The sequence below is a fragment of the Mesoplodon densirostris genome, chromosome 3, assembly GCF_025265405.1.
Source record: "Mesoplodon densirostris isolate mMesDen1 chromosome 3, mMesDen1 primary haplotype, whole genome shotgun sequence".
NCBI classification, from domain to species: Eukaryota; Metazoa; Chordata; class Mammalia; order Artiodactyla; family Ziphiidae; genus Mesoplodon; species Mesoplodon densirostris.
Window position 1 is genome coordinate 175,188,721 of NC_082663.1, and position 130,039 is coordinate 175,318,759.

The 130,039-nt window shown below is 45.8% G+C and overlaps 4 protein-coding genes, 2 non-coding genes and 1 pseudogene across 18 annotated transcripts; 3 read left to right on the forward strand and 4 right to left on the reverse strand.

Moving 5' to 3' along the window:
* Positions 1-12,997: 12,997 nt before the first annotated feature.
* On the reverse strand, positions 12,998-16,616 carry LOC132487013 (putative uncharacterized protein MSANTD5). Its single transcript, XM_060094571.1, has 4 exons — positions 16,611-16,616; positions 14,488-14,572; positions 13,678-13,980; positions 12,998-13,339 (listed from the first exon to the last, which is right to left on the reverse strand). Exons 1-4 carry the CDS (start codon positions 16,614-16,616, stop codon positions 12,999-13,001), a joined length of 735 nt encoding a protein of 244 aa, XP_059950554.1. The 3' UTR covers position 12,998.
* A 38,884-nt stretch (positions 16,617-55,500) lies between these two features.
* SH3BP5L (SH3 binding domain protein 5 like) lies at positions 55,501-67,960 on the reverse strand. Of its 3 annotated transcripts, none has more exons than XM_060094985.1 (7): positions 67,882-67,960; positions 66,809-67,422; positions 61,540-61,602; positions 61,242-61,370; positions 59,607-59,768; positions 57,958-58,131; positions 55,501-57,392 (listed from the first exon to the last, which is right to left on the reverse strand). In XM_060094985.1, the coding sequence occupies exons 2-7, from the start codon at positions 66,989-66,991 to the stop codon at positions 56,946-56,948; spliced, it is 1,158 nt and encodes a 385-aa protein (XP_059950968.1). In that variant the 5' UTR covers positions 66,992-67,422; positions 67,882-67,960; the 3' UTR covers positions 55,501-56,945. The 3 variants fall into 3 exon arrangements, with proteins under 3 accessions (XP_059950968.1, XP_059950967.1, XP_059950966.1); XM_060094984.1 differs by having other exon boundaries at positions 67,872-67,946; XM_060094983.1 differs by lacking the exon at positions 67,882-67,960 and adding an exon at positions 67,827-67,874.
* A 9,658-nt stretch (positions 67,961-77,618) lies between these two features.
* Positions 77,619-86,322, forward strand: ZNF672 (zinc finger protein 672). Of its 4 annotated transcripts, none has more exons than XM_060094988.1 (5): positions 77,619-77,827; positions 80,722-81,044; positions 81,486-81,641; positions 82,358-82,461; positions 83,762-86,322. In XM_060094988.1, exon 5 carries the CDS (start codon positions 84,000-84,002, stop codon positions 85,398-85,400), a length of 1,401 nt encoding a protein of 466 aa, XP_059950971.1. In that variant the 5' UTR covers positions 77,619-77,827; positions 80,722-81,044; positions 81,486-81,641; positions 82,358-82,461; positions 83,762-83,999; the 3' UTR covers positions 85,401-86,322. The 4 variants fall into 4 exon arrangements, with proteins under 4 accessions (XP_059950971.1, XP_059950970.1, XP_059950969.1 ...); XM_060094987.1 differs by having other exon boundaries at positions 80,722-81,037; XM_060094986.1 differs by lacking the exon at positions 80,722-81,044 and having other exon boundaries at positions 77,620-77,827.
* A 514-nt stretch (positions 86,323-86,836) lies between these two features.
* On the reverse strand, positions 86,837-95,576 carry ZNF692 (zinc finger protein 692). Of its 8 annotated transcripts, none has more exons than XM_060092627.1 (12): positions 95,479-95,576; positions 94,608-94,795; positions 94,294-94,325; positions 93,691-93,954; positions 93,099-93,147; positions 92,884-93,006; positions 92,324-92,545; positions 92,159-92,236; positions 91,983-92,061; positions 90,166-90,280; positions 87,436-87,535; positions 86,837-87,293 (listed from the first exon to the last, which is right to left on the reverse strand). In XM_060092627.1, exons 2-12 carry the CDS (start codon positions 94,781-94,783, stop codon positions 86,996-86,998), a joined length of 1,536 nt encoding a protein of 511 aa, XP_059948610.1. In that variant the 5' UTR covers positions 94,784-94,795; positions 95,479-95,576; the 3' UTR covers positions 86,837-86,995. The 8 variants fall into 8 exon arrangements, with proteins under 8 accessions (XP_059948610.1, XP_059948609.1, XP_059948608.1 ...); XM_060092626.1 differs by lacking the exon at positions 95,479-95,576 and adding an exon at positions 95,386-95,472 and having other exon boundaries at positions 92,324-92,542; XM_060092625.1 differs by lacking the exon at positions 95,479-95,576 and adding an exon at positions 95,386-95,472.
* Positions 95,577-107,893: 12,317 nt separating this feature from the next.
* TRNAL-CAA (transfer RNA leucine (anticodon CAA)) lies at positions 107,894-107,999 on the forward strand. Its single transcript has 2 exons — positions 107,894-107,931; positions 107,954-107,999. It is a non-coding gene; the product is annotated as a tRNA-Leu (tRNA).
* A 302-nt stretch (positions 108,000-108,301) lies between these two features.
* TRNAE-CUC (transfer RNA glutamic acid (anticodon CUC)) lies at positions 108,302-108,373 on the forward strand. Its single transcript has one exon. It is a non-coding gene; the product is annotated as a tRNA-Glu (tRNA).
* A 4,953-nt stretch (positions 108,374-113,326) lies between these two features.
* LOC132487014 (L-amino-acid oxidase-like) lies at positions 113,327-119,904 on the reverse strand (annotated as a pseudogene).
* Between the last annotated feature and the right edge of the window lie 10,135 nt (positions 119,905-130,039).

Below are 130,039 nucleotides of genomic sequence, written 5' to 3' on the forward strand. Positions count from 1 at the left end.
GGAGTTCATGATACTTGCTCAATTTCCCCCTAGTTAGGTTTGAAACGAAAGTATAAATCCTAACTAACGAAATAAAGCAAAATTGTTCTCCCTGTCAGTTTCTTAAATTAGTAATAAACTTTCAATTGATCAATGCACCTAAACAATTTTTCAACTATCTAGGACAATGGGTTCTTTCTTTTTCATACATAAAATTCTTAATAAAACAATGTCTGAATACTTCTGCGCCATTTTCAGTAGGTCTAAGGGGGAAAAAGTGCTTCTTTCCAAGTGGGATGGGACTGATTATACCTCAGTTGTTTTTTAGTTACATAATAATTCTTGGGAACAGAGGAAGGAAGCAAATGATCCATCAGTATTTATGTTTATAGAACAAAAATGGATTGAGTCCCTGATTTTGCTTCCATGAAGTAATAAATTCTTTCCATATCAAGGGACAAATTTTCATGGGTCTCATTTTCTGTCTGGACCCTATGGGAGATTATAGAGTTTGCTGTGATATATACCTACAGCACACCTCAGTGTATGTACTAATGACCCCTGTGGGTTTAGAAGTTTCACCAGAGCTTGGGGCCATTGAGAAACCCAGACCACCATCATGGTCCCTCTCAGTCTTTCCTCAGGAGAGCTGCATTTTACTGTCATTGCCATATGCTCCTCTGCACAAATATCATGGTCCCTTTCATTTATAGAGGGATGGGCCAAGACCAGGAGAAATGCCTTCATTTCCTTCCGCATCTGGATTTGCACCTGGCTGGACCACCTGTGTGCACACAGGAGGGAAGAAGAGATCACACAATCCCGCGGAAATCCTCCCATTAGATCCACAAATTTTGACTTCTGATTTTTAATGATACCTGGTGGCATACAAGTAAAAATGGTGAGTAGATTTCTGGATTTAGGAGCTGTGATATTGTGACTTGTAAGAAATATATGTTTGGTCATTCAAATTACCAAACATATATTTCTCACATATGCTGGTCTTCATCCACAGTCCCTGGCTCACAGCTCCCAAACCGTTGGAATTTCCTAAGTGTTCAGAATGATAAAGATGTCTTTTGTTATATTAACAAGGTGAGTTTGGAAAGCACCTAAAGCACTGTTGCCAACGGACAACCACGTGATTAGAGGGTTGGAATTTTCAGTCTAACCTTTAGACCTCTGGGGAGGGGAGAGGGGATAGAGGTTGAATCAATAGCCAATAGACAATGATGTAATCAATCGATCATATCTGTGAAAGAAGCCTCCATAAAACCCCAAAAGGACAGGGTTGGGAGAGCTTCCGGCTCAGTGAACACATAGAGATACAGGGAGAATGCCCTTCCAACATGCTTGCCCTATGCACCTCTTTCACCTGGCTGTTCCTGAGTTATATCCTTTTAAAATATACAGGTGGTCTAGTAAGTAAAATGTTTTCCCGTGTTCTATGAGTCACTCTAACAAATTAATCTAACCTGAGGAGGGGGTCATGGGAACTTCTGATTTATAGCCAGTTGCTCAGAAGCACAGGTAACAACCTGGACTTGTGTCTGGAATCTGAAGTCCAAGGAGGGGATTGATGGAACCTCCAGTCTGTAGCCAATTGGTCAGAAGCACAGGTAACAGCTTGGGTTTGCAACTGGCTTCTGAAGTGGTTAGGGGGTTGAGGAAATCTTATAGGACTGAACACTTAACCTGTGGAATCTGATACTTTCTCTGGGTAGTTAGTGTCAGAAGTGAGTTGTACTCTTTGACACACTGCTGTTGTCTAGGGTTTGTTGGTGTGGGGACCCTCCCCATCCACCATGTTTGAAACTGGGTCTCAGAACCTCCAAAAAAGGAGCTCTACTCATAAGTCTGCACTTCCTTGTTGTTTTGTTAAGTTTTAAAAAAAATAGGAAATGCATCAAAGAAATAGAAAAATAGAAAATGAGGAACATCCTCCTTGCTCTTGGAAAGTTTATGGATTATGACTGATATACCAAGACACAAACCTGTAGACAAATACATACATAAAACTCCTATTTTTAATCACAAGAAAGCAAGAAATTTACCAATGCAAAATAATTTCTTTGATTTGTTGTTTGACTGTGGGCATTTCTGAGGTGGAATGGTGCATTTGGGGACAACAGTGCTCACACTCTGACCAGCATCTACAGGGAAAATAAAGTTACCTTTTGGTACACTGTTAGCACACACTTTCCTAAATACACAAATTAAATGTTTTACAAATCAATAGTCTTCATGTAGGTGATCTGCTCTGCTGTCTCCAACTCATGCAAAATCATATCTGAAAAACTGTGAGCTGTCAGTCATTGGATTCATTTCCTGACCTTTCCATGAGTCATTGCCCATGTGTGTGGGGAGAGCTCTGATCTCTCCAGTTTAGCACTTGTTACTGCCTTTCAGTTTTTCTAACTTTGAGCAAGGAAGAGGAAGTGTTTCCCCAAGGCTGAGAAGACTTGTACTACCACATTAAGCAATTAATTGCTCATTCTTTTTTACAAAATATTTATTTATTATTTATTTAATTAATTTATTTTTGGCTGTGTCGGGTGTTAGTTGCGGCACGCGGGATCTTCATTGAGGCATGCAGGATCTTTCTTTGGGGCACGCGGGCTTTTCATTGTGGTGCATGGGTTTCTCTTTAGTTGCAGTGTGCAGGCTTCTCTCTAGTTGTGGCACGCAGGCTCCAGGGCGCGTGGGCTCTGTAGTTTGGGGCATGTGGGCTCTAGTTGAGGTGCACGAGCTCAGTAGTTGTGGTGTGCAGACCTAGCTGCCCTGTAGCATGTGGGATCCCAGTTCCCTGACCAGGGATCGAACACACGTCCCCTACATTGTAAGGCTGATTCTTTACCACTGGACCACCAGGGAAGTCCCTAATAGTTCATTCTTTGAGATTCCAAGCTGTGCCCATGTATATAAGATGAAAGAATGGTTATTGCCCGATCTCCCTCCTCACCAAGAGAGTGATGACAGATCCACATGACATACAGTAAAATTCATTGCGTGCAAGAACAAGTACACAATTAAATTAAATATGAAGATATTCACAGGGGCTATAGAAGGTACTTATGAAGTGTAAACTGCAGGTGGAGAAGTGGAAAGGGTGGGGAGACTGTTAATACTAAAACAGTATGCTGAGAAGGACCTCAAACAGAGAAAAGAAAACTGATTATATTCCTTCCAAAGTTTTAATTTAAGGGGAAAAACTATTTGTCTCTTCCCAGAGCCATTTAGAAAGTGAAGGTACTCTGTATCCCATCTGAGAGATGGGTTTCTTCCATGGACAGAGGTGTGTACTAGAAGCATGGCTTGAGGACACTCCGTCCCAGATCCCCAGTGGCTAAGACAAGTGCTCCAGTCTTGTTCCAAGAGGAGAAAAGGGGCAACACCTTGGTTAAAACCTAGCAAGCTGTGAGTTATTAGCAAGAACGTTTTCTTTCAATTGTCTCAAACCTTCCCGTGAAGAAGCCATTCTCACCTCCACATCAAAGTTGTGAAAGCGATTCAGGAGATTGGAACTCCAGTTCTTTTGAAAACCAAACTCATGCCCTTTCACTGCATTTGGCTCATTTTCAGCTCCTCATTCTCAAATTTCTCGTGTTTCACGGGATTTACAGTTTTAAGACTGTGAAATTGTGCAGCAGTTTGTTTTAAAACACTGGTGTTACTATGGAGATTGAAAATTCCTTTCAGTCTTTTTTCCTTCCTAACTTCCTGTCTTTCTTCCTACTTTTCTCCCTTTCAGTTCAGTTTGATAATTACCAAAAAAACAAAACAAAACAAAAAAACAGAAAACAAGGGGGATGAGGCAATGATTTCTGTAAAGAAGGAATAACAAAATTAAAAAGATATATTAAGAGATTTTTTTTAAAAGACAGATAATAGCTCATAGGGAAATTTCCTAAATATTATATTATCTTATATGCATACATGTATATGTATTCTTTCCTAATTTCTTAATGACTCATGATTATTGATTACTATTTTATAAATGAAGGATAGGTAAACATTAAAGTCTCCCTTAAATTCCATCTCATGCTCTAGAAGTGAGTCTTTTTGACAGTTCAGTCTATATACTTCTAGATATTGTTTCTATTTTAATATAAGTATTCATATATAGAGAGTTTCTGTGACCAAAAACATGGGTTATCATGTTTTCATCACACTACATAAAATCTCACTATATATTATATTTTGCCTTCTCCTTGTTTGAGATTAAAAAGATTTTGGGAAAAATTTCCAAGTGAAGCCACATAACATATACTATTTTCATTTAGTCATTGTTTGTTTCCAGCTCATAAGGCTTATTTATTAAATCATTTATAAAATCATTTCAATAACTTTGAACATATACATTGTTTCTGAGTATTATCCATTTCAATCAATGTTATAATGAAGATTATGGAGGATTTATATTACATGTTGTGCAATAATAAATGCAGGAAATAGTTCAATATGCAGAATTAATGGGTCAAAAAAACAGGTAATTTAAACATTTAACTTAAACATGCAATTTTATGGAGGATAGATGTTTCTTTTGTTAAAATAACACGAAGAATGACAAGATATATGTTATTTGCAATTAATTATCTTTTCTAAGGTCCTGTCGAAGATACTATACCAATTTAAATTCCTATCAAGAATTAATGGGCTCATTTCCCCACACTTTTCCCAGCTCTGTATATATCATACCTTTAAATACTTACATATCTAAAAAAGCAAATATCTTTATATTTACATTTTAATTTTATATACTCAATCATCAGTGAGAACAATTCTGATGTTTTAAAGTTACATTGTTGTAAATAATTGTTTTTCTGTGGACTGCTCTTCAAACATTACCTTCTTTTATTTTGTTACATCTTTTCTTGCCATTTTTGAAAAAAATATTAAACAAGGTAGCCTTTAAATTTTCATGTTGAATTTCTCTAGTACTGACATTATTCTTTAGACTTTGTTAGTCATCTTTCTATAGTATAGATTTGAAAAACAATATGGAATCAAATTTATTTATATTTTGCATCATAGCTTTCAAAAATTGCAACTTGCCTAGTGAGATCTACCTAAATCCAAGATGATGAGGGAAAAAAAGAGAGAGAGAAAGAGAGAGAGAGATGTATTGAACAATGATCATGCTTTCTTATAGTGGTTGTATTTTTTAACGTTTTTAAGTATTTGATTTGTAATTAGTTTTGGTGAATGGAGTAATTTAAGGATCCACACTCCCCAACCCCAAATACCTTGTCAATGGTCATGTTTCAGTTATTATATTTTTAGTGTATGTTTGGATATATGTTAAGGATAATTTCTCCTCATTAGATGTTTTTTTTTTCCTTCAGAATTTTCCTAGACTAGATTGCCTAGTCTCATGGGCTTATTTTCCCATTCCACTTGTATGTCATATAAGTTTTATGTAACATACCTATAAACTTTTATATTTACCAACTTCCTTTCATATTAATAAAATATTAAAACATATCTGTAAAGTAGTTTGACTGTTATCATTTTAGATAAGAAAACTATGTAAAGGTAAGTGAACTTTCTAAGATCTTGTGATTGTATCTTGATGGCTAAGGGATTGTGACAGGGGAGATTGGGACTGTAGCCCAAGATGTTTTCAATCTACTCCTCTATATCTGCCTGTAAGACTTGTGGTTTGTGTCCTCAAACATAATTTGATTTGAATGTGATATGTTCTTGGAATTGCAATTTAATAGAGGTTTCTGAACATATATGTGAATTATTGCATTCAGGTTGTATCATCCATTATAAAATTTTGTGATTTTTTCCCCCTCAAGCAGTATATAGTATTTTGGAAGAAAAGAAAAAATTCTTTTTTACCAGACCTATCTGAGAGAGAGACACACACAGGCAGACAGACAGACAGACAGAGACAGAGAGACAGAGACAGAGGGAGAGAGAGGGTGGGGGGAGAGATTAACTTTATGTGCATATTGCTTTAGTAATATTTTATCGTCTCATACATTACTTATCTACTCAGCTACTTTAAAATTACCTCAAGAATAATGATCAAATGAGTGAAGTGTATTTTTGAGATAAAGAGTAGATAAGTATTCTGCATATAAATACTATGAAATGGTTATTCATGGAGTCCATTTGGGGCCTTTAAGGTTTTAAAGGAGTTTAAGAACTTGTGTCTTGAGAAGAATTAGTAGTTGGGTTGTGATTTATCTTTCCTGTCATTGGAATTAGAGGCAGTATCGGCAGTGAAGGATAAAGACTCTAAGCCCCATTTCCTGTGTTTCAAAATTAGTTCTACTCCTAGAATACGATGACTTACTTAACATACATCTCCCTCAGTGTCCTTTTCTGTAAGTCAGGGATAATAAGAGTGCCAACTTCAAATCATTCTTTTTATAGTTGGTGAGTAAATAAATGTAAAAAGCATAGAAGATTGCCTGGCTTATAGTAAGTGCTCCCTTTTACTGGCAAAGCTCATTTTTACTCTCTCCATTGCATTCAAATATATATATATATAGCATTCAAATATATATATATATATTTATGTATATGTATATATACATATACAAATGTGTAATATACTTATACATGTTTTGCTCCATATTCTGCTGGAATATCCCTTCAGTAAGGTTGGACTTCCACAAAGCCTCACTCATCCATAGGTATCTTCCCAAGTCAGCATTCTCCAAAATTTTCCCAACTGTGAATGAGAGTGGTTGAGGTGTTTTTCTGACTCCACTGGTTCTGCAGCCTGTACTGAGTTCTGTCTGCCTATTACTGGATGCACAGGTGGGCAAGACTCCTCCTGAGTTCCTTGGCATATGGTGCTGGATTCCATAATTCCCACAGGAGCACATTCCTTTGCAGATAGATGTCGAATTACTTGTTTATTAGGGGAAACAAAAAGGATGAATGTGTTACACTGCCATAAAGTTGTTGTCACTCCTCATACACTTCAGAGTTAGTTTGTTGACATCAACAAAATTACTTGGTGGGATTTTGATAGAAATTTAACTGAATCTAGAAAATAAGTTGAGAGAAACTAAAATCAAGACAATATTGAGTATTCCTACCCATGAACGTGGAATAACTCCATTTGTTTAGTTCTTCATTGGTTTAATCATTAGAGTTTTGTAGGCTTCCTGTTCATATTTTGTTAGATGTATACCTATGTATATCATTTTGGGTACTTATGTAAATGGTTCTGTGTTTTTAATTTTTACTTGCTGACTGCTAGTATATAAAAAGTAATCGACATTTTATATCAATCTTCTATCCTGTAACTATGCTAAAAACCTTTCTTTATCCCAAAAGGTTTTTTCTGTCAGTCCTTTCAGATTTTCTACATAGACAATCATGTCATCTGTAGCAAATGTATTTTTATTTATTCCTTCCCTGATACTTTTTATTTTCTTATCTTGTCTTATTGCATTAAGCAGAAATTCCAGTATAATGTTGAAAAGTTGTGAAGGGGGACGTCATTTTTCTAATACCTGGTCTTACTGGGAAAGCTTCAAGTTTCTCACCATAAAGTATGATTTTAACTGTAGGTTTTTGTGGGTATTCTGTAAGTCAAGGTATTCCTAGTTACTGAGAGTTTTTATCATGAATGGGTGTTAGATTTTGTCAAATACTTTTCCCACATATATTGACATGATCATGTGATTTTCTTTTTTAGCCTGTTGGTATGATGGATTACATTAACTATGTTTTAAAAGTTGAACTCGCCTTACATAAATTGGGAAAATCTCACTTGGATATGATGTATAATTCTTTTTATACATTGTTGGATTTAATTTGCTGATACTTTCTTGAGGATTTTTGAATCTATATTCATGAGATATGAAGTTTTCTTTTCTTGTATCATCTTTGGTTTTGGTTTTAGGGTAATGCTGGCTTCATAGAATGAGGTAGGAAGTATCATCACTTTTTATCTATCTATCTATTTATTTATTTATTTGTTGCTGCTTTGGGTCTTCATTTCTGCGTGTGGACTTTCTCTAGTTGCGGTGAGCAGGGGCTACTCTTCATTGCAGTGCATGTGCTTCTCAGTGCACTGGCTTCTTTTGTTGTGGAGCACGAGCCCTAGGCATGCGGGCTTCAATAGCTGTGGCACATGAGCTCAGTAGCTGTAGCTCAAGGACTCTCGAGCACAGGCTCAGTAGTTGTAGCACATGGGCTTAGTTGCTCCATGGCACGTGGGATTTTCCCAGACCAGGGATCGAACCCATGTCCCCTGCATTAGCAGGAGGAATTCTAACCACTGCACCACCAGGGAAGTCCCCGGAAGTATCATCTCTGCTTCTACCTTCTAAAAGAGATTGTAGAGAACATTCTAATTTATTCCTTATATGTTTGGGAGACTTAAACAGCAGACCCATCTAGGTCTCATGCTTTGCAGTTATTTATTATTGATTCAATTTCTGTAACAAAGATAAGTCTATTCAGACTGTCGATTTCTTTTTTTTATGAGTTTTGACAAATTGTGACTTTTAGTGAATTGGCCCATTTCATCTAAGTTATTAAATTTGTGGACATAGAGTTGTTCATAGTATTCTTTTATTCTTCTTTTAAAGTACATAGGCTCTATAGCAATGCCCTATGCTCTTTCATTTTTGATATTAATAATGTCTGTATCACTATTTTTTCTTAGTTAGCCTAAGTAGAGGGTTATCAGTTTTATTGATTTTTTCCAAAGAACCAGCTTTTGGTTACACTGACCTTTCCTACTAATTTTCTATTTTCACTTTTATTTACTTCCGCTCTGATTCTAATTATTTATTTTCTTCTGCTTACTTTGGATTTAATATGCACTTCTTTCTTTAGCTTATGTGTGTTTTCTTAAAAATATTTTTTAAAATTTATTTATTTATTTAGTTTTGGCTGTGTTGGGTCTTTGTTTCTGTGTGAGGGCTTTCTCTAGTTGTGGCAAATGGGGGCCACTCTCCATCATGGTGCACGGGCCTCTCACTATCGCGGCCTCACTTGTTGCAGAGCACAGGCTCCAGATGTGCAGGCTCAGTAGTTGTGGCTCATGGACCTAGTTGCTCCACGGCATGTGGGATCTTCCCAGACTAGAGCTCGAACCCGTGTCCCCTGCATTGGCAGGCAGATTCTCAACCACTGTGCCACCAGGGAAGCCCTAGCTTATGTGTGTTTTACACCGCAGAATGTGGTCTATCTTGCTTCATGTTCCATATGAGCTTGTAAAAAATGTGTATTCTGCTGGAAATGGTATTCTAAAAATATGTTCAAGTAGCCCACAGGAAAGTAGTAAAAAGAAAACAAACAAAAATAGAGAGAACAAACGCATGAAAACCAAGATGGCAGGCTTTAGTCCTAACAATAATTACATTAAATGTAAATGGTCTAAACAAACCAATTAAAGATAGTTTGACAGAGTGGATTTAAAAACGTGATCCATATATATGCTGTCTACTAGAAACTCACTTCAAATGTAATAATATAGATTATTATTTTATTATTTCAAATGTAATAATGTAGATTGAAAGTACAAGGGTGGAAATAGATGCAAACATTAATCCAAGAAAGCAAGAGTGGAGAGACTAATATCATATAAGGTAGGCTTAAGAACAAGAAAATATTTTGAGACACAGGGAAATTACATAAAGAAAAAAAGTTAATCCAACAAGAAGGCATAGCAATCCTAAATGCATATATACCAGGGCACAGAACTGTAAAATATGGGAAGCAAAACACTTGTAGAAACTGAAAGGAGAAATATACAAATCACAAATGTAGATGAACACTTTGACATCCCTCTTAATAATTAGAACGCAGAATAACTAGGCAGAAAATCTGCAAGGAAATAGAACTCAACAACCTTATCAAACAACAGGATCTTTATCAACAGTTATAAAATACTTCATTCAGCATCAGGATATACTTTTTTTTTTCAAGTGCCCATAGAACATATAGCAAGACAGACTCTCTCCTGGGCCATAAAACAGGCCTCAACAAATTTTAAAAATTGAATCATATGGAGTATGTTCTCTGGTCTTAATGGAATCAAACTAGAAAATCAGTAACACATTGACAACATAAATATCTCCAGCTCTTAGAAACTCAGTAACACATTTCTAAATAACACATGGGTCAAAAAACAAGTCTAAAGAGAAATTTTTAAAAAACTGAAATAAAAAAATAAAACATATTAAAATTCATGGGACACAGTGAAAGCAGTGGTGAAAATAAAATTTATGGTACTAAGTTCATTCATTAGGAAAAAGGAAAAGTCTTTAAATAATAATCTAATCTAGCACGTCAAGAATCTAGAATAAGTATACCAACTAAACACAAAGGAAGCAGAAGGAAGGGAATAATAATAGGAGCAGAAATAAAATTGTAAACAGAATAGAGAAAAGTCAATGAAACAAATAACTGATTCTTTGAAATGATCGATCAAGTAGACAAACCTTGAGCAAGACTAAGAAAAAAGGGACAAGACAAATTATCAATAGCAGGAATGAAAGAAGGGACATGACTACAGGTCCTGTGGATAGCAAAAAGGAAATGGAATACTGTGAATGATTGTATACACATAAAACTTGACAACTTAGAGGAAATAGACCAATTCCTAAAAAACACACAGACTACCACAAATCACCTAATATGAAATAGATAATTTAAATACCCCTATGCTATTAAAGAAACTGAAAAAACTATTTTAAAATTTCAAAAGATGAAAGAAAGAAATCAATCAATCAATCAATCAATCAATCCCCAGGCTCAGATGGTTTCATTGGAGAGTTCTATCAAGTATTTAAAGACTTAACATCAGTTCTACACAATATCTTCTAGAAAATAAGACAGGAGAGAACACTTGCCAATTCATTTTATATAACTAGTATACCTTGATCCCCAAACCAGACAAAGACAGTACAACAAAAGAAAACTCCAAAACAGCATCCCTCTTGAATATTAATGCAGAAATCACTAACAAAATATTATTAAATTAAAATCAGCGATATGTAAAAAGAATTGTATGATGAATAAGTGGTGTATTTCAGGGATGTAAGACTGGTTCAATATTTGAAAATCAAAGATTAAAGTGGAAAACATCAATTTACAGGATTTCATAACTCATTATACAGCTAAGTAATCAAGACTGTGTGGTATTGACAGAGTGATAGACATGTATATCAATGGAACAATGTAGAGAACCCTTTAATAGACTCACATAAATATGCCCACCTAATTTTTGACAAAAGTGAAAGAGTAATGACAATCTCTTCAAAAATGGTGCTGGAGAAACTGACATCTATAGCAACACACACAGAAATGAACTTGACCTAACCTCACACCTCAATGAAAATTCAACTCAAATGTATCATGGACTTAAATATAAAACTGTAAAACTTTTTGAAAAATATAGGAGAAAATCCTTGGTCTAGGAAAAGTGTTCTTATGTTTGACACCAAAAGCATCACTCATTAGAAAACTGATATAAATTTGACCTAATCAAAATTTAAAACTTTTCATCCTCTCCATATGAGCTTTCACAGAGAAAAAAAAAAAGTCACAAAGGAGAAAATATTTGTACAAGGCACATCTCATAGTAGACTAGAATAAATAACTCTCAATTCATAACAGTGAAAGCAATCCAATTAGAAAATGGACCAAAAACATGAAGAGACCTATCACTGAAGAGGATATACAGATGACAAATAAGCACATGAAATGATGTTCAATGTCATTAGTCAATAGGGACTGCAAATTGAGACCACAATGAGATATCACCACTTTGGGATGACATGCAGGGAAACCTATGGGCAGAGGCCAAACCCTTCATTCTAAGCTCTGCTCAGAGTACACTATGATGGGCTGGGTCTGCTGATGCCACTCACTAAAGGACTGTCAGAACTGCTAAAATATAAATTGTGACACCACATAATTGTGAGGAAACAAACAAAATCATTCATACATTGCTGGTGGGAGCCTATAATGATACGGTTATCTGAAAACTGGATGGTCAGTTTCTTTAAAAAACTAAGCATGTGATTATCATACATATCGATGTAGCACTCCATTTATCCCACACAGACTTGTGGTTACAAAGTCTGTACCTGCATGTTTAAAACAGCTTTACTTAAAATAACTCCAAACTAGAAACAATCCAGATGACCTTCAATGGGTGAATGGTTAAACTGTGGTACAATATCCATCCATCTAGTGGAACACTACTCAGCAATAGAAATCTCAATGAATCCTGAGATTATCATGAGTGAAAAAAGCCAATCCCCAGAGGTTACATGCTCTATGATTCCACTTATATAAATTCTTGAAATGATATATAGATGATGGATAGATAGGTAGTTAGATAGATAGATAGAAATGGAGCACATCTTAGTGGTTGCCAGGAGTTAATTAAGGAGTGAGTGTGGGAGGGTCACGTGTGTGACCATAAAAGGGCAAAATGAGGAATCTTGTGGTGATTCAGTATTTTGGCTGAATCTGGTCAATATACCAGTTATGTTATTGTACTTTGGTTTTCTGAGATGTTACCATGAGGGAAACCTGAGTAAAGGATACAAGGGATCTCTCTGAGACCTCTCTGTATTATCTGTCACAACAACATGTGAAATTACAGTGATCTCAAAATAAAAAGTTTCCTTTATTTAAAAAAAAAGGAACATCAAGTGATTTTGTCATGTGTGTTTATATCCTAAAACTATCTTCTGACAAGAAACACCAGGTTCCATTTTAATGGGAAGAATTTTAGGCTCAGAAACATTAAACAAGTTCTGTTATCACACAGTTAGGAAATGATGAAGGCAGGATTGAGCACAATTATCTCTGAATGTCTAAGTTTTCCCTGATGTTAAAGGATCCTCCATGCAGGAAGCATGATGGAGAGAGTAGAGAGAAAGTTTAACAGGTCCCAAGTCACCTGGAAAGTGAGCACTCCCCTGCCCCTTTGACTCTATAATCCTGGGTCCCATCCAAGCATCCAGCACAAGGCAGAAAGGGATGAGGGTCACAGTCATTTATTTTCACATTTTTTTTCCTCATTACATTGGGCTAGGAAAAAAGAAGTCATGAGTGTATAGAATTGTGCTAGTCCATTGTCTGTCCTTTGAATCAAACTGGGATTCAGGTTCCAGCTGTAAGTTCTCAATCTGACTCAGTGTCAGAGAGTTGACCACTGTTGCTGGGGGCCAGGGTGTAGGGAGAAAAATGCAGGAAACAGGCATGGACTTGACTGTGGAAGGTTCATGTTCCAGGGCTCCCATCTGGGTACCTGAGGATCCTCTATGTAGATTATGTGGGGGAGCCCACAGCAGCTCCTCAAAGCAGTCAGGGATGGCACACGCAGGGGGCTGGTACTCAGGTGGTGGGACATCAGCCACTTCTGCACAGGGAGGACATGAGAGAGAGAGAGATGACATCATAAGGACATCACCTACCCTCCTCCTGAATCTATGCCTATTACTTAGTCTGGCCCAGGGGGCCATGTCTATTCTAAACCAGGCCATGAGTAAAGTCCCTCATTGTTTTGGTGACAAAGAGGAGAAATAGGAGAGGAGCAGGTGGATGCTCAGAACATCAAGTTCTTTGTGCTGTGTGCAGGGGCTAATCTGTGGGCAGGGACCAGTCCCATCATGCTGTCCTTCTCAGGAGACAGTGCAATGTCTGGGCCAGCTGATGCCACTTACTAAATAACCATGAAGATGAATATAAGAGACAAACCTGAGAAGTCCTTGTTCTCCCCTCTGTGTTCTAGGATCCTGTGAAGGGCCTCTCCATAAGGACATGGCAAGGGTTCACTCCTTGGTCTCTGGTTGGCTTCATGAATGGTCCAGTATAAGTCCTGCATGTTTATTAGCATCTGGAGACATTTTCTCCTGCTCTTATTTATGCCCCTTTGCTTGAGATGCCTGGCAATTATTCTTGATGCTAAGTGATAATTCTTTAACTCTTCACCTTCAAGGAGTTCCCATTCTTGTAGGAAACTCCTAATCTCATGGTTGCTCCAAGGTTTAACACACTGGTCTGGAAAGGAGAGAGGGAGGTAGATATGCTCTGGCATATCTCACATGCACACTTGAGGGTTTCTCAGAGACCCTCCCTCTACACTGATAGGTCCAAACGTGACTCTATCCAGTTAGTGGGAGGTGACAAAATGTAACATGAGATGTTGAGGGATTCATCATCAACCTGAGTCCTAATGCCCAAGCCATAGTCACTGGAACAGGTCAGGAAGCATCTGAGAGCCTGATGTTATTCCAGTTGCATAAGTTAATTTCAGAAAATATTGACAGGGCTTTGATGGTTCATTTACTTCCTGGGAGGGCCTCCTGAAGAGGGGTTCACTTCCCACCCCACAGTGGAGCCTTTCACTGCCTCTGGTCACCAGGGCTGGGGGCGGGGACAGAGAGGTCCCAGGACTCTGAGGAAGTCCTGTCCTCCCTGGGGCCTGAGATGAGCAGTTCAGACTGGGAAGCTGAAGGAGGTGAGACAAAAGTTTTCTCTAATTAAACATGACTGAGAACATCTTACCTGAGGGCGGTTCTTCTCCCTGGGTTTCTTTTACCTTCTCTACTTCCTGGAGGTGTCTAGTACTTTCAGCCTGAAATGTCACTTTCTAATGAAAAACAAAATAAAAGATGACTATTGACACAGTAGGTAATCTCTTAACAACTTAATTGTGATTGCTTAAATAATTATCCAATCACAGCAATGAAAATAAAAATCAATCTTAAGAACAGATCTAGAAAACATTCTGCAATAACAGAATATTAGTTGCAAACTATTAACAAATGAGTTATTTCAGAACAAAGCAGAGTGCTTTCTTTATGCACCCTGGCATTGAACCAGGAGAAAGCCAGAGGAACTATTGAACCAAAGGTTTTCAGATACAGGACAACAGGAACACAGGACAGTGGTTTGAAAGAAAAAAAACAAGTGAAGGAGATCCACAAGGGCCACACAGTGTGCCTCAGGGTGTCCAGACCTTAGAGCAAGGAGAGGGATCCAAACAGGGCCTGGGAGTCCAGGCTGAGATCTTGGAGGAGTGAATGCTGCTGGATATCCTGTATCACAATGGCAAGTACAGGACAAGGAAGCTGCACAGGAGACAGACAGACAGGGACAGAGAGATGAAGGGAACTTTGAAGATTACAGGGAGGTCCCCTGCCTAAGGACATATGAGCCCTGTGTGGGCAGGAACCGCCTGGACTGAGTAAGAGCCACTGGAAAAGAGCAGGTTGGGAAATGGCTGGGGTCACTCAGACCAAGAAGAATCTTTGTCCCCGGCAGCCAGAGTGTAACCAAAAACCCTAATCCAAGGTTTTCATACATAGACTGCTCAGAAAAGGTATTGCCTCAGTAGTGTGGCCAAATTATCCAGACAGAAGCCTGTTCTGGTCCCAACTAACAAAGATTCAAAGCAATCCTCAAAAGGCTCCAACTGTTTTGAAGTACCTTCTTGGCACCAGAACAAAGTCCAACATTAGTTCAAGGAACACAGAACATTTAGCACTCCAAAATGCACCGTGTGGATCTCCCACTTAGAACTACCTGGAATGCAACAAAACAGAAATACAATTCGTCACTAGCAGAAACTTGATCCATAGACTCAGAAGTGACACAGATGGTAGAATTAGTAGAGAAAGGCTTTAAAGCAGCCATTAGAAACAGACTCCCTGGGCTTCCCTGGTGGCGCAGTGGTTGAGAGTCCGCCTGCCGATGCAGGGGACACGGGTTCGTGCCCCGGTCTGGGAAGATCCCACGTGCCGCGGAGCGGCTGGGCCCGTGAGCCATGGCCGCTGAGCCTGCACGTCCGGAGCCTGTGCTCCACAACGGGAGAGGCCACAACAGTGAGAGGCCTGCGTACCACAAAAAAAAACAAAAAACAAAAAACAAAAAAAACAAAAAAACAAAAAGAAACAGACTCCCTGTGATCAAGTGTGGAGAAGCAGTAGCATAAGGAGATAATAGGAAGATATAAGCAGCCTATATGGAACTTCTAGAGATGAGAAATACTCTACCTAAATGAAATATCAAAGTAGACACATAACCCCATTAAAACCATAAATTTGTAATAAACATCCATCAAGCACGGGAGTGGCAACTCAGAACATCTGTGAAGGTCATGAACCCAGGAACCACAGTGCCGGCTTCTCATTCCTAGCTTTGAAGTTACAACTGTGGGTCCCTGTTCAGGGTAGTTGCCATGCAGTGCCTTGGTGCCTTCTCTGTGAGATGAGTATAGTCATAACACTTCCATCAGGCTTTCTTTGAGGAGTAAATGAGTGAATATTTGCAAAGAACAGAGAAGGTTGTGGGTGTACTTTTTTTTTTTTTTTTTTTTTTTTTTTGCAATACGCGGGCCTCTCACTGCCGTGGCCTCTCCCGTCACGGAGAACAGGCTCCGGACGCGCAGGCTCAGCGGCCATGGCTCACGGGCCCAGCCGCTCCACGGCACGTGGGATCCTCCCGGACCGGGGCACGAACCCGCATCCCCTGCATCGGCAGGCGGACTCCCAACAACCGCGCCACCAGGGAAGCCCTGTGGGTGTACATTTTAATGACTGCAAAAGTTCTTATGAAATAAAATGAAAGACAACTAACCCAGCCCGTATTCCCCGAAACACACAGGAATCAGGTTTCCTCCAACTTACCTCCATTTTTATTCTGAGTTTTCTCTGCAGCCTCAGGGCCTAATCCAGGAGCTGAAGAGAGCTGGCACTTACTCTGCTTTGCTGGAATTCAGGAGATTATGTGGTCTCCTGAAATGTGTCTGCTCCTCTCTGCTTCTGGCAGTCTCTGAAGCTCTTGGGAGGTCTAGCAGCTATTAAATACCTTGGGTGTGATTGAATCAGACACACCCAGTATACTCTCTTTGGATTAACTGAAGATAAACTAATTTAGTACTTTTATTACAACTGCAAAGTCCCTTTAATACAGCACCTCTAATGCAGTTTGATTGGATAACTGGGATAGGATTAACTAGAGATTAATACTGGATTAACTCCATTATTGATTCCAAGGATCTCTAGGCCCCAGTGTCCTCAAAGGCAAAGTGAGAGTTTGTGACATTCCTACAAATGAACCACCCTCCCCTCCGTGAGTTAGAGCTAAGGGTCAGGGAAGCCCTTTGGGTTTGGCTCAAGGACAGTGTGTGTCACGTAGAGGGTGGTTTCAGTGGAGGGTTAGGGGAAGAGCCCAGGCCTCAGCTGGTGAGGGTGGTCACAAATTCTACAGATGCATGTGGGACACTTTATGAAGGACTTAATTTGAAAGAAGGGTTTAGGGAGGGGAGGAGAGGGGGAGTGTAAGGCCAACTGGCCCGAGGCAGGGGAACGCAATCAGATTCACAGGTTGCATCAGACGGAAACTCTCCGGACCACCCAGTTCCAGGAACTGACCTGGGGGCTTTCCACCCGGCCCAGCCTTCCCCGCCTTTCGAGGGGCGGGACTAGCGGTCCCAAGACTGATGTAACCGGCACCAGATAGTGCCACGATACCCGAAGAGACCACCAAATAAGGAATACCCTGCGCCCTCCCAGATTCACCACACCCCTTTCCCTTCTTCCCCTATAAAATCCTGCCCAACCCTCGCCCGGGTGCGACCTCTCTGGCCCCTTTCTCTCGGACCAGTGAACCTCGCCCGGGAGCGCCCCCTTTAATAAAGCTCACTTGAAGCTTTCCTCTGTTTGGCGATGCCGTTTGTTAAGATCCGACCTTACATTTGGTGCCGGAACCCGGGAGGGGTACCAAGCCCCGCGGGTTACCGCGCGGGCCGCTCCTCCCCTCCCCCAGGAGACAACCAGGGAACCTCTACTCATCCACCCGATCCGGCAGAAAACGGGGTAAGTCCCCTCCCTTGTTCCCTCCGAACCCGAGTCCCTGCCCACTGGACTCCCTGTCCCTAATCGCGGCCGTGTCAGGGACTCCTTCGTCCTCTCTCCGGGCCTCGGGCAACTGTGGAGACGTCCCAATCGCCTGACCGCCCTCCGACCTGCCGTGAATTGGAGACTGAGACCAGGGACGCCTCTCTCCCTCTCCATTCACTCAGGGACAGACTGGGGGTCATGGGAACCTCACAATCGAAACCAGATTCTAAGACGCCCCTGGGGTGTCTCCTAGCCAATTTTACAGCCCTCGGTTTCTCCCAAGATCTCCGTCGCCGACGGCTTATTTTCTATTCCACTGTGGCCTGGCCACAGTATTCTCTAGACAATCAATCCAAAATGGCCTCCTGAAGGGACTTTCGATTTTAACATCCTCCATGATCTAGATAATTACTGCTGCAGGACGGGCAAATGGTCCGAGGTCCCCTATGTTCAGGCCTTCTGGTATTTACTCTCCCGCCCCTCCCTCTGCGTCGATTGTTCCACTTCCCAGATCTTTCTTGCCCCTAATTTCCTTTGACGATGACCCCTCTCCACTAGCCGACCCACCCGAGTCTCTCGCCTCTCCCCCCTCCAGAGCTCCTCTCCAGCCTCCACCCCACCCTGAAGCGGTCCCTCCTCCTCCCGAACCCGCTCCAGCCCATCTAACCGCTCCCCCGCCTCCCTCAAGGGTTTCTCCTGCCACGCCCCTTGCCTCGCCAATTAGTGCACATACACGCTCTCACGACTCCCAAGATCCAAATCTCGTCTGCCCTCTGAGGGAGGTGGCAGGAGCGGAAGGAGTAGTTAGAGTTCATGTTCCCTTTTCCCTCCAAGATCTCTCTCAAATAGAAAAGCGATTCGGCTCCTTTTCTGCCGACTCTTCCCGCTACATCAAAGAATTTCGCTACCTCTCTCAAGCTTACGATCTAACCTGGCACGATATCTTTGTGATCCTATCTTCTACTCTGACCCCTGACGAGAGGGAAAGAATTCAAACTGCTGCTCGAAACCATGCAGATCAGGTTCACCTTACCGACAACTCCATGCCTGTCGGAGCGACTGCCGTACCTGGCACCGATCCAGGCTGGACTTATCAGGATGGCCAAGATGGCCGTCGTAAACGCGACCTCATGATCCAATGCCTCCTGGCTGGCATGCAGGCTGCCGCTCATAAGGTAGTCAATTTGAAAAACTAAAAGAGATAACCCAAGAACCTAACGGAAATCCAGCTATCTTTCTCAATCGCCTTACAGAGGCCTTAACTCTCTACACCCGGCTGGATCCCGACACCCCGGCAGGGGCAGCGGTCCTAGCCACCCATTTTATCACCCAATCAGCCCCGGACATCCGAAAGAAATTAAGACGGGCAGAAGACGGCCCTCAAACCCCTATTCGAGATCTGGTAAAGATGGCCTTTAAAGTCTACAATGGCCATGAGGATTTGGCAGAATCCAGCCGACAGGCTCGGATGCACCAGAAGGTGGCCCTCCAAACCCAAGCTCTTGTAGCCGCCCTAAGGCCGGCCATCTCCCATGGATCACAGCATCCACGGGGTCTGCAAAAGGCAACCCCGCCGGGGGCCTGCTTCAAATGCGGAAAAGAAGGCCACTGGGCTCGCCAATGTCCCAATCCCCGACCTCCTTCTAAGCCCTGTCCCAGCTGCGGGCTAACGGGCCACTGGAAGAGCGACTGCCCTACGACTGGCCCTCCCTCAGCGTCTCCACGCGGGGGGCAGGCCGACCCAACGTCATTACCACTCGAACTGCTGGGATTGGCTGACGACTGATGGCGCCCGGACTCGAAGAACAGAGCTTTTCTTTTTATAAGAGAACATTTTTCAAAGAGAATTGTTTATGCTGAAGGAGGGACACAGAGGGAGAATGTGAGGGGGATTTATAGATGGGACAACTGAGGATGGGAGAGAAGGAAGGTGCTTAGATTGTCACCAAGAAGGTTGACAACACAATGCTTAGAATTTTTTGCCCTCAGAATCTCAGGTGTAGTCTAGGCTACTATGGACCTTACTCAGAATTAATTTAGAATCTTCGAAACTATCATCCACAAATCTACCCAATGATTCAGATTTATGGAGTTTATATTATGACAAGACAGGGGAGGGGCATATACAGTGAGTGGTACCATCTTAAATCAGCTCAAACTTAATGTGTAGTGGCTCCAGAGTCATCCTTGATTCTTTTCATGTCACCTAAATAAATAAATAAATAAATAAATATAAATATATATATATATATATATATATATTGCAGGTAACTTCTTTCACCTGGTACGGGTTTCAGCATCTGCAAAACAGCTTAAAGACATGGCTTAGAAATTATCCATAGCCCTTGAGGTGGAACTAAAGGTCTTTGACTTTGTTTAATGGCTAAACCATTATTTTGTCTTATTGACTGTTTTTCTTTCTGCATTCTCTCACTTCTGATTAAATTTATTCTTTGGAACTTGAGGAAGGCCTAGGAGGATAAAGTTTTTCTACAGATAATAAGAGGCAGGTGGAGAACATGGGGGTGTTTCTGTCCTGGGAAGGACCCATAGGGTCCTGCTCAGTTACAGTCTCAGGACCTGGAGCTCCTAAGGGCAGAAACTGGTCCCAATGCCCAGGAACTGACCACCATCCACAGTGGGCACTGGGTATCAAGGCTCTGGTTTTCATTGAAAGTACTGAGCCTCAGCACTCCAACTTGCTCTGTGATCTTGTATACATCCTATGTTTTCTTTGAGTCCTTGTATCTTCCTCTGAAAGGGGGTTAGGGAGGGGACTTAAATCTTACAAGTGATTGAGTCAGGTTAATCCAGTACATTATCCTTTTGACTCACTGGTTACATCTGCCAAATCCCTTCAGCTGTACCTAAACTACTGTAAGATTGGATAATTTGGAGATGATGTGCTTGATCTCAACTAGAGCAGTGATTCTAAAGAATTCTAGGCCCTGTACCCCACCTGCAAAATAAGCTGTCTCATCTCTACAAATGAACACCCCTGATTCTTGAATTCTTTAACTTCACAAAGAGCTCCAGTCAAAAAGAAAGTGCTGAACCCCAGCCTCTATAAAACTGTGGAATTAGCTAGGTTTTCTTTACTCTGGAATTAAAATAATTCTGGCATTAAGGGTCTTTCCCATGGACAACAGCAATAGAATCCTCAGGGGCAACCTTGCTCATACAGTCCTTGATATTCACACCAAATCTCCTTACAGGGTCTTACTGGACAGAAGAGATTGCCCTGGGGAAGGGCCCCTGGTCAAGGGATGGTGGTGCTACAGTCCCAGGAAGGTGTGCTTATGCCCACACCTGTTGGTGACTGATGTGTGGGTGGATTGCCCATGTCAATGGGCCCTGGCTGTGTCCCTCTGCTTGTGAGTTGATATACAAGTAGTGATTCTGGACCAATCCCACCCCCAGCCACTAGTGTTCTACTGTACCCAGGGGCAAGATAATGGGGCTCCTCTAGGGATCCATGAGCCAACTGAGCTCTCAGCAAGCCTATAGTCTCCCTGGGAAAGCAATATTGTGCAAGGACCTGCAGTACTAGTACTGCAGCCTTATTTTAGTCACTGTTAAACAGTGAATTAATAAGGTTACATGTGTGTAAATGACAATAAAAGTTGTTCAAGGGAAAGATTTGTGAAATTTGGACCTGCACAAAAGTAAAATAATGTTTATGAATTTGACCCAGGAAATGTGGAGACACAGGGTTTTTTAAAAATTTTTTATTAGAGTATAGTTGATTTACAATGTTGTGTTAGTTTCAGGTGTACAGCAAAGTGCGTCAGATAATGTGTCTATAGATATATCTCCACTCTTTTTTAGACTATTTTCCCATATAGGTCATTGCAGAGTATTGACTAGAGTTCCCTGTGCTATACAGGAGGTCCTTGTTATCAATTTTATATATAGAAGAATGTATATGTCAATCCCAATCTCCCAATTTGTCCTTCAACTCCTTTTACCCCCTGGTAACCATAAGTTTGTTTTCTACATCTGTAACTCTATTTCTGTTTTGTAGGTAAATTCATTCATACCCTTTTTTAAGATCTGTGGATACACAGGTTTAAGAGACCCAATATAAATCATATATTCAGATTATCCAACAAGTGAGTGCTAAAGTAAGAAGCATCAGCTGCAACCTCACAAGGAGGCAATTGAGGTCCAGGAACATTAAATCACAGGATTCTGCTCACCCAGCCAGAGAATGCTGATGGAAGGATTCCACTCCATTGATTCTTTATCGAAAAGTTTTCCCTGATGCTTAATGACCCTCAAGTAGCAAGAATGTTGGGTAGAAGAGAGTGAGAGGGTTGACAGGTCCCAAGTCTCCAGGAGGCTGAGCTCTCTCCCTGCTCCTTTGTCTCTCTACATGTTGGGGTCCCATCCAAGCCCTGGCCACACAGCAGAACTAGGGGATCCTCCAGTTCATTTCACATTTTATTTTCATTCCATTGGGTTTGAGGAAGAGAAAGTCATGAAATCCCTTGTCTGTCAAGTGGATTTGAGAACCAGATTCAAATTTTAAGTTCAAGATCTGTATCCAAGTCAGAAGAGGTGACTGCGTGTGTGGTGTCTGCTTGGAGAAGGCAGAAAATGGGCATGGAGATATCATGGTGGGGTGGTATCAGGGATACCAGGGTGCAGGGCTCCCATCCAGGTCCTGAGGATACTCCATACAGATCATATCTGGGGACAACTGCAGCTCCTCATAAAGACCAATTCCTGAATCCTTTTCCTCCCTTACCCACGGCATCCGCTTCACTAGAATATCTCATTCCTAGCATCTAAACATATATGAAATGAATTGGTTTCTTCAAATTGGATCTAAAATAGTGAGGCATTAAGGGTTACTCCCACGGACAATGGCCACAGCATTTTAATAGTGTCCCTGCCCTCATTGTACTTGGTATGCAGACCAAACCTCTTTTTATGACTTTTCAGGGCAGACATTTTTCACACCCTGTCAACTGATGGCTTCAAATCAAGATGATTTTTCTCTCGATATCCAGGCTCCAGCCATACCTACCTTCTCATTCCCTGAATACAGTGGGTGCAATTTTGTTTTAGGGTCTTTACTTCTTCTGTGTTAGATGCTTCCCTACTATGATCTCCCAAAGCCATTCATCAAGCTGGTTTGCACTATTTGAGGATGTCTGTTAGTCACCCTGTGCACAGAGGCCTTCTCAGATGGTGACACCCCTCATAGGTGCCACCCCTTTTCAGTCCTCAAACTCGACTCACACTCGGTATGGTTCATGCAACTCCTGGGTCAGGTCAAGTCTAGCTCTCCCACTGTTCTCTAAGCTCAATGAAATCATGGATCCACAGCTTCCCACTCCTGATTCTACAGTCGATCAGCTGGAAGGCATTTCAAAGGCCAACCCCAGTGATTCAGACTTAATTATTCAAGGCTGGGACTCAGGGCTCTGTGTTTGTGACAAGCTCCCTGGGTGATTCTCACATGCAACCTGGGCTGAGCTCTGCCTTGAGGAAGAGCATAAGCTTTGCCATGAGCTGCACCTGACTTCAGGGGTCTCCTTTGTCCTCCCTCACCTCACGCTATACCATGGTGGTGGGGACTCTGGTAACTGTGAGTCACACCCAGGCTGCAGATTAGAACTTTCTGGAGACAGTTTAATATTCTGATGAGGGTCCTTTGCAGAGATTAGTATATAATCCAAGATGGGGCTGAGCATCAGTCATTTTAAAGGTCCCAGATGGTTCTAATGAAAAATAAGCACTGAAAATGTCAGGCTTTAAGAGTGTCCAAATGGCTAGGGTTTTCTTTTTTTGTTTTGTTTTTGTTTTCCTTGAGAAAATGAAGAGAGTGTTGAGAATCCCTGCAGATTGGGAAGAGGACTAGGGAATAGACTACTCTGGAAGGGTAAGTGCATTTGATAATGTTTTTAAGGTTTTGAGGGCTGTGTCTTAGATATATATGGAAACGCTACGTTCAGATTTAGAGCTTAGGGAAAAAATCAATACAAGAGAAACTTTCTATATTTCAGTGTAAAAACATTTTCAGTGAAAATATAACAATTCTTTGAATTAAAAACTTTCTGTGTAAAAATATTGAAGTTTTTCAGCTGAAAATTAGAAATAGGAGGTGTACTGTCAGTATATTACAAGGAAAACTCCTTGAACTTATTGAATATATTAGGTTTTCCAGTGGAGAAAATTCTGTGCAAGTAAGAACTATGGGTCACTGGGTGAGCCAGTGCATGTTTTTGATGTGCCATGGAAATAACTTGGACGTATTTTATTTGCAGAAAGAAGTTCATTATAGATTCTTGAGTTACATGAGAAAAACTAAAACTATATTTTAAAGGAGACTAACAGGGAAAAAGAGAGGGAGAGAGAAGGAAGCTGTTTGGGGGAATTGATGGCTATTTTATTCTAACTATGTGTGATGAGGCTGAGTGTAAGTAACACTGAGGGCTATGGAGAGAGGGCTCAGAACCACACACAGTGATCACCTGTGTGCTCAGGGAAAGCCCAACCCTGACCTCGCACCTGAGGGAGCCCTGCCTCCTTATAAACACTCCAGCCCTTTGGTCTCACTGGTGCCCCCTTGTGGCATCTGGCACCTCCTGCAGGTCTCTGGGGAAAGAGTGAGGAAGAGGTGCCCCTGATTTATGGATCATCCAGTTCTAAGCCTGGGGCAAAGCAGCATCACTTCAGTCCTGACTCCTCAGATGCTTCATGAAATCTGAAGGCAGCAAGTTGTCTCTGGAGACCTCTGGGTGAATGGGTGCAATGGAAGCGGGTATCCAGCCTCTAACTTCAGTATGAATTCCCCATCAGCCAAGAGAGGGGAACAAGGACCCTGGTGCCCCTGGAGTTGATTCCTTTCTGTGTCCTGAAGGAGAGTCTTTGAACGGCCAGGCAGGGGCAAGAACTCGTAGCCCAGGCCAAGTCGGCTTCTGACACCAGTGTCTCCACCTGTAGCCAAAAAGGAAAAAAAAAAAAAAAGCTCCCAGAGGAAGGACCCTGTGAGCTGGGGTAGCTGCATTGAAGTCTCAGCAATCATGACAGTGCCCACGACTGTCCTGGCTAATCTATAAGTGGATTGCCATTCCATCAGGTCCTAGTGGAGTCCCTCTGTCTGGGCTTGACACTCAAGACAGAGGGTCCAGATCCTCACATACGTTCATTTTTGGATCTGTGGCCATTTCAAGGTGACCTCTAGTGACCAGTAAGCCAACTCAGTCCTCACAAAGCTTACATTCTCCATGGAAAAGCAATATATATCAAAGGACTGCAATCCTTATTTTGACAGATCTATTAAGTATTGGTTAGAGTGATAAATATGGTCAGATGTGTATAATAATGAGAAATTTTTAAAGAGAAAGACTAGGATAAGTTGGCATCTATGTAGGGGAGAAATATATTCATTTTCATAAACTTCTCCCAGGAAATGTAGAGAAAGAGATGTAAGAGATAATGAGTCTGCCATGTAAAAGATACAAATATATATATGTGTGTGTATAAGGCAAATATTCTTCCAAAATTGACTATTCAAGTCAGAAACCTCATTTCAAATTTAAAACGAGGGTAAAACGTAGTAAAGTTAAATTAAAGGGTGATGATGCCCTGCTAGAAAATGTTGAAGGCAGGACAGAAAGCCTATCATCTCTGAATCTACAAGTTGCCCCAGGATCGTCAGTGACCCTGAGCACTAAGAATGAAAGAGTGGGGAGAGATGGATGGCAGAACTCAAGGCACCCAGGAAGCTGAGCCCCTTCTTGGCCCTTGGCCTCTATCATTCTCTCTATACATAATTCTAGGTCCCATCTAAGCTACAGCCACTAGGATGAAAGAGATGAGGGTTGTCTCCTTCAATTTTACATTGTATTTTCATGACATTGGGTTTGGGGAAGGAGAAGAATCTTGAGTGTATGTAATTGTGTTGTTCCACGGGGTCTCAAGTGCAAAAGGGATCACATTCAAATTGTCTTTAAGTTCAGGATCTGGTTCAGACTTGGCAGAGGTTCATCTCTGCTGCTGGGGGTGATGGGGTGATGTCTGCCAGCAGAAGTACAGGAAATAGGCATGGAGATGACCGTGCAAGACCCAAGGTTCATTATACCTGTCCTCAATATACTTCACTTTTGAGGGGGGCACCCAGAGCTCTGACCCTCAGGAACGTGGATGGACCAAGCCTTGAGCTAGTCCTGGGAAGTAGCAGGTGGCCATCATAGGGACCTACACTAGGTAAAATAATGATACTTGGTCCAACATGGCTGACTGTTGAATAAGAGGTCAAAAATCAGAGAGCAGAGGACACATTGGTAGCAGTGTATTATGCATGCCCAGCTGACCATGACACACAGGATAGCCCAGAGCGTTATGGAAAGAACTCTGCAGAAGAGCAAAATCATCATTGAGACCTTCATAGGTGGCTGCCAAAATCAAAGTTCAAAGGTACTGCTTTGTAACGAGAGCTACATGTATAAGTAGGGATGAAAGGATTCAGGAATTACCTGAACCATATGGTGCCGCAAACACTTCAGAGGCAATGTGAACATAATTTTCAAAATGGTCATTGACCCTGGCAATCTTAAGGTGAGATATGCGTGCAGCCACCAGGGTATTGCTTTACTCATAGAAGCAACAAAGATAAAGGCTTGGGGAGTGAAAAACTGTTGCCAAGCATGATCAGAAAAAACAAACAAACAAACACACAGTCAATCACCTTGTCTCTTGTTTTGAGTTAATTTTCACTCCCAGATTTTATCCAATAAAAAAATACCAGGTCATCCAGAGAAAGAGCTTTCAATACCACAATAATAACATTTGGTCACTATATGCCAATCCTTCTCAAAGAAACTTGCACCTATATACCAGAATACATTTGTTAGCTTGTACTTCCATATGAAAACCCCATAGACAGGGTGGATTAAACTACATACATACATACATATACATTTTTTTTTCACAGTTCTGGATGTTGAGATGTCTAAGATCTATGTGCTGACTAATTTGGTTCCTAGTGAGACTTCTCTTCCCAGTTTACAAAAGGCTGCCCTTATTTCTATGTCCTTACATGGCCTTTCCTCAGTGCCTGTGAAAAGAGAGTGTTTGCTCTGGTCTCTTTTTCTCTTCTTATAAACACACTAATCCTATAGATCAAGGACCTATCTGCATGATCTAATTTAGCATTAATGAGATCTGTAAAAGACATGTCCCTAAATACCTTCATATTTGGGGTTGGGGTACCCAACATAAGAATTTGGGTAATGAAATTCAGGCCACAGCACAGATCAAGGACACACTAAGCACAGAGCAAGGACACAAGCAATATCTTTAGATCTTTTGACAGCTGCTGGTTACAGAGTGTGAATTGACAGTAAAGGGTGCTCTTAAAATGATGTGCCCTCTCCTTGCTACTCCCACTCACCCACATTGAGAGTTGGTGCTTTCTAACTTGATTAAGCTATTTGTAGAATAGAGTTCCAGGTTCCAGTTCAGGACTGATGCTTTATCAGAGATATATTAACAGTTCCTCTAAACCAAAAGCTAGGCCTGTCAGAAAATGTTTTGAGCTCCCCATTCCAGCATGATCCTTATGGGCAAATTCCAAACTGCGCTGTAACTTTATACCTGAAGGAAACCATATTTTTATTTTATTTTATTTTTGCGGTACACGGGCCTCTCACTGTTGTGGCCTCTCCTGTTGTGGAGCACAGGCTCCAGACACGCAGGCCCAGCGGCCACGGCTCACAGGCCCAGCCTCTCTGTGGCATGTGGGATCCTCCCAGACTGGGGCACGAACCCACGTCCCCTGCATTGGCAGGCGGACTGCCAACCACTGCGCCACCAGGGAAGCCCAATCATATGGGTTTTATTCTTCAGTTTGTTAATGTGTTGTATCACATTGATTGATTTGCAGATATGGGCTAGCTGACTAAGAAAAAAAGAAGTCTTAAATACTAAAATCAGAAATAACTCTGTCTGCAACATTATAAATGTTATAAAAATTTTAAAAATCAAAGTATACAAAGAACAATCACATCAAATATTTGGGTAACCTGGATTAAAATGACAAATTCCTAAAAACACACAGATTACCAAGACTGAAGAGTGAATAGTAAATTTGACTAGACCTATCATTAGCACGAAGATTAAATTAGTAATTAAGACTTCTCAACAAAGAAAATCTGTAAACCAGATAATTTACTGGTTAATTTTAACAATCATATAAAGCAGAATTAATATCAATAATTTTCCATATCTTCCCCAAAAACAAAAGAGGAGGTAACACTTCCTAGCTCATTCTATGAGGCCAGATTTACCCTGATGCAAATCCAGAAAAAAATACTATAAGAAAAGATATTGATATGGATATGCACCTTTATGCAAAATTCTCAACAAATAACAGCAAACAATCCATCAGTATATCAAAAGGATTATACACAATGTCCTTATAGGATTTAATCATGAAATACTGTAAATGCTCCCCATGTGAAAACAAACATACTTAATGCCTCACCTTAACTGAATAAGAGGGAGAAAAATCACATGACCCCTCTAAATTAATGCAGAAAAAAAGTTTTGACAAGATTTAACACATTTCACTGACAAAATCACTCAGCACACTGAGACTAGAAAAAAAATATTTCCTCAACATATAAATGATTCACATGAAAAATGCATAGATAACATTGTACTTAATTGTGAAAAAATGAAAGCTTTGCCTCTAAGTACAGAAACAAGTCAAAGATGCCCAATTCCACCAATTCTGTTCAACAAAGTGTTGAGAGTCCTAGCTAAAGGAATTAGGGTAAAGAATCAAAAGGTATCTAAGTTGAAAGAAATAAGTAAAATTATTTGTTTATTGATGACATATTATAGTAAAACTTCCTATGGATCACACACACACAAGCTATCAGAGCTAATAAACAGGGTCAGCAAAGTTGTAGGATACAAAATAAGCATCAAAAGTTAGCTGTGTTTCTTGGGTGAGACAGGGTCAGGAGACACTCTCCTCAGCTCCTTGCCTGGGTGGGCAAGTCAGGCTCTAGGGCCAGCAGAAATCCTCGTTTGAGGGTCCCAATTAGTTCCCCGATCAGAGTGCTGCAGCTGAGTGGAGCAGAACAGCTGCTTGGGACTACTGCTAGGGTGCTGCTGAAAGCCTTCTTGGAATATGATGTGTTATCACTTTGGGACCGTTGGCCAGCTGCTCCTGACTTGGCCACGTGAAGGCTCAGGCTGTCCCAGTCTCTGAACTGAAGAGAACCAACACTATTAGCATATCTCTCCCCACCATGAATGCCAGGTATTTCAGTGAAGAACATCAGGAGGACATCTACAAATCCCAGGGGGCATGTGCAATTTCTGAGGAATGGTGGAATAACCCAATGTATCTGGGTGACCTTTGGAGACAGCGGAGACAGAGCTACAACAGGGCAGTGGCTGACACCCAATTCATAGCCCATGTTCTCCAGCCGTGTGGCTGACAGGGACTTGGTGCTCTGGCTGGCTGTCAGGCCTGAACCTCTGAGGTGGGAGAGCCGAATTCAGGACATTGGTCCACCAGAGACTTCTCGGCCCCATGTAATATCAATTGGCAAGAGCTCTGCCAGAGATCTCTGTCTCAATGCTAAGACCCAACTCCACTCAATGACCAGCAAGCTACAGTGCTGGACACCCCATGCCAAACAACTAGCAAGACAAGAACACAACCCCACCCATTAGCAGAGAGGCTGCCTAAAATCATAATAAGTTCACAGAAACCCCAAAACACACCAACGGATGTGGTTCTGCCCACCAAAAAGACAAGATTCAGCCTCATCCACCAAAACACAGGAACCTGTCCCCTCCACCAGGAAGCCTACACAACCCACTGAACCAACCTTACCCACAGGGGCAGACACCAAAAACAACGGGAACAACTGACACTGCAGAAATACAAAGGATCATGAGAGATTACTACAAGCCACTATATACCAATAAAATGGACAACCTGAAAGAAATGGACAAATTTCTTAGAAAAGCACAACCTTCTGAGACTGAAACAGGAAGAAATAGAAAATATAAACAGACAAATCACAAGCACTGAAATTGAAACTGTGATTAAAATTCTTCCAGCAAACAAAAAGCCCAGGACCAGGTGGCTTCAAAGGTGAGTTTTATCAAGCATGTAGAGAACAGCTAACACCTATCATTCTCAACCTCTTCCAAAATATAGCAGAGGGAGGAACACCCCCAAACTCATTCTATGAGGTCACCATCACCCTGATATGAGAACCAGATGAAGATGTAACAAAAAAAAAGAAAACTACAGACCAATATCTCTGATGAACTTAGATGCAAAAATCCTCAAGAAAATACTAACAAACAGAATCCAACAGCAAATCAATCAATGTGATACACCATATTAACAAATTGAAGAAAAAAATATGATAATCTCAATAGATGCAGAAAAAGCTTTTAACAAAATTCAACACCTATTTATGATGAAAGCCTTCCAGAAAGTAGGCATAGAGGGAAATTACCTCAACATAATAAAAGCCATATATGACAAACCCACAGCCAACATTGTTCTCAGTGGTGAAAAATGAAACCATTTCCACTAATATCAGGAACAAGACAAGGTTGCCTACTCTCACCACTCTTATTCAACATAGTCTTGGAAGTTTTAGCCACAGCAGTCAGCAAAGAAAAAGAAATAAAAAGGATCCAAATAGGAAAAGAAGAAGTAAAACTGTCACTGCTTCCAGATGACATGATACTATGCATAGAGAATCCTAAATATACTACCAGAAAACTACTAGCACTAAACAATGAATTTGGTAAAGTAGCAGGATACAAATTAATGCAGAGAAATCTCTTGTAATCTTTTACACTAATGATGAAAAATCTGAAAGAGAAATTAAGGAAACCCTCCCATTTACCAATGCAACAAAAAGAATAAAATACCTAGGAATAAACCTACCTAAGGAGACAAAAGACCTTTATGTAGAACACTATAAGACACTGATGAAAGAAATGAAAGATGATACAAACAGATGGAGAGATATACCTTGCATTGGAAGAATAAACATTGTGAAAATGACCATATTACTGAAAGCAATGTACAAGTTCAATGCAATCCCTATCAATGCAATCCCTATCAAACTACCAATGGCATTTTTCACAGAACTAGAACAAAAAATTTCACAATTTTTATGGAAACACAAAAGACCCCGAATAGCCAAAGCGATCTTGGGAAAGAAAAACGGAGCTGGAGGAATCAGTCTCCCTGACTTCAGACTATACTACAAAGTTACAGTAATGAAGACAGTATGGTACTGCCACAAAAATAGAAATATAGATCAATAAAACAGGATAGAAAGCTCTGAAATAATCCCACACACATATGGTCACCTTATCTTTGATGAAGGATGCAAGAATATACAATGAAGACAACCTCTTCTATAAGTGGTACTGGGAAAACTGGATAGCTGCATGTAAAAAAAATGAAATTAGAACACTTCCTAACACCATATACAAAAATAAACTCAAGATGGATTAAAGACCTAGATGTAAGGCCAGACACTGTAAAAGTCTTAGAGGAAAACATAGGCAGAACACTCTATAACATAAATCACTGCAAAATTCTTTTTGACCCACCCCTAGAGGAAGGGAAATAAAAACTAAAATAAACAAATGGGACCTAATGCTTTTGCACAGCAAGAGAAACCATAAACAAGATGAAAAGACAACCCTCAGAATGGGAGAAAATATTTGCAAATGAAGCAACTGACAAAGGATTAATCTCCAAAATATACAAAGTACTCATGCAATTCAGTATCAAGAAAACAAACAAACCAATCCAAAAATGGGCAGAAGACCTAAATAGACATTTCTCCAAAGAAGATATACAGATTGCCAGCAAACACATGAAAGGATGCTCAACATCGCTAACCATTAGAGATATGCAAATCAAAACTACAATGAGGTATCATCTCACACCACTCAGAGTGGCCATAATCAAAAAGTCTACCAACAATAAATGCTAGAGAGGGTGTGAAGAAAAGGGAACCCTCTTTCACTGTTGGTGGGAATGTAAATTGATACAGCCACTATGGAGAACAGTATGGAGGTTCCTTAAGAAACTACAAATGGAACTACCATACGACCCAGCAATCCCACTACTGTTCATATACCCTGATAAAACCATAATTCAAAAAGAGTCACGTACCACAAAGTTCTCTCTAGCACTATTTACAATAGCCAGGACATGGAAGCAACCAAAGTGTCCATTGACAGATGAATGGATAAAGAAGATGTGGCACATATATACAATGAAATATTACTCAGCCATAAAAGGAAATGAAATTGAGTTATCTGTAGTGAGGTGGATGGACCTAGAGTCTGTCATACAGAGTGAAGTAAGTCAGAATGAGAAAAACAAGTACAGTATGCACATGCATATATATGGAATCTAAAAAAAAATGGTTCTGAAGAAACTAGGGGCAAGACAGGAATAAAAACGCAGACGTGGAGAGTGGACTTTAGGACATATCGGGGGGGTGGGCTGGGACGAGGTGAGAGAGTGACATGGACATATATACACTACCAAGTGTAGAATGAATGTCTGGATGGAAGCAGCTGCATAGCACAGGGAGATCAGCTCGTTGCTTTGTGACCACCTAGAGGGGTGGGATAGGGAGGGTTGGAGGGATATGCAAGAGCAAGAGGTTATGGGGATATGTGTATACGTATGGCTGATTCACTTTGTTATACAGCAGAAGCTAATGCATCATTGTAGAGCAATTATACCCCAATTAAGATGTAGAAAAAAAAAAGGTAGTTGTGTTTCTTTAACCTAACAATAAATTTGTTAAATGAAAATTCAGAAAACAATCTCATCTACCACAGCATCAAAAAAAAAAAAAAAAACCTTTGGAAAATCTCAGCCAAGAAGATGAATCACTTACACATTGAAATCTACAAAACGTTGCTGAAATAAGGGAGATATAAATAAATATCTTTTTAAACATCTTTATTGGAGTATAATTGCTTTACAATGGTGTGTTAGTTTCTGCTTTATAACAAAGTGAATCAGTTATATATATATACCCATATCTCCTCCCTCTTGTGTCTCCCTCCCACCCTCCCTATCCCACCCCTCTAGGTGGTCACAAAGCACTAAGCTGATCTCCCTGTGCTATGCAGCTGCTTCCCACTAGCTAGCTATTTTACATTTGGTAGTATATATAAGTACATGCCACTCTCTCACTTCATCCCAGCTTACCCTTCCCCCTCCCCATGTCTGCAAGTCCATTCTCTACATCTGCATCTTTATTCCTGTCCTGCCCCTAGGTTCTTCAGAACCACTTTTTTTTTTTTTTTAGATTCCATATATATGTGTTAGCATATGGTATTTGTTTTTCCATAGGAGTAATGTTTTTATGATCAATGGAATTTAGCACAAATGCAAAGCTGATTCTGATAAATTAAGATGTACATAAGAAGCCTTATAACAACAACTTAGGAAATAATTCAGAAAAATATGTAGTGAAAAATTCATTAAATAAAATAATACATTGGAAAATATTCACTTAATGCAAAATAAAGTAGTAAAAAGCATAGAAGAACAAAGAAGATATGAGACATATGGAGAAAAAAAGTAAAATGGCAGATATAAATTCAACTATATCAATAATAACATTAAATGATTGGATTGAATAATACAATCAAAAGGCAGAGATCATCAGCCTCAATTTAAAAAACAGATCCAGCAATATGCTGTCTAGAGGAGACATACTTTAAATTCAAAAATATAAAGAGACTGAAAGTAAAAGGATGGAAAATGATATATCATGCAAACAGAAACCAAAAGAAAGCTGGAGTGGCTACACTAATAAGAGACAAAGTAGGTTTTAAGGCAAGATGTATTACCATGGATACAGAGGAACATTTTATAGTGATAAAAGGGTCAATCCATCCGAAAGATATAAAAATTATTAACACATATGCACCTAATAATAGAGCACCAAAAACATGGCAGAAATGAAGTAAAAATAGATGATTCAACAATAATAGTTGGAAACTTCTACTTGAACCCCACTTTCAATAATGGATAGAAAAACTAGACAGATCAACAAGGAAATAAAAGACTTAAACAACATTATAAACCAACTAGACCTAATAGGCTTCTATAGAACACTCCACCACCAACAGCAGAATATATATTCTGCTCCAGTGCACTGGAACATTTTCTAGGATAGACCATATGCCAGCCCATAAAACAAACCTCAATAAATTTAAAGAACTAAAAATAATACAAGGTGTGTTCTCTGACCACAATGAAATGAAATTAGAAATCAATAACAGAAAGAAATTTGGGACACTCACAAATACATGGAAATTAAACAACAAACTCCTAAATAATCAATGGGTCAAAGAAGAATCAAAAGAGAAATTAGAAAATAGTTGAGATAATTGAAAATGAACACACAACATACCAAAATATATGGGATTCAGCAAATGTGGTGCTTTCCCCAAATGTCCTCATAAATTCTAATTTTTCCCATATTTTTCCTGGATGTCTTCCACAATGACAGTGGAGATGTTAAATTTCCCTCTAACCACTTAGAGCACTACCTAGCAGGAAAATAATACCAACAAAAAATCAACAGTTTGGAGCCTCCTTGCAGAATGTTTATGACAGGGTTCTCTGCAGATATTTGACCCTCAGGTTTTATTTATCTTTAATTGGTAGAAGTTAAAAGATGTCACTTAAAAGCCATGAGAAGTTTTCTTGCACTAAGACTTCTAAGTTCTTTGTTCCGTGATATCTGCTAGAATGGATGCTTCAGCTAAAATGTGAAAAGAAGCTCCCACTGAGCAGTTTCCTTTTCCTGCCTGAGCTGGTGCTGCGTGAGTTGGTGAAAGGGCTTTTCTCATTGTCTCATCCCAGAATCCCTCTGTAAGCTGGTGCCAAGATATCTAGGCAGCTGTTTCTCTTGTAAAGCAATGGGGATCGGAATGAGGTACACGTGACAGGCTTTCCGTTTGCTTTAAGGATGGAGAATTTTCTGGGGAAGCTGGGTCAGAATACAGGATGTAGCCAGGAGTCTTGTGCTGATGTATGTTTGATTTTCTACATCTTATACCACAAGGATATCTCATGCATCGGAAGGAACATGCCAAAATCTAGAGTCTCACCAGTGAGTGACTCTGCTTTAATACTGGCATGTCATTGCTACTAGACTCTCTCAGCTAACAAAACAAGGAGATACATGTGTGTGTACTAATACATGTATATACATATATCCATAAATATTTCTATACGTAACTGTCAGTACCTATATTAAGCTAAACATGAGTTCACACTGATGTCTCAAATTCTACTCCATTAACACGTAGATCATACTAGCCTCTTTCCCGTTCTTATCTGTAAGCTCCTAGTCCAACAACAGGACTCCCACCATTGGTCATCCTTTTTCTTAATTGTTCAGTTCTAATATAAACATGTATAGCAGTATTGGAATTGTTATCCCTATGAAAAATCGCTTTATCAACTAGAGTAGAGTGCTTGTGAACAGTTCCTTTTGCCTTAGGCTTACAGACTCCACCTGTTTCTGAAGTTACTTATCTAGGTCAGCACCCTATTCCCCCATCCCCTTCGGTGATGTTGCCTCATACGTTTATAATAAATTTAGATTACTTTGTAACAATCTTAATTTCTTTTAGGGGTTCTCCTCATCTCCTAAATTATTTTAAAAATTTTTATACATTAAGGTTTGCTCTTTGTACTATAGTTTTATGGGTTTTGACAAATGCTTACTGTTTTTTATTCACCATTACAATATTACACAGAAGTTCACCAGCCTAAAAATTTCTCTATGCTTTACCTATTCAACCCTTCCTTCTTCCCGCAGATCCCTCTCAACATCTAATCTGTTGAAGGTCTCTCAATTTTGCCTTTCCCAGAATGGCATACAATTAGAAATTTTTGTTATTTAGCTTTTTCTGGATGGCTTCTTTCACTTAGCAATATGCATTTAAGATTTATACATTTATTTTCCTGGCATGGTAGCTCATTTCTTTTTATCAGTGAAAAATATTCCACTGTATGGATGTACCTGTTTGTTTATACATTCCTATTAAAAGTCATTTTGCTTGCTTCCCACTTTTGGTGATTATAAATAAATCTGCTATGAACATTCACATGCAGGTTCCTGTGTGGACATAAATTTTCAAATCTGTTGTGTAAATGCCTAGGAGCATGATCGTGGGTCATATGGTAAGATTACGTTTAGTTTTGTAAGAAAGTGCCAAACTGTCTTCAAAGAAGCTGTACCATTTTGCATTCTCATTATCAGTGAGAGTTCCTTTTGCCCCACATCCTTTCCGTTAGTTGGTATTATCAGTTATTTGCATTTTAGCTATTCTAATAAGTGTGTAGTGGTATCTTATTGTTGTTCTAATTTGCAGTTCCCTAAGGACATATGATCTTAAGCACTTTTTCATATGTTCAAATAATTGCCATCTTTCTCAGTGAACTGTCTGTTCAGATATTTTGTCCATTTTTAAATTGTTGTTTATTTTCTGGTTGAGTTTTAAGAGCTCTTTGTATATTTTGGATACAAATATTTTATCAAAAATCTGTTTTACAAATATTACTCTAGTCTTTGGGTAAAATTCGTTCATTCTCTGAACAACGTCTTTAGCAGAGCAGAGGCTTTAATTTTAACAGGAAAATTTTTATTTTTTTGTTTCATGGATAGTATTATTGGTGTTGTATTGAAAAACACATTATCAAACCCAAAGCCATGTACATTTTCTCCTATGTTTTCTTCAAGAAGCTTTATAGTTTAGCATTTTCCATTTAGGTTTATGATCCATTTTGATTTAACTTTTGTGTAAAGTAAGGTCTGCGTCAAAGTGCTATTTTTTTGGTTTTTTTTGGATATAAATATCCGATTTGTTCAGTATCATTTGCTGAAAAGACTACCCTTTCTCCACTGAATTGCCTTTGCTCCTTTGATAAAGATAAGTTGACTATATTTGTGCAGGTCTATTACTGGGCCCTGTATTCTGTTCCACTGATTTATGTCTCTGTTCTTTTGTCAACAACACACTATCTTGATTACTGCAGCATTCTAGTAAGGTTTGAAATTGAGTAGTGTCAGTCCTCCAAATTTGTTCTTTTTCTTTAGTATTCTGCTGTCTATTCTAGATATTTTGCCTTTCCACATAAAGTTTAGAATCAGTTTGTTAATATCCACAATAGCTTGCTGGGATTTTAATTGAAATTGTATTGAATATAAAGGTCAAATTGGGAAGACCTGACATCTTAACAATATTGAGACTTCCAATCCATGAATATGGAATACCTCTCCATTTATTTAGATCTTCTTTGTTTTATTCATCAGTGTTTTATAGTTTTCTGCATATAGTTCCTTAATATATTTTGTTAGAATTATGCCTATTTCATTTTTTAGGGTGTTATTGTGAATGGAATTTTTTATTTCAAATTCCAATTGTTTGTTGCTAGTATATAGAATGTAATTCTTTTTTAATACCTTTATTTTTATGTTTTGATTATGGTAAAATATATAAAATATCATCTTAATCATTTTCAAGTGTTAAATATATTCTCATTGTTCTGCAACCAATCTCCAGAACTTTTTCATCTTGCAAAAAAACTCTATACACTTAAGTAATAGCTTCCCAATTTCCCTTCTCCCATGTCCCTAGTAACCACCATTCTATTTGCTGTTTTTATGAATTTGACTACTCTAGGTACCTCATATAAGTGGAATCATACAATACTTGTCTTGTTATGAATGATTTATTTCATTTAGCATAATGTCCTCAAGATTAGTAATTGACTTTTTTATATTAACTTTGTATCCTGTGATCTTGCAATATTTGCCTAGTTCCATGAATTATTTTGGTTTTTTGTGTGTCAATTCTTTGGAATTTTATATGTAGACAATTTTATCTTCTGCAAATAGTTTTATTTCTTTCTCTCTAATCTTTAACCTTTTATTTCTTTTTCTTGTATTATTGCACTAGCTAGGATTTCCAATACAGTTTTGAAGAAGAGTGCTAAGAGAAGACACCCTTACTTTCTTCCAGCTCTTAGGAGAGTATCCAGTTTTCACCATTATGTATGATATTAGCTGTAGGTTTTCTGTATATTCTTTGTCAAACTGAGGAAGTTTTACTTTATTACTAATTTGCTGAGAATTTTTATCAGGAATGATTGTTGGATTTTGTCTGCTTTTCTGCATCAGTTAATATGATCATATGATTTTTCTTCTTTAGTATGTTGATGTGATTAATTACATTGATGTTTGAGATGTTGCATAAGCCTTGCATACCTGGAATAAATCTCACCTGGTTGTGGTGTATAACTACCTTGTTTGATTTGATAGGTTACTATTTTATTGAGGATTTTTTGAATTTATGTTTATGAGAGATACTGGTCTGTTGTTTTCCTTTCTTGTGATATCTTTATTTGGTTTTAGTATTAGGATAAAGCTGGCTTCATAGAATGTGTTTGGAAGTGTTCCCACTGCTTCTATTTTCTGGAAGTGACTGTGGAGAATTGTTATATATTCTTTCTTAAATGTTTGTTAGAATTCACCAGTGAAACCATCTGGGCCTGGTGTTTTCTTTTTTGGAAGTTTAATAATTATTTGTTCCATTTCTTTAATAGATATAGAACTATTCAGCTTATCTATTTCTCCTTTGTGAGTTTTAGCAATTTGTATCTTTCAAGAACTTGTTCTTTTCATTAAAATCATCTAATTTGTGAGCATGGAGTTTTTCATAGTATCGCTTTATTATCACTCCAATGTCCATGGGATCATCAGTAATGAACATTTGATATTGGTAATTTGTGTCTCCTCCCTTTTTTTCTTGGTTAGCCTGGTTTATCAATGTTACTGATCTTTTCAAAGAACCAGGTTTGGTTCCCTTTGATTTTGTTTTCTACTGGTTTCCCTTTTTTTTTTTTTTTTTTTGTGGTACGTGGGCCTCTCACTGTGGTGGCCTCTCCAGTTGCGGAGCACAGGCTCCGGACATGCAGGCTCAGTGGCCATGGCTCACAGGCCCAGCCGCTCCGCGGCATGTGGGATCCTCCCAAACCGGGGCACGAATGTGTGTCCCCTGCATCAGCAGGCGGACTCTCAACCACTGCGCCACCAGGGAAGCCCTCGTTTCCCATTTTTAATTTTATAGTTTATTATTCCTTCGATCTGCTTGCTTTAGGCTATTGCTTGTCTGTTTTGGTTTCTTAAGGGAAAACCTTAAGTTATTGATTTTAGATTTTTTTCCAATATATACATTAAATGCTATAAATTTCCCTCCATGCGTTACTTTCACTGCATCTCACAAAACTTGATAAATTTTATTTTCATTTATTTCAAAAACATTTTTGATTTATCTTTAGACTTCTTAATATATTGATTGTTTTTTGTTTTTGAAATGATAATTTTTTAATTGAAGTATAGTTGATTTACAATATTGTGTTAGTTTCAGGTGTACAGCACAGCAATTCAGAATATATATATATATATTCTTCAGATTCTCTTCACTTATAGGTAAAAGTTATTTGTTTCATTTTCAAATATATGAATATTTTCCAGCTTCCTGTTATTGATTACTGATAATTACAAATTGTGGTCTGAAACTATACTTTGATTTCTACCCTTTCAAATTTGTTAGTATTAAAATGTGCATAACATAAAAGTTACCATCTTAACAATTTCTAAGTGTAAAGTACAGTTTTGTTAAGCATATTCACATTGCTGTGCAACAAATCTCCAGAACATTTTCATCTTGCAAAACTGAAACTCTATACCTATTCAATAACAACTCCCTATTTTCTCCTCTCTCCATCTCCTGGAAACTACCATTCTACTTTCTGATTCTATAAATTTGTCTACTCACATAAGGTACCTCATATAAGACAGTATTTGTCTTTTTGTGACTGGCTTATTTCACTCAGCATAATGTTCTCAGAGTTAATCCATGTTGTATCATGTGCCAGAATGTCCTTTTTAAGGCTGAATAATATTCCATTGTATGTACTGTATATACCACATTTTGTTTATCCATTCATCTGTCAATGGACATTTGTGTTGCTTCTACCTCTTGGCTATTGTGAAGAGTGCTGTTTTGAAAACAGATGTGCAAATATCTCTTCAAGATCCTGCTTTCAATTATTTTGGCTACATACCCAGTAGTGGAGTTGCTGGAAAGGTACTTTTTATGACCCAGAAGTGGTCTTTTTCAGTGAATATTCCACCCAAGTTTGACATATTGTTGGATGGAGTATTCAAAAAATGCCACTTAGATCTAGTTACTTCATAGTTCTATTCAGCTCAAGTATATCTTTATTGGTTTCCTGCCTGCTTGATTGGTTACTTACTGACAGCAGGTGTTGGAATCTCAACTATAAAAGTGAATTTGTCTATTTCCTTTAGTTCTATCAGTTTTCATTTCAGACATTTTGACACTTTTGTAACATACGTGTTTAAAACTGCTGTCTTCTTGGAGAATTGACCCCATTATCATTATTAATAATAGTACTTTTTATTCTTGATAATTTTCATTGTTCTAAATTCTCTTTGTCTAAAATTAATATAACTATTCTAGCTTTCATTTGATTAGTGTTAGCATCCTAGATCTTTCTCCCTCTTTTACTTTTAACTTTGTAAGTCGTCAGGATCTTTATATTAAAAAGAGTTTCTTGTAAGTACATATTTGGGTCTTGATTTTTTTTTTATCCAAAAGGTAATTTTGTCTTTTAATTGGCATACTAAGATCATTCACATTTAAAGTAATTATTGACATATTTAAATTAATATCAGCCATGTTTGTAACTTTTTTCTATTCATTGCTAGAGGTTTCTTTATCTGCCCTCTCTGGTGTAAATTGAGCATTTGAAATAATTCTATTTGATCTCCTCTCTCTCATTTCTACTTCCTTAAAAAATTAGCTGTTGGGGCTTCCCTGGTGGTGCAGTGGTTAAGAATCCACCTGCCAATGCAGGGGACATGAGTTTGAGTCCTGGTCTGGGAAGATCCCACATGCCGCAGAGAAACTAAGCCCATGCACCACAACTACTGCACCTGCACTCTAGAGCCTGTGAGCCACAACTACTGAGCCCACATGCTACAACTACTGAAGCCCATGCATCCAGAGCCCATGCTCCACAACAAGAGAAGCCACTGCAATGAGAAGCCCGTGCACTGCAATGAAGAGTAGCTCCCCACTCACGGCAACTAGAGAAAGCCCGTGCACAGCAATGAAGACCCAACGTAGCCAAAACTAAATTAATTAAATAAATAAATTTAAAAAAATTTAGCTGTAGAACTTACAATATACATTTTTAAATAATTTAAATCCACATTCAAATGACACTTCCACCTTTATACATAGTGCAGGAACGTGGATGACAGAGTTATCCATATGCTTAATCATCCAATATATTGTTGCTATTTTAAACAAATTGTTATATTTTAGATAAATTACAAGAAAAGATTTCTTTTAATTTATTTCTCTTGCAGTGTTCTTGTTTTCTTCATATAGATCCAAGGTTCATTATCCTTCATTATCCTTTATCATTTTCTTTCTACCTTGAGAAAATGTTTTTAACATTTCTGCTGGTGAATCACCTCAGTTTTCAGTTGTCTGAGAAAGTCTTCATCTATCCTTCACTTTTGAAAAATAATTTTGTTGATATAGAATTCTACAGGTTTTTTTTTTCTTTCAAAACTTTAAATATTTCACTTCACTCTCTTCTTGCTTGCATGGTTTCTGATTAGAAGTCTGCTGTAATTCTTTACCTTGTTTCTCGATAGTCAAGGTAGGTTGGTTTGGCTTTTGTTTTCTTTTTTCCTGACTTCTTTCAAGATTTTCTCCTCTTTGATTTTCTGCAATTTGAATATAATACCTAAGTGTAATTATTTTGGGTATTTATTCTGTTTGATGCTGAGATTCTTGGAATTATGATTTAATGTCTGCCATTAATATTGGAAAGTTCTTGGCCATTATTACTTCAAGTACTTATTTTGCACCAGTCTCTTTCTCTTCTCTTTCTTCTGGTATTCCAAATATGCATATGTTAAATGCTTTGAAATTGTCCCACAGTTCTTGGATGTTCTGGATGTTTTTCAATTCTTTTTTCTTGTTGCATTTCAATTTGGGAAGTTCCTACTGACCTATCTTCAAGACCACATTTCCTCAGCCCTGTCAAGACTACAGAGGAGCCATTCTTTATTTCTGTTACATCACTTTCCCTTTTTATTCTTTCTCCTGGATTTTGTTACATCTAGCCTTTCTTTTTTATCCTTTCTTAAGTTTCCCTCTTTCTTCTGCATTATCCATGTCTCCTCGCATGATGTCTACCTTTTGCACTAGAGCCCTTAATGTGTTAATAATAGTTATTTTAAATTCTTTGATAATTTCAACATATGAGTCTGGTCTGATGCTCATTTTGTCCCTTTAGACTGTTTTTTTTTTTAATTTTTTTGCCTTTTTGCATGATATGTAATATTTTGTAGAAATCTTAAAATGTTTCATCCAGTAATAGGAACTGAGGTAAATCCTTTAGTATGAGAACTTGAATTAACCTGACTAGGATTTGGGCTTTGGAGTTGGGCTTTGTTTAATGCATTCTAAATTTATAGATACTAGAGGCTTCAAATTCCACTAGTTTCCTTGTTTTTGTGACCTTTATTACTTTGGGCTTCCCTAAGTGATCCTCCTCAGAGAGAGCCTTTGTCTTGTAGCTCTTTCAACTGTAATTCACGAATAGTATATTGGAGCACATTGGTGTGGTAGCAAGGTGTGGGGAGGAGGAGCATTCTATAATCTTCCAATTAAATTTTAGTCTTTTAGTGAGCCTGTGACCTTCACAAATGTTTCCTCTTTTATAGCTTCAAAACCCTCCCTCCTTAGGTGAGATAGGAAAACTAGAAAGGGCTGGGGTTGGAAAAATGCCCTTCCCCTGGTGGAATAAGCTCTGGTAATGTGTTTTCCCTGGATAGTAGTCTGTTATGTAGTATGCCCTGGGCAAACCTCTTGGGATTTCTGGAGGTGAAGCCCACAAGAGTAAGGGGTCCCCTGAGATTGTGGCTCCAGGAGTTTCTCAATCTCATACTGATCCACACTCAAACTTAGGCAATTCATCAAAAATACCATATAAGTGTTTCTTCCAGGTTATGGCTCCGGTGCCTTCCAGGTTAACAGATCTTGGCTATGTCCTCTGATTTGCCTGTCTCTCCAGATTTAGGGTTGGCAATTTTCTCTGAAACTCAGTTCTCTGATGAGTCCAAGAAAAGTCATTGATTATCAGTTTGTCCAGTTTTTTCTTGGTGTATGGATAGGACTGTAAGAACTCCAAGTTCTCGACATGTCTGAGTTGAAATTAGAAGTCTTCTAGGATAGGGATCTTAATAATAGTATATTGCTATATATTCGAGAAATTGGAGTTTTTTTTAGTTATTTAATGAATCAATATGGTTCTAAGAATTTTATTAATATATCAGTTTATTGTACAAAATTGTAGGCTTCTTCTAAATCAAAATATAATTTCTAGAGGAACAAACCTCTGATATGTATTTTCTTTTTTTTTTAAAATTATTTATTTATTTAGCTGCACTAGGTCTTAGTTTCAGTACACGGAATCTGTGTTGCCACGTGAGGGATCTTTGTTGCAGCATGAGGGATCTAGTTCCATGGCCAGGGATTGAACCTGGACTCCCTGCATTGGGAGCATGGAGTCTTAATCAATGGGCCACCAGGGAAGTCCCTCTGATATGTATTTTCTCCAACATCACTAAGGAATTAACTCAATTCTGACACGATCTACCTGAAGATAGCACCACATCCCACCGGTTAAGGGCTCAGTCCTACAAAACTGCCCCCACCTCTTTTTAAGACACCAACCCTAAGTCCAAGTTGTCACCCATGCTTTTGGCCTATAGATGGGTTTCCATGGCCCCTCCTTGGGTTTGATTAATGTGCTAGACTAGCTCACAGAACACAGATAAATATTTTACTTACTGGATTAGAAAAGGATATAACTCAGGAAATGCCAATGGAGGAGACGCACAGGGCAAGGTATGGGGGAAGGGGTGCAGAGCTTTCATGCTCTCTGGAATCTCCATTCTTCCAAAAACTCCACATGTCCACCAAACGTGGAAGCTCTCCAAACATTCTGTTTGCTTTTTATGGAGGCTTCATTACATGGACATGGTTTGCCACTGATGATTTAACTCAATCTCTAGCCCCTCTCTCCTCCTAGGAGATTGGGGGTGGGGGTGGGGGTGGAGTAAAATTTCCAACTCTTTAATCACATGGTTGGTTCCCCTGATGACAACCAGCCCCCAGCCTTGAGTTACCTAGAGGCTTTCCAAAAGCCACCTCATCAATATAATGAAAGACACGTTTATAGCTCTTATCATTTAGGGAATTCCAAGAGTTTTAGGGGCTCTGTGCCAGGAACAGGAGGAAGACCAATGTATATCTCTATATTTTATAAATCACAGTATCACAAAAGCCAAAATCAATATGTTGACTGAAAAAAATGCACAACCTAAAAGCTGAGAATTATGATTTATTTGGCAGACTTACTGAGGACTTTAAGCCCCAGATATAGCCTCTCAGATAGCTCTGAGGAACTGTTCCAAAGAGGTAAGGAAAGAGCCAGGATATATAGGAGTTTTTGCTGGGAAAAAAAAAAAAAGTAGTCGGACATCAAAATATTACTGCTAATCACAAAAAACAGACATCTCAAGTTAATGATTTTACTGCTTTTCTGTATATGGGAAGATGCAAAAGTCTGTGCACATTGAAATTATTCCTTTGATATGCACCTTAACTGTCCTGTTTTTCTCCAGTTCCCCTCAGGCTGTACATTCAGGGCAGCTGCAGTGGCTGATGACTTTATGTCCACAACATATTTTGTTTACTGAAATGGCAGGTGACATTCTTTGTCCACAAATACATTCTCCAGGCCTGGGTCTTTTTAATGACATAAACCATGCAGTATGGTGCACAGCTAGGTGGAAGCTCCCTGCTAGCAGGAATTTTGTTGCATGCATTGCAATAGGGCTCTGGAGAGGACTTAAGGCCTCAGTCTTCCAAGTGTGACACAGACACTCTGGCCCCAGACCCACTAAGTCAGAATCTGTGTTGTTGACGAAAACTTAGTCACTCTATGAAAGAAATGGAAAGTTTTATTTGAGCCAAATTGAGGATTATAACCTAGGAACAGCATATCAGAAAGCTCTGAGAACTGCTCTGCCCAATAGAAGTCAAAAAACATTTATGTAAGTTTTTTGAGACAGAGGGCTGTATATCAAATGACGTATTATCGACAGTTTACACAATCCAAATCTGCAAGTATGAAGTAGTGGGTCATGTGACCCCTTACAAAATCAAGAAGGTGGTTTATCTTTTAAGCAGTTGTCTTGTTGATGCTAGGTGAATGTTGCTCTTTAGGGTTGAGCAGGTATTTCTGCCAATGGGAGAGGTTTGGTTGATGCATAATGCAGATACACAATGCACAGAGAGAGGAGAGAAGAGGCCAAAGGGCAGAGAAAATTTTTTATTTAAATTTTTCTTGTCTTGCCATAAAATACTGTGGAAATTTTTTTGTCCACAGTGTGTTAATAATGTCCCCACTTGATCCGTGGAAATGACAACCTCAGAGACACAGACCAGACTAAAGCCACTTAATATCCCCAGTGCAATGTTTGGACCCTGAAGACCACCCACTGTAAATGGGGCATTTATGAGGTAATTGGGGAAGCTTTAATTTGGCCTAATAGATAAAACCAAGAAATTATAATGACACTGTGCTTAGGCTCCAAACGCCCTATTTTTTTTTTTTTTTTTTTTTTTTTTTTTTTTTTTTTTTTTTTTGCGGTATGCGGGCCTCTCACTGTTGTGGCCTCCCCCATCGCGGAGCACAGGCTCCGGACGCGCAGGCTCCGGACGCGCAGGCTCAGCGGCCATGGCTCACGGGCCCAGCCGCTCCGCGGCATATGGGATCCTCCCAGACCGGGGCACGAACCCGCATCCCCTGCATCCGCAGGCGGACTCTCAACCACTTGCGCCACCAGGGAGGCCCCAAACGCCCTATTTTTCAGAAATGTATTATGAAAATAGAAAGAGCAAATGCAAGCTTCTGCCACCTCCCCTGATAATGTTCATGGCTACTGTTTTTTCCTACAGTTAAAAAAAAAAAGACCTAAAATGGAGTCACTTGTGCTAAGCCCACATCACCAAACCATAGCTTAATACCTAAGCTAATTGCACTTTCAACCTTCCCCAGGAATGAGGTCTTAACCAGTCAATTTGGAATTTTCTGATCAGCACCAATGAGGTGATCTGCCACACAGACCCTTTCCATCTGCAAAAGGAAGACGTAATCTGCTCTTTCTTTATCACTTCTCCCTTCTGTCTATAAAAGCTTTCCATTTTGTACAGCTCCTTGGAGCTCCATTCTTTTTAAATTTTGTAATGTTTTTAAAAATATATTTCATTGAAGTATAGTTGATTTACAATGTGTTAGTTTCTAGCATACGGCAAAGTGATTCAATTATATATTTATTTATCATTTATATGTGTGTGTGTATATATATATATATATATATATATATATATATATATATATAATAGTTTGCATCTGCTAATACAAAACTCCCAATCCATCCCTTCCCCAACCCCCTCCCCCTTGGCAACCACAAGTCTGTTCTGTTCTCTACGTCTATGAATCTATTTCTGCTTTGTAGACAAGTTCATTTGTGTCATGATTCCACACATAAGTGATATATGGTATTTGTCTTTCTTTTTCTGACTTACTTCACTTAGTATGCTAATCTCTAGGTTGCTGCAAATGGCATTATTTCATTCTTTTTTATGGCTGAATAGTATTCCATTGTGTGTGTGTGTGTGTGTGTGTGTGTGTGTGTGTGTATATGTATATATATATATCACATCTTCTTTATCCATTCATCTGTCAATGGACACTTAGGTTGCTTCCATGTCTTGGCTATTGTAAATACAGCTGCTATGAACATAGTGGTGCATGTATCTTTTTGAATTATAGTTTTGTCTGGGTATATGTCCAGGAGTGGGATTGCTGGATGATATGGCAACTCTATTTTTACTTTTTTGAGGAACCTCCATACTGTTTTCCAAAGTGGCTGCACCAATTCACATTCCCACCAACAGTGTAGGAGGATTCCCTTTTCTCCACACCCTCTCCAGCATTTATTATTTGTAGACTTTTTAATGATGGCCATTTTGACTGGTGTGAGGTGGTACCTCATCATAGTTTTGATTTGCATTTCTCTAATAATTAGTGATGTTGAACATCTTTTCATGTGCCTATTGGCCATCTGTAAGTCTTCTTGGAGAAATGTCTGTTTAGATGTTCTACCCATTTTTTGATTGGTTTTTGTTGTTGTTGTTGTTGTTATTGAGTTATGTGAGCTGTTTGTTTATTTTGGAAATTAAGCCCTTGCCAGTCTCACTGTTTGCAAATATTTTCTCCAAGACTGTAGGTTGTCTTTTCCTTTTGTTTATGGTTTCCTTTGCTATGCAAAAGCTTGTTTTATTACGTCCCATTTATTTTTGCTTTTATTTCTATTGCCTTGGAAGTAGCAATAGAAGTTTTCTTAGACTGACCTAAGAAAACATTGCTACGATTTATGTCAGAGAATGTTTCGCCTATGTTCTCTTCTAGGAGTTTTATGGTGTCACGTCTTATATTTAAGTCTTTAACCCATTTTGAGTTTATTTTTGTGTATGGTGAGAGGGTGTGTTCTAATTTCATTGATTTACATGGCGCTGTCCAGCTTTCCCAACACCACTTGCTGAAGAGAGTGTCTTTTCTCCATTGCATAGTCTTGCTTTCTTTGTCAAAGATAAATTGTCCATAGAAGTGCGGGTTTATTTCTGGGCTCTCTGTTCTGTTCCACATGTTTTTGTGCCAATACCACACTGTTTTGATTACTGTAGCTTTGTAGTATTGTCTGGAGTCTGGGAGGGTTATGCTTCCTGCTTTGTTCTTTTTCTTTAGGATTGCTTTGGCAATTCTGGATCTTTTATGGCTCCATGTAAATTTTAGGATTATTTGTTCTAATTCTGTGAAAAATGTCATGGATAATTTGGTAGGGATCACATTAAAGCTGTAGATTGCTTTAGGTACTATGGCCATTTTAACAATATTAGTTCTTCCAATCTTGGAGCCCCTTTCTACTTGCTAGATGAGATGATGCCTGATTCATGACTCGTTCAATAAAGCCAATTAGATCTTGAAAATTTACTCGGTTTAATTTTCGTTATTTAACACTATCTATGGCCTAAAATACCCAGAACTCCCTCCCTCCTCCAGGGCACATTGTAAGTTGCACTTCCCACTCCTTTTAAGTTAGGCCAAGTAACTCACTTCAGCAAATAAAAAGTGAATGAAGTGCAAGTCTTAGGTGCCCTGTATGCATTTCCCACATCCCCTATACCTGACTATTCTCAGACTCCAGTGAGCATCAGAATCACCTGTAGGGCTTGTTAAGCGGGTCCTTGGTGCCACCCCAGAATTTCTGATCCAGTACCTGTGGAGCGGTAGGGTTAGTGTAAGGTGGTGGGGCCTGAGAACGTGCATTTATAACAAGTTTCAGGTGATGTTTATGTTGCTGGTCTGAAGGATATACTTTACGAACCAGGGTTCTAGGAGAATCTTCCCTGGGCCAGATTCTCTGGGCGATGCTTCCCTATTGAGCCATGTTTAAGGTGAAGGATGGGTGAGAAGCAAATACTTCTTCTGTCCTCATTGCACTGGGATTTTCATGCTCGTAACTGAAAGACTATGTCCCACAAAGAAGCACAAAATTCTCAGAACCCAAAAGGCCTTGAGAAAACAACAATATTTTGATTAGAGAGGATTGTTCAGCTTTGGCTGGGTTCCAGGCACACATATCCTCACAGAATTAATGGTGCAGAGCTGCCAAGGGGTCCTTGGGCATGTCCTAAGGCACATTCCCCTTGGTCCTCTGTTACCTGGTAATAGGATAGCTACGTCCAAGAAAGAATTCAAGAGTTTCCCAGGATGGCAACCCCCTCTGCCCTGTGTCTTCCATGGGCCCTGCCTATGTCTTGAATTCATTCTATTAAAAGCAAGACAACAGGCCCAAAATATAGTCACTTATGCTAAACCCCAAGGACTTAAAGTAGTTTTGGCCGCTGCCAGGAATGGACTTTTAAACCAACCAGGAATTACCTGTCAGCACTAGTGAAGTAATCCGCCTGATAGACCTCTGCAGCCCCTAAAGGAAGGTGACCTTGCCACAACCAGTCCATTTTTTGCTAATATGTCTTCCTTGCTCCTGCTCCCTTCTGCCTATAAAAGGCTTTCATTTGTACAGCTCCTTGGAGCTCCTTTCCATCTGCTACATGGGATGATGCCTGATTCATGAATCATTGAATAAGGTCTTTAAAATTTACTCAGTTGAATTTTGCTTTTTAACAACTCACAGGATCTGGTTTTCTATTACTGGGTATCAAACACTGTTGGAGCCAATGGAGGGTGGTACATGTCTAAGACAAGATTTATCAGTAATTTCCCTGACATCAGAGCCATAAACCTCTGGCCAGCAGACGGCTACAGAAGGTAGGCAGCGCCCGGAATGGTCCCACCCCTATGAACCTTAAGACAGGTCCAGACCAGGGAGGGCTATCAATCTGACGTGGCTCAATTAGTGTCCAGGCCCCTCTGAGCGCCATCTTTGCTACTGGCTCAGTCACCTGGGGGTGACTTCCTCTTCTTACCCTTGTGGTCCCTCTCCCAGCTGAGTGCACGCAGCTGTCTTCACAGCTCTCTTCCTCTCTTCTACTCTTCTTTCACTTTCTCCAATTCCTGTGGTTTCTCTAGTTGCGGTGTTTCCTCCTATCCCTTTCCATGTATGTGCACAGATCAATTTTCCTGTCTTTCAGATTCTGCCTTTTTGCCTGTCACATTCTCTCTGGAGGTGTCTTTAAAATAGATTAAAAAAAATAATTCAATTCAGAGCAAAAATGAATGGCATACCTAAGATGGCTGGTTAACTAAATACCTGGCTGCATTTTTTTTTTTCAACCTTGAGTTTGGTTTTTGTTGGTTCTGTGAAGACATAGCTTTCCTCTCTCTAAGGCCTCATGACTTTCTTGTTATTGACAGGTCCCTTCCTACTGGGTAGCCACAGTCCCTCTGCTAAGTGCAACTGTTGGAGAGAGAAGCAATAGCTTGTGATTCGAGGCTTTGGAAATCCTGTCCAACGTGGAAACAGAGGTTGGGAAAGGATCAGCTGGAGGAAGGCCAAATGGGAGGAGAGTGGAAATTCATACTCCCACCCTGGGGTGCAGGGGCAGGTGGGCTCCTGGCCTCTGTCTCCGAGGAGAGTGGGAGGCTGAAACCACAGCGGCAACACTGAGGTTAGAAGGAGGAGAGAGAGGTGATGTTAAGTGAGGGCCTCTCATTCTCCCCTAAATAGCAGCAGGCCCTGAGCCTCCTACCAGGAAGCCCTTCACGCCAGGAGCTTCCACTATTCCCTCACTCCTCCCCCAGTCCCCCCAACACTTGTAAGAATTCCTGCATCACCTCTGGAGAAGGCATGACTGAAATTCCCTCCTGTTGGATGTGGAGAGGACCCTTCCCTTCTGCATGTTATCATGGAAATCATAAGGAGAGGGGAAAAGGAACATGGCGGCACACAAGGCATGCGAGATGAAGCAGCAACTAAGGAAGGGTTTGTCTTCTTTTGCCAACTCCATGGCCCTGATCCTCAGTCCAGCCTACATCAAAATGTTCCTCCGTCCTAAACGGGAAAGAAACTCATTTTGCCACCACCGCTTCCCAGCTATGCTGACGAATAAGCTGGTATATCCCTGCTGTGTCGTGACCACCACCTGCCTGCCATCACTGCCCAGCATTCCAAATTCCTTGACCACAGTGGACAGTCATCACCTCATGCCCAAAGCAGTAATGTCCAGCAGCCCTCCACTGCCTCTGGGCTGGGCCCTAATCAACCCTAGCCTTGGTGTTCTCATGCTCTGACCCCAAACACATCCACTATCTCACATTCTCCACCAAAACACCTGACAGGCCCCAACCTCCTCCACTGGCCACGTAATTTTAGTGTTTGAGATAACATTCAGAGGTTATCTACCCAGTTCAGCCCCACTTCTTGCAGACTGGAACACCAAAGCCCAGAGGAGCTGAGTGGCTCATGCAATGTGCACACAACCCCCTTGTGGCAGAGGCAGGTCAATGACAGCCCTCTGGAGAGTGTGGTCAGTGCGTTTCAGTCCTGAGGTACATCTGTCCCATTTCACACTCAAGTGTACCGCTTTTTTTTTTTTGGCTGCGCAGCTTGCAAGATCTTAGTTCCCCAACCAAGGATCAAACCTATACCCCCTGCAGTGGAAACTCGGAGTCCTAACCACTGGACCACCAGGGAATTCCCTCAAGTGTCCCACTTTAAACAATACATGACATATAGTCACTGTATTAAGTGACATATGGTCACAATGTCTATTGTACCATGTTAGGTGTTGAGTAAGATGGAGTCAGGGAAGACCCCAGGGGTGACATTGGGCCAGGCCCACACCAAGTCAAATGAGCCTTGGGGAACTCGGGTGGTGGGATTAATTCAGACCTGGCTGGAGAGCTGGGGAACCAGAAGGGCCTTTGGTCAAAATTCCACATGAGCTGGGCCTCAAGCCACAGGCAGAAGTCTAACAGGTTAAGCAGGGGGGAAACTTGTGCCAAGAGTAGCACCAGTGAAAGCAAGCCTGTGGGCAGATGTTTGGTGGAGAGTGCCATATGCCAGGCCCTGAGAACACCAAGATGGGGCAGACACAGGCTTTGGCTAGAAGAGCTCATGCCAGATTTCAGAAGAGTGAAGCATGGGGACAGGAGGACTTGGAGGTGGGGGTCATGGGGGGCGGGGGCAGGGGAGGAACTGGGATTCCTGCTCTAGCCTAAGGCCAGGGGCTGGTTCAGAGCTTCAGAGAGTATCCCCAGCTCAAATAACCTCCCAGAGCCCTCTTGATTGCATCTCTCTTTGGTTATCTATTTTTTTACTACCCTGCATCACCTATTAGCTATGTGCACCTCCATGTTCCTTACCTGGATGTCCCACCCACGGTATTATATTTTCTGGTGTTCCTAGAAAGCCCTACCACGGTGTTTTGCAATCTGAAAGATCCTGGTAAATATTTCTTAATAAACCACACATACTTTCGCCAGCCAGTGAAATGGTCCCCTGGTGTCCTTCGTTCAGGCTATGGCACAGGGTGGTAGTCTGGGGCTCAGGAGTGGTGGTAGGGAGAAGCCAGTGGGATTTCCCAAGAGGGGAATATGGAAGGAGGGTGAGAAAGGGAAAGGGATAGGATACTAGCGAGGACAATAAAGAAGATGAGCTCTGAAGAGACAGGGCACACCACAGGCACAGAACATCTGGTCTCAAATAACACCAGCCCAAGCAGACCTGGCCCAGCTTTCACACAGCTGATGGTTCCAATGACATGCAGGGAGGGAAGAGGCCCCTGTGTGGGGACAGACAGGGTTCAACTCTGGAGTATGGACCCTAACCCGCACCCCACCATGCTCCCAGGCCCTGCTGCCCAGTGTCCAAGAGGTGAACCTCGTAGTCCTGCAGGACTAACACAGTAATGCCCACAGAGCTGGAGACCCAGATCTCACTTCGCCTGCTTTCTGGTGGTTGCTGCCCCCTGCCGACAGAGCAGGACCATGACAGCACTAGAAGCCCATCTCCCCTCCATGCACAAGGCAGAGTAAGGAAGACTTCCAAAATCATACCCAAAGAGGGAAACCCAGCCCTCAGTGGGGTCTTTATAAACAGCCTCCTTGTTTAGCACAAGATGGGATGAGGCCTTCTTTCATGAACTGCACTGCATTCTGAAGCTTCAGAGAACTGCTAACATGCATCATTGTGGCTATCAACCTGGCATTGTGCTAAGCACATCTAGATTTTCTCATCATACAGGTCATAAAATTGAAGCATAGAGAAATTTGGGAACTCCCCACTTGGAGACATGGAGTTCCTAGGACTGTGGATACAGATCTTATCTCCTAACTGCAGTACTAACAAAGTACAGATCTTCCTAGATTTACAATAGGGGTACATCCTGACAAACCCATCGTAAGTTGAAAATACCGTTAAGTCAAAAATGCACTTAGGGGACCTCCCTGGTGGTCCAGTGGCTAAGATTCCATGCTCCCAATGCAGGGGGCCTGGGTTCAATCCCTGGTCACAGAACTAGATCCCACATGCTGCAACTAAGAGTTCGCATGCTGCAATTAAAGATCCTGCAAACCGCAACAAAGATCCCATGTGCCACAACTAACACCCGGCGCGTCCAAATAAATAAATAAATATTTTTAAAAAATGCACTTAATACACCTAACCTACTGAGCATCATAGCTTCGCCTAAACTACCTTAAATGTGCTCAGAACACTTACATTAACTTACTGTTGGGCAAAAACATCTAACACAAAGCCTGTTTTATAATAAAGTGTTGAATATCTCACAGTTTATTGAATAGTGTACTGAAACTGACAGACAGAATGGCTGTATGAGTATAGAATGGTTCTAAGTGCATCAGTCGTTTACCCTCATGATCGTGTGGCTGACTAGGAGCTACAGCTTGCCGTCGCTGTTCAGCCTCATGAGAGAGTACTGTACCTCATATCACTAGCCAAGGAAAAGATCAAAATTCAAAACGTGAAGTACGGTTTCTACTGAATGTGCACTGCTTTCTCATCATTGTAAAGTCAAAAAATCAAGTCAAACTATCATAGGTCAGGGACAACCTATAATCTGGTATAGATTTGGATCCGGGCAGGGAGAAGGGAGATGCAAAAGTACGTTTTCTGAGCATCTATTAGGTGCTGGGCGTGAGCTGGCTGCCAGGGAGACTGAGGCCCAGCTGCTCACTGGAGGGGGACACAGCTCAAAAGAAGTCATTACCACTAGGACGTATGACATGGGGAGAAGACACTCCACATCCCCCATGACTTGACCATCTCTTGCTTACTTTAAAATTCCTTGACCAGCCTGTTATTTCTCAGCTCCCCCTCCCAGTAAAACTTCCTAAGAGCTGACTACACACACTCCCTCTACTTTCTCACCTCTAGCTCCTGTGAGGGGCTTCGCTCAAGGGCTGAAGAGTTTAGAGTCTAGAGTCCAACTGCCTCCATTACCTCCTACGAGGCTAAGGGCAGACTGGGCACCCCTACTATGCCTGTATTCTCACCTGGAAAAAAGCAACTGTGGTGCTACCTACCCCATGATATTGTTATGGGTACTAAATGGATCGATGCATATGCCTGGCACGTGAGACACGCTGGGTGAGTGCAATCCACTACTGTTACGATAGGGCTAGGGGGCACATTTGCCATGGTTGGCCATTAGCGCCAACCCTCCTGCTCTCTCTCCACTATTTCCTTTTCCGGTAGGTGATTCTGCATGGAGAAACTGGGTGGGCACAGCCTGCCTTTCTTTTCTAGGGTTCCTTTGCACCAGGAGCCTTACAGGTTCCACACTGCCACAGACTGGGTAGGGAAGTATGACCCTGGGAAATCATCTCAGAAAGCCCACTTGCCCAAGGACACAGACCACACATACAGTCACAGCAGCTTTTCCAGCGATAAAGGAAATATTTTGGCATCCATCTGCCTTATCACACTTTGCTTATTTCTCAATTAATAAGCCAGGTCAGGAAAGGCAGTCTCACACCTGGACAGTCTTGTCAAAGGGTACAAAGGCTCCTAATGGCCCATCTACCACCTGAGGTCACCAGGGTTACTCTTTTGCCCTCCTGTCCCTTCAACCCCTGGCCTTCACCTTGCCCCTTAAAGGTCTTCAGGACACCCTTTTCCCACCAGGTTTCCAGCGGGTCTCCCCCTCCTCCTCCCTGGCAGCACCTTCTCCATCCCTTAGCTGACTCCCTCCTCACCTGGCTATAAATGTAGGTGCACCCCTGGTGAGGTTTGGTCGAGAGCCTTCCCTCTCCACCTCCTCAGCTCCTGAAGTTCTCGCCTCTTCCCCAACCTGATTCCACCAGATGTTTCGTAGGCAGTGGGTCCAAATGTATTCAAACCCCTCCTGACCCACCAACAGGTCAAGCCCTGACTTGGGAGTCACCTTTTATCTATGTTAAATTTTAATTTCAGATAGATGACAAACAACTTAGTATTCAGTATGTCCTTAACACTGCAGGGGCCAAAAACATCTATCTGAAATTCAAGTTTAACTGGGCATCCTGTATATTTGCTAAATCCCACAACGCTACTTGTCCCTCCCCTTTCTTCATGCTCACATCCAGGACTGGCACCATCCTCTTGTCTGCACCACCAGTGGCTGACAACACCCACTCCACCCTGCAGAGCCCTCCTTGGCTGGTAAGCTGGAAGGGTAGGGAGTTGCAGGGCACCACCGACTTGGTGCGCATTCACCCCAGCCCTGTGGCCATGAGCCTTCCCTCCTCTCATTGCCTGGGTTTGATCCATCTCATCCTTCACCTCCCAAGAGACCTCCTCTGACCACCCCAACAAAAGAGCATTCCGCTTCACCCTGTTCCTCCCCACTCTCCATCCTCACCCCTTTCTCCTCGTCCCTCCCTGAAAGGGACAGTAAACATGACTGTTACATAAACTATTTTATTTAAATAAAATCAGGGGCAGACCCTTTTCCCCCATACACACAGGCACATGCATGCACGCACGCACGCACGCCCACATCCTCCCCCTTCTTCCCTCCCGCCGTGGCCACCTCAAACCTGGCGGTTCTCATCATGACCAAACTGCCTCAACCCTGGGACAGGGAGACACCTTCTATTCGAAGGCCTGCTCCTCCCCCAGTCAACGGCAGCAGCACACAGGCCTAGGCACAAGTTCTCCTGTCCAGAGTCCAGCTCTCAGCCCTCCTGGGGTGGGACAGGAGGACTGGTGCTCCCAAGGCACCTAGATCCAGTGTGGCTTCCCTACCTTTCCCCCGCCCCACGCAGCACAGGAGTACCACCAGACACCTGAAGCAGCTCCCTATGGAGGGCGGGTTCCCTCACCCCAGGCCAAACCTTCCCCATATCAGTGGAGGCTCTGCAGCCAAACCTGAGCATCCCCCAAGGGATCGTGGACTAGGTATTGTTTGGTTTGGGGAAGAGTGAGGGAGAGCAATTGAGCACCAAATTCCCCAACTCTACCTTGCAGGAGGATGCTGAGATTTGGTTCAGCATCCTCTACCCAGAAAAAGGAAATAAACCTAACTCCGCAGCAGGAATGGCAAGGGCTTCAGCCATCAGGACCTCCCTACATCTCCATCCCCCAACGTGGGCTCACTAGCACCTTGGCAATGTTAAGGACCCAGCCAAGCTGGGGAAACACCACACACACGGGGGTCTGTTTGGAGTTGGTGGTGCCCCCTTTGTCAACGATGAGATTGGGTTTCACCTTCCCCCCTGACACCAGTATCCCTCAAGTCCTGCTTTGAGGCACGCATAGCAAAGTGGCTTAGGTCAGGAGGAGGGAGCACTAAAGGGATGGCTGGTGTCTGCCAGAGGCACACAGTCCCACAGTGCATCTTACATGTTACACACAGGCAGGCTGGGGCGCTGGGCTGCTAGGAGGGCTCGGCAGCATCCCTGCCACTCAGGGCCACTCAGGAGATGGGTAGGTGGGAGGGGCACCCGTCCATTCACTCAAGCTTGCGGGGGCCAAGATGCCAGGACCCAGGTCCAGCGCCCACCTTCTCTGATGGCGTCCCTGTGCCTTCTAGACAAATTTCCCTGAGGGGAAAAACCAGACAGATGGAAGAAGTCAAAAAGAGGGCAGCAAACGCTATCAGACTGTGAGGGGCCAGCAGGCGGAAGGGAGATGTAAGAGTCAGAGACAAGCCTTCTGAAAGGGTAAGGCAAAGAGAGCTGCCACCCGTGGGGGGCAGGGCAGGGTGAGGAAGACAGGACAGACTCAAGACACAGCCAACCTGACCTCTCTGGGGGAAGCGAGGGCCCGAGGAGAGGGAGCTAGGAGCCTGCAGGGCCCTCCATGGGCCAGTGGTGGTAAGACTGCACCAGCCACCCTGAGCACAGGGCTACAGGCTGATACTGCGCTGGTGGCGGCCGCTGCGACCCCCACTCCGGGGACCCAGCTCCTGGCCATCCAGACTGGCGTGGTCCGAGAGGCCCCGCAGGTGCTCCACGGAGTCGCACTTCTGCAGGTCTGAAGCCACAGTGCGGAGGCTCAGCAGGCTCAGCGTGTCCGTGTCAGGGCCAGGGCCAGGCCCCAGGCTGACACCCTCCTCCAGCCCCCCGCCCTCAGCCCCCTCGATGATCCCGCTGTCCCCATCCTCGCCACCATCAGGCCCGGCCTCGGCCCCCACCGGGGAAGAGCGCAGCTGGCCCGGGGGGTGAGGGAGCTGGCCCCGGCGCCGCGCATGAATCTGCTCGCTGATCTGCTCCAGGTTGCGCAGGGCGACTGAGTAGCGGGTCTTGGCCTGGGCCACCTGCTGCTCCAGCTCTGTCACCTTGGCCTTGTGCTCCTGCAGAGGGAGGGTCAGAGTCAGGTGACCCTCTGGGCAACTATTCGAGGCCCCTGGAGCTGCCAAGTCCTGTCAGGTCCACTCAGCAGTCTGCGCTGGGGTCTCCCCTCCCAGGCCCTCAGCTCTGCTCGCCACCAACCACTAACCTGCGGTGCTCCACCCAGCCCCTCTCCACTCCTCCTCCTCCTGGGGTCCTCCTCCCCAGCAACCTTCCCTGCTCCTGCCTGACCTTCCAGGGCCTTCCGCCCAGGTCTTCATTCCCACCCGCTCTTCCTCCTCTCCCCGTTGTTCCCTTTCCCTATCTGGCCGATTCCTTTGCCCCATTCTCCCCGGTCTCCCCCAGTTCTCACCTTTTCTCCTTTACCTCCCTTCTCTGCCAGCACTCACTCCCTAGCCCCACCTCCCACTCCTGCGGAGTCATTCTGAGCACAGCTGTTTCACCGCACTGGCCTGGTGGATGGCCCAGCGAAGCAGACTGGTGTCCCCTCCACCTGCCCTCCCTTTCTATGCCTGCCCCCTCCCACATCCTCCGTCCACTCCCCCTCCCCCTCTCCCACTCAGCTACCTCCAGGATCTGGCTGAACTGGGCCTTGAGCTCGAAGTAGGGGCGGCTCTTGCCAATGGCCCGCCGGAGGGTCTTCTGCAGGGCCTGAACCCGAGCCTCAGCCTGCTGGCACAGCCGTGTCACCCGCTGGTGTTCCCGCTCACCACGAAGCCGCTCCTCCTCGGCCTCATTCACCTGGCCCAGGTGGGATGGAGGGCACACATCACTGAACTCGGTCCCACCCTCCTGCCCCTACAGCCTGCTCAGGCTGCCACTCCAAATGTTACCCTGGGGGAGATCCCCCACTGCAGAGCCTGGAGAGAGCACTGAGCTCCCAAGACACAAAAGAGAACAGTGAGTTCTTGTACCTGCCTATCGTTACCTGTACCACCCGCCTCTCAGCTTCGTTGCTATCAAGCGGTGCCGGGGCCCTCTGGATCACTTGTGAGCGTGTAGGGAATGTCCACCTGTGAGCACATCTGCTACAGCCATGGTCCTCAGAGAGCCCTCAGTGCAGGGGGCTAGGGCTGGGGGAAGGGAGGAGCCTCACTGTGGGAAGCCACAGCTCTGCATTGAGTTCTCCAGGTTTCCGTGCCTGAGCAGGTAGCAGGCAAGGGCTCCAGCCACCTCATCTACCAGGACCAAGGGGCTGACCCCGCCTACACACAGTTTCAACAACCCCTCCCTCGGCATCATGCTCTCCTCTGTGTGAGTTCCAGAGTGGAAGTGGAGCTCCTGCTCTGCGTGAGGCTGTGGGCCTGGACTAAGGAGCACACAAAGAACCTCAAGACATGACTACTCCTCAGGAGCTGACACTTACTGCTACAGACTAAACGTTTCTGTGCCCCCAAAATTCTTATGTTGAAATCCTAACCCCGAAGGTGGGCCCTCTGAGAGATGATTAGGTCAAGAGGCGGGAGCTCTCACAAATGGAATTAGTCTCCTTATACAAGAGGCCTTGCAGGGCTCCCTAGCCCCTTCGGCCATGTGAGAACACAGTGAAAAGACAGCTGGCCATCTGGGAACCAGGAAGCAGGCCCGCTGCAGACACCAAATCTGCCTATGCCTTGATCTTGAACTTCCTAGCCTCCAGAACTGTGAAAAATAAACATCTATTGTTTAAACCACCCAGTCTGTTATTTTATTGTAACAGCCCTAATAGACTAAGACACTTGCCCTTTACAAGGTGAAGGTGGCAGACTAGAGCTGATGCCAGGGATCCTCCCGCTCCCCGGTAGCCATAAAGTAGCTTGGAAATAATACACAAATTGTATTTCAAAAACCAAGGTACACTGGCAGAGCTCAAAAGCAAGAAAGGGAGGACATTCAGCAAACAGAAGCAAGGGGTCACAGCTAAACCTAACAAAAGAGTGTTGAATCCAGAGCAATCAGCAGGAATGAACTATGTGGGTTAGTCCCACATCTGGAGGCAAAGTTTCAAGAAGAACACAGAAAGACATTCTAAGTCAGAAGGAAGTGTATATGGGACACACTGGAGGCCAAACAGGGCAGAGAGCAAGGACCAGATTTTGCCTGAAACAGAATCAAAACGGAGGGAAGTCTGGAGTGGAGGAGAGAAAGGATTAAGGAAGGTGACAGGATGCAGGGAAAGGAAAGGAAAGGAAGTACAGGAACTGGCAGGAGGGGCCTACTGGCACTGCTTGGCTCACCTTGCAGGTGGCGTGGTTGAGCATCTCCTGCCACGTGGGGTCCAGCCGGTTCTTGTCAGCCATGACGCCCTGCTCGGCCACAAACACCATCTCCCGGGCCGCGTTGTGCATGCTCACAGCCCGTTCATACCGCAGCGCTGCCTTCTGTGTCTCCTGCTGGGCCTGGGGGGAAAGGACCATCAGGATAGGGAGCCTCAAAGGACCCCTGGCTGCCCATGGAGACCCGCCCTGGGCAAGGACAAGAGAAGGAGGAAGGCCCACTGCAATGTTGGCTTCACTTCCCAAACTGCACTAAGAATAAATGAGGAGGAAGTAAAATTCCATGAAGAGTATGTTGCAAGGATATAGCTCGGACGAGGAAAATACGTAGAAAAAGAAGGATACTGCCAGTGGAGGGTGAGTGTGTAAAAGCCAGCACTCTCGAAGGCTGCTGGCCTTTTGCCCTAGGGAGAACAAAGAAAAATCCACAACCTTTAGTTGGAAGGTGGTTAGTTGATGGTTGAGACCATCAACTCCAGTCCAGCAGGTAATCTGAATGAAATAACCAGACAAGTGCTTGGAGATATCATCACAACCATATTTACCAAACAAAAGACTGGAAACAAACCTAAGTTTTCAGTTACAGAGAACTGGTTCAACGAATAATAGTACATCTAATATAAAGAAATATTAAGCAGCCCTTAAAAATAATGGCATGTATGGGTATTTCTTGACATGGAACCATGTCCTAATATAATAAAGGAAGAAAAATTGTACATATGTGATCCCATATTGGCAGGATATATACCAAAAAAATTTAAGGAATTATTTGTGCTATGTTAATCACGTTTTTTATTTTCTCTGTTTTATGATGCTTTGATATCTTGGAGGCCTTGCTGGCTCTCCTAGGGCTGGCTAATTCCTAGAGACACACTCCTAGGAATGTGAGCACACTTTTCATATGCAAATCAACCAATCCGAAGCCCATCTATCACACAGCAAGCCAGTATTTCCCCTGCCCTAAATCACTGAAGGGCCAGGAACCAGAAAACCAGAGACCACCCCTATAGCCCAGAACCTGCCTCAATTATTCAAACTGGCCAACCTTAAATTGGCTCAAAGTTGCCTACCCTGCCCTATCCATTCCTTCCCATGAAAACCACAATAAAGGCTCGAAGCCAAGCTTTCCCCTCACGTTTTCTGCCTCCTCACCCACTCAGGTACTTCCCCATGTAGCCCTGCATGATGTGGCAGGTCCTTTTCTCTTAGGAACTGTAAGTCATAAATTCTTCTTTGAAGGCAGCTGTCTCTGTGTCTGTCACCTTACTATACTTGACTAAACAAATCCCAGGTACAAAAATCATGAAACATGCACGTGGTTGGATTTGGGGAAATATCGCTTTTCTTCTCCTACCTTGTTTTATAGTTACAGGTCACAATCACAGCCTTCCAATAGTGAGCCCACATTACTTGTGCAAAGAAAAATTTAAAAAGAAGGAAATGGGTAAAGCAGTGGAGGAGCAAACAAAGAAAAGAGAGACACGAACCAAGGGGAACAGAAGAGGAAGAGAATGGTGATCTCACACCCCACACAGAGATAGAAGAGTACAGGGCCAGCTTCTGCATGCGGCCCCTACCTCAGAATGTGGGTCATACCTCCTTAGCCAGCCGCCGAGCCTCATAGTAGGGCCGGGCCTTCTCGATGCAGCTCCCCAAGTGGGAGCCCTGCGTGTTGAGCTTCCTTGCTGACTCCTGCAGGATCCTCCGGTAGGTGGTCCTGGCTTCCTGGCAAAAGGATAGGGACGTGGGCAGAGGGAGGCATGCGTGTGGGTCCCAGCCCCTCTTGTTTTCCATATATGCCTCTTCCCCTGCCACTGTACTGAAAGAGGAGGGAAAATGATGAAAACACCGTTGGAAACAGCCCAAGAGTGTGAGGAAAAGGAGCAACACTCACATCCAGCTGCAGCTCCACCTGGTTGATCTCCTCGCTGGCCTGGTTCAGATGCTCCAGCTCCTCCTGCCAGAGAGGGGCAGAAAGTTAGAGCAGTGGAAGTAAGCAGCCTCACATGAAACAGGCAGGGCAGGAGCACAGTACACAGAGGGAAAGCCCAGCCAACCAGGGAAGTGAAGAAATGGAGCAGGAGGTCATTGTCAAATGCCTCCTGTCAGAGGCAGAATAATATACAGCCTCCTGTAATCCTCACAATTCCACCTCTAAACCCCCATTTTAAAGATGAGAAAATTGAGGTTCAGAGTATGGAAAACTCCTATGCACACAGCAAAGTGGCAACAAGCTTGTGCTCTCTCCATCAGACTGCACCACCTCCTCCCCGTACTCCAGCCAGGAGGAGTCTCCTTCAGAGCTAATGGTCTCTGTCCCAGAGAGGACAAACCCCCTGGGCCACTCACTCAGCACACTTTTACTACACACTTATCACAGTTCAGCACCGTGAGGATACAGAACACAAAGAGGGGGCGGCTCCGGCCCAATAAGTAAGCAACAGGCCCTCACTAGTGTGAGGAGTGGGCATGGTAGGGGCTGGGAATCCAAAGGAGAGCAGGTGCCCAGGGAAGGCAGATCATCGGGTGAGAAGCCAGGGAGGCTGGGGCACAGGGACAGGATACTAGGACTTCTCCCAATGGCAGGGGGAACCCCTCAGAGAACTAATGCCGCCTGGTAGTTTAGGAAGGCACAGATGGGCAATGTAGGGAAAGCTTGGAGGGGCCAGGGAGACAAAAGTGGAGGCTGTTTGTAGTTCTCCAGGTGGGAGAGGAGAGGGAAGATCGCAGGGAAATTCAGGACGCAAAATCATTAGGGCTTCGTGGACAACTAAGGTCAAGATTAGAGAAGAATGCATGGTTCGAGAGGCCTCTAGGCCTGCTTGGGCAGTGGTGACAGGACCCCAGGTAGATCCTGTGGGAGGGAGGGAAGAAGTCACCAGACACGCTGGCTTGAACGCCTCACTGGTCCCAGGGCTGGCAAAAGAAGCAAGCCACCCAGGCCTTTCAGTGGCAGAGAGCAGGGAGGGTGCTAGCCTTGAGTATCCTCCCCTCCCCTTGGTCAAGTTCCTGGGGTCCAGTGAGCCAAGGACACTCCTGAGGAGGAGCAGTACCCAGAGATGCCTGATGCTCAGCTACAGGATCCTCCTCCAGGAGCCCTGCAGCCCCTGGACAGGCCAGCGGTAGCCAGCATGGTGTCTGCTTGCTGCCCATGGCCCAGACACAACCTGCACTTGGTAGTGAGCGACACTGCCATCACTGCTCTCACACCTCATCTGGCCCTTCCAACAACCCAGTGTGTGATCCCCCTTTAGTCCTTCTATTTCTATACCCCATCTCAAGCCCTAAAAAATTTGAGTCAGGGGCTTCCCTGGTGGCGCAGTGGTTGAGGGTCCGCCTGCCGATGCAGGGGACACGGGTTCGTGCCCCGGTCCGGGAAGATCCCACATGCCGCGGAGCGGCTGGGCCCGTGAGCCATGGCCGCTGGGCCTGCGCGTCCAGAGCCTGTGCTCCGCTGCGGGAGAGGCCACAACAGTGAGAGGCCCGCGTACCGCAAAAAAAAAAAAAAAAAAAAAAAAAAAAAAAAAATTTTGAGTCAGCAAGTAAGAATCTAAGAAACCAAGTTGTGTGCTCTAATTACAGTATAAGGTAGAACACAAAGAAAGAAACATATAACAAATCCAGGAATGTGAAAGGCTCTGGCTATCGGCCCACAGAAGCAGGCATGTCCTTCTATACAGAAACTCACATCCACGAAGCACCTCCAGCAATTTAAAAAACAGGCCCCCTGTTGACTCTGAGGTCTGCCCTGCGGAGTCACAAAGCTCCTTCTAGCAGGACAAAGAGACTGGGGAGCACAGCAGGCTGGAGGGCAAGGTGGGCAAGGGGGTGGGGGACGGGGCAGCCCGGCTGAGGCAGACCCAGGGCAAAGCAGAGCAGGAAGCCAGCAAGCAGCCAGGGCTCTGTTTGGGGCCACTGGCAACACATTCCATTTGGCCTGCTCCACCAGGGGACTCCTGGCACCCAGCTGAAACGGAATTCAAGGAGGAGGAAGTCTGAGTCAGCGTACATCATCCATCAGTGAGCCTGCAGCCAGCAGGGAGGGCGACCTCCTCGGAGCACACCGGGCGCATTCCCACGATGCCCGGCCACTGAGTCAAAGGCACGGGCGCTCATGCTACAGATGCTCCTGCCCAACTTGTGCAAACCATTAAAACGCTCAAGTCCAAAATGGAGTATAATCTCATAAACTGTGAATCACCATGTTGTACACCTGAAACTTACATAAGATTATAAATTAAACTATATCTCAATTAAAAAGAAAAACACTCAAGCCCACAGTCATCAGCAGGGCCAGGGTGCTACATGACCCAAAGACTCAGAAATAAGGTAAAAATGACTGCCCAGAGAAAGCTAAACTGACACGTCGGACGACGCAGAGATTGCAAAGTCACTCTGAGGAGGAGCAGGTGAATGAACACATCTACTTACCTGAGGAAAGAATGTGCCATCACAAAGGGGGCTGAGAAAAGTCACAGGAGAGGAGACCCAGGCCCATCCTGGTACAACCCTCCTTTATTCCTTCCTGCCTGTCTCTCTCAGAAAGCTGAGGACCAGCCTGGAGGCCTCAGAGAAGTATGCTGAGGTCAAGACACAGAGACACATCCAGTGGACTTCCCTGGGGGGCAGCACACTCCACACAGGCCTACAGCTGGCCTCTACCTGGCTTCCCTCCAACTTCCAGAAGGATCCCACCAGACAAGGAGGCACAAGCTGCCTGCCTGCCAAGAATCCCCACTCCCCACATCAGAAAGGGCCTTGCCCTAAGAGACCATTTCTGGTCGTTGAGAAAATACCTGAATAGGCTCTCCACCTTTGGGATATCCTTGGATCAGTGGACTCTCACAGGCCACAATTAGAAGCACTTCTCGCCCCACCCAGAAGGAGAATTCACATATCTGGGCACAGCTCAGGAATGGGTGCTTCTAAAGTTCCCTGGTAGGCTCTGACGGACTGAATGCACTGATCCATTCAAAGTGTTGAAATATAGTATCAGGATACCATGATCTTGTACACTGTCAACACTAAAAAGAAACTCAAAAGACACATACCCCAATGTCTTTCTCATCCAGAAGAGCCCAAACCCAGAAGGTCTGAATGCCACCGGCCTCCTCCATGAAAGGTACCCCTCACACCAAGCTGCCTCTCCCACATGGCAAGAAGATGCTGAATGCCTGCTGAGGTCAGAGCACTGGCCCAGCTTCATCAGTGAGGGAGGCCTCTACAATATGAACTTGCCTCCCTACGTAGCCCACAACATTCCACAATGTGCCTCCCAGTTTAGCAAGAGAGACTAAGGTCCGCCTGCCCCTCTTGCTCCAGTAACACTGCAAGCCCGCTGAAGGCGAGGTGAATCTTACTTCTGCTCAGTATTCTCCAACCCACACGGAGCTCATACAATAGAACTGTCTATGATGATGGAAATGTTCTACACCTGCAACTGCCAACAGCACCTAGGGAACTGCATTTTTAATTTTTATTTATCCTTAATTGATTTAAGTATCCACAAGCAACTAGTGGCTACTTTACTGGACAGCACAACATGAAAGCTGCCTTTTCACACTACCACCTTTGCCTGTGTAGGCAATGGAAAAATACACAGGAGCGACTGAGCAAAGAAACTGCAGTGGATTCTCCTCTGGAAGGGGGCAAGGAATGTTGCAGAGGGGTGTATGAGGGACGACAACCAGGCCCTCCTCCCTGACAAACAGACAGAGGTCTCTTTCTCAAAGCACAACCTATGAACTTTCATCAAAGACAGGCAAAAGAGTCTGTGAAAGAAAAGAATCATAGCACTATGTCAGAGCAGGGCAGAAATGAGTTGAGCAAATCAGCTAGACCAACCCTTCACTTGACAGATGAAGAAACTGAGGCTTGGAAAGGTTACATAACTTCCATGAAAATCACAAATCATCCGGCCACAGGCTGCTTGAATGTCAGCCCAATGCTTTTTTCACAAATTGTTTCCTCAGTGGACAACAAATGTACATAGAACTAGCAGGAGAAATTGAGCTGTTCTCAATACAGTGCCCATGAAACACAGCAGAAAGAAATTACTAACTCATGTCAGTAAACAAATGGCTCATTACTGCTCCACTATAAGCACAGATATGGTTTCTCCACACACATCCTGGGAAACCCCACCAAGAGAGAGCAGGAAAGACGCTAGGACCAGCTTTGAAATCTCCCTGACTCACTGAAGTAATCTAATAAAGGTGTGTTGACAGAGAAGCCCAGGAATGAGAGCCCCAGGATGCTCTTGCTCACCTACAGAGGTGTGAGTCACCTCCACATCAGAATCTTGGAGATGCTACCATACCAAATGGCAGACTCAGGCCCCAAACACACAGGAGCACCCTGGCCCTCACCTGTCCCAACAGCTTCTCCAGGAAGCCCTTCCCTGCCACTGCCCAGAAACACTGAGATCCAGCCTCATTTGGCCACGCATCTACTACACATGGTGCCTGTCCTCCTCCCCCACTGCTCTGAGGTCTCCTTCACAAAGTTCTGTCCTTCTACCAAGTAGCCTGTAAATGCTCCAAGGCAACAAATCAGCTCTTCCATTCATCTGACTGACCCAGCATCCTCAGAGCCAGAAATCTGTATTATTTAGGACTGACCACAATTGATACAACGTTCTGAACACATCAGATTTCCTTACAGGCCTAAGCCTGGTGTCACCTTTATAAGACATGAAAGGTCTCGCCTCTCACAAATATGAATGTCCCTGGGAGGCACTGATGAGAAAGCGGGAGAGAGGAAAAGATTCAAAACTGCCTCCCGATCTCGAAGCCATCTTCTCTCACATCCCACTCGTGCTGCATCTCTGGGCCAACAGCCCCTTTGCTTATTTGGAAAAGAAACAACAGTTCTACTCTCTACTGGCCTAAAGCGTGCTTCCTGCATCTACTGCCAATTCGTCACTTCTCTTCATCAGCGAAGCCTTCAGCAACACACCCCAGGCACTCAGGCTGGGCCTTTCTCTGTACTCACACCGCACACAACTCTTCTCGCACTCGTCACACTATATTACAAGGATTTGTTGTTTTCCTTTCCTGCCCCTGCACTGGGAAGAGAGTAAGTCTAACCCCTCATTTATCTGACAGCTCTTCAGAAAAGCTGGAATCCCATCTCCCTACCTCTCCCCCGCTCAGCCTTCTCACCTGTATTCTAGGATCCAGTTCTTCCTCTTCTCTTGGGGACAATTTGGCTTCACTGCCGTTGCCTCCACCTCCTCCAGGCTCCTCTGCAACTGGGCTCCGTGGGACTTCATCCTCTACCACCGCAGGCCGAAGCTCCCCCTGTGGGGTCTCCCGCCCCCCTGGAACCTGCCTGAGTTCAGCCATGCTGACGGGGAGAGGGCACAGCCCTATGCAAAAAAGAGGACTGACATGCTGGGAGCAGGGCCCCAGCTTGAGGCTTCCTGGGCTCTGGGTGGCAAGAAGAAGGGTTTCTCTTCTCAAAGGGTGGAAAAAGAGGGCACAGGAAGAACCTCACACTCGGTTAGAGGCCGAGATTCAAGTTGCCAGTGGGGTCCCAAGAGCTATAGCCTTGTATGTGCAAAAGTCCTTCCCTCCCCGTCACGGGGAGTCCACCAGAAGAGACCCGGAGCAACAGCTCCGAGGCAGGAGGCAAAGGGGGCCTGGATCCTGGGCCGAGGCCTGCGAGGAGGAGCACCATTCGGGAGGGCGGAGGCAGGCGCCTCCAGGCTGTGGTGGCAACTGGAGAGAGAAGGCTGGGCCTGAGCAGAGGCTGCTGGATGAGAGTCTCTGGGGAGCTGCAGGGGAAACAAAGGCCAAGTACATGGTCAGCATTGGAACGTCGGCCACCAGCCCCTTCCAACCCCTCAGCCTCCGAAGAACTCCGCTCCCTTCCTCCCACACCCCCACATTCCGACCAACCCCCTCAACTTCTTTCCCGCGTTCCAGGCTCTCGGGCCCCAGCCCCTCCCCCACCAACGCCTTCCAGACTTCCCTCCGCACTCTCATCCTCTCCACCGTCTCTCCCAACCCTCCCCGCTTCTGTTCTGGCCGCCCCATTCGACCCCCGCACAGCTTTGCAAATAACCTTGTAACCCCCAGCCCCACCCCACCTCCTCTTCTCTCTCTAACCCTGTGGACAATCCTAGCCTCACATCTCCAACCCCGCTCTTCCTAAATCCCAAGGACCCTAGCCCCGGACCTCCTACGCAGCCGGGCGCAAAGGCCCCCCTCTTCTCGGCATTACCTCAGTTTACCTTCTGTTGCGCGGACCTTCTCCAAGGCGAACAATCTTGCCCCGCCCTCCCGCAACAAGCCGGTCCAACCAAGTACAACAAGGCCGCGAGGAAGCGGAAATACATCATCCTGTAGCAACGCCCTCCCGCCCTCTCGCCCCTCCCCCTCACGCTCGCCCGCTAACAAGGCCACACCTGGATTCCCCAGCATTCATCCCCGCCCGGCCTTCGGTTTCCGTACAAAATGGTGCCTCACGGAGCTGACGCTCACCTTACGTTGCCTCCGGCCCATCCTCCACCACTGATAAATGACATCGAAATATGAGAGGGTTGTGCTGAGAAAAACTAGGGCGGGTAATGGAAGCCGAGAATCCCTGGTGAGTAAGGAAGTGCTGGAAATAAAACGGAGATTGGACAATCGCCTCAAAGAGAGTGCTGCCATCTTACTTTACGGCGCTGGGTTCTGGTTACACCCAAAGCCATTTCCGGCCTTGCCCAGGAAGTCGGAAGTGGGCTTGTGAGCTTCCGGCCGTGGCAGGCCTCGTCGTTCAAGGCAGTCGCCAGCGGACTTTGCTGCTGGGACGAGGGGTAGTTGTCCAGAAATGACTGTCCTCACTCAAGTGAAGTCAGCGGTGCCCTTAGTTCGTAACGGGGTCTAAAGGGCAACTCTGATAGGTAAAGCTCTCCTGCCGGCGTCCCCACCATGGCCCCAGTGCTGCACTTCGCCAGCCCCTTCCCGAGCCAGGCCCTGTCCCACTGAACGTCATTGCAGTGGGGTCACTGATTACCCCATGAACACTGATGAGAAGTTTAGTTAATCTGAACTCAGTGCTCTCGTGCACCCTGCTCAAAAGCCCGCGAGGAGGAGGAGTTTGTTACATGGCTTTGTGTATCAATGAAAGGACCTGACCTAAAAGTCATCACTTCTGAGTGTCGCCGGGAGAGGCCTAAGGGGAAGGCTTCAGGATGGATGTTTTATTTTTGCAAAAGACCTAACTTCCTCTGAGGTGAACAAGTCAAATGGACGGAATTTTTCCTTCTTCCCTTTGGAACTCCTCCCTACATCCCCTTGCCCCATGAATAACCACATTAGGGGAAAAAAACCAAAAGTTTTTTAAAGAAGTAGAGCCAAATATATTTTTTCAGTGATTTAAAAGATGTTTTTCAACAAAATTGGAAATTTTATTTTTTAAATTCCAGAAGTGCTTTTTCTCCAGTGAATGAGCGAGACCCTAACAGTTCTAAGTAGACAGATCTGATGGATAATGATGCCTCAGACATACCACATTCCTTTTTGTTATTAAGGTGCCGTACAAAAACCATGAAAATTACATACAGAAATCAGAAACTACTTAATTTGTTGTCTACCAGTCTCTTTAATTTTGCAAAACGGGAGTTTCACTGTAATGGTTCCATTTAACCTACCATTTTCTGTGTACCCTAACCTGAATTTTCTAAACCTTTCCTGTTCAGCACTACTACAATATCTATTATCCTTATATTTTGTCCCACAGCTTCTTTTCCCTGTGCATTCATTCCTTACTTAGCAGGCATGAGCTTCAAGTTGTCACATATCTGTTGCATTTGGTGGGAAGACATCTTAAATACATGTAATGCCCAGACTGCTCCTAGATCACATCCTGAGGTTCAGTAGCCTCCCTGATGTCTCCACTGGCCTCCCCCAGGGTTAACTGTCATTCACCAAGAGCAAAAGTGTATAGATTGTAATATAATCCCCAGCGGTTTTTCTGCTGAGTTTGGATAATGTTTCAGGTAGCAAGAGGTTAGCTTCTGAGTCACCCTTGTCCTGGGTTTCCTCTTACTTCTCTGACCTGTTGGTTAATTCCTTCATACAGTGTGTTTACTGAGTGTCTGCTACATGCCAGACACTAGCAGCATGTACCTTATAGTCTGTGGTGCTCATTTTATAAATTGGTGATATTCAAACTAATCACAACTCAAAAATATGTTTTGCCTTGCAACCTAGTATACATATATGTATGTAAATATATTCATAACAAAAGTTTCAGGAAAAGCTCTTTACTCAATATGCACACCGTATTAATATTTGCTATACTATTATTTTTAATGCTGGTGGAGACCTATTCTGTTGATTTCATGAGCCACTCACAGTTTGAAAACCCTGCCCTAAATGTCAGTGCTTCCCAGGCCCTGATGCTAGCCTCTTACCTCATGCAGCCTAATTTCTCTGAAAGCCCTCAACCAAGTGCATGGCTCTGACTCCTACCCATGGCTACTGCTCCTTCCTTGGACCTCTGTCTCTACCAGAAGAATCCCCACAGATCACATTCTGAGATCCAGAAGCTTCTCAGACCAATGGCCAGTCCATGGCTGCCTCTCACTCATTGCGCACAAATCTGATTTCATCCCCTTTTCCCAAATCCTGCTGCTGCTTCTGTATTTACTTTGTTGTTGAATAGTTCTAATCATCAACCTATTTACTCCAAGGAGAAACCTAGAAAACATCCTAAATGAATCCCCCTGTCTTCAGTCTGCATCACATTAAGTATCTCAGAGAGATCCCTCCTCTCCATTTCATTGCCATTGCTTCAGCTTAGACCTTCCTCACCTCCCCTGTAGATAATATACCTCAAGAATCTTCTAGGGCTTCCCTGGTGGCGCAGTGGTTGAGAGTCCGCCTGCCGATGCAGGGGACACGGGTTCGTGCCCCGGTCCGGGAGGATCCCACATGCCGCGGAGCGGCTGGGCCTGTGAGCCATGGCCGCTGAGCCTGCGCATCCGGAGCCTGTGCTCCGCAACGGGAGAGGCCACAACAGTGAGAGGCCCACATACGGCAAAAAAAAAAAAAAAAAAACCCAAAAAAACAAAGAATCTTCTAAATTAGCTCTGTAGAATAGAACTTTGAGCAATGATGCTAATTTCTGTAACCACACTGTTCAATATGGTAGCCACTAGCCATGTGAGGGGTGCTTGAGAGCTTAAAATGTGGCCAGTGCAACTGAGGAACTAAAATTTTAATTTAAGTTAAGATAGCCATACATGGCTGGTGACTAATGTATTGGACAGCACAATATCAATATTCTCCCCACCCCAAGTGTATGGCCTTCCAGTCCCTGACACAAATAAAAAACCAACCAACCCCTGTTGACTAATGAATGAAATATAAAAATATGAAAGCCATATAAAGATGTTAGTAACATCACCAATTACTAGGTAGTATCACAACTCATCTCTTTTATTAGTAACTTTTAATTTCTTCATGCAAAAACTGTTATCTTCATGTTTAAAAGCTAACTTTATTAGTTTGTTTTTTTCTACCAGTAGAAACTACCTTTTATGTTTTTTTTCCTACTATCAGTCAAATATTTAATAAATACCACCATCAGTTGCTCATTAAACATATTAGTTGACTAGTGTATAGTGATAGAAAGCAGATCAGTAGTTGCCTAGGGGAGTGGTAGAAGGGATTACAAAGTGGCACACAGAAACTTGTGGGTAATGGATGTGTTTTCTATCTTGATTGTTATGAAGATTTGATTTGTGTATACGTTTGTCAGAAGTTTTCAAACTTTACATTTCAATATCTGAAATTTTGTATGTCAATTATACCTCAGTAAAGCTGTTTCTTAAAAAAAGCTGATTGAAGGGCTTCCCTGGTGGCGCAGTGGTTGAGAGTCCGCCTGCCGATGCAGGGGACAGGGGTTCATGCCCCGGTCCGGGAAGATCCCACATGCCGCGGAGCGGCTGGGCCCGTGAGCCATGGCCGCTGAGCCTGCGCGTCCGGAGCCTGTGTTCCGCAACGGGAGAGGCCACAGCAGTGAGAGGCCCACGTACCGCAAAAAAAAAAAAAAAAAAAAAAAAAAATCTGATTGAATACTTGCTGCTCCCAGAAATAGAGTCTACAATAAAGGTTAATAAAAGGGACAGCCTTTACTCAAATGCCGGAATTATTTCTACCCTTGTTAAATCTACTGGGTTTTCCAGAAGTAAATTATTTTCCCTGACTTGCTCATGTCATTTGACAATAAAAAAAAGCAAACACTTATGCAGTGCTTATCTTGTACCAGGCACTGTTCTGAGCAGTTTATATCTATTTATTTGATCCTCATGACAACAAACTAAGGTATATTGTACCTCCATTTTACAATTAAGGAACTAGAGGTTGAATAACTTGATCCAGTTTAGCGGAGAGTTGGAGAGAACAGACTGGAAAGGCAGGTTGGAACAGGTGAAAAAGGGACTTAATATCATATCAGGAGAGTAAACTTCATTTAGTGGTTAATACAAACCTTTGACAGTTTTTGAGCAGGAGTACGACACAGCCAGAGCTTATTTTAGGGAAATTCATATGGCAATTCATAGCTGTATTTGCCAATGCCTAGAACACTATTTGGCATATAGTAGGCCCTCCATAAATATCTTGAATATTTATGGAACCATGTTGGGAGTTATTTATTGATGTAGATTTGTGGGGAAAGACAACCATTTGGATCCAATATTTTCAAGTTGACAAATATGCCCATAACTTTATTCTTGACCTTCTAACTTTCTCTCACTACACTCATTATTACTGTTCCAATTATCATTCCCCTCTATAATGACTCCCATAAGAAACAAAAATACACCTTCCTGTATTTTCTCTTCATGGTTTGAGTTCTTCCCTCCATAGCCACACAAAAGAAAGTTCCGTAATCGAGCCCTCTTTCACATACCACTGTGTCAAACCTTGTGTACAGTCATCAGGTACAAATTTCTCTTCTCCAGATTAAACATTCTCAGCCCATTCAGTTATGTGATGTATCTATCACCATCCTAGTCACTCCTCTGGAATTGGCCAATGTCACTTAAATGCATGACATCAATACTGAACAGTGAGTCCAGAAATATCCTAATTAGTCCATTTATCTGGCTTGAAAAGCTTTGGAATTATCCTCAACCAGTCATCCTCTACACCAGTGGTCCCCAAACCCCAGGCCACGGACCGGTACTTGTCCGTGCCTGTTAGGAACTGGGCCAAATGGCAGGAGGTGAGTGGCAGGCAAGCGAGCAAAGCTTCATCTGTATTTACAGCCGCTCCCCATCGCTCGCATTACCACCTGAGCTCCGTCTTCTGTCAGATCAGCGGTAGCGTTAGATTTTTATAGGACCGCGAACCCTACTGTGATCTGCGCATGTGAGGGATATAAGTTGCGTGCTCCTTATGAGAATCTAATGCCTGACGATCTGAGGTGGAACTGAGGCGGTGATGCTAGCGCTGGGAAGCAGCTGCAAATACAGATCATCATTAGCAGAGAGGTTTGACTGCACAGAGACCATAATAAATCAATTGTTTGCAGACTCATATCAAAACCCTATCAGTGAGTGGCAAGTGACCATTAGGCTGCATCTGGTGGCAGGCTTTATAGTGGCAAGTGAGTTGATGTACTTCAATTGTACAGCTGCATCTGCTGGCAGACTTTAAGTCAGAATAGGACACATTTTAGTCTGCGCATGGCCCGCCCATTATTTTATTTACCACTTCCATCCGCGCCTCTTTCCCACACTGTACACTTGTCTCAGTCATGTTTCGGTAAGCCCACAAGCTAACCCTAGCCAAAATGAGTAAAAAACAAATGTCGCTGGAGAGCTTCTTTGAAAAAGGGGAAAGACCCAATGATGGGACAGCAGAAGACTCTAAGATGCCAACAGAAAGAAAGCTGCATTTAAAAGAAAATACCGAGAGTCCTACTTAAATTATGGGTTCATTGCAACAGGTGATTCACATTCTCCAAGCCCACTTTGTACAATATGTGGCGACTGGCTATCCAGCGAAGCCATGAAACCTTCAAAACTGCTTTGCCAAATGAAGACCAAGCACCCTGCATTAAAAGACAAGCCTTTGGGGTTTTTCAAGAGAAAAAAATGTGAACACGAAGAACAGAAGCAATTATTGAAGGTCACCACTTCATTAAATGTGTCTACACTGAGAGCGTCATTCTTAGCGGCTAACTGCATTGCTAAAGCTAAGAAGTCTTTTACTGTCGGTGAAGAGTTGATCCTGCCTGCTGCTAAGGACGTTTGTTGTGAACTTTTAGGAGACGCTGCAGTTTGAAAGGTGGCACGTGTTCCTCTTTTGGCTAACCATAACTAGACGAATTGATGAAATAGCAGAGGATATTGAGGCACAGTTGTTAGGGTTAATGAGTCACCGTGGTACACAATCCAGGTTGACAGGTCTACTGATGTTGACAACAAGGCAATAATGCTTGTTTTTGTGCAATATATTTTTCAGGAGGATGTGCATCAGGATATGTTATGTGCACTTTCGTTGCTAACCAACACCACAGCTTCAGAACTATTCAAGTCTTTGATTACATGTCAAGAAAACTGAATTGGTCATTTTGTGTTGGTATATGCACAGACGGAGCAGCTGCCATGACTGGACGGCTTTCTGGTTTCACTACCTGGGTCAAAGAGTTCGCTTCTGAATGTGAGTCTACGCACTGTGTCATCCATAGAAAAATGCTGGCTAGCTGAAAAATGTCACCTGGACTTAACAACGTTTTGCAGGATGTGATTAAAATCATCACCCACATTAAAGTACATGCCCTTAACTCACATCTGTTCATGCAGCTCTGTGAGGAGATGGACTCAGAGCATACGTGTCTTCTCTTATACACAGAATTGAGATGGCTTTCTAAAGGTAAATCACTGGCCAGAGTTTTTGAGTTATGAGAGCTGCTCCAGAGAGTTTTAGAAAAACAGTCACCACTGGCAGCACATTTCAGTGACACAGAATGGGTTGCAAAACTTGCTTACTTGTGTGACATATTCAACCTGCTCAAGGAACTCAATCTGTCACTTCAGGGGAGAACGACAACTGTGTTCAAGTCAGCAGATAAAGTGGCTGCATTCAAAGCCAAACTGGAATTAAGGGGGCGATGAGTGAACATTGGGATTTTTGACATTTAAACATTAGCAGAGATTTTGAAAGAGACTGAACCAGGGCCTTCTTTCTCCCAGCTGGTGCATGAGCACCTATCTCAGCTTTCAAAAGAATTTGTGCATTACTTCCCAACCACAAAAGATCCCTGAACTGAGAAGGGATGGATCCACGATCCATTTGTGAATAAGCCAGGTGAATCGACTTCATGCTAGAAGAGGATCAACTGAGATCGCAAATGACAGTGCCCTTAAAAGTACGTTTGAGACAACTTAAAATCTGCATAGGGCTTCCCTGGTGGCACAGTGGTTGAGAGTCCGCCTGCCGATGCAGGGGACACGGGTTTGGGCCCTGGTCCGGGAGGGTCCCACGTGCCGCGGAGCAACTAGGCCCGTGTGCCGCAGCTTCTGAGCCTGTGCTCTAGAGCCCGTGAGCCACTACTATTGAAGCCTGTGCACCTAGAACTTAGGCTCCGCAATAGGGGAGGCCACCGCAGTGAGAGGTCCGTGCACCACAGGGAGGAGTAGCCCCTGCTCGCTGTAGCTAGGGAGGGCCCGCGCGCAGCAGCGAAGACTCAACACAGCCAAAAATAAATAAATAAATGTAATAAAATTAAAAAAAAAATCTGCATACATTCTGGATTAAAGTCAAGGCAGAATATCCTGAGATTGCCACAAAAGCACTGAAAAGCCTGCTTCCATTTCCAGCATCCTATCTTTGTGAAGCAGGGTTTTCGGCAGTGACAGCGACCAAAATGAGATTACGGAGTAGGCTGGACATAAGCAACACACTTCGGATGTCACTATCTCCCATTGCCCCCAGATGGGACCATCTAGTTGCAGGAAAACAACTCAGGGCTCCCACTGATTCTGCATTATGGTGAGTTGTATAATTATTTCATTATATATTACAATGTAATAACAATAGAAATAATGTGCACAATAAATGTAATGCTCTTTAATCACCCTGAAACTGTCCCCCATCCCCCACCCTGGTCTGTGGAAAAACTGTCTTCCACGAAACAGGTCCCTGGTGCCACAAAGGTTGGGGACCACTGCTCTACACAATGCTACCTTAAAACGTATCTACATCTCCCACCTCCATTCCTTTCTGGTTCAGGCTGTCATCACCCTAGGCCTGCATCCTGTGTCTGTTTTCCACTTACTTGCCTCCTGCTGCCAGACTTGTACTCCTTACACCATGATGCTATACATGGATCAGCAGACATTCACTGAGTATCTGTGATGAGCAGGCACTGTGCTCATGCTTCAGGGCATTGTTTATGAGGGGGGCAAAGGCCCTCCCTTAAACTATGGGGGAGGAGAGAATATTCTAGCATAGGCATCTCCAGGTTTATGGAGACGGCATTTGACTAAACTGTTAAGAATGTGTGGATTTCAAAGCAGAGTTCAATTGCATTCCCAAACCACCACAAGCTAGGAGGAGAGGCATGGATTAGATTCTTCCTCATATCCTTCTAAAAGAACCAACCCTGCTGACACTTGAGCTCAGACTTCTAGACTCCAGAACTGTGAGAAAATAAACTTCTGTTGCTTAAGTCACTCAGTTTGTAGTACTTTGTTACAGCAGCCCTAGGAAACTAATACAAGCCCCAAACTAGAAACAACCCAAATGTCCATCAGCTGTATTTACTCAGTAAAACAGGTAAATAAAGTACGGTATAGTCACACAATGGAATACTATACAGCAACAAAATGAACTAACTACAACCACACTCAACAATATGAATAAACCTTACATACGGAAAGTTAAGCAAAAGAATCAGACTCAAAAAGATTACATATAGTATGATTCCGTGTATATAAACTCAGAACTATAAATTAGCCCAAACTAATTTATGGTGTCAGGATTATGGTTACTCTTTCTGTGGGAGTAGAGACAAGAAGTGGGCCAAAGGGTTTTCTGGGTTTCTGGAAATATTCCATTTCTTAATATGTGTGCTTATGCATGGGTTTGTTTAGTTTATAAAAAAGCAAGGGGAAGGTCTGAGGGACCTAAGTGTACACTGATTTAGGGAACCCCTGAGCAGAGAAGAGGGGCCGAAGCTCTGGATGAGTGGCAGGATGTGTGGTACTAAGTGACCTTGAAAGGAAGATTAGAAATGGTAAACAATGGTCCTGAGAGCCATCATCCAGAGTCTGAGAGGCAGCCCTGAAGAGGGGATGGTCACATTCCCAAAAGCGTTTCCGGAAACCAACACTAACAGCACATCTCAGTGGAACAAGACATTGCACAGAGAGCTCAGCCAGTAAGCTCTTGTAGAGACAATTGGCAAGCAGGCCAGGAGTACCCCCACCCCTGGCAGTGCGACCCTGGATGGGTCATTAATTTGTGGGTGCCTCCTTGGCAGAGCTGTGGCGAGGATTAAGATAATAGGTATCAAGTCTGGCCTCATTGTAAGAAGTCACTAACTTACTGCCGGGACTGTTCGGGCGGGTGACCCTGCCGGGCACCCGTATCCCAGGCTGTAGCACCCGCGGGGACCCTCTTCGGCGACCCAGCGGGCGCCTGTGAGCCGCAGGACACCACATAGGGACTCCGGACCCCGCCACTGGATGCTGAGGCGGTGCACGTGGGTCAGCGCCTTTTCCTCTGATTGGGCTGGAAGAGGCCCGGGGAGGGGACGTGGACAAAGGAGGAGGCAGGGATTGGTTAAGCCTGGGAAGAAGGCGGGGTCTTGACAAGGGAGGGAGGCGGGACCGGAGTCTCCCTAGGCCCCGCCTTTTAGCTCCGCCCCCTTACTGGGAGTCTGGCTTGAGCAGGCGAGGCTGAACCTTTAGTGGAGCCTTCTTACGTCTCCTAGTCCTCCCAGCAACCGGTGACGCGGCCCTCATGAGGCAGACCACTGGCCAACCCGGGAGAGCGGGGCTGGAGCCTGACCCCCAATCCCGAGGCGCCTCCCAGCTCCCCCCACTCGGCGGCCCCGCGCTCCGCCAGCTCCTTCCCTCCGTTCCCCGCCCCAGTCCCGCAGTGCGGGAGGCTGGGGTCGGCGAGCCAGCTGAGTGGGAGCCGCGCGGTGTCCGAGGATCCAGTCGGCGACCGGTGAGGGGACCGAAGGGCCGGGAGGGAGGGTTAGCGCGGGGCAGTGGCCCCCAACTTGCGCCCGGCTTCTTCCCTCCGCTCCGGGCGGCTAGCGTTTGCAGCCGTCGAGAACGACGCCCCGGCAACGAGTGACGCGGCGCCGCAGCGGAGCAAGCGATTGGCCGGCGCACGCCCGCTGCTGCCTCGCGGCCTGCTCCTCCCAGGCCTTGCCCTCCGTCTGTCCTCGCCAGTCCTCCCCTGGTGACCTTCGTGGCTGGCGGCCCCACGACGCGGACATCGACAGGCTGAGTCAGTTTAAAAGGGCAGCGGCAGCCTTTGGGCTCGGTGGATGTTAAACGCCCCCTACTCTCCACTACGTTTTTGGTGCCCTGCCTTGCCCTTCGCGTGGGCTGGCGCCAAGTGTGAAGAGCTGGGGTGGGCTCGGGGTGGGAAGTTTCATGCAAGGAGAATCTGACCAGTAACTCGTGACGAAAACTGACTGATGCACCCGGGATTGGCTGCGCTGCGGGAGGGCCAGGGAAGGCGACCTGCTCCTGTGGGGCGTTCCTCATTCCTCGAATAGTTGTGCTCAGCTCCCGTTAAGTACTAGGCACCAAGTCTTAAAATGAGTAACCAATGTCACTACTTACTCTCGAAGCTGCCGGTGTGTAGGGAGGGTCTACGAAAGCCCCACAGTGCTCTAATCCTGTTAAGTAGGGTTCTTTCGTGGGGGGGGGGGGTCGGGGGGAAAAGACTTTAAAAAGGTCTTGCAGAACGTTTAGGATGCGTAGGCAGTAAGAGTCAGACCTCTTTTTCAGGGTTCCAGCGAGAGTAAATCCTACAAACTAGGCAACTGCAGTTCTCAGACTTAACACCTTCCCTCTTTTCATAGGAAACATTATTACAGCTTCCTTTACTGAGTTTTCTCAGGCCGGAGTGTTAGACACCCCACGTCCCCTGTCCAAGGTCACACAGCTGGTAATGGAAGACCCAGAATTTGGACACTTGCCTCTCCGGTCTCCTACACAGGTTGCAGTTAAGGACTTAGTAAACCAAGTCAGAGTATTTGCAGTATATGCAGTGGATAGGGCTGTGGAGGATAAGATGACTAGAGAGAGGCCCTCTCCTCCAGGAACCTAACGTTTGAAAGAATTGTATTCCAGATTAATACATCATTTTAAAAAAGCATTAGATACCTTATGTGTGCCCAACTTCTTGCTAGGCCTAGGAAGAGTGCAAAGTACCATATAGTCCCTTCCTCATCCCAGTTCTGGGCTCCTCTGGCCCTTCTGGGCTGTAGTCTTGTGCATGTGTCAAAGGAACATAGAGAATAAACTATCCTACTATGTTCTCTCCCTGTCAACATACATACATTCTCCACACTTCCCAGATTTCACAGGAAAATCTGTGAAAAAACCTTGCAAAAGAATCTGTTTGGATCATGATTGGGCTTGGGTACTTGGAATGGGGAGGGAGCTGTCATTCCTGTTTCCACCAACTCCTTAAACATGTCAGACTGGATCTGAAGCTGGAAGGGGCAATGTCTTTTAAAGTACTGGACCTTGATTCTGTTATGGGAAAAAGGGAAGTGAGGAGTGGCCATTCTGGTGCACTGGATTTCATACCCCATGCTCACCTAGAAAAGAGACCGAAACCTTTCCAGAGTAGATTGGTAATCACTGTTTTGGAGGCGTGAAGGTGCTCAGTAGGGCTTCTCTGAGGAGGGATTATTGGCGCAGAGCCCTGAATGAAGCGGAGAAAGGGCTTTCAGGTGGCAAGAACTACAAGTGGAAAGGCCCCAAAGCAGGCTCCAGAGGGTCAGGGAAACTATTCCATCCATCCAGTTCCTCCCCCCTCCTCCTCCCAACAGTGAGAAGTGGGTTATTTGCCTCTAGATGGATGTAAATTTCAGCAGCCTCTTGGGGTGTCTCAGAGTCCTGGAGACTACATTGTCATTAGGGCTGGGCAACAGACTTTAGGACTGGGACCAGGGTGGGGGGTAAGTATATACAGAGAGGCCAGCAGAAGAATCTTCTCTCCCGAATGCAGCTACTGCTCCCCAAACCACTTCTTAGGCTGACCGTTTCCTTTCCTCTACCAGGACCACAAAGGAATCCACCACAGAGTACACAGAGTGAACCCCGGTCCCATGATGGTCCCTGGGGCCGCCTGGGGCTTCCTGCCGCACTGCTGCCAGCTGGCCAGGGCCAGGAAAGGTTGGGGACTATCGGGGAGAGCCAGAGACAGGCCTCCCAGCCTGCCATCCCCTTCCTGTCCCTGGACCCACCTGCTGTCCTTGTGGCTCTGGATGAGCTTGCACCATAGGGGAACCTCAAGTCACATAGGGGTAACCAGTAGTACCCACCTCAAAGGACTGCTGGGAGGATGAAAGGGGTACATACACAGAAACATGAGAGCCATTCCATATTGATGCTAGTAATAACTGGAAAGCAGCAGTGATAGGCTTTGCATGAGTTATAACACCAAGTCCCAACCAGGTCTCCTAGATGGCAGTACAGATATTCACTTTCCTGAAGAGCAGATGGGCCCCCTGGAGGGTGTGGCCAGAGCCCCACATCTTGGGAGATGAGAAGAGTGGCTGTCTTCTGGTTACTGAGGCTCTAAGGGTCAGGGCAGTTGGTGACCTCTTCCCATGCAATCCCCTTCAGGGACTGTGAGGTGGGTCAGCCTCCCTTTGTACATTGTTCCAGGATTTGGAAAGGCCATTTGGCAAACACTATCTAATAGAATAAAAATGTGAGCCACAGTTATAATCATCACTTTTCTTAAAAACATGTGAAATAAATTTTAAAAATATATTTCATTTAACCCAATATATATGAAATATTATTTCAACATATAGTCAACATTAAACATTATTAATGAGATATTTTGTATTCTTTTTTCATACTAAGTCTTTGAAGTTTGGAGTGTATTTGACCTATAGCACATCTCACTTTGGACCAGCCACATTTCAAATTTCAGTTGCCACATGTGGCTTGTGGCTACTGTAGCAGACAGCACAGCTGAGACAGCCCTCAGACCCACTCCTGCAGCCCAGACCAGTTTTATCCAACTCTGGCTTCAAGATGGAGGAATTGTGAGATGATCACTTGCCTCTTCATCATGCCCAAGAAATGTTGGCCTGGCAGAAAAGATAACCAGGGAGGAAAACCTTTATACTGACTGAACAACACAACTCAGAAGAAAAAGAACTACACTTCTCTCACGGTAGATTGTTAGTAAATGTACTAAATCCTGATTAAGTCCAACACTCCTGTGAACAGTTAGATATGGCATGAAATGACTGCAATATCTATTAAGAAACAAGTTTTGTGGTATACGAAACAGAAATTTATCTTTATTGTGAATATTAATTTTTGCCATTAGCTTATTTTCTTAGTAATTGTCTTTTATTAGTTACGTATAATAAGTTTGTAAGTATTAAATACTTGAAAGGTACTAAAATACTTTAAAGTACTGAACAATTAGGACTTTTCATCAATTCACATGTAATTACCCCCTTCCCTCTTTCAAAGCCTCCCTTGTACTTATTTTTTTCCAAAAATCAAAGAAATTTGGTGGCATAGCAACTTCAGAACTCAATCGGGAAAATGATGGTTAGGACAGTCTAGAAATTGTTCTTCTTTTGGCACAGTAATATTTTTTTTTCTTTCAGATTTCCTCCCAAGCATAGACCCTTTCCTTCCAGGGCAAGCTCCAGCATGGGGTGAGGTACAGAAGAGAGACTTGAAGGATACACCCTGGCACTCAAGCACAAAACCTGCACCCTTGACCGGGGTCTCTTATTCCATGTCTGTGATGGGGCAAAATGGTATCTTTGTTTATATATCATTTATGTGTGTGTGTTTTCATTTGTGCATTTGTCTTACCTTCCTTGGCCATGTGCCCTCGAAGGCAGTAGCCTGGCAGAGGGTGTAATCCCAGAAACTTGGCCTGAGAGGTGCCAGGGTCTCCAGAGATACTCGGGTGAGGGGGGATACTCACTAGGACATAAGCATTGCTCTCTTTGGCATTTGGGATCAACCACTGATCCTTGAGAGAAGGTTTTATTCACACAAGGGCAAACATTCTTTTGAATTTGACCAGCTAGAATTAGCAGCCCAAGCAAGTGTCTGGGCTGAAAACTCTCTCTGGAAGAACCAAGAAACTCCCTCTAAAGTCTGCTCTCAGGTCTGCAGAGGGGCTCTTGCCCCTGCTTGCAGATTTTGTTTAAAACTCATCCTCTTTGAATAAGATGTCTAGGACTTAAAATACTCCACACCACCGCCCCCCCCCAAAAAAAAGTGTATGGGCTGGGGTAGGGTGGGGGGAGTGTCATAGATGAAACGAAATAGCAAAATGTAAATAGATGCTGAAGGTGAGTGAGTGATTTGTGGTACTATTCTTGTTAGTTTTTTATATTTGAAAATATCCATTTTAAAAATACCCTCTTCCAAGAAATGTTTCCTTCTTTTCTCTTCTACCTGCGTCTGTCCCCTTTGCTCAGTTAAAATTCACATTGTCCCTCTTATTTTATCCTTTCTGCAGGGCACAGCACATCCTGCTCCAGAGGCACAGGGAGAGAACATGCTATATCCACCACTCCTTCCCAAGAAGGAGGGGAACAGAAGCTTCAGAGCCCACCCCTGCAGGTCTGTAGTTTTAAAGGCTTTTTTCAATTGACCCCATTTGCATCCAAAAGATGAGGACCCCGTCTATGGGGTGTTTTAACCACAGTTCTGGGTATTTGAGTTTCCATCTGCTAATAAGAAAATGACTGATGACTATTTTGTTTGCTTACTCTCACTGATCTGTTGGGTGACATGGCCTATAACTTATAGTGACTATACCTGTCTCCCGTGTCCCACTGAACTGAACTGGGGACAGATCCATGGATCTTGAGGGGAACAGTCAGTGGTGAGGCCAGTCAGGTGAGGAGAGCAGCCCAATTTGTGCTCTAAATAGAGGGCACAGGAGGTTCTGTGCACAAATGCTGACCCTGCTCACAGAGAGCCACTTGGACCAACTTGTCAGGAGGATTCAGGGATACCATTTGAGATGAACAAAATAGCAGAGCAGATTCCATCCCCATAGAGGGGCTTCTTTGCTAATCCAGGTTCTCAGATCCCTGGAGCTGGGGCAATGAGGAAAGTCTGCAGAATGTTTGTAAACAACTCGAATGCCCTGAGAATTCGAAAGGATGTCCCTTCCTTCTCCCCAGCCTTCCCTAGAAATGTGAAAATCACTTCTTTGATAATGCCATCAACTTTTGATAATATTCTTTATGAATTATCCATGCTTCCTTTTACCCCTTTCCTGGATCCTGAGTTGCTTTCTCAAGGCTAGGCCACGGAACTTTGAGACTGTGTACTGATGTGGTGTGATTGTGTATCAGGTGCTGTCCAAAGCTAAGGAGCAATACTTCGGGTTTTCTCAGATACCTTCCGTTGCCCAGGTCCCAGCCCTTCCTGAGCCTTTTGCCCAGGCTGCTGCTGGATAGGTTTATGCTTCACCGCTTCCAACCCAGGCCTGGCTGGGTTCACACTGGTTACTCAGGAACCCTGGGTCTTCAGAGGAAGGTGTTGATGTGGTTTAGGCCCAGGGGACTTCTCATTACCCATCCCTCCTTGGTCGTTTCCTAGTGCATCTCCAGGCCAAGGTCCCTGGGCTAAGGTCATAAAACAAGCTGGACACTCTTCCTTCCCTTCCGAGCAGTGTACTGGAGGAAAGCTCCCCTCTTGAGTCCCTCCTGCCTTTCCTGGTGGCACAAGGACCCCTCCCCCCCATATTTCTAGGACTCCCATGGCTTTGCCTCCTCTTGGAGAATGGAACTCCAGAGATGGTCTAGCTGAGGAAGGTACAGAAAACGGGGAGCCTGTGCTTGCCCCTCCATCCCCCAAGGTGTAGCTGTCATAGATGTTGCTGGGGCTCACAGTGACCTTCTCCCTGCAGGGTTCACGGCACATGGTAAACCTAGCTGCAGCCCACCTCTGAAACGGCCACAGCACCTGCTGTGAGAGAAGGAACCCCGGAATCCGCGGACCAGCTTTCCAGGCCTCCCTCTCTTCCCTCTGCTACCGTTCCCTTTCTAGGCCTTAAGAGAACTGAAAATAACGGTCAGCTGGAGGAGGTGGACTCCAGAGCGTGAGCGGCACGCCGCACCCTGAGGGCGCCCGGCCCGGCCCTCATCATGCTCGCTGGTGCCTCAGAGGCAGCAGCCGGCAGGCCTTATGGGTGCGGTGAGTGTGGAAAGAGCTTCCGCTACAGTTCGGTGCTGCTGCGGCATGAGCGCGCCCACGGTGGCGACAGCCGCTTCCGCTGTCTGGAGTGCGGCGAGCGCTGCGCACGGGCCGCAGACCTCCGTGCGCACCGACGCGCTCATGCGGGCCAGACGCTCTACATCTGCAGTGAGTGTGGCCAGAGCTTCCATCACAGCGGCCGCCTTGACCTACACCAGAGCGCGCACAGGCGGCGCAGCCGCTCCCGCCGCTGCCGAGCTTGCGGCCGCTGCTTCCCACACCTCCCGGCTCTGCTGCTGCACAGGCGCCACTGGCACCCTCCCGAGCGGCCCCGCCGCTGTCCGCTGTGCCCTCGTGCCTTCCGCCAGAGCGCACTGCGCTTCCACCAGGCACGGGCACACCCGTGGGGGACACCGGCCGTGCCCGCTGACACGCTCCATCGCTGCACTCAGTGCCCTCGGGCCTTCCGCAGCGGTGCGGGACTTCGGAGCCATTTGCGTGTCCACGCGGCCAGGAGCCCTGGTGACTCCACACTTCGGCAGCCAGGCACTTCGGACGCACACCAATGTGGTGTGTGTGGCAAGAGCTTTGGCAAGAGCTCCACACTAACGCGACACCTGCAGACGCACTCAGGTGAGAAACCTTTCAAATGCCCAGAGTGTGGCAAGGGCTTCTTGGAGAGCGCCACCCTGGTGCGCCATCAGCGCACGCACACGGGCGAGAAGCCCTACGCCTGCAGCGACTGCGGGCGCCGCTTCAGCGAGAGCTCCACACTGCTGCGCCATCGGCGCAGCCACCAGAGAGAGCGGCCACACGCATGCGCCACGTGTGGCAAGGGCTTCGGGCAGCGCTCCGACCTTGTGGTGCACCAGCGCATCCACACAGGCGAGAGGCCCTTCCCCTGTACCGAGTGTGGCCGCTGCTTCAGCGACCGCTCGGACCTCACAAAGCACAGGCGCACACACACAGGCGAGAAGCCCTACCGCTGTGAGTTGTGCGGCAAGCACTTCACGTGCGTGTCCAACCTCAACGTGCACCGGCGCAACCATGCTGGCCACAAGCCCCACAAGTGCCCTGAGTGTGGCAAAGCTTTCAGTGTGGGCTCCAAGCTGGCACTGCACCGCAAGACGCACCTGGGCGAGCGGCCGGCGGAATGTGCGGAGTGTGGCAAGTGTTTCAGCCACAGCCGCTCCCTGTCGCAGCACCAGCGGGCCCACACACGTGCTCGCACCGCTGCAACTACAGCTGCGGCTGCCACTCAGGCCAAGGCGGGCACTGCCCTCATCTTTGCTGGGCAAGCAGGACAGGAAAAGCCAGGGCTTTCTGTGTCTCAGTTGAGAAAGACTTGCTGAGAGTCTTCTCTGGATTGGGCTAGATAAGCACTTTTATAGTGCCATAGGGATGGGTGGGACAACTTGCAGATGGAGTTCTGTGGAAAGACAGCGTGGCATATTACCTTTCTCCACCTCTGTGGGTAGCACTTCACCTGGCCTCTCGCTGCACCCCTACGCCTACTTCCCCTGTCAGCTCTTTGCCTGTTCTCTGCCCGTCCTTCCCCCCTGAGGTGTAGGTGCAGGGGGAACCTCCCAGGCCCCACGCGTGGAAGAGCACCGAAGTATTGGTGTGTCCCGTCCCTGCTGCTGTGCTCTCGGGTGTTTCCTGGTTTCCCCTCAGCATCCTGTCTTCTCTTGTCCCGTCTCCTTTCTCCAGCCCGAGTGTCCTGTACCTCTTCTTTCCATACACTTTCGGTGTAATGCCTCTTCAGGTCATGACCACAGACGTGGCCAGAGTCACATCCCACAGGCCCTGTGGTCTTCTTGCCTCTTCCTTTCACTTGACTGTTAGTCTCTCTGCTGCTTTCTCCCTCAGCTTCAAAATTTGCAGAGAGATAGTGGGAAAGCTCACTTCGCTAAAGGTATCTCCACACCAGAACCACCCAGAGAAGTGCTTCATACCATGTAAAGGTGGGCAGGAGCTCTCAGCATGGCTGCCCACCTGTCCCATAGGACAGACCTGTTGATGTACAGATCAAGGTGCCTCTCAGGACAGTGTTCTCCAGGTGGGGGACATCAGCCCTGGGACCTGAGTCAAGACCACATGGGTCCACAAAGCTGGGCACTGCCAAGTGCAGTAAGAACGCTCTACACAAATTAAGCTTTGGAGCCATGAGGAAACTGAGCTCCACAGAGGCCACAGTGCAGGGATGAAAATTCCCTGTTAATTGGCTGATTTTTTTGCTTGCAGGTGGTGAAATAAAGAATTATTTGACTTCCAGATGCCAAGAGCTCCCTTTGTCAAACCTGAGGCTGCTGTGTTTGCAGACTTCAGGAGTCACCCAAGAGACAGGCCCTTTCAAAATTCCAAGGTCTCTGGTCCCTTCCCAAGCTAGCTCAGCAATCTTGCACATATAGCCCCCTCATTTTTGCACTGGAAGGCAAGATTCTTCAGGGGCCCCTATACATTTGGTTCTCTTGGTTAGTGGAGAGTACAAATGTGGCCCAGGGACACATACCTCTAATCCTACTCCAGCCCAACCCTCTGGAATTAGCTAGTAGTGCCTTGCCTGAATGCAAGAGTGGAGGGAGTGCCAAGGCGAATTGGGAAAGCTGGGTCTTCAGGGTGGATGCAGGTGGGGGCCTGCAGAGAGAAGAATAAGGCCTGCACTTAGGGTGCACTCAGGCACATTCCAGGAGAGCCTGCTTCCGAAGGAATCAAGATTCCTGTACCTCAGGTGCCCAAACACTCGCTCTGCTGCTCTGCTCACACACGTCCATGTAAAATACTGGGTTTATTCTGTCCTTTAAGAAGACTAAAGTAGCCTGTCTCCCCTAGAGTACAGTCTTGCCCCTGCCCTGCACTCCCCATCACCCTGGTCCCCAGGGACCAGTCAGTCGGCCCTTGCTCCTTTCCAGTCCCTGGCTCCCCAAATTCTGGGGAGTGCTTACTGCTAAGGGAGCAGTGTGGGAGCCTGAGGAGCCAGAGAGGGCCTGGATCCCTCGTCGGTCCCCAGGGATGCAGGGGCAGAGATGCTGGAACAGGACTCCAGTGGACCAGCTAATTCTTGTGGGGCCAGGAGCAAGGCGGGGTGGCTTTTGCTGCGGTGAGCTGTGACACTGTCTGGCTTCTCGAAGCGCTTGCCGCAGAACTCACAGGGGAATCGCAAGGCAGCCACCGTCTCTGCATGCTTGCGCCGATGCCAATTCAGGGACGCCTTCTGGCGGCAGGTGAACCCGCAGATCTCACACCTGAGCCAGGGACAGCAGAGGGAAGAAAGGGGCCTCAGCCCATCTTGACTTCCCCAGGGGTTCCTCCTGGTCCCAACTGCCCAAATGTCCTGCCAGCACCTCCCCATTTCCCCCCACCCCAGGCTCTCTTCCCTACACTCACTGCAGGGGCTTCTCTCCGGTGTGGATGCGCCGGTGGATGACCAAGTTGCTGCTGGTGCGGAAAGACCGGGCGCAGAACTCACAAATGTAGTCTCGGGTATCTGTGGGCACATGGGGGACAGCCCAGCATCCATCCCCAAGCTGAGGCCCTTCCTTGGTCCACCCCCACTGTCCCCCGAAGGAGTACTGTCCCTATTCAGCCTGCATATCTCACTCCTCCCACCCCACCCCCAACAGTGCCGTGTGACCTGCCAGGCGCCCTGTGGGTGTCAAGAGCCAATCCCCTCTCCTTTCTCCCTGAACCTGCCCCCCTGCCAGCTCTAACAGCACCTGCCCATCGCCCAGCTCCAGCAGTTCTCACAGGCCTGCTGTGGTTTTTCTCCTACACCTCCTGCAGCAGAGGAGGTAGCCTTGCTTTTCATGGCGTCCTGTAGACCTCTGTCCCACCGCTGCTCTGTATACCCTGCCGTCAGACCGCACACACACCCCTACAGCCTTCATCCCCCCCACGCTCCTGCACTCCACACAGCTCTGGCTCCAGGCCCTCTCCTCAGCCATCACCACTGCTGTCAGTTCCTTTTCTACATGTCCAGCACTCCCCTCCCCTGTTCCCTGGCCTTCATAGACCTGGCCGCCCCCCACAACCCTTCTCAGCCACCATTCCCAGGTCATGCCCCATCACTGAACCACCTTGAGATCACAATTTCGGACATCCCAGTTCCAGCCAGGGCCCCCTACCTTGTCCTGTTACAGTTACCCCACAGTTCCAGGCTGCCAGTCCAGCAGCCCACTGCCTTCCCACTGTCCCCCTCCCCTCTCTTTGCCCAGTTCATTTCCAGGGCATCTTTGTAGCCTTCCTCCACTCACACTGCCAACTCACCCGTCCCTCTCTTCCTCAGCTGTGCCTGCTTGGTTAAAGCCCAACTCAGGATAAATACAACCCTTGGCCTGATCCAGGCTGGCACACGTATGCCAAGGGGGGCAGAAACACAACCTACAACACCCCACCATCACCCCACTTTGAGCTCTACTTTCATACACAACTACAAGTGTCAAGTCTCACCCCCGCCGCGCACACACAATGCCTCTGCATCTCCTCGGTCAGTTCACTCTCCCACTTTCTAGAGTTCAGAAGGGCATTTTCCACACGACCTCCTCTTTCTACCAGCCTCACTCAGCAGTGACCTCGTTTTATAAGTCACCAAGAAGAGAGGAGCCAGGAGAGAATGCCCACATCCTCCCCCCACCTGATCCACCAGACAACTTGTTTCTGTGCCCATATATGTGAATAGTCCCTGCTTCCCTGGGGCTGCCCTCCAACTGTGCTCAGATACACCCCTCCTCAACGACTTAAGGTTGCTCAACCCACCCTGGCATCAGCAAGCCTTTCCTCTCTGTGGGATCATTCCCATCTCTGTGCTCAGGCTCACAGCCCTCCAACTTACACCTATTTCTCTGCTTGTCTTCACACTAGAACTCCAAAGAGTTGTCCATACTTGCTGTCTACACTTCCTTAGCTCGTCTCCGCTCTGAACCCAGTCCATTCTGGCTGCCATCTCCCTTGTCACTTGCCATTTTGTCATCTGGTCAAGGATGGCTTCCCATCACCCTGCCTGGTGGCCTGTGCGCATCCTCATCTCGCTCAGCTCTGCAGCACCGGCACGCCTCACCCCTCCCTCCTCCCTGGAGCACTTTCTCCACTTGGCTCCTCAGATACGGCTCTCTTCACCTGCCTCGCCAGCCCCTCTGTAGCTGGCCTTCCTACCTGCCCTGCTCACACCTCCTCTCTACCTACGTTCACTCTCTCCCTGGACGAACACTCCACCCATGGCTCTAAACACCACCCATATGCTCACGATGAACGCTTTTTTCTTGCCCAACATCTCCCCTGAACACGAGATTCACATTTTCTGGGATACCGAAGTAGCATGTCCCAAATAAAATGTCAGGTCCCTTTCCTGAGGCCTGCTTCTCTCTCATTTTCAGGAAATCACATCACCTTCTGCCCAGTTGGCTCAGGCTGGAACCCTCCAAGTCACCCCTGACTCCACAGTCCTACCCATGGACAATCTGTTCTTCCCACAGTAGCCCTGGCTCCATCTTCACTCTCTTGCCAGTCTCCAGCCACTTCTCACCAACTCGACCGTCTAGGTCACTATCACTGTGCGCTGCACATTCCTGCTGTCCCCTATTTTCCACATGGCAGCCACAGTGCTCCTTTTAAAATCCGTTCTGTCTCTCCCTCCGCCGCACTGGTGCCCACATCACATTTGGCCAGGAGCCAAGCCAACCGATGGTGGTCTCGCAGGCCCCTACCACCTATCTGACGTCTCTTCCTTCCTTTCTAATCTCCTGGCCTCCTCTCCGTTCCTGGAACATGCCCGCAGATGCCAGTTTAGGGTCCTCTCATGTGCTGCCTGTGGATGTGGCGAAGCCTCCATTCCTCCCTTCACTTAGGTCTTTGCTCAAAGGACCTTTCCCAGCTCTTTGTAGCCCTTCACTAGAGTGGACATCTTAGGTGAGTACTGCCTGCTTTATTCATTGCTGTATCCCAGCACCTAGAACAGTTTCAAGCAGGGAGGATCTAAACACACAGAAAGTGCAGGATGAGTGCGTGAGTGAGAGTTATCCCAGAGCAGTGTGACAAGACCTGCAGATAGGAGGTGATTGGCCTCATGGGGGAGGTGAAGGGACCCACAGGGGGAGGTGAGGAGGCATTTCCACCACTCACCACTGTGCAGCTTCACATGCTCCTTCAGGTGTTTCTTAAAGTTGAAGGACTTCCCACAGGCCGGCTCTGGGCAGGAGAAGGACTTTTGGTGGATGTGCTGGTACTTCTTGTGGTGCTAGGAGGGGAGGAAGCGCATGGTTTCCTCGGGGCAACCACCAGAGCTGACCCAGCAGGCAGGCTCTTGTGGCCTCTCCCACAACAGTTCTCCTTGTCACCGCCAGCTCATATCATCCTGGCCAGTCCTCACCTACACATGAGCACCCCAATCCCATCCCTTGCTGACCCCAAACTCTGCCCTCACCCTATCCTGTCCTCGACTTCCATTATCTCACCTCTTTGCCACAACCTCACCTTGCAATGCCCAGGTCCCCGAAAAAAGTGCACTTCTGGTGACACTCTTGGTTCCCTAACTATGGATTTGCCATCTGTCAGGGATGGGAACACATTTTTTGGTGGGTATGATTATTCTTCTTGATATCAATATCAACGTACAACAATATCACTCAGATGGCCTACTTTTTATTAATAGCTCACCATGGGATTATATCATTTTCTCCTAAATCTGCTTTGGAAATATATACACACACACACACACACACTCTCTCTCTCTCTCTCTCTCTCTCTCTCTCTCTCTCTCTCTCCTTCTCAACCTGGAACACTTTTAAGGATAGTGTGTTCTTCAACCTTAACTCCCCAAGTATTTCTGGAAACTATTTCTCTTTTTATCTGGTCTAATTTCACATCCTGGCTCACTAAGTTGCATGCGCTTTCCCTTTCTCCATAATCCCATTTTCCCATAATTAAACTGCTGCTGCGGGCTACTTCAGTCTCCTCCATTAATAGACTCAGGTATGTTTGACCAGCCCCGCTGAATGTTCTTCTCAGAAGCCCAGAGCTTCCCCACCACTTGGGGACCTTCCCCCTCTCCCAAATCCCATCCACCCAGGCTTCACCATCCCTCGGGTCTGGGTTCTCTCCGGGCCTCAGAACCCCGTGAGAGCTCTGGCTGAGTGTGGGGCTGGGACTCTTCTCTCTCTGTGCCTCAAACCTCTCCTGCAGGGAGGCTGGGGACAGGTCTGTCCCCTAATCCTCCTGGAGTGAGGACCGCCCACGTGGGACAGCAGGGCAAGGCAGCCAGAGGGGCTGAGGAACCCAGCACCGTGACCCACGAGCCGAGAAGCCTTGGGCAAGGAGTGAGGAACCCAGCACCGTGACCCACCAGCCGAGAAGCCTTGGGCAAGGAGTGAGGAACCCAGCACCGTGACCCACCAGCCGAGAAGCCTTGGGCAAGGAGTGAGGAACCCAGCACCGTGACCCACCAGCCGAGAAGCCTTGGGCAAGGAGTGAGGAACCCAGCACCGTGACCCACTAGCTGAGAAGCCTTGGGCAATGCTTAACATTTCCGTGTTCCTTGGTTTCCTCATCTGCAAAGCAGGAGTAGTACCAGCACCCACTTCATAGGAATGCTGAGAAGATCAAATGCCTTGACACATATCAAGCGCTTAGAATAGTCACTAGCACCCCAAAAGCCTGAGGAATGCCACCGTCATCTCCATGTGGTCATCAGAGGGCCTGTGTGACAAGCAGTAGTGGGCAGCAGCTGCGCACCTGAGGCTTGGTTTTCTGCCTTATCTACTAGTCATCTGGATTAGTGATTACTAACTATAGGCAAGCTCTGCACGTCCATCCCAACTCTTCTCTCCCTGGCTCTGAATTCCCCCCACACCCTAGGCTTCTTTGCCTCAGCTTCTCCTTCAGCCCTTCTCCTCCACCCATGAGGCTACATAGAACCCAACCTGTACCCCTCACATCCTCACATTCAAATACTGCCGGTTTGAGAAGATCCTTCCGCAGCCAGGGAAGTCACAGGGCAGCAGCTCTCTTTTGGCAGCCTTCCTGGGGGAGGAGAATAGGAAGCACGAGGACTTGTGCAGGCTCTCCTCCACCTCTCTCCGCTCCCTCCCCTACCCAGAGCCACTTCCCCCGGTCCTACCTAATTCTCTTGGGGCCGATCTGAGCAGTGTCCTCATCCCAGGCCGAGGCCAGAGCAGACTGAGCCTGACTCCCAGGGCTACGGGCAGCAAAGAGGGAGCAGAGGGCCTCGAGGGAGGGCCGTGTCCCCGGACGCCCCTGCCCTCCGTGTCAGCCATCAGGTTACCTGGCCAGGGGCTCAGTCTGCTGGTCTGCTTGAGGGGTCCCCCTGAGCTCTGGCTGTATCCTGACTTCCACAGGCAGAGGAGCTCCAGAACCCAATGAGGATGCTGATGAGGATGGCGAAGCAAGAGGAGTTGGGACAGCTGCAGGGGCCGGGGGGAACTCCCCATCCTTAAGTGCATGGGTGACAGGGGAAGGGGGTGGTCTGGGGGCATCTGGCTCACTGCTGAAAGGAGAATGAAAAAGAGGAAGGCATTATCTCCCTGGATTCTCAGCCAGCCCCAGCCCAGCCCCAACCCCTACATTGCAAAGATCCCAAACTCAGAACAACCCTACCCCTACCACAGGCTCCCTGTTCATACCTACTTTCAGCTTTCATTTTCCCCCAGAGCCTAACTTCCTTTCCACCCAATCCAAAGCCTCTAGTTCTTTCTGCCTTTTCCAAAGCCTACCCTGCCCTCTCCACCACCAAGCCCCTCCCTCAAGTCTGCAAAGCTCTGGGTTCCCCAGTCACCCCCTCCCTCGTCCTGCTCTGCTCAGCATCCTCCCTCAGCCCCAACTTGCTCATCTGGGGAGGAGCTGTAGGTCCATGGGCTGGCATCACTGAGCATCTCCTCTTCATCCTCATCTTCCTCTTCTCCGTCTTCTCCTAGGGATGGGAAGGCCTCCGGCGGGGGTTCCACCCCTCTGCAGGTCCAAGGAAGGCAAGCATGAGGTCTTGCTCCCTCACTCCCATTGTCCCCCCAGGTCTGTCCTGTCCCCCGCAGCCCCACACTCACCCGGGCAACCTGGCCTCCTCAGTCCTCTCATCATGCTTAGATTCCAAACCTGTTGGCATAGGTAGGGTCAAAGGGGAAGGAACTCTGTATTGGAGGGACGAGGACAGGTGGAGTTCTAAGGTCTGAAGTGGTAGGAAGACGCTTAGGAAGGAGGAAGCGGGGGCAGAGGCTACTGGAGTGGGAGGGGTTGTTTTATTTTCGAGATGGTCCATTCACATGGTTCAAAAAAAAGTGGGGTTTTTTTTTTTTGAGCCATGTGAAAAGTCTCCTTTCCAATACTATACCCCAGCCACCTCATTCCTCCTACAGGTAACCTGGTTTCCTACATGCCCTTCCAGAAATATCTGATACACTCTTAAGTACAAATATTTTCCTTTCTCCTCTTATTTTTCCACCAACGGTAATATACCATACATCCAATTCTGTATTTTGCTTTTCATACCTAAAAGTATATTTGAGGATGTATTTCCTTGTCACCATAGAGTTTTTCCATGGAGAAAGGATCATTTTTAAAGAATGGGGCTCTGAGCTACAGGGACAAGAACACTTTTCCCTCCTTTTTTCTCCATAACTCTTCTTTCCCCCAGCCTACCTGTGGGCTCCGGCCCACTCCTGGCTTCTGGGCACCAGCTTCTCTGGCCAGTACTTGCAAGGGGGACCGGATTAGGCTCCTCTGGAGATGTGGGGCCTGAAGAGGGGCCCCAGGAGAAGGTGTGGCCGGCTGAGCACTCCCACACAAGCCCCCCATCTCGGCCCTCAGGTCCCCGCAGCCCAGGCACCAGGCTGCACTCTCGACTGTGAGCATGAGACAGGAGCACCAGATACTGCAGACCCTTGGGGGCCACAGGCTCAGGACCTAGAGCAGTGAAGGCAACAGTCAGGGTGAGCTGGGAGGTCCTCTCCTCTCATCCTGGAGAGCTACACTCAGACAGCCCTGTACCCCCACCCCCTGGGCAATCCTGGTCCCTAATCCAGTTTACCATTGTTCGGAGCCCAAACCCCAGGGTTCTGAGATATTGCTCCCTTCTCCACAGGCTGCCTCCTTGGGCTCCCCAACTCCCCCATCTCTTCCCAAACTCACTCAAGGCTCCCTCTTATCCAACCCCCTTAGGGAGGGTGCTTCTGGGTCACACCAACTCCCTGCTGCCCCTCTTCTCTCTCTGACTCCTAATCCTCTACCCCTAGCCCTACCCACCTGCACAAAGCACGCAGCCTGAAGAAGTGTACCTGCCAGGGGGACAAGAGGCAGGTCAGGTGGGGGCCCATGTGGCCAACTGCCCTCAGCTCTGGGCATTCACACACTTACGGGGTCCCCTATTCTCTGGGACCAAGAGGTGGGGGGAGACCCTGGGAGGCCACAAATCACACTGGCCTTACTGCTGAAGTGAGAAATCTGCCAGTGGGAAGGAGCAGCAGGCCAGCACTTGATGTGGGGGAAAGGGGGCGGGTAGGGTGCTGGGTGTTGCAGCCTGGGTGCCCTCCGCCAGAACCCTTGACCCGGCCCCTAACCGGTCCAACAGGAACTTGGCCAGCTGCGAGTGCAGGGAGAAGCCCAGCTGCTCCTTGAGGAGGCACCACTGTTCCATGTGGCCGCCCAGGCGGATGCGGCACTTGCTGCGGCGCGCATCCAGCTGCCGCCGCTTCTCTCGCCGCCTGCGGGACGCGTCCGCAGGGGAGGCAGCCATGAGTACCAGGGCCTGCGGGGTCGGGGAGACACGCGTGTGGGCCGACCTGATCCGGGGCCAGAGGCCTCGGCTCCACCCTCCGCTGGGGCCTCAGTTTCCTCAACGGTGAACTGAGGCAGAACTAAACCACTGCAATAGCATTCGCTGCCACTGGGTCCAAACCACTTCTGCTTCCATTACAGGGAGTGTAAATTAGCGCTATGGGGTGGGTATCTTGGGGGTGGGAGGCAGGGGGACTGCATCAAAGTCAGAATGGCCTGATCCTGGGCCCACTGACGTGAAGAACTAGAGCTCTGGGTAAGGAAATTTCGACTAGGACGGGGCAGAGGGTAAGGTAACAGTTTCATCTTCAAAAGGGCATGGGTCTTTACTGCTTGATGAGGGAAGGAGAGGTCGTGTGCATTGGGAGAGCTCCTCACAGTTGGGTCGTTGTGGGTGGGGCCGGGACAGGGGGGCGGGGAAGGGGGGGTCTGGAAGGCGCCCCCCGCTCCGTCTCGGGCCGCCCCATTGAACACTCACACTGCGTCGGATGGGCCAATTCCTAAGGCAGCCCCCAGGCCGCCCAGAGCTCCCGCCGCGGTCCACCCCCACCCCGGCCTTACCTGAGCGCCCCCACCCGCCCTCATCCCGACTGCGCCTGCGCCTCCCCAGCGTCGCGCGCAGGCCCGGAGAGCGGCGGGAGGACAGGGGCCCACCTAGCGCGCGCCGCCTCCGTTTCTCTTTTAAGAGGAACCCGTCCCCCTTCGCGTCGGTGGCTCCAGCCTGGAACTGGGGCCCGGACTTGCCGGGGAGGGGAGAGTCGGAGGCTGGCTGCGCGCGCCTGCGCACTAACCGCCCAGCGCAACGCCTGCTGGGAGCCTTGGTTCCCACGCGAAGTGTTCAGGTTCGTTGCTGAGTCCTGCGGGGGCTGTGGACGGGTTGCTTCCGCGGCAACCGCCTGTGCTTGGTGACCAAAGGCTTGGGGAAATGGAATAAGTAGGGCCAAGCCCTCCTCCCGTGCGCCGGCCCCAGCCCCTTCAACCTGCCCAGGGACGTGGCTTCTGCAGTTGTTCCTACTTTGTACTTCACCTTCGTTTTCCCCCTCCCAATTGCCACCAGGAAGCAAACACGTGCTGCAGAATCAGACACCTTTAAAACCAATTAGAGCCCTCTCCAGACCCCCAAGGCAACCACCAGCTATGGCCCATTCCCTCTGTTCCCCGTCAAAAGTCATCCGAAAAGTTGCCTGTATTTGCTGCAGACTATTCCGCACTTCATTCCCTCTTCAGTTGACTCGCATGGAGCTTTTCTCTCCACCGAGCCACTGGAATGGCGCTTGTCAAGGCCACTTGGGGTAGCCACTTTGCTAAAGGCAGTGGTCAGTTCTCTGCCTCTCTACCCCTAGAGCAACATCTGACAATGTAGATATTTCCCTCCATGCAACGCCACAACCTCCACTACAGGTTGGCTTCTGTCACTTCACACACTCCTGGTTTTCCTCCCTCCTCATCGGCTCCTCCTTTCCTTTGCTGGATCTTCATCCACTGTCTAGGCAAAACAGATTGAGTGTCCTCTGGTTTGGGCTTTGTCCCTGGACCAAGTCCTCTCTCTTCTGGACCAAGTCTTCTCTTTTCTTTCTTCTTGTTTGATGTATTTGGCTCCATGGCTTTAAATACAGTACACTGATGACTCCCAGTTTATATTTCCAGCCTAGCCTTCTTTCAGCTCCAGACTCATATCTAACTGCCCCCTTTACACTGATAATTGAGTTAAGAACTAGAACAGTGCCTGGCACATAGCAGTGACAAAAGCTAGTTGATATTTTCTCAAACATGAGTGTGGCCAACACATAACACTTAGCAATCCTTGCCCCTCTCCTATCTCAGTAAATGTTGCCATCATCCACCCACTTGTTCAGAACAAAAACCTGGGAGTGATCCTTGACTCTTCTTCTGTAATACCAACACCATATATTGATACATCAGCTAGTCCTGCTGATACTATCTGTAAAAATATATCTTGAATCCTATCACTTCTGGCCCTCTCCACTGCTAAAACCTTACTCCAAGTCACCTGTATTAGTTTTCTGTGGTTGCTGTAACATCACCACAAACTTGGTGGCTAAAAACAGCAGACATTTTTTCACTCATAGTTATGGAGGCTGGAAGTTCGTATCAAGCTGTCATCCGGGCCATATTTCTGGTAAAGGTTCTAGGGGAAAATCCTTTCCTTGCCTCTTGTAGCTTCTAATGATGACCTGGCATTACCAAGCCTGTGGTCACATCACTCGAATCTCTGTCTCCCTGGTCACATTGCTACCTCCTCTTTTGTCTGTGTCAAATCTCCCTCTGCTTCTCTTTTATAGGGACATTTGTGAAGGCATTTGGACTGACCTAGATAATCCAAACCGACCTAGATAATCCAAATAATCTCTCCAACTCAATATCCTAAAATAATCACATCTGCAAAGTGTTTGCCAGATTGATCTGCTTCTTTCCACTTTCACCCTCACAAAGCAGGAAGCAGCAAATCTCCTGCTTAAAACCTTTCATGTTTACCAGTACAATCCAAAACCCTTACTGTGGCCTCAAGGCCTGTGTGGTCTGGCCCTTGGTTGCTTCTCGGCCACCCCACCTTTCCTCACTTTGTCCACTCTGTCCTACTATTCCCACTTTTTGGCTATTTCTCAAATGTACCAAGCATGCTGGAGGGAGTTCCTTCTCTCCGGAGCACCCACTCCCCAGCTCTTCATGGGGTTGTTTCCTTCGTCGTAAATCTCAGCTCCAAGATCACCTACTGAGATCCTTTTTGTCATTCTCTGCCCCACTGTGTCCTCTTCCTTCTCCGTCATAGCACTCATAGTTCTCTGAAATCAGTTTAGGAACTTATTTGCTTGTGTGTTTGTTGTTCGTCTATGATGATTGTCGGCTATCCCAAGCTTCTCCTCTGTGGCCTAAACAGCCCAAATGACATGCTGTCTGATCATAAGCTACCCTTTAGGATGAAGCCACTATGTCCTGCCGATATCATACTCTTGAATTGTGGTACCAATGACTCAACATGATATTTGTCTGCCCAGTATAAGTTTGGAAGAAAGATCACCCACCTTATTCCAGATACTTTACTAATTAATGAAGATCCTTCATTAATCAAAACAACAGGACTCCACAGGGGACAAACAGAAAAAAAGACTTTATTCTTTCCCCTCCTGGTCCCTTACTAGACATCTGCAAAATCCTAATTTCTCTGTCCCATGGATGAAATCACAAGCAGGTTCCATAATTCTTGGTTAGATAATAAAAAGTCTTTTATTGATTTGAGACCCAAGAAAACTCTTGGTTCTGTCAGTCTGATACTGTTCAAAATAATAAAGCTCTAAACTCCGTAATCCTGCAGTAACCCTCTCCAAAGAAATCCTCTTTTTATCTCTCAGCCTCTCTTCAAATTCTTACATCATTGAAGTAAGGGATGAGCCAAGCCTCATCCTTTGTAATAAATCCTGAAGAGAAGCACTAACTTCTTTGGCATGGAGGGGAAGGGGGGATTCTCTGTATTTGTTCTCTGCCTTTAGTGATACCTTAGCCCAATCTGAGACTTTAAGAGTTCCATTTTATCACCCCATTGCAAAGGTTAAGATTATATTTGAGCTTTTTGTAGCTTTAGCCCTGTTGAGTTTCACAGAGTTTACAGTCTCTTGAAACTGCCAATTCTTTTTTCACAGTAAGTTCGTAAGTCTCCCTCTGAAGAACTTGTGAGCTAGGCAACGGGATCCATGTGGGAGACATTACATTTATCCTCATGACATTTATTTTTCCTGGACTCCAGATGGCACCCTAGCTTCCTCCTTATCCCCTGCCTTGGGAAAAGCCATATCTAATAATACTGCTGTATCCTCTCAGTTCTCAGTATCTTCTCTTTAAATAGAAAAACCAGCTTCCACTCCCCTGGTCCAAGAAGAGCCAAACTGCTACAGCGTTGTAACAAACCGGTGATCCGAAATCCTGAGAAGGCTCATTTGAAGTGGAGAAGGAGCACTCCACAGGCAGTTTATGCCCCGAATTTCATGAGACCCACAGACAGGATTAGGCCTTCTCAGGCCCCAAGTCTATGCACGAGTCCTTCCTCCCACCCTTTGTCTCCCCCTCATCCAATCAACGCCCGGCATCTGTTTTCTCCAGCCAATTAGCATCTCCAGGAGCCCTGTCCCGTTTGTCCTCGCCCCATGACCATCAGTGGGCGGTGCCTGCGTTCTGAGGACAATCACGCCCGAGCATGGCCCGACACTGCCCTCCGTGACGCCATGTGGGCGGGGCGGGACGGTAGATAAGAGATGCGGGCCGCCTCTGCTCGTGGCAGGATAGCTCGCCCGCCCTCCGTCTGGAGACCCAAGTCCCAGCCCGGGAGGGCGGAGGACATGAAGGAGAAGGAGGCCGGCTCCCGGGAGACTCGCCGTCGGGAATGTTGCAGCAGCAGGGGTGCTTTCGGCCGCTGCGGCAGGGGGCGCGGCGGAGCACAGGACGCCGGTCGCGGGGAGACATTGTGTTCCAGGTGCTGAAGCAGCAACTGTCCAGCGGCGCCGTGGTCGTACTGCACGTGGTGGAACGGGACCTCTTCAACCAGATAGCGCGCGAGGTGACCCGGCTCAGGCGGAAGGACGCGGACCTACGAGACGAGCGCCGGGCCACCGGGACTGCTGAGTTCCGCGCCGCCCTCCGGTCGCTCCTGTCCGCGAGAGCTGCGTTTCGTGCCCGCACGTCCTCCTAGCGGGCGTGTGGCCGGAGGGTGTTCCGCGCGCTGCCCTCGCTAGTCCGGAGGAGCGGGCTCCGCCTGGGGTCTCCCTGGGACAGGCTCTGCTGCTGAATGCTTGCGGAAAATCGCAGATTTACAGATACAACTAGGTTATCATCCAGGCTGCAGCAGAGATACTTGCACCTGGGCCTTTGGTGTGTTGCGGAAGAAATGAAGGTGTTTGCAGAGTAAATACCCAGAAAAGGAAGGAACATTTAAAATCAGGCAGGGATGTCATGGGCTCAGGTAAAGGTCCAAGCAAACGTGCGAGGTTAGAATCCAGGCACCTGGACCGCTCTTTATGCCTCACCCCCTGGTGAAGATGGAAATAAAGGGAAATCTGATTTGCTCTCTGTTGAACCTGGCTTCTTATGTGCTGCTTTGTGGGGTGTATGTGATGGGTGAGGAAAGCTCAGACAAAGATAGGGTTCCTCCAGTAGAGGAAGTGTCCTGTCTCCTCCCCTCCATCCCTAGCTCAGTATTTCTCCTCTTAGTCATCTTCATCCCCTGTACCAGGTCTTTGCACTGTTGTGCTTGTGTATTAAAATGTAGATGAGAGGTGAAGAAACCAGAAGGGCAAGTAGAGAGTGCTGACAAAACACGAGCCACCCAAACCAAGCTTACTAGGGGAAGAGGAGCCTGAAATGAGGACTGAAGGGTAAGGAAGAGTCCTTCCCATTCCCACACAGGCCCCCTACATTTTTCTCCTATTTCCTGGCAAGCTAGGACTCCCCACCTAGAACTCCCTGCTGCTTTCCTCTCATCCTGCTCCACTTCCTGGGTTTATTCTTTCCCTTTCATCTCTGTTCTCTCTTATTCCTGTTTTATTCTCTCCATTTACTGTCATTTCTTCTGTTTTACTTCTGACTACCCCCTTTTCCTCCTTTCTGGCCCTCAATGCATATTCTTGCCTCCCTTTTCTTTCTGTCTTCTCCCCTTTTCCTTGCCTGTCTTTCATCTATTTTTCTCTGTACCTAGAAAGTTTTACATTTGCGCCAAAAATGGATCCAACCAATCCTCTACTGCCATCTTCCAGCATCGGGCTTCTAATACAGAAGAACTTGTGAGTTACCAGCATTCTGAAGTCCTTTCTTCTAGTTCTGTTCTTGTTGCATTCCCCTCCTGGTCTGTTCAGTCCACTCACCAGGCCATATTTGGATGGTTCCCCAAATGAACCATCTCTCCTTGCTTCCACCCTCCCCACACCAGGACCTGGTGAATCTTGCCCTCCACAGACTGTCCATTCAACTGGTGAGAAATGAAGCCACTTCCACCAGTGAGAACTGGGAAACATGGTTGGCATTCCCTCATTGTCAATCTTCGGTTTACTTTCTCCAAGAGTATCTAAAACACCTGTGGCTATACTCCCTGTTGGGAGCCCTGAGCAGAGACTGCAGTCTGCTGGATTAGAGGGTTGGTCTTCATGCCTCATTAGCCTTGGCACCCTTTAGGCTTTCTCTGAAATTCATGCAGAGGCTAACCACACCATCCCTCTTTTCCTAGCCCAAAACCCTAATGAAAATGCTCTACCTTGAGAGCGAAATAGACAGGACTTGATCACAAAGCAACTCTTAAGAATCCTAAAAGCCTGCTATAGCTGTGTGTAAAAATGCTCCCCATCATCCCATAGCCCTGTTTATCTGGAAGGCCTGGAAAAGGAGGAAAGGAGGTTACTTGCTAACAGCCCCAGCAGTAAAATAAGGTGAGAAGCATGTTTAGTAGGTGAGGACATGTGTTGGGAAGAACTTTTGTTGTAAGGCCTGCTTCTGATTATGCCAACCCTCTCCCTGGGTTGTAAAGACACCCAACATGATGCCTAAAACAAAATGCTTACCCCCAGCCCTCTCCACCAAGAAAACCCAAGTCTGGCTATTGCATCTGTTGAGATGACTATTTCAAGTTTATTAACTGAAGTCTTGATATTCCGAAGGCAGTAATTTCAGACTAGAAAGCAAAACTGAGCTCTTGGTGGACATTGGGAAAAGGAGATGGGATCTGAAAGGTGCTTGGTAGCAAGAAGTGGGTTGTGTTCCAGGGGCATACAAGAAAATTGTTGGAGACAAGTGAGGTGGTTCACATCTCCACTGAGACTTGAAAATAAGTCTGTATTTTCTTGGAGCACTTTAAGGTCATGACAACAGAATGAACAATGATATGGGGGTGGTCATGGGGAATGGCTTGCAGGAAACATTTTCTCCCTTACCATGTGCACCACTGCAGTCCAACATGGAGAGAGGAGGAGAGTTGGCAGAGCACGGTGGGGGGCTTTTTAGAAGCTATTATAAGACCCTCTTTGTAACCGAGCATCTAGACCTACTGAGTCACCTAATCCCTGCCAGCACCATATATTGGAGCCTAGGAGAGAGCAGATGTGATGCTGGTGAGTTCTCCAGGATCTCCAAAGCCATTAGTAGCTGAGGGTCTGGGCCTTGCTGATCTATTAAAGCTCAGTTTATCTTGAAGGAATCTTGTCTTGGGGGTGGGCAGGACAGGGGAAAAGGAATGTCAAAGGAGAGCAGAGGAACAACTGGGAAGCTTGGGGGAAGGACCCTGAGGCACTAAGGAGACAAAGTTCCAAGAGCAGCAAGAAAAGACTCCTCTAAATCAGATGACCCTCCCTGACTCTTCATTATTGTTCCACCCTCCACCCCATAACTCCTACCCTGCCCTAGCCTGGTACTACCTCCTCCTCAGCCTGCCCCCAATTCTTGCTCTGCCAATCATCTCCACTTCACCCAGCTCCCTACAGTAAGGTAAGAAGACACCTTAAGTCCCAGGGCATTGTTATCTTGTACATGTGCAACTACTTCCAGGAGGTGAAACAGCAAAAAGGCAGCCGAGTAGAGCTAGAACCAGAGTCAGGGGCATTGCCTGTAAAGGGTTTAAATACAAAAATAAAAGCAAATAAGTCAGTGCTTTTTAATTACCATCATACCCTATCAATCATAAACAATATTAGTGATAAAACACTTCACCCAGGTAAAATCTCCTAGTGGTCTAAATTCTAAACAATTGTAGAATTACAGTTCAGTTAGTCTATCTCAAGATCCTTATGCTTTAAGTAGCACATTCTTATTTGTCCTTTAATAAACATTATATTCTACATGGAAGTCAATTTGGAGAACTCCCATTACTGGGTTGGCCCACTCGGCTACACATGCTCATTTCCAAAGTAAGTTCCTAACAGTTTTGTTTGGAAGCATTTGAGCTCACTTTGGGCACATATAGCATCTCCATGGCTTAAGGTACCACATAGACCTGCATTTAAATAGTGGATTCAAAATAAACCATAGCACAGTGGTTGTAAAGATGGAGATTCAGCTTGAGTTAAACAATTCTGTTATTCTACATAGCCACTTGCCTGGAAGCTAAAGTGGCGAAACAGTGTGAACTACAAAGTGTAATATGTTTGGTGAGTACAGATTTTAGTTTATGCATGAAATATTTTATGGAATTTGAACATTTTTTAAAATTGAAAAAGCTAGAATAAATGAATCTAGAAAAGAAAATATCACATCAGTAGTAGAATTTAGCCAAATAGCTTTAGAACTTTCCTCAGTCCCGCCCAGCGGTCCTAAAAGCTGCATCTTCTTGCTACATGGCAACATTTCAGTTCCTCTCAAAGGGTATTCTAGGTATTTCAAGTATCTTGCTCTAACACCACCTCTCTTTCTAGTCCACTCCTTCTGGTCCACTCCTTTTTTTTTTTTTTTTTTTTTTTTACATCTTTATTGAAGTATGATTGCTTTACACTGGTGTGTTAGTTTCTGCTGTATAACAAAGTGAATCAGCTATACATATACATACATCCCCATATCTCTTCCGTCTTGCGTCTCCCTCCCACCGTCCCTTTCCCACCCCTCTAGGTGGTCACAAACCACCTAGCTATGTGGCTGTTTCCCACTAGCTAGCTATTTTACATTTGGTAGTGTATATATGTCCATGCCACTCTCTCACTTTGTCCCAGCTTACCCTTCCCCCTCCCGGTGTCCTCAAGTCCATTCTCTATGTCTCAGTCTTTATTCCTGTCCTGCCCCTAGGTTCTTCAGAACCTTTTTTTTTTTTTTTTAGATTCCATATATATGTGTTAGCATATGGCATTTGTTTTTCTCTTTCTGACTTACTTCACTCTGTATGACAGTCTCTGAGTCCATCCACCTCACTACAAATAACTCAAGTTTGTTTCTTTTTATGGCTGAGTAATATTCCATTGTATATATGTGCCACATCTTCTTTATCCCTTCATCTGTCGATGGACACTTAGGTTGCTTCCATGTCCTGGCTATTGTAAATAGAGCTGCAATGAACATTGTGGTACATGACTCTTTTTGAATTATGGTTTTCTCATGGTATATGCCCAGTAGTGGGATCGCTGGGTCATATGGTAGTTCCATTTTTAGTTTTTTGAAGAACCTCCATACTGTTCTCCATAGTGGCTGTATCAATTTACATTCCCACCAACAGTGCAAGAGGGTTCCCTTTTCTCCACACCCTCTCCAGCATTTATTGTTTCTAGATTTTCTGATGATGGCCATTCTGACAGGTGTGAGGTGATGCCTCATTGTAGTTTTGATTTGCATTTCTCTCATGATTAGTGATGACTAACAGTCATCTTAAACTTGAAGATCAAAAGCAATACTCTCCCTCCTCCACAGTCTGCCTCCTCCCTGCCTTCCCTATTAGGCAATTGCTCAGGCCCAAATTCCTCTAGTTACACGCCACTTCTTTACTTCTTGTGCATCAACAAATCTTATTGGCTCCATCTCAGAAATATATCCAGAATTCAACTACCTCTCACCACCTGGCCTGCTGTTCCCCTGGTCCATCCAAGGAAGCTTGCACTAGCCTCTCAACTCTTCTCTCTGCTTTATTCATGCACTCTGCAGTCCACTCTCCATATAGCAGGCAGAGGATCCTTGGAAAGCAGGCCATATCTTACCAAACCTCAGCTCTCCTCTTCGCTCAGGCTGGCACCAGGCCCTCTCATTCAGTTCCAGCCACATTGTCTGTTTTGCACTCCTTTCTGGCCTTTGCATCTGTTCTCTCTCCCCACAGATATTCTATCTGGTTGCTCCCTGACTCTCTTCAAATGTCTGCTCAAAAGCCACATCCTGAGAGGCCTTCTGAACCACTTACATCTCTCTCTACCCTTCTTTCTCTATTTTTCTTCACAGTACTTATCACTCCCCACATATAATCATTTTGTTTATTTTCCATCTTTCTTTGCTGGAATGTGAGCTTCTTGAGCGCAGACATTTTGTTTTCTTCTCTGGTGCATCCCTGGTCCTTGCCCTCCAGGGTCTCAGAGGATTTTCTGGGTGAGGTAGAAGGAATGAAGACAGATCAAGCATGTTGAGGAAAAAGCAGCTAGCTCACTGGGGTACATGGGAGACTGTGAGGTAAGGTCAGGCTGGCCAGGAGTTCCTGAAGGCCAAGTAGGCCTCCAGAGAAATTAGGATATGATCATCAGGGTTGTGGAAAACATCCCTCCCCTTCTCTCAGTGCTTATGTCCTCCCTTCAGTTAAGGCTCCAATGTGAAAGAAATGATTATCCAAAACTTGAAAGTAGAAAAGAGATTATTAGTGACAAAAGTTCCCTCTTTGACCAAAATTTAGTCAGGCTCCTCTGAGCCCTCTTTTCAACTAGGCCTTGACCTTGTGCTTCCATGTCCTGCCTTGTAGAGTCTAATTTTAATAAGAATCCTGCTAGTTAGTTTAGTGAGGATCTCCCCACCTTTAATACCTGATCACCCATCACAGCTAATCAACTTCCTCATCCCCACCATTATCCAGGTGATATCTGATGACCCTGGCCTGCAGGAATCCTATTAAATCAGTTTAGCAAGAATCTCTCTACTCTTGATGTCTCTTCTTAGCCATTTTCCATCCAGAGACCCCACCCTGCTCCTTAGCCAGAAATCCCCACTTTTCCTTGCTGTATTTGGAAGTGAGCCCAGTTCTATTATATAAGGTCTCTTTTCCCCTATTGCAATAGTTCCTGGATAAAATGTGTTTTTAATGCTTTAACTGTTATTCGGCTCTGATTCTCTTGGACACTAGGTGTCCTTACAGCTTAACTTTGTCTAGCAGATCTTTTGGGGATTATCTGATTCCATGTGCACCTTTGATTGGCTTCTACTGACTTTATTTTACAATTCCATAGGGGTAGAAATTAACTTGTAGAAAACCGATAGTAATGCAAATGGTTTCTGTCTGAGTGCAAGGCCAAAGATTCCTATTTATAGCAATGCAAATAAAATTTGTCAAGAGATGCACCTGATTTATCTCTGGTGGAAAAAAACAACCCCAAAGTAGTGACCATACCTTAAACATCACAGTTTATTATACCCTTAATATATTAACCTATCTTCCATCTGTTAGTAATCTCTTTTCAACATTCCTTTGGCTGACTATTAAAAAAATGATGGGGGACTTCCCTGGTGGTACAGTGGTTGGGAGTCTGCCTGCCAATGAGAGGGGACACGGGTTCGAGCACTGGTCCGGGAGGATCCTACATGCCGAGGAGCAACTAGGCCGTGCGCCACAACTGCTGAGCCTGCGCTCTGGAACCCATGAGCCACAGCTACTGAGCCCACGAGCCACAACTGCTGAAGCCCACATGCCTAGAGCCCGTGCTCCCCAACGGGAGAGGTCACTGCAATTAAAGGCCTACGCGATGCAACGAAGAGTAGCCCCCGCTCGCTGCAACTAGAGAAAGCCCGCGTGCAGCAGCGAAGACCCAACGCAGCCATAAAAAAAAAAAAAAAAAAAAAAGATGTCTAAAAATAGACCTCCACCATCTCATCGCCCTGCTTTTGTTTTGTCCTTACAGTCTGTATGTTTGTTTGTGCTGACTGTGCCCTTCACTGGCAGTCAGCTTGCCAGGGCAGGGACTTTGTTCATTGCTATATCAATAAAGACTCAATGAACAAATGAATGAATGAGTGAGTGAATGGTATGTGGTCTGGAGCACAGGAGTGGGGTCTTTCCATTGATGCTAAAGCACTCTTGCTATCTTTGTACTCTTTTGTTAACTGCTCCCCTGAACTCTTTTTCAACTAGGCCTGTCTTTTGGACTTCCATGTTTCTCTCTACAATGTCCATTTTTAGCAAGAATCCTGCTAATATGTTTAACCAGAATGCCCCATCCTTGATATATGATCACCCTGAATATATAATGGGGCTCCTTGCCCTCTACCATCTGCCAGGTGATGTCTGATATCCTGGCCTACCTTCAGCAAGAACCCTGTTAGATTGGGTTGTACAGAACCCCCCCCCCCTTAGTAATTTTCCATCCAGTGATGGCCCCCCACCTCTCTCTTTGGCTATAAATTTCCACTCTCCCTTGTTGTACTCAGAGCTGAGTCTAATCTCTCCTCCCCCACTGCAAGACCCTGGTGCAGTGGTACCTACACATATCTTGATAACGCCCCCCTTGAATAAAGTCTTCCTTACAGTGCTTTAACAAGTGTCATGAATGAATATTTTTTCTTGAACACTGATCTCCCCATTATCTGTAACCACGGCTGGGTGACTTGGCAGAGGAAGAAGGGTGCACTTTAAGAGGATGGGTATGCCAGGGACAATAAGGCAGAAAGCCCTAATAATTTTTTTTACATCTTTATTGGAGTATAATTGCTTTACAATGGTGTCTTAGTTTCTGCTTTATAACAAAGTGAATCAGTTATACATATACATATGTTCCCATATCTCCTCCCTCTTGCGTCTCCCTCCCACCCTCCCTATCCCACTCCTCTAGGTGGTCACAAACCACCTAGCTGATCTCCCTGTGCTATGCGGCTGCTTCCCACTAGCTATCTATTTTACGTTTGGTAGTGCACAGCCCTAATAATTTTGAAACAACAACAGTAATCACTGTCGCTTACTCTGTGGCAAGCGTACATTCCAGTGCTTTCCTTGTATTCACTCGTCTAGCCAGTTTTCGCAGCTAGGGCCAGGAATGTGCGGCGGGAACCCGGGATCTGGAGGTGGCGGGTAGCCCGGGTGGGCTGCATCCTGGCGCTTTCTCTTTGTCTTTGCTGCTATAGTTTCCCTCCTTTGCTGGGCCGGGTGGTCACTAACCCCCCTGGTTTTCTAGCGGGATTGTCCTTGCTTCTGGAGATCCGGCTCGATTTCCGGCTTCGCCCGGGAGAGCGAGGTTGGGCACTCCGGAGTGCCCGGTGTCCTCCAAGAGCTCCGCGGCTGGCGGCCGGCGCCCAGCAGGCGGTTCTCCTTCGCCCTGGCCGGGCGGATCCAGCGACAGCTCGCCCGGACCGTGAGGCGGGGCAGCGCAGCAGGCTGCCGCAGGAAGCAGGCTCTGTACGAGGAAGCGGCACGCAGCGTGTCAGGATGGCCGAGTGGTCTAAGGCGCCAGACTCAAGGTGTATACCTTCCCTGTGGGCTTTCTGGTCTCCGAATGGAGGCGTGGGTTCGAATCCCACTTCTGACAGGCACTTTTTACCACTTTCGGCTAGGCTGGCTAACATACGTAGCGCGTTTCCCCTGTGCTACTAGCGTTTTTTTTTTTTTTTTTTTTTCCTGTTTTCTGAGAAGGCGGCCATATTCAGACTTTACCGTTCCTGCTGTTCTCCACTACCTGTTTTCTCGGATTTACAGTGGCCGAGAGACTGTCTAGGTGGAAGAGGGAGGCGGTGTAAGTACCCGAGGTTCATGTAATCATATTCACGAGCCCCGTTTACGTCACACCTTTTACACTTAGTCTAGCTCGATGTAGAAGTTGTTTTCATGTGCTCCCTGGTGGTCTAGTGGTTAGGATTCGGCGCTCTCACCGCCGCGGCCCGGGTTCGATTCCCGGTCAGGGAAAGCCTCGTTTTTGTTTCCACTTAACCTCAAAAATACGTTTCAACTTAACCTCAAAAATACAGTATTTGCTTTCTTTCTGGGAGAAAGGAATTACCAGAGGTGAGAGTTATTCTGGTTAACGGGTGCTAGCTGTGTGTGAATCATTGTCCTATACCTACAATACCTTAATTAGGAAGGGAAGAACATTGCGGACAGCACTAAATGATCCCAGAAGAAAACCCTGGTGCTGTCACAACTGACAGTCTTCCAATGCCCAGGGTTAAAAAAAATCTCCCCGAATGCCCAAACTACCATTAGAATGGCAGATGTCACCTAGAGGGGGACTCAGGAAGGTCTTAGCTCCTCACAATGGCTCAGACAATTTTTGCTATGAAAAGAAGTCAGGAAATTCTCTCCCACCCCAACATCTACCTTTTTATTTTGAAAGTAAATTGAAATAATTAAAACAATGACCCAACGAACACCGGTGTTCTTTCTACCTACATACGACATAGGTTAATATTTTGCCACATTTTCTCTTTCTCTCTAGACAGATAGAGCTTCCCCAGCCTCCCACCCATTTGAAAGTTGCAGACAGTATTACACTACTCCATGTCACACCTGAGAAAATTAACGTTAACTTGTCATCATCAGATACCAGTGCCTGTGCAAATTTCCCCTAATTGTTCCCAAAATATCTTTTATAGCTGCTTTTTAAAAGTTTTTATTCTAGAAACTTTCACTGCCCATTTTTCTATTGTAACACCTGAGGAAAATAATCTATTTTAATAAAAACACTGGTCACACTTAATTTCGATCTTAATAGCTGTATAATATTCTGACCCTCTATGCTTACTTCGTTGTTTTTCAAAGTATTCATTTCTCCCTGGGTACCTTTTTTAGCTCTCCGGGCCAGAGCTGTTAGGATATATTCTACCTCCATATTAGTTACAAGCGGGCTTGCCAAACGACCCCAGGCCTTGGACAAATAATTTTGCCTCTGCTTTTCTGTGTGCTAGCAGTTGGCTTTTTTTTGGTAATCCAGCCTTGTATGGAGTATAGCATGGTGAATGATGGCTGGTGGTCAAGCTGAGCTGAGTTCAAGTCCTGACTGGACTTTTCAGAAGGCAAGATGTCTATCCTCGCTAAGCTTTAGTTTTCTCATCTATAAAACTGGCCAATCAAAGGATGAAGAAGAAAGAGAATGAAATTCCATCTAACCTTTAAGTTTCATTTTGAAATCTTTCCTCATCTTCAAAAGGAATTGGAAGGAATCTAAAAATAAAAAACAAAGGATTTAAAAAAAATGCTGGGAAGACACACATCTAAATGTAACTGATTTTCTGTACGTGGTAGGATTATGAAAAATTTAAATTTTCTTTGCTGTAATGTCATGCATTTGCTGATTTTTCTACCATGAGTATATAAAACATTAGTAGAAGAATAATACAACTTATTTGAAAAATTGCTCACACCTTACACAAAAATCAACTCAAAATCAGTCATAGATTTAAATGTAACACATAAAACTATAAAAACTTCATAACAAAACAGGAGAAAACCTTTAGGACCTAGGGCTTAGTGAAGAGTTCTTAGAAATGACAATAAAAACATGATCCACAAAAGAAAATATTAAATTGGATCTCATCAAAATTAAAAACTTATTCTGCAAAAGACCTTGTTAAGAGGATGTAAAGACAAGCAACAAACAGGAAAAAAAATTTGCAAACGACATATCTGACAAAGGGCTCATATCTAGGATATAATAGAGAACTCTCAAAACTCAATGGTAAGAAAGCAAACAATCCAATTAGAAAATGAGCCAATGACATGACAAGACATTTATGTTCAACGTTGTTGAAGTGCAAATTAAAATCACAATGAGATATCACCACAAGCTTTTCAGAATAGCTAAAATAAAAAGCAGTGATAACACCAAGTCCTAGCGAGGATGAAGAGAAAGTAGATCACTTATTCATTGTTAGTGGGAATGTAAATGGTATAGCCATTTAGGAAAGAGTCTGACAATATTTTACAAAACTAAACATGAACTTACCATATGACCCAACAATTACATACTTAGGCATTTATCACAGAGCAGTGAAAGCTGATATTCACACAAAAACCTGTACACAAATGTTCATGGCACCCTTATTTGTAACAGCCAAAAAACAGGGAAACAGGGAATAACTGAAATGCCCTTCAATAGATGAATGGTTAAACAAATGGTGGTACCACCATACTACAGAATGCTACTCAGCACTAACAACAAATAAACTATCGATGCAGGATACAACTTGGATATACCTCAGGGAATTATGTAGAGTGAAAAAGTCAATCTCAAAAGGTCACATACTGCATGATTCTATTTATATAAGATTCTATAAATGATAAGATTATAGTGACTGGAAACAGATTAGTGGTTGCTAGGGATTGTGTTTATTGGGGGGTAGGGAGTGGGGTGGAGGTGACTACAGAGGCATAGCAAGAGGGAGATCTTTGTGTTGATGAAATAGCTCTGTATCTTGATTGTTACATGCTCCCTACATAATGGATGACATCAGCCTTCAGCAGATATAATCCAGGAAGAAGCCCACCTCTGGCATCCCAAGGTTTTTCCTATTTCATTTCTGATAAACACCATCATCTGTCACTTGTCACACTTATTTGAACATATGTCATAGTCCCTGCTATGGACTGAACGTTTTTGTTGCCCCCCCAAATTCTTACGTTGAAACCTAATCCCCAATATCCCCAATATTAGGTAGTCAGAGGTGGCGATTTGGGAGGTGATTAGGTCATGAGGGTTGAACCCTCATGAATGTCATTAGTGCCCTTATAAAAGAGACCCCAGAGAACTCCTTTGCTCCTGCCACTGTGTGAGGACACAGCAAGAAATTGGGCTCCCAGTAGGCAGGCCCAAATCTGCTGAATCTGCTGGCACCTTAATCTTGGATTTTCTAGACTCCAAAATTATAAGAAATAAATGTTTGTTGTTTATAAGCCACTCAGTTTATTATATTTTTGTTATAGCAGCCCTTATGGAATAAGGCAGTCCCTAAGCTTGTCTCCAAGTTCACCAAAGGCAGGATTTAGGTCTGATTCACCAGATTTCAGAGCCACTGTCAGAGTGGTTGTTTAATCCATGTGAACTTTATGTGTACAGTGAAATAGACTGGGGACTCAGTGAGAGTGGGGGTGCCAGCCCCTATGGAGGTGAACATGAGGAAGGAGATAGAAGCCACACTATGTAGGGAAGTGGTTGAGGTATGGGTCCATCAATGTTGGGAAAGTTAATCACCAATGAGGCCTGAGTGTCTCTGCACGTTCCTGTTGGATATGCTTAAAATGCAAGGCCCTGACTGCTCTTTGCTTGGGCTGTTTCTCAGAGCTGCGTTTTAGTGAGCAACGTTGAGGGATGAGATAATGTCTCCTCCCCCACCTCCTACTCACCCCCAACAAAGAGCAGGTTTGCTTACTGCTTGCTAAACAACTGGTCAATTTTCTGAGTTCAGTGTTCCTCAGCTGCAATGCAATGCCACTAAATGCATGGTGTCTACCTGGGTACCTCTGCATTGCCCCCATTGGGACTTGGTGGCTTAGGGTGCTCATGCTACTTGCTGTGCATGAGTAATAAAATCCTTTGCCTCTGACCCATGAGTCTCTTGTCTTCTGCCAGCATCCATGAAACTGTGGCAAGCTAACTTGTTAGCTTACAAGTAGGATAAGATCCCAGACCCTCCCAGATGGAGGAGGGCTCTTGGGTACCTTGTTGTTCTGTCGTAGCCTCAGACTCTAAAGAGAATGGCACTTTCTCAGCTGGTTCTGAAGGTACCATTTTGCCTTTGGTGATGAACTGTCCTTTAATCTCATAGTCACCTGGCCCCTTCTTGTGACCCTCTGGGTGATTACTCATACCTCCAAGAGGTCCTTTAGGGACATAATTCAGGCCAGGTCACTGCCAAATTATGGGCCTCTTTAGACCTCATGCATCTGTCTGCCTGAAAGTTCTCATCAGTATTGACTCCATCTATCTCCCTCCTCACCCCTCAGGGCTGCCAGGCAAAGAAGATCCAGGGGGATAGGAAAAGGATGGAGGGCAGTCCATGCAGTTTTGATGCTGTGCATTCTGAGAACTTCTATCACTCAAGCATTCAACATATTCATTGCTGAATGTCAACAATGTGAATTGTTGTTTCAGGAATACAAAAAATAATAAGACAGAGCCACTGAGTGTAGAAGCAAGAAGATTTGGGGTTAGATGACTTAGGTTTTGATCCCTCTGGACCAGCATTTGTGACCTCAGGCAAGTTATTTAACCTCTTGGAAAATCAGTTTTCCTCATCTATAAAATGGAGTAATATTAGAATATGTACACTGGGGGTTGCTTTAATAACATGGAAAAGCATCGAACATGTTGCTGGCCACAAGGTTGCCTCCATCTAAGTTCTCAACTTCTATTAAAATTCACAGTCACGGGAGATGGAGGAGTAGACATGGGGAGGGGAGGTAGGGCTAGACTCAGATGAAAGGAATAACAGAGGAGCCAAGGACCCCAGACAAGGTCCTTGGAAATCAAAGCGCTCCCTAACTCTCAGCACTCAATTCTATAATTATTTAGATGCCACCCAGAATGTAGGTAAAACATTTAGTGATAGCCTTAGACTTAATGAATGCTTTACTGTTTTAATCACTATATCATTCGTTTCTGTTGTTGAGACATTGCCAATAAATCCAAGGTCATGGGTGGCCAAATATTAGACGGACTCTGTTCCTCGGCCTTATGTGGCACCTCTTGGTTGGCATCTTTGGAAAAAGGTGGAGATAAAGTGAGAGAGTGGATTTTGAGACTTTTCCTGGTGGACCATGGTGACCAGAGTTACTCCAATTCCTGGTGTCGTAAAGTTGGCTATAGCTCCATTTTTTTTTTTAATTGAAGTATAGTTGATTTACAGTATTGTGTTTCAGGTGTAGCTATAGCTCCATTTTGGAGTGGGGTTCTTTTGGGTCTCTGGGGTGCTTGGTGAAAGCCATGCCCACAGCCTCTTGGATGTTCTGTGCTGCCCTGAGCCCTGATTTGATTGCTGTGTCAATCCAGTTGGGGAGCAGGGTCGTGTGCTCCCCAGCAAAGTGGACCTGTCCTTCTGGCTTGCAGAGTTCCTGAGCGTAGTCCACATATTGGTAGGGAGTGAAGGAGGCAAAGCCGCCCATGGAGTAGGGCTCCTGGCTCCAATGCTTGACCGTGGAATAGGGGCACAGGGTCCACACCTCCTCCTTGGGGAGATCATGGACTACTGCCAGGTCGTCCAGGACAATATCCATTGCCCGGGCACGTCCATGACAGCGAAGAAAGAAGAGTCATCGTCCAGGGTATAGGAGGCCAGGATGACCCCTGTGCCATTGGGGAAGATGTGGTTGGCATAGAAGATGAAGTGGAAGGCTGGTCGGTGCTGGACTTGCCCCCTAAGATGCCTTTGTGCTCCCAGAAGTGCTGCGTGCAGGTCAGGATCACTTTGGTGGCACCGCTGTAGTGGACGGATCGCAGCGCGTCCTCCTTCCCATGGGAGAGAGGTGGCCGCAAACAGAGGAGTCAGGCAGCCTTGGCTGTGGTGGCCACAATCAGGTCATCGGCGGTCAGACGTGCCCTGGCCTGCGGAGGGTCAGGCATTCGGTAGGTGATGTGGACGTGGTCTCCATACGACTCTACCTCCTCTGCTGGCGAGTGGAGCTGGACTGTCCCGGGCAAGAGGGCAGCATGCAGGGCTTGGGGAGCTGGTCAAAGCCCCCAGTGATTTCATCAAACCTGAGAATGAGCAGGCAAGGGAGAGACAGGGAAGCAGGTTGATGGACAAGGCCGGGCAGGGGATGGGTCATTTGGACTGTACAGAGGCTGAGCCCTCTAATGGACCTGCTCTGGCCTGTGTGTTAGGGAGGTAAGCCATTGGCAAAAGGAGGGCATGCCGGGTAGGGTGGCTCTTAGCTCCAGGGAACTAGAGATAGGTGCCATTTTGGGGCTGACAAATCAGAAAAATGCATTCCCTCTGGGCAGGTACAGCTCCTTGCCAGAGCCTCAGGCTTGAAACATGGATCATGCCTGGCTCGCAGTCACACACACACCCCGCCCCCCGCCTCCTCAAGTAGTCACCCCACTCGGCCTGCCGTAAGACCCTCCTCTTCCTTCCATTTTCCCTTTAGGACAGTCCCTGGCCTGAATATAAATGGATTTACCCTGAAAAAAATTCTGGGAGGAAGGGAGAAGATGCTATTGGGAAAAGAAGAAGCCCGGGTGCTCAAATAACTGAGCCAGTCCCCTTGGCCACTGAAGGCTTGCAGGGTCTGTTGCCCTCTCGCGAATATCTGTAGCCTTTTTTTGCAGGAATTGGGTCACAGAACCCTGAGGGAGAGTGAATTCCGGACTATTTTATCTTTGTAGCCCCAGACCATCCTGACAGCCAGACCATCCTGACAGCCACCAGGGGTTTGGTGGTTGGGGTCTGGAGTTAGCACCCCTGATACATCATCCTGGGATGAAAGACAGTGAGGCCCCTTGTAAGGACCCTCATCTCTGTAACCAGAGAACAGGTGAGGCCCAGAGCAAAGCAGATCTGTAGCTTCCTGATGTGACTGCCTCTTAGCCAGAGGTTCTTAAAGTGGGGACCCTAGACGGAAAGACAGAAAGCAGCAGCAGACCTTGAAACATGTCAGAAATGCATGTTCTCAGGGCCTAGCCCAGATCTACTGAATCAGAGACTCAGGGTGGGGCTCAACCTTCTGTGTTTAACAAGACCCCTGCTGATTCTGAGGCTCACTGGAGTTTGGAAACCTCTGCTTTCCCCTCTTCCCCATTTCTTTTGGGATTTTCCACCTGATTTATCTGAACCTTCTTTCGACCACTGTCCTGGTTAGTAATTGGCTAACCCATGCCCATTTTCCCATTTCTCCACCCCATTTCCCACTGGGGCTCCTGGAAGAGGGAGATGATGGCATGCAGGGTCTCCAAGAAGGCCTTGTAGTAGCCTACATCTGCATTCGGCAGGTCCCCAGTCATCTGCACAGCCCCCCGGCTCAGGTTCCCCACCTTAATCAGGTATCCCTGCAACCAGCCGACCACGTGCAAGGAGAGAAGGCAGGGGAGTCAGATTGTCTGGAAGCCAACATGAGAACCCTTGCTTTGCGTCCAGGGACAGGGAGAAACAGAATTGGACAGAGTGGAAAGGCCAGACCATTCAGCCGGACCCCTGGGGGCTGCCATGGGTCTACTTGTACTAGGCTCTGACAGTCTCAAAATGCTCTCCTTTGTCCTAATAGCAGGAAAACAGCTAACTTTCAGTGCTACTTCCCACATACACACCCTCTGATGAGCCCTTCACTTGTATGAGCCTCATAAAATCCTAAGAAGTAGCTTATTGTCCCTGTTTTACAGGTGGGGGAACCGAGGCCCAGTCTTCCTGTCAACTGCAAGTACGTTGGGCTGCTTACACTGATCTGGAGGAATCTAGGTACTGAGTAATTCTTCTCACCCTGCCCTCATCCCCCACCATCACACCATGGTCCTGGCTAGCCCACCAGCAAGTGACCCTGAAGTTCTCCCTTTGGAAGTGCCCATTGAGGATTGTGCCCTGTGCTTCACCCCTGCTCCTTTCTCCCAAGCAAGGCCAGAGTTCACACAACAGAACTGGCCAGGAGGGTTTCACCTGTTAGGGTGACCAACTGTTCAGCTTGCCGAGGGCTGGGGGGTGTTCAGGGATGATCTGGTACCCTTGTCACCAGTGCAGCAGTCCTGGAGGCTGGGCACTCGGGGGGCAGTCCTGACAGGGACTGCCAGGATGACAGGGCATGGCTGGTCTCGCTTTAACCTGGGCAAAAACCTCTATCAAACATGCATGTTTAAACCAGAGACAAGGTGGCAGGGCCCCACCATCCCAGGAAAAGCAACATCACAAAGTTCCCGGAGACACGCTTCAAGATCTGCAGTGTAGACAACCAGAACCCAGAGAGGGTGGTAGGTTCCCTCTCTCTGTGCATGGGGTGTGTGGAAGGTGGGGGGTAGGGGTGGGCAACTGAGAATCTTCTCTAGCTTGACTTATTCTCCAAGCCCTGTACCTCTCCTCCCTTTTTCCTTCCCTCCTGCCCTGTTTCCTTTCCCCCTTTCCTTCTCCTCCCTCCCACCACCGCTGTCCTCCAGGAGCTTACATTCTAGCAGGGGAAGCAGACCATAACAAATTAAACAAGTAAAATATTCAATACAGTGTGATAAGCGTTAGGGTGGAAACTATTGCAGAGAAAGGAAGATGGGAGGGTGCCAGATGGGAGGAACCTCAGTTCAAAGTGGACACTTGAGCCATGACCTGAAGAAGGTTGAGGGCCAAGCCATGTGTATCTGCAGGAAGAGCATTCCAGGCAGAGGGAACGGCCAGTGCCAAGGCCTTGAGGGTGTGCTTGGCTGAGTAAGAAACAGCAAGAGGTTGGAGTAGGTGGGTGAGGAAGGACCCCCTCTCCATCTTGGGCAGCCCTGAGCCACAGGCGGGAGAATGTGGGGCAGGGTCTGTGCACAGGCTCCCTCTGGCTGCCTGCTGGGGAGGGTGGGTCAAGGGTTAACATGTTTCTCCCGCTACAGGCTGGAAAGAGGGTGGGTGGTCCTGCCGTGGTTTCCATAGACTGTGACAGGGTGGGCTGTGGGCAGCAGGAAGTGGGTCGCAGGACTGACCTTGTTGGAGAGGGAGTCGTACTTCTCCAGCACCTGGTTGCAGCTGCTGCTTTTCAGCTCCTCCACCACCTGGGCATGGAGGAAGGAGGGACACTCAGTGAGAACAAAACCCCACCCCACACGGGCACTCACCTCAGCCTGGTCCAGCCCCCCATGTTCCCACTCCCTCACTCATGCTTCTACTTGTGTGTACGTCCAAGGTTGGTTTATACATGTTCTCTCCTGGGTTCAAGGACTTTGTTCCACAACCAGTCCGAATGTCCCAAAGGTGGACACTTAACGATTGGACAGATTACGGGGCTGTAAAGTTAGGGGCCAGAGCTCCCCCACCAACCTGGGAGTTACAGAGGTGGGAAGCCTACCTCCTTGTTGGTGTTGGACACATTTCTGTAGGCCTACGAGGCCACTGTGAATAGTACGGACAAAGCGGGAAACCTGGCGCCACCGTGGCAGAGTGAGGCTGGGCGGGCTCCAAGAGTTCGGTATGTTCACACTCCCCAGCAGCGATTCTAGGAAGAGCTGTTCTGCCGTCTTCCACTCCTCATTTGCCCTGACTTGATAGCCCAGCAGACGCGGGTAGGCCTGTACCTCCCCCATGCGCTGTGCACCCCGTTGACCAGCACCCAGCTCTGGTTGTTGGAGATGTGGAACTTACTGAGCTTTAGCCCAAACTTCCTGATGAGCTCATGAGAGAGCCTGTGGTGCGAATCAGAGACAGCTCAGCAGGGACAAGGAAGCTGCCAGCCGTCCCTGCTCCAGGGGCTCTGCTCTTTGCTCCCCACAGATTTATTGGGGCTACTGGCCTCTATCCAAAGACAGAACTACAGACCCCCTTGTCACTACACTAATGGCGGCAGGGCCATGAGGGAAGAGGGCCACCATTCTTGTGGCCACATCGCACCAGGCTTGTCCTCTGTTTTGGCCACGATCTCTCTCATTTTGTCTGAGACCTCTGGCCTCAAGGTCCAGGAGGTTGCATGAAGAGCAGTGTCAGGGTCCTCTGGGCTTATCGTCCCTGGAGGCCATGTGCATCCTTCCCAAGCCTCCAGGAAGCATCTTCCACCATCCTGCATTCTCCATGGAGCAGGGCCCCCCTTCAGGATGACCCTCCATGAGGTCACCTGGTGCTAGTTTCTGGTCCCAGGGCTCCCACCAGACACCACACCCTCCTCGATGACACTCATTATTCCCATTGTTAGCAAGCCTAGCAGGCCACTTTTGACTTTTCAAGGTGCTCTCCCATCCTAATTATCTTTTGGGATCCTCCACATCGGCTTCTAAGCAGGCAGGGCAGGTGCCATTATGCACAGTATATACATTAAAACATTGAGGCTGTGAGTTGGGGCAGACCGAGGCCTGCTGATTTCCAGGAAAGGATGGCCACTCATTGCTATTTGTCTTGGCCTTGGTGTTGACTGCTGTTCTAATTGTGCGTTCTGTGTGTTTTGTGTCTTCTTAGATCCTGTCTATTTGATACTCATTAATCCAGGGCCGAACCACATCTCTCCTACATGTCAGCTTGCCTAGAGCTCTCCTTTCAGTGTGCAGACTGGCTGATCCAAGGCCATGTTCCCACCCACACACCAAGTAAATATCTCCCCTGCCCTAACTCACCCAGGGCCAGGTACCAGGCAACTAGAGACCACTCCTACAGCCCAGAGCCCACTGTAATTATTCAAACCAGCCAAACCTAAGCTGTTTACTCTGTCCCACGTTGCCTTTCCCTCAGAAACTCCAATAAAGGCCATGGTCTGTGCCTTCTCTTTGCTCCTGTCTTCTGCCTCCTGACCATCCCAGTGTATCCCCAGGGCCCTGTGTGGTGTGGTTTGTCTCCTTCTCTCTGGAAATGTAAGTAATAAATTCTTACAGTGGCATTAATCTCTCCATGGCTACTCATCACCTCCATAAACTAAAATCCCGAGGGTACAAATGAGACACCTGCCCACACCCCAGCCTTCCCTACCCACCCCCACTTTTCTCGACCGTACCTGTGGTTGGTGGGAATCCTCATGGCTCCCAGCTCCACATACCATTGTGCTCCAGGCACTCTGTGGGTCTCTATTCTGCCACCCACACATGCCCTGAGGCCTCCAGGACAGTCACCTAGAAAGACAGCACTTTCCTGACCTAAGTGAGGCTGGACACATCCCCTCCTAGCAGGCCTGGCTCCCACAGCCCTCCTGCCTCTTCCCCAGGTCTCCCTTTGTTATACAGTCAGGTCACTCAGTTCTCCTAGCCCTTCTACCCCCACCTAGAGCCCTAGACCCAGTCCCCTGCCCCAGCTCTCTGAGGCTGTCCACTTCCCTCTCTCCCAGGTTCCCCATGCAGGACCCTCCCACACCCTATCATGTACCTGGTGGCCAGCGTCCTGCAGGGTCTTGGCAGCGGTGAGCCCTGCCATGCCCGTCCAATCACCACTATCTGTTTCCTTTCTGCCATCTGCCCCAGCCTGTCTTGGGCCAGCCACACCACCTCTTCATAGTGGGGGTCCTCAAAGCACTTGACAAGCCAGCTGTTGAAGGCCTGGGTACCCAGGCTCAGCACAGACAGGAGGGTGAGAGCCAGCCAGCCTGTGCACATGGCTGTGGAGATGTCAAGCAAATGACTGAGGACCAAGAAGTCCTGCTGGTCTTAACACTTGCTTTGAGGAGTTTTTATATCGCTAGACCTGTGATGCGGCATCCCGGCACCCCCATTCCCTTCCTTCCCTACTAGAGGGTGTCTTCGTCACCAGGACTGCCAAGCTGCCCCCAGCACCCCAGATGGTCAGCACCGCCACCTTGCCGCCCACTCTCAAGGAATGATGCAGGATGGAACCCTGCCCAAGGTGCCTGCCCTTGGCCATCTGGACTGCCATCCATGAGGTCAAGCCCTCAGTCCAATGGGGGACAGGTGAGGTGGACCCGTCCACCACATTGGGTGCCCCATTTCCCCCTTGGAGTTGATAGAATGTTTGTTGCAGCGAAAAGACCTAACTCACTGGCTGTGGAGGGATAGGGTGAGGATAGAGAGTATAAAGGCATCATTTAATAATGGTAACAGTTTCTGAGATGTGCATGGCAGTGTACCAGCTTCCTAAGCCCCAGAGAGACATCGTGAGGTCGTTTCCCAGAGGTGGCCAAGGCTCACTGAAGTTAAGAGTTTACCCAGTTGTGAGCCTGCATTTCCACACCTGCCTTGGACAGGGTTCCATTCATTCTGGCTCATACATTCCCTCTAGGAGCCTATGAAAGGTGTGTGTTTTGTGACTGTCATTTTCTTATTGTTGTCCTTGTTGAAATTATTATCTGTGTTCTGGGCTGAATTGTACCTCCCCACCAAGTCATGTGTTGAAATCTTAACCCGTAGTACCTCAGAATGTGACTGTATTTGGAGACAGGGCCTTTAATGAGGTGATTCAGTTAAAATGAGGCTGTTAAGGTGGGCCCTATGCAATCTGACTAGTGTCCTTGTAAGAAGAGGAGATTTTGACACACTGAGAGACACCAGGGATGTGAGCACAGAGCAAAGGCCATGTGAAGACACAGGGAGAAAGCAGTGATGTACAAGGCAAGGAGAGAAGCCTCAGGGGGAACCAACTCTGCTGACACCTCGATCTTGGACTTCCAGCCTCCAGAACTGTGAGAAATTTCTGTTGCTTCTGCCACCCAGTCTGTAGTAGTTTGTTGTTGCAGCCTGAGCAGACTAATACAGTTTGTAACCGAGTTTCCCTCTGTATCTTTCCCTAGGGTAGGGAGAAGTGAGGGTCTGGTTCTGGCTGTCAGGTTAGACTCACCACCAGATACCTTTAAAAATGTGCATTCATTTTTTTTTTAATAAGAATCCACGCGAGCAACGTGTGAATACATCCTTGATTCCAATCTCAGGATTTATGTTTAATTCGGGCCACCTTTCCCCCTTCATGTGTGATGGTATAGTGACATTACAGAACAAGAAAACATAGAGGGACAAATCGTTTGTACTCCCACTGCCGCACTTTCCCACCCAGTTCCATTTATCACCATCAACAGTTTTCTGCACAGAGTAAGATGTGAGGCAGCTGCTCGATCTCCCATCATCTCCATCTTGGACAAGAAATCAATCCCTTTTGCATATAGCCTGGCTCATAGTGGGCACTTGACATATGCATGGAATGCAGGAGTGGACGGATGGCCACATGGACAGACAAATGGGTGAAAAAATGGGTAGCCAAATAAATGAACAGATGGGTGCAGAGAGGAAAGAAAGGATGCATGGACCAACACTTTGGAGCTTCCTACAGTGCCTCCCCCTGCCCTCTGCAGTTCACTGCAGATTTCAAGCTTGGGGGCAGTGCTCAGCCCAGACTGTCTGTCCTTGAGTCTACCAGTCTACAGGTTGACTCTGTTTGCCCTGCCTCTCCCACTCTCCTGAGGGCCTCCTGTGCTTCTTCAGCCTCCCTCTGAGAACCCATGTGCCTGACTTTATATAATTTCTTTTACTTATAATTTCTTTCACTTTATAATTTGTTTTACGCACATACATTTCAGAATTCAGCCTTCCTCCACCCTCAGCCATCCACCTTTTCTTCAAGGAACAAGAGTGGGGCTTATCCCTTCTCCCTTCCTTGAGGTGAGAAATGGAATCTGACCCATCCTGAAGTCATAAGTTTTGTCTCTTTGTCTCCTTACCGCTTGTGATATTTATATTTTAACCACAGAGCTGTATTGATGGAAAACAGTGTTTAATATTGTAAGCAATTTCAGCATCTTGCTCAGCCATTAAGAATCAATCGCCGCTGGGCCTTCTAGGGAACACAAGTTCTCTTGCGTGGAGTTACACTTTCCCATCCGCTGCTTGGCCCTGGAAAGTCAGTCCCTTTGGGCAGAGGGCTCCTCCCCAGCTGAAGAGGAGAGCAGAACAACACATCTGTGAGCTAAAGGAGCTGCCCAAATTATCCAGCTGAGCTCTTGATTTCACCCAGCAGAAACCAGACCAGGGAATCTGTGTTGGCCCTGGTGCCACAGAGGTATTCATTATTTGCCAAGGTAAGTTGACACCAGACCCACAGCCCTCAATCCACTCTTCACCCTCCTGAACTAATCAACCACTGCCTTAAAGATCTGCTGCATCTTGTCTCTGGGGTGGAGACACCACTGAGTAGCCCGGATGCCTGCCCTGAGAGCCAGAGACCAGGTCTGCCTTGTCCACTCCAGTGAGGCCCCACACCTGGCACAGCTATAGCTCCACTGTGACTATTTGCTGTATAAATGAATAAATGTAAGTGAGGTGTTGATAAACAGAATATTGCCAGCCATATCAGTGAACAAAGGGTGTCACAGTCATCAGTGAATGCAGTCCTCCAACATGAGCTGGTGAGCCCTGAGGAAACTCAGGATGTGAAAACACAGGATACTGGCCCCAGAGAGCTGAGGCGCATATCAAACAATGATTTCAGTGAGCTCAGATTCTTGCATCTTCCCATACATAGAAAAGCCCTAAATTCCTTAACTTGGGATATCTGGTTTTCTTTAATTAACCATAATCTTCTGACGTTCAGACTACCTGCCCTTTGTTGCAAAACTCCTATATATCCTGCCCCCCGCCCCCACCGCCCACCCCTCGCCTCCTTGGGGCCGTTCTCTCAGGGTTACTTGAGATGCTGCCTCCTGGGCTTGAAGTCCTAAAAATTCCTGCCGAATAAAACATAACTCTCAACTTTTAGGTTGTGACTATTTTTTTTAGTCGACAGTGTAGATATTGAAACCACCCATCCTAGGTCTTTAAGAAATGTTTTCCCCTTTGTCCCCTCCAAAATACATGTGCCAGTTGATATGTTTCCATTATTGGTTTGGAAAGTAGAGTCACCCTAGGCCCAGGGGCAGGGCAGTAGGGGAGGCCCAGCTTAGAGCCCTGGCCTGGCAGGATAGCTGTGGGTACTCACAGACTCTCAGCATGGTTCTCGGGTCCCCAGGAGAGAGCTCACTGCCCCCAGGCTGGTCCCGCTGGGGCTCAGGTCTGTCTGAGAGATGTGGGCAGAGTTAGGAGCTGTATTCTCTCCTGCCTTGAACTTCCCCGCTCCCACCCTTTTAATTGCATCAGCTCTAGGGCCTCCCTACCTGGATTGAGTGAACACTTGCCCCTCCAGTTTCCTTGGCTGGAAACCCTGAAGTAGATTTGAGTCCTCCTTCTCCGGGGTCTTCGCCTCCAGGTTTCCAGCTCCCTCAGCTCTGCCTCCCCAGGGCCTCTCACGAGCCCCCACGACTTCTTTGCTAAGGCTCCCTCCCCAAACTGGCCAAGACACCCTCTCCACATCCCTTACAATGGTCACTGCCTCAGGCTCTCCCCTTCCTTACCTTGGCTACCACCAGAAGGACGGTTCTAAATGCAAGTCAGGTTATGGCAACCCCTTAATTTAACCCTGCCCAGCCTCTGGTATACTTTGCCTTTATTTCTATTAAAGCTCTAATTTTGCATGATTATGCCTTTATCTATTCGGCTGGTGTGTGAACTACGTGATATCAGGGCGCTTGCAGTTCTTCATCTAGGATGCCTAGTGAAGCGTGGGTATGCAGTGGTGCTCAAAGAGTGCTTTAGCAGTGAATGCAGGAATGAGGTGTGGGGCTGTGTGCCCATCTCGGCCAGCAGCGATGCCAGAGGATGATTACATACCACGTCTCTGAATTCAGGCAGTGCTCTTGCTCTTTTCACCTCTGCTTAGACTTGGATCCTCCCACAAGGGCCTCCTGGTCACCCCCTACTGCTGTGCTTCAGGATTTTCAGGTTAGATTTCCCCACCTGGGCTTTAACTCTGGTTGTGAGCCCTGCACTTCCTCCTCTTCTGGGTTCCCAGTGTATTTTCTTTTCCATGCACACCTCCCACTTCTGGGACTCAAGTCTGCTATAGTTCCTGTAGTCCTCTCCTTCTTCCTTTTTTTTTTTTTTTTTTCCGGTACGCGGGCCTCTCACTGTTGTGGCCTCTCCCGTTGCGGAGCACAGGCTCTCGGACGCGCAGGCTCAGCGGCCATGGCTCACGGGCCCAGCCGCTCTGCGGCATGTGGGATCCTCCCAGACCGGGGCACGAACCCGCGTCGCCTGCATCGGCAGGCGGACTCTCAACCACTGCGCCACCAGGGAAGCCCAGTCAAAGATACTTTTAAAAAACGTTTTGAAGAAAAGTCCAACCTCTTGTAGCCAAAGTCTTTATAGCCAATTTCTACTTTTCTAGGCAATGACCAACAAAATGAAAACGTCTAAGCCCTTCGTGAGGTCTGTGCAGTAAAGAGTTGACTCAGTAGGTCTGGAGCTGCCAAAGCCTGCACGTTCCAAAGAAGGCTCTGCCTGGCTCATGGGAGGTAACTTATAAGGCCTTGGAATAACTTGTCTGATAAGAGTGTCCTTGTTTACCTGGAGCTTGGGCCACCTCAGATAGTCTATACCAACAACCTGACTTATGTTGGGGGCCTTGGGCCATACAGTATCAGCTTGACCTCTGAAAGGTCTGGAGACTAAGGTCAGCCAGCAAAACTGACTCCCAGTAACAACCCTGAATACCAAGGCTCGGGTAAGCTCCCCTGATTGATAATACTCTGTGTTGTCCTCACTGGAGAACTAAGCACTGTCTATATGACTCCACCAGGAGAAAACAGCCGGAAGCCTGCTCCTGGTCTTTTCTGGACCCTGTATGTTTTACCCTTGCTGATTTTAATCTGTATCCTTTCACTGTAATAAACTATAACCATGAATGTAACAGCTTTTCTCAGTTCTGTGAGTCTTCTATCGAAGATGAGAGTGGTCTTGGAGACCCCCAGCAACAGGCTATTGCTTGGGAAATTAATAAAAAGAAAGAAGCCAGAGGGGTGTGACTGTGGCTGCTATCTTGTTTTGCTCTGACTTCATGGAGACCAGTGCCTCTCCTGCAGTTAGTTCTTTTTGGTGGTGAGTGGCCCCCATACATGTGGAGGCCATACTGCCAGCCCAGCTGAACACACACTGGGGTGACAAGGGGGTGACTGTGAGCAGCGAGGGGTCTGCTGCTCAAGGGAGCAAAGCTGTGGTAAGGCTGCCTTTGAGGATGTTGTGACTGAAGGACTCTGGCCCCGAATAGGGCTGAGGATGGGGAAAAGCTCCTGTCTGTCTCTGGCAGACCAGGAAAAACAAAGTCAAGACTTGCTTTTTTCAGAACCCTGTTAATCAGTGCCCTAATTTAACTGGAAAAGTGTTTTTCTGATATCCCTCTGGGGGAGAAGGAGTTAAATGATAGGGAAACAAGCAAACTCCGAGATGAGGGAACTGCAGCCTGGGGCGCCTGGCTGCTAATGGGGAGGTCCAAGTTCAGGGGCCCTGTTCTATTAAATGAATGATTGGAGAGTGACTCAGTGATGGTTGTCATACTGTGAGAAGATCAATGTGTTTCAGGAAGAATTCAACCCGAAGTTTCTGTTTTATCTCCACATAACAGAAACTTGAGTAGAATGCAGAACCTTAAGCGCCTTCCTTGAGATTTGTCTGAATTGCCTGGGCTCCCAGGTCACATCAGGAAGGCCAGTGCCCTGTCCTCTCCAGCTTGGCAGCTGAGATCTGGCCTGCATGCACTGGTAGGCATCGTGGCCAACTAAGGGATTGGAGTTTACTCAGCTCAGCCTCCCTGGTGGGGAGGACAGGTGACCTGGAAGGGGCTCCACTCCCACCCTGCAATCCAATCCACTTACCCTCGTGGCTGGTACTCTCATTCAGGCTTGCAGCTTTCAATACCATTTATATTGATTACCCCAGTGTATCTCTCTAGCTGGGAACTCCACATGGGTCTATTGGGGGTGTCTAACAGGCACCTCACACAGAATAGGTCAAACCGATCTCCTGATCTCTGTCCATCTTGGCCCTGACCTGCCTATCTTCCCAGTCTTAACCAGCAGTAACCCCACACTTCTCCAGGGGGTCATTCTGGACTCCTCTCACACTCACATCAGTAAATTCCATCAGCTCTACTTACAACTTCACAGCACCTCCACTGCTCCCATCCTGGTTCCAACCACCATTTCCCATCTGGATATCTCTGTAGCCTCCCAGCTTCTCTCCTTGCATTTGCTGGGCCCCCTTTTACCTATTGTCAACACGGAAGCTAGACACCTCATTTCTCAAGTCTTTACCTGAAGATAAGTGCATCACACACTATGGGTTGTAGGACACCCAATTAAATTAGAATTTTGGATAAAAAATACTTTTAAAATAAAAAGGTATATATTTAAATATCCAAGAAATGAGTTATTTATATTCATTTCAACTCTTTTCATGTGCTTATAGAAGACATGAAAAAGAATAATATACTCCTCTGTATGCCATGTTTCAGTGTTTTTCCTCACTTATATTTCTATTAATACTATATATGTTTAATTTTGCGTAGTATATACTATATATTGTCACACATAAGTATCATGGAATTAACACACTACAATATTAATGTAGCATTAATATAAGCATGTGCATTACATTCCTGATATTGTATAATATGTTATGTTTAATTGTGCATATATTTATCATCCCTGTGGATATTCTTTACCAAAAGTAATTCTTAACTTTACATAGGACATTAAACCTTAATTGTACAGAGTACACCCAATCAATTCAATTGTCGTCAGCATGTATATCATGTTCAGTATCATCTCTTAACAACCAAGTTCTGAGAAACCAGCAACCTCGCGGTTAATGTCACTTTTATTGCCCTGGGCCCGTTAATAGCAGGAGATTGTAGCTTGACAAAATATTTGGCATCTGGTTCTTTCTTCAGAGCCAAAAATCTGAAGCTAACTTTAATACTTTTTTCCAAAAATTTTTCTTTAAAACTTAGCCTATTTCTCAATTAAAGACAATTTCAAAATTTGCACTTTTAGAAAGAATTCTGCTTTAATGGGCTGATATTTTCCAATTCCTATTATGTAGGGTTTTTTTCCTCCTTCTCACTCTAAATTTGAATTTTAAAAAATCCAACTTAAAAAATTATTAATGTAGCTTATTTCCAAGCAAGGCACTGAAAATGTCTACATGGGGTCTTCAAACCTCTGTAAACATGTAGACTTGGTCTTGATTTTTTAATTAATTTTTGGTAAAATTACATGTGCTAGCATCCACATTGCAGGGAGAACGCTCTCTAGATTATAAAGAGCTGAAAGGAGCAGGCATGGGGCACTCTGTTTATGTATCTCATTGCTCCTTGCTCAATTCACCTTCATGGGTCACAGCCATAAGAAGAATTAAGCAATAAATGAAAGTTTGAGTTATACTCAGCAGCATATATAAGAGTTGGCAAATTTCATGCTAGTCACTGTGGGCATATGATGAACTCAACAAAATTTGGCATAAAGTGTGTTTAAGAGAAACAAGAAATAAAGTTAAGTTTTAACCAAAGCCATAAAAAAGCTCCAGCTGAAATAAAAATATGCTACAAAAGTGACTATAACATTTTTAAATACATGAAAACTAAGACCCCATTATGTTGAGCCCTAAACCTAAACGACTCACAGAACACATTTTTTGTTTTCTTTTTGCCATAATACTATGAGCAACAGCTTAAAACACAGAGGTGGGATGATGGATGTCCTTATAGGAGACAGAAAAGCAGAAGACACGCAAAGACACATGTGAAAGGATTTCCTTGGGGGGCCCAGTGATTAAGACTCCGTGCTTGCACTGCAGGGGGCACGCAGGTTCAATCCCTGGTTGGGGAACTAACATCTTGTATGCTGTGTGTGTGGCAAAAAAAAAAAAAAAAAAAAAAAAAAAAGACACGTGAGGAAGAGACAGAGATTGGACTGATGCAGCCACAAGCCAAAAAACACCAAGGACATTCATCATTGGATTTAAGGCCCACCTTAATCCATGATGATTTCACTTTACCTTTATTACATCTGCAAAGACTCTTATTCCAAATAAGGTCATATTCTGAGGTTCTGGGTGGACATATCTTTTGAGGGGGCACCATTCAACTCACCACAAGGCTGATTAAAACCTCCAATACCACAAGTAAAGAAACGGTTTCTTTATTGAAAAAAAAAAATTCCTTCAATATACTCCAAGAAGGCAGTCCAGTGTGAAAATTAATAAAAGGGAACTTTACTGTATTAGAGTTGAGAGGCCACAAGGGGGAGCGCCACACATGTACCACTGAGTCAATACGAATCTTAGTAGGAAGAGGCACATACTTTGCATCTTTGGCTGGAAATGACCCTACTTTACCACTGCCAGCATGAGGAAGAAAGATTTTTCTCCTTCTTTGGCAACAGCACAGCCAATGTGAAGTTGTCACAACTCAGACAATGAAAAGCCACCATACTTCAGTGGACTTTTTGTTTGTAACAGCCCCTCCCAACTTTCCCTTCTCCTCTATAAAACAGTTTCTTCTCCTTGGCTTTACGGGACTTGCAGGTGGTTCGCCATGATTGCATGTCCCAAATTACAGTTCTTTGCTGCTCCCAAATAACCCATTTTGCAGGTAAAATAGTTGGCTGTTTTACTGTTTTAAGGTAACACCAGTCAAGGAGAGAGAACCTGAGCCACTAGATGGGCTCACCTGGAGGACACTGTCACCCACTACTTCATCATTCTCCTCTTCCCTCTCTTCTCCACCTTCAGTCCATCTTTTCATGACGATCTTTTTTCACCGTTTTTGTTCTATACTTATTTCTCCCAGTATCTTAGATTCCTCCTTCTCCAAATCTCTATGATCCTAATAGCCCAAAATAGGGACCTGATGTTTCTGGTGGTTTGTATGCTGTTCATTCTGGAAGAGTGTTTGCTTCTTATTCTCAGATTCCTCCATCCTCTATTTGAGGTCATTCATGAATGAAGAGCCACAGTCTTCAGCACACGTATTGCTGTATGAATAGTGAAGTCCTTTCCTACACCCTTTCTATGATATGAGGAGGAAGGAATTGGGGACCTAGAATGGAGGGGGAAGCCTCAGTGTAATCCCTCCCCAGGTTAAACGCTATGTATCAGCTAGGGGTTGTGAATATTTCCATTATTCATATGGGAGTGAGGAACCTAAATTCTGAGTGGAACAATCCAGTCACCCAAGCAAAATCTCAGATTTTTACTGCGCATTTTCTCCTTAGTCCAAGTCACCAAGGAGAAAATGGCTTAGGTCAGGATCCTAACCATTCATTAAGACAAAGGTGGGTATGAGCTGGATAGGTGTTTCTTCATCTAGAAAAGACAAGCCAGTCAGTAACCTCCACTAATTTGCTAAACAAGGTCCCAAAAGAATGAGGATTCTAGTATGCAAGTAACACCAAACCCCTTACCTCCCACCAAACCTCCTTCTGCCATCTTTGATTCACCTCAGAGGGCACTTATAAAGGCTTCATCAGTCTGCATTCCTCCTCTGCTAGAGCCCCAAGCACACACAGAGGCTGGCCACATACCTGGCACATGATTTATCACTTCTTCAACTTCATTGTTTTGACTCTCCTTGTTCACTCATCTCCAGCCATGCTGTTCCTTCAAAGTGCTGGGCTTGCTCCCACCTCAGGGCCTTTGAACATGCCGTTCTCCCTGTCTCAAGTATTTTCCTCCTTGAATTCTGCATGGCTTATTCTCCATATCTTTTGGCTTTTCCCTCAAATATAATTTTTTCAGGGAGAACTTCCATGACCACACAATTTAAACATTCCGCTTCCCTGATTTTTTTTTCTCCATAGAACTTTCCACTTTGCATACCATATATTTCACTTGTTTGTTTATTGTCTGTTTCTCTCACTGGAATATAAGCAGTGACTGTCACAGAGTGGGCATTCAGTAGATGCCTGTTGAATGAATGAATGAATGGGATGTAGGTTCTGGGGAACAAAGGAAGGTAGGAAACACTGCATTTATGTTACCTAAAATAGTACCCCACCCTCCCAGAGCTCATCTTCTACCCCCTTAACTTGCTTCATTTTTCTTCACAGCACCTATCACTTTTGATACTATTTGTTTCTTGGGTGCCTCCTCTATTAAAAAGTGAGTCCCATGAGAACAAGAACTTT

Excerpts from the sequence above, each read along its gene's own strand:
- ZNF672 (XM_060094988.1), top strand. The coding sequence starts at position 84,000 with ATGCTCGCTGGTGCCTCAGAGGCAGCAGCCGGCAGGCCTTATGGGTGC.
- ZNF692 (XM_060092625.1), bottom strand. The coding sequence starts at position 95,409 with ATGAGGGCGGGTGGGGGCGCTCAG. Across the intron at positions 92,546-92,883 it reads TACAGCTCCTCCCCAGATGA|CAGTGAGCCAGATGCCCCCA; the intron begins GCAAGTTGGGGC and ends TTCTCCTTTCAG. Across the intron at positions 92,062-92,158 it reads ATCGGCCCCAAGAGAATTAG|GAAGGCTGCCAAAAGAGAGC; the intron begins GTAGGACCGGGG and ends CTCCTCCCCCAG.
- LOC132487013 (XM_060094571.1), bottom strand. Across the intron at positions 13,981-14,487 it reads GGGAGAAGAACCGCCCTCAG|ACCAGTGTGTTAAACCTTGG; the intron begins GTAAGATGTTCT and ends TCTCCTTTCCAG. Across the intron at positions 13,340-13,677 it reads GGAGAACAAGGACTTCTCAG|AAGTGGCTGATGTCCCACCA; the intron begins GTTTGTCTCTTA and ends CTCCCTGTGCAG.
- SH3BP5L (XM_060094985.1), bottom strand. The coding sequence starts at position 66,991 with ATGGCTGAACTCAGGCAGGTTCCAGGGGGGCGGGAGACCCCACAGGGG. Across the intron at positions 61,603-66,808 it reads AACTGGATCCTAGAATACAG|GAGGAGCTGGAGCATCTGAA; the intron begins GTGAGAAGGCTG and ends CCTCTCTGGCAG. Across the intron at positions 59,769-61,241 it reads CTCGGCGGCTGGCTAAGGAG|GCCCAGCAGGAGACACAGAA; the intron begins GTATGACCCACA and ends CTTTCCCCCCAG.